Source organism: Theobroma cacao, chromosome 5 (genome assembly GCF_000208745.1).
Source record: "Theobroma cacao cultivar B97-61/B2 chromosome 5, Criollo_cocoa_genome_V2, whole genome shotgun sequence".
Classification (NCBI taxonomy): Eukaryota; Viridiplantae; Streptophyta; class Magnoliopsida; order Malvales; family Malvaceae; genus Theobroma; species Theobroma cacao.
In genome coordinates this window covers 26,710,686-26,824,064 of record NC_030854.1, presented here as the reverse complement: position 1 = coordinate 26,824,064, position 113,379 = coordinate 26,710,686, and the positions used below count along the sequence as shown (strand labels likewise).

General features: G+C 32.0%; 1 protein-coding gene across 1 annotated transcript; it reads left to right on the top strand.

Moving 5' to 3' along the window:
- LOC18598935 (insulin-degrading enzyme-like 1, peroxisomal) lies at nt 12,403-101,863 on the top strand. The gene is made up of 26 exons (XM_018120656.1): nt 12,403-12,612; nt 12,714-12,789; nt 13,095-13,168; nt 13,569-13,660; nt 13,787-13,860; nt 20,201-20,244; nt 29,756-29,807; nt 30,179-30,301; nt 44,139-44,251; nt 44,442-44,604; nt 56,046-56,138; nt 57,012-57,097; nt 57,701-57,787; nt 57,949-58,052; nt 83,590-83,692; nt 83,830-83,925; nt 84,012-84,201; nt 84,308-84,369; nt 84,896-85,000; nt 87,778-87,979; nt 96,757-96,965; nt 99,068-99,192; nt 99,477-99,528; nt 99,763-99,849; nt 101,014-101,136; nt 101,334-101,863. Exons 1-26 carry the CDS (start codon nt 12,487-12,489, stop codon nt 101,583-101,585), a joined length of 2,913 nt encoding a protein of 970 aa, XP_017976145.1. The 5' UTR covers nt 12,403-12,486; the 3' UTR covers nt 101,586-101,863.

Below are 113,379 nucleotides of genomic sequence, written 5' to 3'. Positions count from 1 at the left end.
AGAGAGAAGAAAACGAAATATCTAAAGAATGCCTTTTAGGTAAAAGAAGAATAATATAATAAATGTAGAAATCTATAAATATTTAGTTGTAAGAAAAATGTATTTAGGTAGATAAAAATATATATCTATATAAAGTAAATAAATATTTGGTTATAAAATAATGATGATAATGAATTAAAATATAAAAGGTAAATATTTAGTCATAAAAAATAGGAATAGTAGGAAATAGAATAGAAAAGGAAGTAATATTTAGGGTTCGTAGTTAATATACGTACACATATGATAGTACTAATGGAGAGAACACTAAATTATATCGATGATGGAATATTTATTTAGAAGGCAAGAAATCACATTCTCGAATGAATTTTTCTAAACAAGGGATTTCGATTAAAGCTTGACCAGTACGATGAAAGGGTTTTAATTTTAAGTTTCAATAAAAATAATAATAATATATATATATATATTCAGTTATATATAAAAAAGATAAAATTAGGTAGAAAAAATATTTAGTTATAAAAACAGATTTAGGTAGATAAAAAATAGAGATATAAATAAAAATTTAATTACAAAAAAAGATTTAGGTAGATATTAAATATAGGAAAAGTAAATATTTAGTGGTAGAAATAGATTTATTTAGATTAATAATATATTAATATATATATATATATATGTAGAAAAGGAATGTATATTTAGATATAGAATATGTCCGGGAAGAAATATAAAACATGGGAAAAGGTGAAATGTTAGACATAATAATAAAATACTTAGTTATGTAAGTTTATATAGATATAAAATGGGAATGAAAATGAACTAGGAAAAATTAAAATTAAAATGTAATGAAACAAAATATGGTAGTATCAAATTGGTTAAAATAGATAGCTTTATGTAAAATAGGGAGAGAGAGAATGAAAATAGTATAAGATAAAAAATTACTGATATAAATAGGATGATTGTTTGACTTAATACCGATGATAGAATATTCGTTTGAGACACAAGAAGTCGTAATCTTGAATTAATTCTCCTAAGTGAGAGATTTTAATTAAGACTTCACTAGTACGATAGGAGGATTTTAATTTCAAATCTCAATATTATAATCCTAAATAAACATGAAAAACATTAATAAAAAATGTTAATCAAATGAAAAAACATAAGAACAAAATAAAATAAAATAAAATAAATAATAATGATAATAAATACAAAAAAAAACTATAGGTGTGTAGCTCTAAAATAGTGTAGAGTTGCTTTAAGAGAAAAATTAAAACAAATTAAATAATAATAATAATAATTTAGGATAATTAAAAATTAAAATTAAAATCTTGCAAACGAAAAGGGTAGACAAAAAGAATAATAGTAAATCAATTAGATAGACATAAAGAAAAAACAAAATAATAAGTAAGCGAATGGCTTTGTTATTTTAAGAAAAAATATATAATAATATACATATATATACATACGTTAAAAAGGGATAAAAAAATAATAAAAAAGCATAAGATGAATAACAATAAAATAATAAAAGGAAAGCTACAAAAAAGGATAAATTATAGTAATAGTAAATATATGGAATAAATCATGATTAATATTGAAATTTATAAGCACATCATGCACCATCATTGCATTATTTAAATGTCATGGCATATTGATATGTTGTGTGCGCAAGTCAAGGCTCCGATGATGGGATTTTTTTAAGGGATTTACAAAGGCGAGTTCTTTTTGAAAATTCTTTAGGTGAAAGAACACCTTCGAGTCCCACCAATATGATGGGAGGGCTCAGAGAATGTTCTTAATAAAATGCTTTCACTCATATTAGGGTTTGTATTCACAAAACAATATTTTTCACTTATCTACAAATGACTACCCTAATGATGAGATTTACTTGTTAAACTTGTGAGGGTGAAGTTCTCGAGCATTTCCCTAAGTAAGAGAGTATCTCTGGATTTCACCAGTTTGAAGGGCAGATTTGGAAAATATCTTCGATAAAAGGTTTTCATTTGGCATTGTTTAGATTTTGCACCATGTATTTCATACTTGCATCATGTGCACGTCACACTCATAAAATCAAATAAAACACTTTTAACTTGCTAATAAAATAAAGAATAAAATCAATAAACAATGAATAAGGAAACAGAAGAATAAAATCAAAAGTTAATCTTAAAATAGGATAACATATGATTAAATGGTACTGTTTATGGAATAAGTGTCACGATGGTAGTAATCTTTCATTGTGCATAACTGTACTCTCGAATCCCAACTCTAAAATTTATAAATTAGGTTATTATTCTTTAGATGGACCTAAAATCGATTTAAGATTTCATCTAATAAAGCAAATTTAATAGGTGACCAATCGCACTTAGATAAAAAAAGATTAAAGATGACTTTCTAAAATTTCACATATAGCGGTCAAGTTCACGGATCTGCACATTACGAGAGCTACGTACGGATTGTATTTATGAGTTTTGTAAAACAATTTCTAATGAGATTATTTTCTTCCTCTTAAGTATTTTGTTTAGGCTTGGCCAGAAGGGTGGGGGGGTGGGGGGTTTGATGACTCAAGCCATAAAGTACTTGCATCAAAAGTGTTAGATATAATCAAAAGAGAATACAATATTGCAACTTCCATTGATTAAGATGATAATTTGATGTACGTACCTGATGTGTTCGCAACTTGCTAGTTGCCTCATAGATGAATTAGTGGTGGAAAGGGCTTTGGGGCGAGAGCTGCAAGAGATGAATAACAAGGGTTTTTTTTTTCGGTTTTCTATTTTATTTTTATTCTTTTGTGGATAAAATATGAACTTTTTATATGGTTTTTCGAAATTATGCTGACCTCCTGCCTGAATGGGCATTTTTGTCCACACATAAATTTTACCTTGAATTTATAATTTTTTGCCTTGTAGTTATGTTCTCCCTTCTTCATTTATTAGGAGTCTGTATGGATGGGATGCCTTAGCAAGGAGGAAGTTATATTATATTTGGACTCCACTGGGATATTTCTTGGTGTGTTTTGATTTTGAATACATTAGGTGGCACATGTTGTGCTTGATCTGGAATCGGTTTGGTGGAATAGAGTTCAGATTGCTTTGTTTTCCTAATTTGGCGGGATAATGATAAAGTTCTGAATTCATTTAAATAAGATTCAGACATCTGTATATGGGTATTCGAACTTTCGGACAGCATTGTAGGGTCCGTGTGTGGGAGATAATTACTCGGAGCGTTAATTTGGGGTTTTTGCCCTGGCTTGGACATTTTTAAGCGGCGTTAAGCGGAACACTAAGAATTCAATGGAATGAGGTTAAGACATTGGATTTGGCATTTGAACTTTCGGGCTGCATTGTAGTCCTTGTGTGGGAGATTAATTGTTCAGGTTTGAACATTTATCCACCGCTAATGCGATTTTTTGGTAGGCTTGGACACTACTAATTAGTTCTTTACGTGTCTTGGTCCAGGGTATTAGACCTTGATTAACAACGATTAGGATAATTGATTGTTCTAGATTGGAATATGCCTTCCACAGTTGAAAAGCCTTTGCATAATTGATTCCTCTCAATTACAACAAATATTCAGCACTGCAAAGGAGAAGGATGAAAAGGATATTGTGCTCTCACAGTTGAAATCATTAGTGCTTCAAAATTTGATGCATTTGAAGAGTTTCTGTCCGGAAAACTGTTTTATTACATTGCCGTCTTTGGAAAAGTTGAAAGTGTATAGGTGTCCCCAACTGACTCATTTTACTGGTCAACTACCAGCTACGATGTTCGCTCAACTAAACGTACTTCCTTCTCTCTCACACTCACTGAATGATTTACCTCATTCTGAATATCAAGCTTGCAATCTACTTTCTGCAGAGATCTTCAAAGATGACTTGATTCATCTTAATTATTTAGTTAAAGTTCAAAATTAAGCTCTTTCTATTTTAAATCATAATGATCTCAAACCATTCTTACTCTAATCACTTCGATTATATTGATCCATACAACTTTCAATACATATATGATCTCAAAATTTGTATGCTTATTAAATTCAAGCAATCAAATTGAGTCAGGAATTCATGTTTGAAGGAAGGCAAAAAAGAAATCCTTGCTTAAGGGCTACATATGAGCTTTTGTTAGAGTTCTTGAATTCTGGTCTAGTATTTACTTCTTAGATAAAAAAAGAAGTATGTATTTACATCCAGCATTCACAATCTAGTCTAATTAGAGCATGTTTTTACAGGAGCTGGGCCTCTTTAAGGTTGGGAATAATAGCCAATTGTACAATAGAGTTGGCCCCCAATTGAGACAGAGGTCATCCGATTCAGAATATTTGACAATTGGGAATTGTCAAGAGATATTTAAACTCCAAGGTGGATACCTCCTTCGCAATCTAAAGGCACTACACTTAGAGGACTTATCTGAGTTACAGGTTATATGGAAAGGTCCCACTGAATTAGCAAGCGTTCAAAATCTCACAATTTTGATGTTGATTGACTGCAAGAGTTTGAGATACGTTTTCCCACCTATGCTTGCCCAACATTTATCAAATTTGAGCTTCCTGTGTGCGAAGGGATGTGAGGCATTAGAGCAAATAATTTATGAGGGCCAAAGTTCAACATCGACATCAAATGTTCCTCTTCAACCTACAAGCTTCCCTAATTTAAGAAAAATATGGATCATAGGTTGCAACAGCTTGAAAACTCTCTTCCCTATTAGTGTTGCTCATTGTCTTCTCAAACTCGAACAGTTCAAAGTAGAAGGAGCTTCTAAATTGGAGCAACTATTTGGACATGAAGATGAGACAGACCTCAAAGATGAGAAAGAGATGTTACTTCCTCAACTGAAACGGTTATTCCTTAAAAGGCTACCTAGCCTCACGAGGTTCATACCGAAGTGTTATCATTTTGTGTTCCCAACACTGGAATACTTGGAAGTAAAAGAATGTTCGAAGATCACTACAAGTTTTCTTGTTGATTCAGAATTTTCGACACATGCCCAAACGAAGGTATCCAATAGGCATTCTTCTAGTTCTTTTTTTTTTTTTATTGTTGATGATGATAATAGCCAAAGCTATCTAAGAAGATCAGAATAGTTTGAACATTTTGATCATAGACATTAGAATTGTTATACAGGTTTCAAAACAAAATTCATAGACATTACCCTAAAGATTTTTATTTTGGTAGGAATACATATATAATGGTACTGGGTTTATTATGTATTCACACGAGTTTTTTCTCTTTAATATCAGAAATAAGAACCAGCAGTGTGCGACCATTGTCCCTGACTTGGGACAAAAGTAACCAAATTTGGAATATTTGACTGTTTGGAATCATGAGAGAACATGTCAGGCTCGAGGTGGACATACTCATTCAAGTTTAAGGGTACTGCGATTGGAGACTCTACCTGAATCGTGCATTATATGGAAGGATCCTCTCCAACATGTAACCCTTGGAAATCTTATTAAATTGAAGGCCATCGGTTGCAGGAGCCTGAGACATGTTTTTTCACCTACGATTGCTCAGAATTTGTTGCACCTGAAATATCTGAAGATTTGGGAATGCGAAGCACTGGAGCAAATCATTACCGAGGATCAAATTTCATCATCCAAAGTTCATCTCCAAGTACGTTTCCCCAATCTGATCAGGTTGCAAATTGGAAAGTGCAAAAACTTGAAACGCCTATTTCCTGCTAGTTTTGTGGGTTATCTTTCAAAACTCAGATATCTCATACTTCAAGAGGCCTTTGAATTGGAGCATCTATTTGGACATGAAGATGAAGCAAGCACCAAAGACGGGGAGGAGAAAAAGATGGTCCTCCCTCAGTTAGAAGTACTATTCCTTGGGAATTTTCCAAGCGTCTTGAGCCCCACCCCTGAGGGTTATCATTTTATATTCCAATCCTTACGGTCTTTAACAATAGAAGAATGTCCCAAGATGGTTCAACTTTTACAGTTGATTCAAATCTTTGTGTTCACGCCAAAACAGAGGTATCCATCAACACTCTTTACCCTATTGCTAGTTTTTTTTTTCCTTTATTTATTAAATAATTAAACACATGACAGCTTCAAATACATTCTAATAATAGAAAGGCTAGTTCATTATTTTTACGTATTTAATTTTTCTTATTGATTACTAACATTAGAATTAACACACTTCTTCTCATTGTCTCCTTCTAATTAATTGGTTTTAAAGGCATTCCCACTTGTTGAGAAAGATACGAAGAAAAGTACTATCACAATCCACGGAATCGAAGATGCAACAAACAGCCATACCAGCAAAGACATTTATTGGTATCGTTGGTGTCAACCGAATGCACTACCTCCGTACATGGAAGAACCAAGAGAAAATTTCTCACAATAAAGTAAAAAAATATTGCCTTCGGAACATAAGGTAGATGTGCCTACTTCTTATTGATTTATTTCCTTTCGTTCATTAATCTAATAGATTTCAAATTGTTACTTTGGATTTTTTTTTTTTGGATAGCTAATTAGGCAAGTATTGCTTTTAGCACTTTTACAATTGCTTGTTAATTCTTGGGAGGAGAGTAGGCACAAACTGTCAAAGGTGACTTTGCACAAAATTATCCGGTTTCCATACCATATTACAAGACACTCTCATTGCTTGGATGGCAATTCTGGACAGATTACCTATTCTCTACAGAGAATTAGCTCCTGAAACAATGTTCAATCTCTGATACAAATTGTTTTTTCAGTGGTTAGGCTCCAGAGTTCAGAATGCAGAGATCATAAATTCTTCTCCTGTCCTTTTTCTCATCAAGTGTGGTCTGCTATTTTGCAACTGTCCCGTAAAAACAGATCAGTTGGTACTTGGTTCAATGGGCTATGATAATCTCAAGGGGAAGTCCATTGTCCTACATCCAGTTTGCCACTACTTTGCAATATCAGCTCTTTGCCACCTTTTGCAACATTCTGTTTCAGTTCAATGTTCTGTATTTGTAAACTTCGGTTGTTCCCTTCCTTTGGTTTTTCCTAGCAGGTTGTTTTTTTTGCAGCAGGACTCCTTTCTTTGGATGAATAAAATAAGCCTTTTCTAAAAAAAAGGAAAGTTGAAGACAAATTGTTCATCCTAAAATGAAAATAGTTTTGCATTGATGACGTGGATAAGTAATTTTAATATTTTATATTTTTTATTTAGTATTTAATATTTAAGATTTTTATTTTATTTTATTTTATTTTACTTGGATGATAAGTAAAAATGTGTTTAAGAATTTACTTTTCTTGTACTCCAAAAAAGTCTAGGGTAACATATTTCTTTATTTGAATTTACTTTACTTGCACTTCAAATTTAAGTCCTGTAAGATTAGATTATTATAAATAATAACTTTAGGTTTAGTTTTTAGACAACTTAATTTATCTGTTTTTGAATTATTGAAGGATATTAATTTTTTTTTTCAAATTTCGATTGCAAGTTTTTGCGTTTGAAACTTAATTATCAATTTTAAAATCTCTGTCGAGTGCTAGTTTTTGTTTTCATGCTAACTCGCTGCGTCAATTGATATGTTTGTTCATCAACAATTTGCCATCAAATATTTCTTTTTTGCTTTTGTCGATCATGATTTCTATTATATACTGTAAATAAAATTTCATCGTTATTTCATATCTTTTACCCAATGTTTCATTTTCATCAATGATATTAATTAAAAACTCAATTTTTTATTTTCTACTAGCGAACTTAAAAGATGGTGGATGGAAAAATAGATTTTTTAAGTCATAGATGAAAATTAAACATTACAAAAATATCATGAAATAATGATGCAATTCACTCTATAGAGTATAGTATATGTATAACGCATTGAACCGTAACAAGACAGAAAAGCGTTGAACCTCTTCTAAAAGGTATCCATTCATATGATCCAGAGGAAAATAAAAGTAACCAAATAATAGGAATTACTTTTGAGTAATCAAAAGCAATATCATAGTGTATGTACTAGTGGTTGTTATCGTACTCTAAAATAATTTTTCAATCCCAATTTGAGGACATTAAAAGAATGAAAAAAGATTTTAAAATTTCAAGAAATATTTATATATATTATCAGACTAATCTGTGTTTGTTTTTTCTTCAAAAAGAAAAATACTATAGGCAAAAAGATGGAAAACGCAAATTTTAAATTTTCAGAAGAAAATACACTGAAAGGCATCTAACATCTTTTTTAGGTTGTATATTAAAGGAACTTTAAGGAATAAGGGGAAGAAGCAATTCAGACTTAAGTTCTTAACCCAAAAGTAATATCTAACTAAATCTAAATTTGCAACTTTTTTTCTTAACTAACTTAAAGTAAAACCATCAATCTTTTTATTTTTATTTTACATGTGATAGTAAACTATACAATGAGAGATTATCCTATTTCATTTCATAATTAATTCCACCTGTCCATTCCATTCTTAAGAGCATCCATCATTTATCATTCAAATATAATTCACTATATAAAGTTCATATTAAGGACATAAATTAACATCAAGTTACCTGTCAAAAGAAACTGTCACCTATAAATTATAAGGATAAAGTTGGGTAAGACAAATTCATCTTTGTTAATGTAAGGCTAAAACTAAATTATTAGTATTTTAGCACGTCACACAAAGAAAAGTCTTAATCATCATATAGTCTAAAATCATATAAAAAAGAGCAATAATTACTTAAAAATAATTTTATTCAATGGAAAATCTTTTGTCCAAAGCAATATGTCAGATTATCCATAGATGATATAATTTGCAGCCATTTTTTAATATTTTTCAATTAATTTTTGATGAAATTTCTCAATAAAAAAGAATTGATTGGAAACATGATAGAATGTGACTCGCAATCAGAGCCGACCCTTGGGTGAAGCCACCCAAGCAAGGGCTTTAGGCCCCCAATTTGGAGAGGTCTCAAATTTAGGAAAGATTTATAATTTTATAATAATTATAATATAATTAATTATAATAAAAATATATAAAAGTAAAAATAATTAATAATATTATTTGTTCTCTCATTTTTCTAATTATGTGCCTAATAAATTTTAATTTTCTATCACTTCCTTATTTCTAAAATGCTATTAATTCTCAATTATATTTTCTTATTTTCTTATTTTCAATCAACTAACGGTCATATGTATTTAATCATCTCCAACAATTAATTTTTTCTTACTTATTTCTCTTATTTTCAATCAACTCATTTAATTATTTTCAACAGTTATTTTTTTTCTATATATAAAACCAATTTTTTTTGTTTTCTATATAGAGGTAAAAAGTTGAAATCATTATATGATAATAGTTTGAAATAATATTGCCTTAATCTTGAATGTTCCTTAAAATATAATAACTATTATGATATTGATAGTTTAGATTTATTTTCAGAATTAAAAATTTTAAAAGAAATTATACAGGAAGAAAACAATCTAATTGACATACTTAATCATATAAGAAGACTCGATTCTTTTTCAAATGCATATATTATTTTTAGAATAATGTTAACAATTTCAATAAGTGTTGCTTAAGGAGAAAGAAGTTTTTCAAAACTAAAATTAATAAAATCTTATTTAAGATTAACAATGTCTCAAGAAAGATTAAATGGATTGACTATATTATCAATTGAAAAAGAAATATCATAAGAACTTGATTATAAAAGTTTAATTAAAAATTTTGTATCTCAAAAGGATAGAAAAATAAAATTTTAATAATTTTTTTTAATTTTAATAAAAAAAAATTTATTTAAATATTTTATTTTAAATTTTTGAACTTATTAAGCCGCCTCTGCTCGTAATCACGTGTATGATTTTAGGATTAGAATGCCTGGTGGGTCTTTGCTTGTACCGACATCAGAGCTTGCATGTGGAGGTTCGGTGGTGAATGTTGCTCATCCTGATCCTCTCCAATAAAAGGTGTAGCATCGAGAAGAGAACATTCTTGACATTCGCGACACATTGAACAAGAGTAATGAGAATGTTCTCCAGATGCCATAGAAAATAAAGAAGAACAGTGCGACGACGAAGACAGTTTAGACCTTGATGGAACAGATGATGCGGATTCAGTCCCTCCACCACAACAAGCGAGCACTTTCAATTCGAGGGAGAGTCTGCAAGAGGTGACGACAACACGTTGTGAGGCATTGGACTTCTTTTATGTCTATTTACATTATTTTTAAAACATTGAAACATTGTATACTTTGAATATAAATTAATATATTTTGTATTTTTTAATATTTTTAATTGTATAATAATATTTATTTTTAATTATTTTAAATTCCATAATAATATTCTCCAAATATCTGATAATCGTATAATACATAAGTTTGCATACATATATATTTTGTAGAATTATCAAAATATCCTTTTATCACCTATAAAATACCGACTGAATAACCAAAAATTTTTTCGATTGATTTTCTAACCAACATCTAATGGAATTGTCGATGGATTACTAACGGAATATCTCAAATCATTGACGAAATACTCTACCAGAACGGTGACAAAAGTAAGTCAATAAATGAACCGTCATTTTACCTTTTTAATGATGAAATATTACAAAAAATTTTCAACCAATTTGAGTTTCATTACTTTTTTCGGTAGAATAGTTTACCTATTAATGTATTTTCGACAAAATTTAACCATCAACAATTCTATCAGTAGTTAATTTTTTATAAAAATTAAGTTTTTTTTTATAAAAAGTTTCATCGTAAATAGTTATATATTTTGTAGTGAATCGGACTAATTTTTGGAGTTATGGAGGCACAAGTGATGCCTCCGTGGAGCGATTAGTGAGTAGGGACAACTTATCTCAATGCTTTGGCCTCAAAAGGACAAAAACCAAAAGCGAAGGATAACGGGATAAAGCTAAGCAAATTAGAAAAAGTGCATCAATAATGCAAAACATAGCAATCATGCATGAATAAATTAGAAAAAAATAATCCAGAATTAAGGATAAAAGGCTAAGTCATATGTTAATTTAAAAAAAATGTTGAAAAGTGAAAAGGGATAAAACAACATAATAATCAGACATTTTATTGAGAAAGAGAAGACACGACCATGCAGGATATACATCTGGAATATTGCTGGGATCCAAGATAACGATATTAAAGAAAGAAACTTTGCCTTTATGCGGAAGAGAAAATGGTGGTGCCCCTCAGGGGGCGGAGCGTCCCTTTGTAATGAGGGGCCATGGCTCCCGCAAAATTTTTGAAATTTTTTATATATTATATAGTTTTAATAATTTTTATTAAATAATTAATATAATTAAAAAATAATAAAATGACCTTACAAGTTTCATTTAATTTTATTCAAATTCTTAAATTTTTTTTAATTTTTTAAGTTTCTCCACCCATCTTTCTCTCTTTTCTTTTTTGTCCCTTATATTGTAAAATTATAAAGAGATAAAGTTTTTATTTAATTTTTTTATTTATATTATTATTATTTATATTTTTCAATTATATTCTATTTGCTCATATATTTTAAGTTTTATAGATTTTTTTTTTAAATTTTCACGAATCATCAACTATACTCTTTTTTTTGTTATGTAGGTTATATCTCCTAATTATCATGATTTTTTTTTGGTTATGTAGATTTTATTTTTAATGATTTTAATATTTAAAAATTAAAAATTATGTATATGTAATTCTCAAATATAAATTCTAATGTTGTATTTTTGGTTGTTGTTTAAAATTTCATTAATATATTATTTTTTATTAATCCTAATTATATAAGAAAAAATTATCTTGAGTATATGTTTTTAATGTGGTTTACGTTTTATATTTAGTTGAAAGGAAATTATCTTGAGTATAAGAAGAAATTATTAATTCTGTATATCGTATTTAACTATTTATATTTTATGCATTATAGTTTAATATTTAGTATTATAAATATAAATATAGTAAAATAAGAATATTAGATGTTGACTACATTAATTTTTTAGTCGTTTATATTGAGCAAGACAAGATTTCGAAATAAAATGGATAATAAGTTTCTTACAAATAATTTAGTTATTTATATTAAAAAAGATATTACCATTGTCAAACAAAACTTTTCTAAAGTACTATTATAATTTTTTTTTTACATGTTATATAAAAGTATTATCTATTATAAAATTTTTAATTATTAATGATTAAATATAATATATTAATTTTAAAAATTTTTAATTTTTATTCTTCTTAATCTTTGACCCTCTCAATAAAAATACTAGCTCCCCCCTTGCCCCTTTAGGTAAAGCGGAAAGAAAAGTTGCAGCAAGAATTAGTATTACAGGTCAAATTCGTTTGCCTACAATAATGAAAGTATGGGAAATATTATGTTAGTGTATCCAACATAAAATAATTTCTAATAAGTGTTGTAAGATATTTTAATAGAGCTTTAGGAAATGTCATATCACCCTCTAATAGTGGTGAACAGTGATAGTCTTTGTTGTATGATAAAGATAAAATTACCCTTCTCAATATATTGAAAATCTACTCTTTCTCCTTAAATAAATTTCAAGCCGCAAAAGATAAAAAAACAAGCAAATTGATCTTTCCCCTCTCGACCGAACTTGAAAATGGCTAATGTAACGGAAATCGACGAAGAAATAGTAAAGCCTCGAACAGACAAGAGAGAGTACAGGAGGATCGTCCTCGGAAACTCCCTTCAAGTTCTCCTCATCAGCGATCCGGACACCGACAAGGCAAGTGCAATTCCCAAAAATTAATTTCTATCTTGTTCTTTTTCTTTGTTCCAATTTAATTTAATTAATAAATCCAAAAATTTCTGGCTTTGATGTTGCAGTCTGCTGCATGTATGTGTGTCAGCATTGGCCACTTATCTGATCCTGATGGCTGCGAGGGCCTTGCTCATCTTCTCAGTACGTACATATATTTTTCTTCTGATGGAAAGTCAAATGTACTTAAGGAGAAGTAGTCATTTCTATGCTATAAACCTTACCTGCTAGACGCTCAAGGATCGACTGGGTTTGGTAAAATATCTAATGCGTTTTCTGACTGGAAATTTGATGTCTTATTAAGATTTTGGCTATAATTTCAGGGTCCAACTTTATTTGATCTTGAGCATTTCTTTGGGTAGAAGAGGGACTCGTATGATTTCATTTGAGCAACTCAACAATTCTTTTTCTTATTCCATATGATTTTTTTTTTGTTTCATTTTTTGTAGTGCGCGTGCTACTGCTGGCTTATGCTAGTGAAAAATATCCAGGGGAGGATAGTTACTGTCAGTACATAGTCGAGGTACTGTTCATCTCAAATGTACTCTTCTATATGTCATTATATATGAGTTTAGTTACTCAAATTATAATGTTTTTGAGTTTCTAACCGTGGTAGATCTTTTATGCACACGAGTCTATTTTTGTTGATTATCTTAAAAAAGAAAACAAAATAAACAATCACTGTTTGGTTAATTTTTTTTTGCTGTTTAAATATTTATCACGCAATAAAGATAACAAATAAAATGTAAAATTATAATTGAATAAAGATGAAAAATAAATAAATAAGTAAGGCATAATATCAGTTCAAATTTAATTAGTTTATATAATTAAAAGTAAAATCATATATTTTTCCTTATATTTTCCCAAAAATATTGCATTTTTTCCTTAATTATATATGCTTGGTTTACTTTACTGATATTTAGCATGGAGGCTACACAGAAGGCATTCTGTATCCCAACCGGACCGACTATCATTTTAACATTAACAATGACTGTTTTGAAGAAGCTTTGGAACGGTAAGTGTTGTTTTCTCAGCTTTCTTTGGTGTTATTTCCATCAAATTAATGTTCATGTAAAGTTTGTGAATTTCGTTGTTGTCCTGTAATTTTTTTTTTTTTTCTGATTGGTGCAATACCATTCAGCTTTTCCCAGATCTTTATTAAACCGTTGATGTCAACTGAAGCAGCCATGAGGGAAATTAAAACTGTTGAGTCTGGTGAGCCTTTTATTTATCTTTGTTTTTTAATTTGTATAATATCATGTTTAGTTTTTATATTTTAAGAAAATGTCTAATATAATATAAGTATTAAAAAATTATTGAGTGTGATATTTTTATTTCATATATCGACGCATCCCAATTCTTAATTCCGTCTTAAAAATTTGATGACACATCAATTATATGTTAATCAAAATCCGTGGATGATCAAATACTCTCAACACGGAACAGTCATTGTGACTCTATTCCCAAACTACACTATGGCTCTTTATGACCAAACCTACTCTCAGCATTGAAAGTTCATATCCAAATAGTAAGTGCTCAACAAGTTCCCTCAGCCATAATTGCCACACTCCATTACCAGATGATTTATAAGATTCAAAGACCATACATTCAATCTTTCCAGACTCTAAATCAACTCTGATGATGCTTTGGTCCTCTCCATAAATACCACTTAGGTCCCTACCTATACTTTTGTCCCCAAAAGAATTCCTAAGTAGGACCTCGCCAAACTTTTGCCAAAAAAGTGGGTGACTAATGATGAGAAGCTCCATGAAACAGCAAACTCCATCCAATCCACAGAAACTCATTTCACTAGAAAGTCGGATGGGATAGTAGAAATCAAATTTGACCATTCTCATTTAAAAGAGCCTTTTGCACCATCAAGGGCGGAGCTAGAGTATTTTTAAAAGGAGACCAAATAGAGAGAGACACTAAACAATTAAAGAGAATTTTATATATAATTCAATTATCACTCATCCAAAGACATAAATAAAATTAAAAAAAATTAGATATACAAAAAAAAATATACATTAACAATAATAATGATGTCATTTATAAATATGATTGAATGAAACTATAAACAGAGTCTCTTTCATTCTTTGCGGGCAACAGTGAAAGAGAAAACAGTTTTTCAAACTCAAATAAATTACCTCTTTGCTTTGTGTGTTCTAACTCTCCTCTTATTTTTTATTTATCTCTTGAATTGTTAATTAACATATCAAGTTATTGGGTTGAACTATTGAAATATAATATATTCTGATAAGCTATTAGGTTGGATTGTTAAGATATAATATGTTATGATAGGTTTCAATTTATATTAAAACTTAATAACTTGGATTAGTAGACTTACTTTTATATTTTTAAAAAAATTGATAAGCTTAACATATTAGTTTAGAATTTATTTGCTAAGCTTAACTAGCAATATGCTAGCCATAATGACTTTAATTTTATCAAACAGCTTAACGATTAAAACTAATTATTAAATAAAAAATAATTTTGAGAGCCATTAAAAATATATAATCAATAAAATTGTATTGAAAAAAATACAATTATTTTTTTTTGATCAATATGTATGTATATCCTTGTTACTTAAAGTTTGCATCATACATGCCAGAATGCATTGGTTATTTTAAATAAAAAATAATATATTGATGAAATTCTAAGCAACTGTGCAACATTGCAACTTATATTTGAAAATTATATAATAATTTATTTATTTTTAACGATTAAAATCATAAAAAATAAAATCCACATAACAAAAAAAATATGACAAGTAGAAGATATAATCCACATATGGTATAATAAAAAAGAAAGAAAAAATATGATTAANTAATAAAAAGAAAGAAAAAGAATATGATTGATAGTTCATAGAAATTTGTAAAAGAAAATCTATAGAGATTAAAATATAAATAAATAAATAAATAAATAAAAATAATAATAATATAAATTAAAAGGAAAAATAAAAAAATCTTTAAAATTGAGTTAAACATATGAAATTATTTTGTTGTTCTTCATTTGTATTAATTATCAAATAAAAAATTATTTTACGGGGCCATTAAGAAAATTTATAAAAAAATTAAAAAATTTTATATAATATGTAAAAAATTCTTAAAATTTTGAGGGGGGAGTGGGGGCGCCCATCCCATAAAGTGGCTTTACCCCTATGCACCACCCATTTTCCTTACCATGTTCATGCTTAAAATAGTATAAAGTGAAACTAGTCCAAAACAAGCCCTCATCCAAAGTTTTGATTTGGAGGGTAACCTTATTTTCCATTTCACATATTCGTCCACTGGACACTGTCCACGGGACATCAACTATAACTGCAAAGGATGCCAAAAGACAGTCTTGAGGCAGACTATGAGTTAGATCATGGCCTTGCCAAGAAATCAAAAAAGAAAGAGCAAAGTTGTTCCTCTGACAAAGTTATGTACAGGAGATATCAAGACAAAAATCCTTCAATAGGACCTTTGGGAGAACATGGAGGAAAATACCAGTATTTAGTTAAATATTCTCCTCTAGAGTGGGCACAAAGAGAACCTTTTGCACCATGAACCACCATCTCCAAAATCTCTAAAACCTGTTTTACCATGTTACAAAAAGATCCAAATGTGGGTACAAAAACGAAGTTGCTTTCAAACTTATCACCAATCTCAGCAACCTCCACTAGTACACTAGGTTTGCCTGTTTCAACCAATAAGTCCTTCTTATGACCATGATTTTCCTCCACTAGAAGAATTTACAGAAAAGGAATTCAAACATGCACCTAAAATTCTGACCCCTCTCCAAGCTGATGCTATGGGAAGACTAGTCAAAATCAGTGCAGCAGAAGCTACACTAAACTAGCAAACAATAAATTCTCTCGTCCAAAATTCTTTGCTGAAAGGAATTGACCAAGAGCTCAGCAGCATCTAGGACAAAATCCAGAAGGTGGAAAATAAAGTGGATGAAAATGCCAAGACCACCAACTATATGATCAAACTTCTCCAAAATAGGCTTAGACAACTCTCCAAGGAAATACCAGAACTAGGTGTTCCATTCCAACTATATATGGAACAAAAGAAAGCAGAAATTTAGAAGCTTAAAGCTCAGATAAAGCTCCTTCAAGAAACCAAGAAAATCCAATCTCCAAACAGGAATGATCCATTCCTACTATCAACTTGCACTCCAAAAATACCAGAAAAACTGCCACCTCTATCCAAAGAATTGACTCTTTTTAATCTTTACGGAAAACTCAAAGCCTAAAAAGAAGAAGAAAAACAGAGGAAATGAAAAGAAGTCGAAGAATCCTCTGAAACATAAAAGCTTGAAACATTGTCTGCAAAAGCCCAAAGGAAAAAACCTGTACAGTCTCAAGAAGAAATAGAAGTTCCACAATCAAAACCAAGATTTGAAATAAACATCAGAGGCGTTGAACCCAAAACATTGATGATCAAGCAAGAAAATTCTTTGGTTTTTTTCCTCAAAGAATACAAAGAAAATACAATTCCCAAGATCTTTTCTGCTCAAGCAATCCAAGACGAGCCAACATCTCCATCATCCTACTCAACGTCTTTTAAAACTTTAGAAGCTATGACCAGTAGTGATGGAGAATCTCATCCTTATCTTGAAGACCCTTTGCCAGAACCAGAAAGATCCCAATTCATGGCAAGCTCAAAAGTAAAGGTCGAGGAGATGGATGAAGATGACACGGAACCCAATAATGCTCTAAGACAAGCAACTCCAACAATCTCAAAGTTGACATTCACCATTGACGATATCCCACCAACAAAGTGGGCAGAACAATTCTAAGAATTCTATGCATGGTTAGAAACCAGGAGGCTAACTGAAGATAATCACTATACTATCTTGATGGAATTCGTGTCAAGGTTTACTGGAGTCCTAAGATACTGGTGGAATACCTTCAATCAAACTGGCTAAATGCAGTTTCTGGTCATGTAAGATTTCAGCCAAATAATCCAAATCCTTCGTAGATATTTTATAGGAGACATTGAAGATGTCAAGACTCTCCATAGGAAGGAATTTTTCCAAAAATAATGTTGCTCCCATAAGAAAGAAGATCTGGATAAATATTTCCAGAAGATGATGAAACTCTTCTATACCCTTGGTGCCTCTCCAAGTTTAAAACAAGTTTTTGTCTCCTTAATCCCAAAGCCAATCCAGACAGTAATTACAAGGTCTCTTCAACAACAAAGAAAAGACATTTTGTTTTTAACCCTTGGAGAAATCCAATAAGAAGTCCACATTGCCCTTGAGGATATCTGCAATAAGCGCAAAGTGGTAAAAGATTACCTTAAAGGGAACAGAGACCTAGATAATGCTTGTGAAAAAACTGATTAGTTGATAAAATGTCACAAAACCCAAGATTGTGACTACAAATCAAAAAGAAAGAAGCATTTAAGGAAATTCAGATTTTTCAAACAAGTTGCTCCTCATCACAGATACAGAACAAAGTGGAAATATCTGAAGAAGAGGAGGCTAAGCAAGAGGACTAAGTCAACCAAGTGTTATATCTACAACCAGCAAGGACATTGTGCAGAACAATGTCCTATCAATAAAAGGAAAGGAGCAAAAATGTTCTAGGAGATTGAATGAAAAACAAAGGAAAATCTTAAGGATGATAATCTGGAATCCATTTTTCCTCTCGAAGATGAACCTACAGACAGAACTTTGTTTGCCATCCAAACTATAACCTCAGACTTTGTCTCTAACCTTGAAGACATGTTCATAATCCAACCCTGACCAAATATTCCTTCCTAACTTAAAGCACAAAAAATCCCTGCACCACTAATAACCTCAGTACCAGTCTCAATCTATCCTTCCAAATATAGCCAACCGATAACAGTCATTACCTTCTTTGATGTAGGCGGTGTTGAAACAGTCATGAACCCAAATATCCTTCCATTTGAATGCTAGATACCTTATGAAAGGCATTTCAAAATTGCTTCAGATCATATTTTCACTACACACTTGATAAACGAGCCTATCACTATCCAGTTATTCCCCTAGTGTTCTATCACCACCCAAGTACTAGGGTCTGAACGAATTGGAAAAACATAGTGATTGGATTTGACATTTATCATGAATGCCAACATTTGAGGATTCTCCCTGAAGGAATAAGGTACAAATATTCTTTCAAACCATGTGTACAAATTCCGTATCTCTATCCTATCCAGCAACTGTCTGACCAGGGGCGGCTTACAATTGATCTACTTAGAGAAAAGGCATGTGCCAATTCTCATTCATAATTCATGCTTAAATGCAACAATCCCCTGTGGAAGAATCCAGAATTTTTTGTTAGGTTACCATTCAAGCTCAACGAGGATATTAATCCCACAAAGGCTAGCCACTCATCAATAAATCTTAAACACCAAAAATTAGCTGAGCAAGGATGAAATGTGTTAGAATAATAGAGATTGATTGAGCTTTCAGATTCTCAATGGGCGTGTAAAACTTTTATGTCAGTAAAAGAGCTGAGCAAATTAAGGGAATGTTAAGACTAGTTATCAACTACCAGCCTTTCAACCATTTTCTCCTAGATGACAAGTTCCCCACTTCTAAACAGAAACTCTTTATTCTCACGTCTTGCTAATGCCAGAGTGTTTTCTAAGTTCGATCTGAAAGCCGGGTTCTAGCAATTGGGCATCTATCTTGAAGATAAGCCCAAAACAGGTTTCTATGTACTTAATTACCACTATCAGTGGACTGTCTTGCCATTCGGACTAAAAAAAGCACCATCATCTTGGTTGGCTCATGATTTGGTTCATCGTTTGCCTCAAGACTATCTCTCTAGCATCTTTTGTAACTACAGTTGATGTCGCATGGACAGTGTCTAGTGGATGAATCTGTGAAGTGGAAAATAAGGTTACCTTCACAATTAAAACTCTGGATGAGATCCTGTTTTGGACCAAGTTCACTTTTTACTGTATTTTAGGATGAACATGGTAAGGAAACTCTTTTAATGAAGGAGAACTCTTGAAATGAAAAGGCAAAACACCTTTGAGTAATAAAAATCCAATGTTTCTTCAACAAACTTTCTAAGCCTCTTTCTTCTTTCCTAGTAATTATCAAGGATATGTAAGTATAGATCTCTCATGAGTTCAAATCCTTAAGTATGCTCTGTACTTGCCATCATAGATGAATCTTGTGCACCAGAAAAGGAATTTGATCTCAAAGATGTCTAAGTATCAGTATTGACAGGGTTGAGCAAAAAAGATAAGTTGCTCATATCACTAAGGTTGTCCTCGTTGCTAAACGGCCGTGCCATCCAGAAGGTAGTTTTTGACTCCTAGTAGCCACGCGTATGTTGCATGGTAGCCCTATCAAGTGGCGTAATATTTTTCCTACCACCCTTCATTTTTTGATTGGTCAAAAAACATGTCAAGTATTGGGGTATATATGGAATTAAAATTCATGTCTCCACAAATTAATGTAGATATCTCATTAAATTTTTTTAAAGTTTAGTATAAGGACTATATTTATTTATTTATTTATAAACACAATGTTTTCTAGTATTTAGACTTTAATTCATTAGTACCATTTTCTCTTTTTGTCTCAGCATACCAGAATTACTTATTGTCTGATAAGTGGAGAATGCGCCAGGTATTAGTTTTACTTTGATCTTGAATCGTTTTTTTAAACTAACCGAATGTCTAAATATGTTAAAGTAGCGATAAAATAAATTTTATATCAATTAAATTTTAGATATTTTAGAATTTTGAATATAATAGAGATCTTTCTTCTTGGTTAAGCTTGTACTTGTTAATGTTACTTCGTACATGTGTTGCGTGACAGGTCGATAGGTTCATGATAGATTTCTTATCCCTATATTTAAAGAAGAGTATTAATTAGTTATAGATTGAATATTTCACTGGAAGATTTAACTATTTTATTGAGGATATTTTCTAATTTATATATAAGCTAAATACATACATAAGTGTCAGTACTATATCAATAAAGTCAATTTGCTCCATGTCTTTATTTTGTGTTCAAATAAGCCTCTGAATTTTTATTTTGGATCAAAGAATCATCTCTCATTAATTGTAACTAATTTTCGTTAGTCAATGGTACAGTTAGCAATTTTTGATGCGTTAACGTGTCATCTTGATGATGTCAATGTCACGTGGTAGATGACGTGACATAAAAAATTATTAACTCAAAATTGGGTTTTTTCCTTTCCAAATGTTCAAAAATCATTGGCTAGGAATTTGAAACAAAAAATTAAAAAAAAAACTAATTGTTTCAAATTGATTACCATAGTTTCTTAACTGATTATCATCTTCGTAATTGAAGTCATCCTTCCTAGAAAAAAATCTAATCCAACTTTTTCTATTTGATTGAAGCCCTTGTTGCTTGATTGAAAGTTGGTGTAGAGAAATTCGAAAATACCTAGAAATGATTTTGAGAAAAGGAATAGTAAAGGTAGGACACATAACAATATTGTGTTGGTCCCAAATGAATGTGCTAGAAGGGGTGAATAACACTTTTTGGCTCTTACTCAAATTGGCTCTAAGTTGAAGAAAAGTTTTAAGATCAATAAAGACTTGTTCTATGCAAGATGCGAAAATGATTTAAAAAGGAATAAAAATAAAAATAAAATCAGAGTAGACAATAAACCAGAATTTAAAGTGGTTCGGTCCAAAACCTACATCAATTATCTTGATTATTCAGCCAAGGATTTTCCAAATCAATCTACTATAAAAAGGTGAAATTCACAAGCTTTCACCAAATCTTTAAAATGGCTTTTACTAGGCTTAGCCAAAACCTTTCATAATATTTTTTACCGGGATCAAGTAAAACCCAACACTTAGCTTTTCAAGGCTAAGTTAGAACCTATGCTCAATCAAGCAATCCTAGCTTGAATCAATCCCTTAGAGTGATCTGTTTACTCTAAGAATACAAGAAGAGAAGTGATAAGAGTGTACCTATGATCACAAGGTTGATCTAAGTGGTACAAAGTGAAGTGCAGATCACAATTACAAAAGATAGGAGTTGAGTGCAGTAAATAAGAAGAGAGTATTTTTTGGTTTTTGAGCTTTTTTTGTTCTTGGAAGCCTTAATTACATTTCTAGCCATTGGAAGCTTCTTAAATACTTGGAAAATCAGCTCTGATAGATGTTAGGCAGTTTTTTGACCGTTGAAAACAGTTTTATTGCAGTTCTAGCCATTAATCTGTCTTCTAGTGCCAATTCAAAGTTTTTGGCAGAATGCTCTTAGTCGACTAACTGTGCTTTTAGTCGACTAAGTTGTTTTTGTTTTCTGATCCCAATTTCTGGTAGTGAGCACTTAGTCGACTAACTTCCTTCTTAGTCGATTAAGTTGGTTCTATCTTGAAGTCCAGATTTTTGGCAGTAGGCTCTTAGTTGACTAACCCATTTCTTGGTCAACTAAGTCTTTTCTATTTCTCAATACTCTTAAGCCCGCCAACTTTTGATTCGAATTTTAGCTGACTAACCCTTCATTATTCAACTATGGAGCTTCTGTTTTGTTGATTAGTTGTGGCTTCTTATTCATATACCTTTTTGATATATCCCATGGAATTATTTAATTATCATTGACATACAATTCTTGTCCTGCACACTTAAGTAGAATTAGTAGATACAAATGAATGAGAATGTTTTACTATCATCAAAAACTAATGGAGCCAACATATTGTTCCATAATAAAAGAAAAATCCTTCTTTTCTCTCTCCTAAAAGTTGTAAAGGAAATATGATGCTATTCTCTTCTCTAGAATCTGTAAACGAAAGTCAAATCCTTCTATTCTCTTTCCTAGAATCTATAAGGGAAATCTAATACTTTTCTCTTCCTTAAAATCTCCAAGGGAAATTTGATGGTATTGAATTTTATTTACTAACAATAATAAATTCTCTCCCCACATTTTTTACAGTTTTTGAAAATTCAAGACTACCTAAAGAATGATTTTTAAAAGAGGAACAGGAATTTACAAACAAGGAGAGAACATTCTAACTATAAGGTAGTTGGGTTTAGGGAATGTTGAAGAAAGTGAAGGTTTTTTTTATTGGCAAGGATGACTTCAATTAAGAAGATGGTAATCAGTTTAAAACAATTAGTGTTTTTTTGGTTAATTTATGCAATTAGTCTTTGTATTATACAAAAAGTATACATTTAGTCCTGATACAATAATTTGTATGAACTGGTTCCTTATACTTTATCAATTTATTAATTTCAGTCTTTAACTTTAACACCGTTAAATTTGATCGTTAAGTATGCTGATATGACATTTTGACCAAGTTGACATAACACTAATACAGATGATGTGGCATAATGCTGACATGGCACAATGTTGACATGGCTCATCTTTTGGGGAGATCTCAAATAGGTTTCCCTTTTCCTGAGTAATTCAAAAAGAAATATGAAACTCTTCCCTAAGTAAACCATATTGATAGAAAAGAGGCAAAAAAGATTTGCATTATTGTTGTAAATGTGTTCTTGGCATTCATAGCAAATCTGGAAGGTGTTCTTTTGGGTGATTATCTCCAACTCAACTCCCTCTATTTCATTTATAATATTGATTTCAAATTTTATAAGAAAGGCGATAAATCTCTCCACCCAAGCCTAGCCTGACTTAAGTTGTGGCATGGACAAGATCTTTTAGGCTTAAGTTCGACTAGGCCAGACTTGAGATATTTATTATATGAATAATTTTATTTATTTATTATTTAATTTAATTTGAAAATATATTTACAAATATTAAAAATATTTATATAAAAAATAATTTTTAATATTTTAATAATAAATAAAATTTAATTAATCAAGCTAGGTCTAAACTTGAATCTAAATTTTAGAGGTGTCAATCAAGCTTGACTTGGTCCATAAGCACCTCTAAAAGGGGGTAGTTAAAATTTTTGTAGGGTCAAAGCAAGAGTTTCCCTTTGTTATGTTGAGAAGCTATAGCGTATATAAGACCTTCAAAAGCAAAGGCATTCGAGAATTAAATAGGATAATGCCGACAAAAATTTGTTTTAAAGAAAATTCTAAACACTAATTGTTGAACCAACAGAATAATGGTACATTTGTAAATAGCTATGCATTCTTGGGCATTTATGATACAAGAGCATCTACGATTCTATTTAGTTTTTCTAATTGTAGTTGATATAGGATTTATTTTCTTTATTCTATTTAGATTAGGGTTCTTTTCTTATTTTTATTAGAATTTTAATACTTTTAAGAATTAGTATTTGATTAGGATAGTCATGTTCTATTTAGGAATAGAACACTTATTTTATTTAAATCTTTTTTTAATTATTCTAATTGTATTAGGCAACTAAAAGTAAAATTTTATTAAGATGTGGGCCTATAATACTATAAATAGGACCCTTAAGCTTAGTTATGAGATATTACAGTTGAGAGTTAATAAATAATATTTTTTTAAGTAAGAGTGCTTATTCCTCTAGGCTCTTTTTAAAGAGTAAGAGGTTTCTAGTATCTTTGGCCTAACCAACCAAAGTGAGATTTTAGCTATTTTTCACCTTAGTGGAGTTTTCAACCTTGTCAAGATTGGTAATTCACCTTAATGAGGTTTTCAATCTCGCCACGATTAGTGTCTTTCACAACGTCTAGATGTCTTTACAATGGCCCGGCATCAATTTATTATTCTTGTAATTTTGTTAAGTAGTGTAACTTATTATAGGATTGATATTCTTTTATTCTTGTTTATAAAAATAAAAGATACACTGTACAGTTTTTTTTTATTCAACACAGATATGAAAATTCTTCCCATATCATTTTCTCTCCTAACTTTTGACATGGTATCAAAGCAAGTTGGGATTCTTCGTTGAATTCCTTGCTTGGATCCATTTGTTTGTTTAATCCTTTTATCACTTATTTCCCAATTTTTTTTTCTATTTTTCAGATTTCAATTGTTTTTTTCTTTTCAGATCTCTCCTAAACATTTCACTGGTTTTTGAATCATCACGCAAAATTTTTTAGATCTGGGCTTAACTCTTTCAGCGCAATCAATTCATCCCTCAAATCCTTTCAATATAGACTAAAATCCTATATTGGTTCACTAATTCAAGAAAATGGTAGACTTAACTAGTACTATAATCACAAACTCAACTACCTCAAAATCATTAGTATCCCCAACAAAAAATGCTCAATCACCTTATTTTTGGCACCATTTAGATCACCATGGGTCAGTGGTGATAAACCCTAAGCTGAGCTCCAACAACTATGTCTTTTGGAGCAAATCCTTCACATTAGCTCTCTTAATCTGGAATAAGAAGGGCTTCATTGATGGAACTTTGCCAGAACCAAGTTCATCTGATGAGCTTCACATTGCTTGGTCCTACTGCAATGACCTTATTGTGGCGTGGCTTTTGGAATCACTTACATAGCCCATAACGTCAATTGTGTTCTACATGAGCTCTGCTTACCAAATTTGGAAACAATAAAAGAGAGGTTCAACCAACCTAATGATGCTCGCATCGTAAACTTCAGTATTGCCTCAACAATGTCACTCAAGGTACAAGATCTATAGATGTTTATTTTACTGAGCTAAATAGTTTATGGGAAGAGTTACGTGATTATGGGCCATTACCTCATTGCCTTTGTGGAACCTATAACCCGAAATGTTTCAATCTTACAAGGACTGGATTTAAAATGACACTGTATTTAGGTTTTTAAATGGGTTAAATGAAACCTACTCTTGCTTAAGGTCTAAAATAGTGATGCTGAAACCATTTCCAAACTTGAAGGAGGCTTACTATCTAATGATAAGGGAGTAATCATAGAGGAACTAACCTTTCAATCACTGCCCAACCTTGAGTTATCTGCCATGGTTGTTACACAAGGTACAAAAAAGAAGCAAAGGCCTTATGTTGCATGTGCACACTACAATAAAAATGTCATACAAAGGAGAAGTGTTATAGACTAATAAGATTCCCCAATGATTTCAAATTCACTAAACGTAAATTTGATCCAAAGAGATGAAAGGCAATGGTTAATAATGTGATGTGTAACCCTCAAGATGATGAATCATAAGAAATGCCTATCAACTCCACTTTGCCTATTTCTTTCATTAAGAATCAGTTCAACAAAATTCTAGCACTAATCAATGAACCTGCTACAAACTCAATTGATGGTGGACAAGCCTCACCAAATCAGCAAAACAGATCCTGTCTTGTTAATTTAGTGTTGGTTGGTATATTTCTCATCCATCTTGTTCATTAAATTCAATTAAGTTTCATAATGATTTCAATTTCATGGTAAGAATGATACTTGGATAATTAACATAGGTGCAAGTGATCATATAACGTGTTTCAGTAAGTCTTTTATTTCTTCAAAGCCTATTTATCAAATGTATGTTCATTTACCAAACAAAGTCAAAGTGCCTGTATCACATATAGGGATAATCAAAATAAACTCAAGGTTTATCTTGCACAATGTTTTGTGTGTACCCTCATTCAGCTTCAATTTTATTTCTATTAGTAAGATAACAAATACAAAGAATTTTTATTTTTTTTTATTGATACATACTATGTAATTCAGCACAGCAAGTCATGGACAGTGATTGGGCTTGTTAAAGTTATAGTAGGTCTATACCTCTTGCAAGACAACTGTGATGCACAATACTTTGATAAATTTAGTATTGAAAAGTTTGCCAATTCCATTTTTACTGGTTTTGTTAGCTTTGTGAACAATTGTGAACCAACAATTACTGGTTCAATTTCCAAGGATTTTTGTGAAACAGTTTCTACTTGTACAAGAGCTCCTAGCTATTTTGACCTTTGGCATTATAGATTAGGGCATGTCTTTTCAAATAGGATAAATCCAATAGGAAAAGTTTGTTTTAAAGTTCATTGAGCTGATGATTTACCTTGTGAAATTTGTCCACTAGCAAAGCAAAATGTTTACCTTTTCTTGTTCATGTTCAAAGTTCAAAATTTGCATCTTATTTAGTGCATGTAAATATTTAGGGTCCATATTTTACACCAACAATTAATGGTCATCGATATTTTCTTACAATTGTAGATGATTACAATAATTTCAAATGGACTTTTTTTATGCATGCTAAATCTGACACAACAGGTTTGATACAATCCCTTTACAATAAGATATTCAACCAATTTCGTAAATCAATTAAGTAATTAAGATTTGATAATGGTCAGGAATTTAAACTTGTTGATTTATTCTTCTAACAGAATTGTGCATCAACGATTATGTGTAGATAGACCATAGCAGAATGGTGTGGTTGAAAGAAAACCGTTGATAGACCACAGCAGAATGGTGTGGTTGAAAGAAAACACCAACATCTGCTGATAGTTGTTAGAGCTTTGATTTTTCAGTCCTGTCTGCCTTTAAAATTTTGGGGTGATTCAATACTTTGAGCAGCCCGCATTATCAATCGAATACCTACACCAATCTTGAAAAATAAAACTCCATATGAGAAATAATTCAAAAAACCACTTTCTTATTCACATTTCAAGGTATTTGGTTCCTTTTTTTTTGCAATCACTTTGTTACATAATAGAAAAAAGTTAAACCCTGGAGGTATTTCTAGGATATCCAACAGAAGTGAAGGGATACAAGTTTTATGATTTGAGCACTCATAAAATCTTTATATGTAGGGATGTCATCTTTCATGAGAGCATTTTTCCCTTCCAAAAGCCAACATAAACTATCAATAAAGAAACAGTTCCTCAAACATCTTGTGAGTATAATTTTATCACCAATAATCTCAATATCAATATTGATAATTATTCAGACTTTAATATTTTTGTTCATGATTATAATCTTGTTGGTAATTTTCTGTCATTGATAGATTTTATCATGACATAAATAATTCAAGTCCATTAAATTCAGAATCTATTTCCAATACAAATACTGTTTCATCCTCTTTAAATATCTAATTCCTATGATGATCATTTTGTTGTCTTTATTAGTGATCATGAAAACTCTCCATCGAGGAGAAGAGATAGAATAAGAAGACCTTTAAAATACTTAGAGGCATATCATTGTGATTTACCATCTGCATCATCACACAGTGTCATTAAATATCCTATTCAAGATTTTCTATCTTTCAATCTATTATTTGATTCTCATAAAACTTTTATTGTTTCTTTGTCCGATGTTGATGAGCTAAAAACTTATCATCAAGCGATTCAGTTTATCATTAGAAGAATGCCGTGAAAGTAAAATTGATGCCTTGGAAGACAATGGCACTTGGAGTGTGGTACCATTGCCTTCTGATTCACATTTTATTGGTAGTAAATGGGTATATAAAGTGAAGATGAATGCTGATGGCAATGTGGAAAGATACAATGTTAGGTTCGCGGCTAAAGGTTACAATCAACGAGAAAGCTTTGACCATCAAGAGACGTTTAGTCCAATGGCTAAACAACCTACTGTCAGAACGTTTTTAGAAATAACATCATTGAAAAATTGGCATCTATAACGTCTAGACCTCAATAATGCTTTCTTAAATGTAGACCTTGATGAGATTATTTACTTGGACCTGCCTTAAGGTTATCTCATCAATGGGGAGTATCCTAGTGGTGTGAAGTTTGGTAGCAAACTAGACAAATCACTCTACGAGCTCAAACAAGCATCATGGCAGTGGAATTGTAAGTTCACTGAGGCATTACTACTTTATGGTTTCGCACAATCAAAATCAGATTATTCCTTATTTACTTACACAACTAAAAATAATGATTTTGTGCGATTACTTGTCTATGTTGATGACATAATGATAGGGAGTTCTTCTGTGAAGGCTACAAATGATGTTATGCAATATCTTAGTTCCAAGTTTAAGTTGAAGGATTTAAGATGTGTGAAATATTTTCTTAGTCTAGAAGTAGCAAGGTCAGATACTAGGATTACAGTCTACCAGCAAAAGTATACTCTGGGTTTATTGAAGGAACTTGGTTTACTAGGTGCTAAGCTTGTATTTGCACCTATGGACTATAACCAAAAGTATCTAAGGCTAATGAGAAAGATAAACTAGTAAATGCTATAACTTATAGACAATTGATAGGTAAATTAATTTATCTAACCTTTGCTCGACTAGACATTACATATGCTATTCAAGTATTATCACAGTATATGGACAAGCTTGGAAAATCTCATTTTTATGCAGCACTTAGAGTACTTAAATACCTAAAAGGAACTTTAGGGAATGGCATTTTGATGTCTTCACATTTAGAACTCATCTTAACAGCTTATGCATATAGTGATAGGGAGACCTGTCTAGACACAAGAAGGTCTATTATAAGAGTCAGTATATTCCTTGGAAAATCCTTGATGAGCTAGAAAGCAAAGAAACAAGCTGTGGTAGCTCCTTTTGTGGGGGGAGTATTATAGAATTAAATAGGATGATGCCAGCAAGAATTTGTTTTAAAGAATTTCCAGACACTGATTGCTGGACCAACAGAATTATGGTACAATTGTAAATAGCTATTCATTTTTAGGCATTTATTATTCTTGTAATTTTGTCAAGTAGTGCAGCTTATTATAGGCTTAACATTCCTTTATTCTTGTATATAAAACTATAACATACATTGTACAGTTTTTTTATTCAATACACAGATAAAAATTCTTCCCATATCGTTTTCTCTCCCAGCTTTTAGCATTGTGGTCTCTGACAAGCCCCTATAGCTTTGCCTCTAAGTACAAGATTTATTGTTTGTTTTTTGAACTTTTTGGAAAAGAAAAATAAATGGAAATAAATATTAAAATTATTATAGAGTTTAATATAACAATCACTAGAACTCACAATTTTTTCCTTAAATTGCATGCCAATTAATTAGTATAGACATTCAATTTAAAATAAAAAGAAAGATGCTAATCAAAATAGTTTGAACCAGAAATACTATGATCACTCGAAATACCTTAGAATCAAAGTGATTTAAGTATGAAACAAACTAGACTTTGAGAAACCCTAATAGGAAATAATCATATTCAAAGTGATACTATTATCTTTCAGAGTCAATTTTTAACTTTTAAATTATTCAAAAAAATTTAATTTTAATTTAAAGTTATTTTTTACTTTTTATTTCCCAAGAAAATATGATAAGCAAGAAGCATAATAAAATGAAGTTTAAAGCTATCCATAACTATTTCGTTTCCATTGTAACTCTTTTTCTCCTATGCAGCTTCAAAACCATCTCAGCTGGGAAAGTCATCCTTATCATAGATTTGGTATAGGTAAAGCTTTTATGTAATTTTATCTTCCCCCTACTCTTGTTTTCTCTTTCATTTTTTGAAAATAGTATGTGCTTTGGCAAATGACATGGTCATTTGGCATGCATTGTGCTTGTTGACATTATGCAAATTGAAATATTGAAAAGACTTGTAGTAAAATAGAGCATTTTGTTGGTTGTTTTAAGTAAACTATATATACATAGAGAATTGGTATACCTTGATTATTAATTTAAAATAGAATTCTTTTGTATAGCAAATAAATTTGATTAATTTAAAAACAAAATAAATGATGGTGTCCTTTTCTTTTCCAACAAAGATTTTACATACATATATGCATCTTATATTGTGTGTTTAACTTGTTAATATATATGTAGGGAATTGGTATACCTTGGACGTTAGACCAAAAGCAAAAGGGTTGGATATAAGACAGGAGCTTTTAAAGTTCTATGAAGAAAATTATTCAGCCAATCTCATGCATTTGGTTTTATATACAAAAGGTTAGTGAGGTTTCATTTAGTTTGTTATATATGCTAGTTACATTTTCTTTTGAAAGCATAGAGGAGTTTATTATTGATATAACGGGGAGTCCAAATGTTTCAAGAAATTGATATAGTCACAAAATAACCTTAATTGAAAACAAATAGAAGCCCAAAGCTCAAGTATATAAAAAATTTGCCTACCTCAAGTGAAAAAAATGACCCTAGAAAATTTACAACTGAAACACCCGCAACAATATAGACTTTGAGAGTAGACAAATGAAGATTGTAACTAATCCAACAATAACAAATAATAAGGCATATGATACTTTTAATAGCACTAAAAGAAAGCCATGGAGAATCTAGACTTTGAACAAAGGAATGAACAATACCATAAGATTTTGAAATAAAAGGTCAAATGCATCATTAGACAACAAGAAATACCTAGTTACAATAGCAACAACAAAAGCACCTAGCATTATGTACCCTAGGTTGTTCACTCTAGATAGAAGTAAAAAGGCAATGGTTAGTGAAAGTTATGAGGAAATGAGAAAAATAAAGTAGGAAGATAGAGTTTAGTAAAGGCTTTTTGCACGAGAAAAGAGTTAGAGAAACAATTGATGATGAAGCTTGAGGGTATAAGGTGAGTGGGAAAAGAGAAGATAAATTGGTTTTGAAATTTGATGAGCACGAAAAATTTTCAATTAAAAAATTAAGCAAACTTTTAGGAGATTTACCGAGCCATGGAGTAGATGAGACATTAATGTGGGCTTGGAAATTCAAAGTACCTCTTAAGGTACAATATTTTTTGTGGTTTGCATACTTAGGAAGGATACCCATAAAAAAGTTCCTAGTTTCGAAAGGGTTAAATTTAGGGAAAAATAAGTAAAAGTGTTTTTGGTGTGCATCAAAAGTTGAGGAATATAATCATCTTCTTTTTAATTGTAAGGGGAATTGGGAATTTTGGGGAGATATTATGAAGTGTTAGGGAGTGTTTGGGTGACTACCAAATTCGGTACCAAACTTTTTCAAACAATATGGGTGAATTGAGGAGTATGGTTTATGGAAGATTTCTGTTACAGTGGCTATGTTTGAAAACCTATATGTGTTTGTAAGTCTAATTATGCTGAAGTAATGGCTATCAAAGTGGCTTTGGAAGATTTCTATCAATCGAAGCAGGTGGTGAAAAATGCATTAATGGTGGAGTTTAATCATTGTAAGTTGGATTTTGAATCCCTTAAGGTAGCTATGGAAATGGTGGAGAATCTTTCAATTGGTGGACAAACTAAGGCAACTGATCGAGTGTGTCTAATTTACAAACATCTTTAGGGAAGCAAACAATTGCATTAAGGCATTTGCAAAAAAAGGTGTGGAAAAAGAAAATTTCTTTGTGGAATGAATCTAATAGTAGGTAACATGTATAGTTCTGGATTTGAGGCTAAACGTGGAAAATGATGCTTGTGAACTTGTGTTTTGTGGACGAATATGTGGATATAGTTGAGATTTTTTTGTTTCTTGGACAATGACATTTTTGTAACAATTGTAACTATAGGGATGACAAAGTGAACGAGTTAGTATGTGGGTGTATACGGATTACATTGGGAATGAGGAAAATCTTGTGCATAGGGATTGAATGAATGGTTTTTTTATGCAAAATGACATAGGCCCATTAATGATGAAATCTTGACGTAATTTCAATAATCAAAAAATTTAGGCTTATAAAAAAAAGAAGAACATCAATTTAAATGAAACCATAAGCCAAAACAATAGCAAGGAACATTTTTCACCACATGTTAGTCCTCAAAACAGGCATATAGATACCATATGTTTTGTAAATCTGGAATCAAACCTCCAAAATAACACTTTTTCTTCTAATCAAAGTGTTGTTTTCTTTTGTATTCAAAATAGTCACAAACCAACTAATACAACTATTCAAAAAGTTTAATATAAAAAAAGAAATTAGATAATATTTAGACATTTAATTTTGCTAGGTCATTGGCTAACTCATTAGCAAGGTGAGGGATATAGTGAATTTATCATTTTCTCAGTTAAATTTTTAACGCTTCAATATGCAAGATAAATTTTCTTAACTTCCATTGAGCTGAATGCGAATTCAATACCAATTGATCGCATTAAGAGAATTGCTTTCAACCATTGAGCATTATGAGTTAGCTCACTTTGAAACTGTAAGGATTATAAAAACTTCTCTAATATAGCAAGCAACTTAGTGATATTTGAGTTAAAAATACAAACAAACTTGGAAAACATGATCTTAACAAAACCAACCTCATCACATAAAGCCTTTCCAATTCCAGCATCACCAAGTTTTCCTCTTGACGAACTGTTGACATTAAATTTGAGGAAGTTGCACTAGAGGTAAGCCCAAACAATCCCAAACTTTTGTGGTTTAACATTTTAAGGAGCTAAAACAACATTAGGAATCTAAAGATATTAATAATCAAGTTATAGTCTGTTGGTCATCTTATTTGAAACCACCAAGCAATTCTACATTTAATGGCATCAATGAGTTACCTCAGACCAAAACTCTAACCTTTGAAGGTTGTTGTGTTTTTAATAATCCAAAACAAATAATAGTAAATAAAGCCATTTGTCATACCTTGTTACAAAGATTATTGGGTAAAGTAGAGTTGCAAGCTAATAAAAAAAAGGTTGTATCTTTTGAAGTATTGCACGAAATCCCCTAAATGTTATAGCTCAAAGCCTAAATCTTCCCAGATTTCAAAATAGGTAAAGAAAAGATGTTAGTTAAACCTATTTATAGTCCCTCTTATGTAAGATGCAAAAAACTAAATTTAGATCTAGCATGCCCTTTTTAACAAGTTTTTCTTTTATTTCTACTCTACATTTAACAAACTACCAGTAAAAGATTTCAACTTTTTGCAACGCAAAGCTTGCTTATACAAGTTTCCATTGATTGAATTTTAGAGAAGATGAAGAAAAGAACTTTTTACAGAAGGACTTGTTACAACACTCGTTATTTGTTGACCTTTTTCAAATTATCTTATCCTAAAAGTCATACCCAAGGAAGAATTCCTTCAAGATATTGATGAGTTGTTCCCATTGATGGATATCCCACTCAAACCAACTTATTCTAAGGTCACTAATCCAAGTCCACATTTTATTGACCTAAAATCTATATCGATTAAACATGTCTGATTTGTTTACAACAAGTGCAAAAAAATTCTAGAGAACATTGTTTTTAGAACAATGCCTTTAATCCATTCGCCAATCCCAAGAAAATTTTTTTGTAGTTGCCTACAGAAAAAAATCCCTATGGAGGCTTAAGAAAAGAATTTGTTACAAGGGGCAGATAATATTCTTCAAGAGAGAGGAGACTTTTTTGTTGGAGCAATAAGGTGGGATTAAACTTTCAAGGTCCCAACCAAGCTTCTCTAAGATGATAGTTCTCCAAAGGCTATTATGTTTCTTTTCAAACCTCCAAATCCATTTGTTGAGCAAAATTTTGCTTTTAGTTGCAGATCCACTGAACCAAATGTCCCAAATTGTTTGTAAGAATAAATAGTTTTCTACTAAATGAAATGGACTTTCTTACCAGAACTTGATCCATTCCAAAAAAATTTTCTTTGGATTTTATCCAAAGTTCCCTTAACGCCTATAGCAAGTTGAAATTGGGTTATGAAGAATATAAGAAGGTTAGCAAGAATTGACTTAGCAGGGTAACCCTTCCACTTACAGAAAACAATTTAGATTTCCAACAAGCAAGTCAAGCTTTAAATTTGTCCACAACTAGATTCAATATCATCATAGAATTAAGGTATATACCCAAAGGAAGCCTTTAATGGAATTTAAAGTCTCGGTTGCAGAGCATGGCATTAGCATTTCAAAGATAAGGATGTCCATATGTCAAAACACATGACTTGGAATTTTATCCTTAAGTAGTTTTTTTTTTTTATGTTAGAATAAAGGCCACATGTTATGAGCTGTGAAAAGGCAGCAATTATTTAACTAAGTTGTGTTGTCTTTGATCCCTTATTTTTAGATTAATTGTTTCTTGTTCTTATCCTCTCAATATTTATGTATAAATACATTTACTGCAGCAGTGACAATAATCAATCATTCTTTTTTTTTTTTTCTATTTAGCTCTTTTATAGAATTTTCTCTTATAAATATTCTCAAAAGATCAACATGGTATCAGAGCGTTTTTGAGTGATCTTAAGGGACCTTGGCAAAATTGTTTCAAAACATCTATCTTTTACAAACTTTTTTTTCCCTTTATCTGTTCTTTCTGTCTGACTTTATAAATAAATGGCTTCCTCCAATTACAACATTGCTGCTCTTCTAGTTTTCAATGGCAACAATTATCCCATGTGGGCTGTAAAAATGAAGGCATATCTAAAGGCCTTCGACTTGTGGGAAGTTGTGGAAGTAGGAGGAGATCCTCCTGCCCGACAAGCCAACCCAACAATTGCTCAAATGAAGCAATACAATGAAGAAGTAGCAAAACGATTTAAAGCTTTGTCTTGCATCCACTCTGCTGTCACAGATGCAGTCTTTGTAAGGATCATGGCATGTGAATCTGCAAAGGAAGCTTGGGACAAGATAAAGGAAGAGTTTCATGGTAGTGATCATATAAGACAAATACAGATTCTAAATTTGTTGAGAGAATTTGAAGTGCTAAAAATGAAAGATGAAGAAACGATGAAGAATTATTTTGATAAAGTTTTAAGAGTTGTAAATCAGTTAAGACTGCTTGGTGAAAATATAATAGAAAGAAGAGCTGTTAATAAATTTTTGGCAAGTTTGCTTGAAAAATTTGAATAAAAAATTTTCTCTCTAGAAGATTCTAAGGACCTGACAACTATGTCAGTATCAGAATTAATAAATGCTTTACAAGGTCAAGAGTAACATAGAGCATTAAGGCAAAAAGACCATGTTGAAGCAACCTTGGCTGCAAGAAGGGTTAACAAACGAACCAGTAGTGGAAGTCACAAGAAGTCTGAACATGAGAAGAAAGACAAAGATAAGAGGTATGAAGAAAAGAAACAAGGAAAGAAAGGGTAATTTCCACCATGTTTCTATTGTAAAAAGAAGAATCACATTGAGAAATATTGCTGGTACAGGCCTCATGTAAAATGTAGAGCTTGCAATCAAAAGGGACATGTTGAAAAAGTTTGCAAAAACAAAGAAAACGGGGTTAAAGAAAAAGCTGCAATTATGGAACAAAAAGAAGATGCTGAAGAAACACTATTTATGGTTATTGAATCAAATGACTCAAAAAAAGACAGTATTTGGTTGATTGATAGTGCTTGCTCCACGCATATTATAGGTAAGATTAAGAATTTTCTTGATCTAAATAAAGCTTACAAGTCAACTGTGGAAATTAGAGATGGAAATTTGCTAGAGATTGAAGGTCGTGGCACTGTTGGTATCACTACTAAGAAAGGTATGAAAACCATTGCAAATGTTTGCTTTGCACTTGAAGTTACTCAAAACCTTCTAAGTGTAAGGTAGTTAGTGAAAGAAAAAACTTCACTTTTGTTCAAAGATGAATTGTGCACTATTTTTGACCTATCTGGTAGAGAAATTACAACTGTAAAAATGAGAAACAAATGTTTCCCATTAAATTTGAATGAAGCAAATCATAGGGCTTATTAATGTGTTTCAAATGAAGCTAGGTTGTGGCACAAAAGATTAGGCCACATCGACTATCAGTCGATAAAGAACATGGGATCTTTGAATCTTGTCAAGGATATGCCAGTAATTACTGAAGTTGAGAAAACATGTGAAGTTTGTCTACAGGGCAAGCAAAGCAGGCATCCTTTTCCTAAACAAAGTCAAACATAAGCCACGAATCGGTTGCAACTCATACATACTGATATTTGTGGTCCTATTGGCACTTTATCACTCAATGGAAACAAATATTTCATTTTGTTTATTGATGATTTCAGTAGGTTTTGCTGGATATTTTTTCTTAAGCAAAAGTCAGAAGCCATTCAATACTTTATGAAGTTCAAAGTTCTTGTGGAGAAGCAAATTGATCAGAAAATCAAAGCCTTAAGATCAGATAACGGCTCAGAATACACTTTTAATGAGTTTAAAGCCTTGTTAACTCAAGAAGGAATCAAGCAATTTCTTACAGTACCATACAGTCCTCAGCAAAACGGTGTAAGCGAGATGTAGAATCGTACTATTATGGAGATGGTCAGATGCTTATTATTTGAGCAACAAATGCCAAAATACTTTTGGGCAAAGGTTGTAAATTTTGCTGTGACTTTGCAAAATTTAATACCCACTACAGCTTTAAATTCAATGACACCATTTGAAGTTTGGCATGGATATAAACCATTTGTTTCAAATGTGAAAGTATTTGGCTCATTGCATATTCCCAAGTTCCCTAGTAGAAAAAAACCAAACTGGACTCAAAAACCCAAATCTCAATCAACTTGGGTTATAGCAGTGTTTCGAAAGGATATCAACTGTTTAATGTTGAAACAAAGAAAGTTTTCATAAGTCGAGATGTAGTGTTCAATGAAGACATTCACTGGAATTGGATGAAGAATGAAATTGCAGAAAATAACAATGATAATGTTGCGGTAAACCTGGATGTTTTTGAAGAAGAAGCAGGACATGAGTTAGATGATAATATCGATGACATACCAGTAAGAGGAATTCGATCTTTACAAGATATTTATGAGCAATGTAACGTTGCTATAACTGATCCATGTTCCTATATTGAAGCTGCATCTGATGAACAATGGAAACTTGCTATGGAGGCTGAAATGACAATGATTAAAAGAAACCAAACTTGGATTTTGGTTGATAGACCAAAACATCAAAGAGTTATCAGTGTAAAGTGGATTTTCAGAACCAAGCTAAACTCTGATGGCTCAATAAATAAATTGAAAGCCAGGTTGGTGGTGAGAGGTTTTTCTCAAATCCATGGTGTGGATTCCTTTGAGACCTTTACTCCGGTGGCAAGGCATGACACCATTAGACTTCTTGTAGCACTTGCAGGAAGGGAAAAATGGAGGATTTGGCACATGGATGTTAAATCTGCGTTTTTAAATGGGACTATAAGTGAAGATATTTATGTCGAGCAGCTTGAAGGATTTATTGAGAAAGGCAAAGAAGACAAAGTCTGTAAATTGATCAAGGCTCTTTACAGTTTAAAGTAGGCACCAAGAGCTTGGTATGAAAAAATTGATGGCTATCTAAGGAGTAACAAGTTCTTTCATAGTGAAAGTGAACCCACCTTATACGTGAAGAGTTCGTTGGGTAAAATCCAACTTATTGTCTCAGTTTATGTAGATAATTTACTTATAACTGGACCGAATAAAACTGATTTGAAAAGCTTCAAAAATAAAATGAAATCCGAGTTTGATATGAGTGAATTGGGTGAGATGAGTTATTTCCTTGGTTTGGAAATTCAGCAAAGGTCAGACTTCATCTGCTTGCATAAAAAAAAAATATGCAAGAAAGCTGTTAAAAAGATTTAAGATGGAAGGTTGTAAGCCTATGTCTACACCGCTTGCTACTGGAACCAAACTGTGTAAAGATGATGGAAGGACTTTGGTTGATGTCACTCAATATAGGAAATTAATTGGTTGCTTGCTATATCTCTCAGCATCAAGGCTAGATATAATGTATACCACTAGTCTACTTTCTCGATTTATGCAATCACTTGTAAAGACTCATTTAACTGTTGCAAAATGAGTTTTGAGGTATGTGAGAGGGACTCTAAATTATGGTTTTTTGTATGGACAAGTTGAAAATAAAGAATTGGAAGGGTATAGTGATAGCAATTGGGCTAGGAGTTATGATGATTTGAAAAACACCAGTGGATACTGTTTTTCTTTTGGGAGTGCTATGTTCAGTTGGAACTCAAAGAAACAAGACATTGTTGCTCAATCCTCTACTGAAGCAGAGTATGTGGCTGCTGCGTCTGCAACAAATCAAGCTCTGTGGCTTAAAAAGGTACTTTTGGATTTGAAGTTTGAACAAATAAATCCAACTGTTCTCTGGTTAGACAATCAGTCTGCTATTGCTCTAGCTAAAGATCCAATTAATACGAGAAGTTGTGAAGAACAATGAAGTTGTTGTAAATTACTGTGGTGCTGATGATCAAATAGCAGATATTTTTACTAAGGGGTTATGTAGAGAAAAATTTGAGTTGCTTTAAAGCAAACTGGGAATGGGCAACGTCGACTTAAAGGAGGTGTAATGGAATTTAAAGTCTCAGTTGCAGAGCATGACATCAACACTTCAAAGATAAGGATGTCCATATGTCAAAACACATGACTTGGAATTTTATCCTTAAGCAGTTTTTTTTATGTTAGAATAAAGGCCACATGTTGTGAGCCGTTAAAAGGTAGTAGTTATTTAAATAAGTTGTGCTGTCTTTGATCCCTTATTTTTAGATTAACTGTTTCTTGTTCTTATCCTCTCAATATTTGTGTATAAATACACTTACTGCAGCAGTGAAAATAATCAATCATTCCTTATTTTCAATTTATCTATTTTATGAAATTTTCTCCTATAAATATTCTCAAAAGATCAACAGCTTTAAGTACATTGAGGGAAGGGTCTTAACTTGACAAAGAATTCTGTTAGACTAAGACCTTAAAGCATGCTAATCCACACCAATACCATATAAACAACTCTTTTGGGAGTTGATTCTTAGACTTGTGATAACTTGAAACTTCTTAATATTCAACAAGTCATTCAAGGTCGGTTTATAGTAGATAACAGTATTTTTGGCATACTACATGTGAGATATCTCAAAGCTATTGTGCCCAATAGTAATTCTTTTGAATATGTCAATTGAGACAACTTTATTCATCAATAGAGTGTAAGCCTCGGTAATGATTTTAAACAAAAAAAGGGAAAGAGGACATTCTTATCGGAGTCTTTTTTTCAAGCTAAATTGTTTCATGGGGGCACTGTACTCACGAGATGAAAAATAGAGGTCAATGAACTACTGGTCTTGGTCGATCCACTCCATCTCTTCTCACACCTTATCTCTTTCATTACCAAGTCTAAAAAATCCAAATCCACACTTGAAAAGCTTTTTTGCAATCGAATTTAAGAAACAAACCTCCTAAATCATTCTTCTTCTTAAATTAATAACATTTTTTGCAATAAAAAAACAACCTGTGATTTGTCTACCTTTTGAAAGCAAATTTACTAACCACCACAACTTCCTTTATCATAACTCACAAATGGTTTTCCAAGACTCTTGCAAAAATATTATAAATACTCCTCACCAAACTAATTGGTCTAAATTCAATCAAACAACTAAGGTTAGCACAAACTTCATTACATCACCTTTCAACATTTCTCATTATTTCTTGGAAAGTTTTAAGGTTATTTCATCCAAACCTAACACATTGTTGCCAATGCACTTTTTGATGGCCTCTAAAACTTTAGCTTTGATAAATGGATTTTGCCAAAGATAAAGCACTTTGCTTCTTAAGGGGTTTGAAATTACAATTGAACTCCTTTTAGTTGACAGCATTATTTTGGTTGTAGAGGGTCTCAAAGTGTTTGGCAATTTCATCTTTAAGAGAAACATGATATTGGTCATCTCATCTTGAATCATAAGTTTTCCAATATAATCGGCCTGTTGCCTAGCAGAGGCCATTGAATGAAAAGAATTATTATTCATATCTCTCTGAAGTAACTATTTAGCCTTTGATTTAATTGCCATCATCTTTCCTCAGCTTTATAGAATTGTCATAACTTGGCCTTCTTAACGATGATTTGCAATCTAATGTTGTCATTTATACTTCCTCTTTGTAACATTAGGTGTAAATTGTGAATAGCATATTCGAGCTTGCTAATCTAAAATTGGTCTACATTGCAATCCTACTTTTTCCATTTTTTAATGGCAAATTTGATTTCTTTAAGCCATAACCAAATTCTAGAGTTCTTGAGATATTTCAGATTTTTTCAACTTCCAAGCCTTGAAAGCTATCTACCATAAGCAAATGGTGGTGGAGACAAAATGGTTTTAGACCTTAATTAACACCATCAATATCCAACAAAATTGGATTATCGTTGGACAGAGAATAAGGAATTTTTTAAAATAAATTTTGATGTATCTAGTTTATTGTGTGATGGGACAAAACTATTGTTGCACCAACTAAATTTCTTGCCAATTAATGGAAGATCAACCAACTTCGCGCCTTCAATGAAGTTAGCACTAAAAGATTCACAAAAATTCTCATATTGCCCTTGAAATTTTTCACAATATTAAAATTTCCCATGAGGCACCATGGCATAAGAATGTCAGTAAGCTACTCTCATAAGGCTTGGCTAGCACTATTGTCATTTAATGTATAAATATTCTCAAACCCACAATTGAAATTTAGTTCTTTAATAACCCATATGAAAGGAATCAATCTTTGAGACATAAAACAAGATTTGAGCTTAAAAAACTCGTCTTTCAAATGGTAATCGTTCCCCTTGAAGCACCATCAGGAATAAAGAATTTCCCTTGTATATCATAAAAATTAAATGGCAAGTAGTGTGCAAATAGAAGGCAAGGAGTAGTTTGGGCAATGCGAATCTATAGCGCAAAAATCTTGCCCGCTTAGGGAAATAGTAGTGGAGATATGGAGTGGAGGAAAAACATGTTATGGAGTCATTTACTAGTAAAGAAATATGAAGAGGACAAATTTTGGTGGGTTCCTTCATCAAATATATGGCCAATATGTCTATGATGTGATGACAAATAGTTAAACTTGCAAATCAAGAAGGGGTAGAGAATCATCTTGCTACGAAAGGGTGTAGATGGGTGATGGCAATGACGAAGAGGCTTGTTTTTGCTTGATAAATGGCTATTCGATGACCCACTTAATGTATCTTTCCCACAATTGTTTTCTATAACATGAATAAAGAGTGCATAGTATGTGATTTGTTTACTATAAAAAGGTGAAATATCTTTTTTCGAAAGAGCTTATATGATTGGTAGTTTGACTTATATAGGTCTCCTTAGACTGTTTTAAGAGGTGGTTTTACAGAATGACAAGGATGATTGATTGATTTAGCTGCATAATTAAAAAAAAAGTTTTCTATTAAGCATTTCTTTCCCACTCTTGATAATTTTTACGCATAAGGTGAACAAGAGGTGTGATTTAAAGACATTTTAGAGGGTGTCTATGCTTCCAAAGGTATAATCCTTCTTATGGTTAGCAATTCTGCAAATAGTATCTACAAAGAAATTCTTAGATTGCATAAGGGTACCCTTTATAGTGGAAAATTATATTGTTGTAGGTGTAGTTTTGTGGAAGAGACATGTGACCACTTTTGTTCATGTTACTATATATAGCTGGTGGTTATGGCGTGCAATACTAAGATGATAAAGCCTTGATTGGGTGTTGGCACAAACGATAAAGGGTATTATTTAGTCATGGGATAATTATGGGTTTGGTGAGAGAATCAAATCCTGTTGGATGGCAGCGTGCAAGTCATCCTTTCGATCCTTGTGGTTGGCCCATAACAAGATTATTTTTAATGGGAAGAAATGAGATGGTGATGAAATTATCTTCCTCATCAAAATGTAGTTGATGTTATGGATTAAGGCTAATAAAAGTATTGGAAAAATTAAGGAGAATAGGTGGTGGATGGAAAAGTGGAAGCTTAATCCAATGGCAGTGTGCAAGGTACCTAGGTCGATCAGTATTTATGTTCCTTCAGAGCTCAAGTTCAATGTGGATAGCCAGGCTCATGGTAAACTTGAATCGGCAAGATGGGTAAGTGTCCTTTGAGATTCAAATGGGCAAGTACGAGGAGTGTTTTATGATCCCTTGGGCATACAAGGCTCAAATTATGTGAGATAATGGCTATTTTCTATGCAATCAAATTGTTTGCTGCTATTTCATAGGTGGGTTCTAATGGGCTCATTGTTGAGTTTAATTCAAAAATTACAATTTCAAAGGTGAAGGAGAGCAAACTTTGCCCATGGAAAGTATGGAAAACCTAACGAGTTAGACACCTTATGTAGAAATATTGATGATATTTCCTTTTGTCACATATTTTGAGAAGACAATACATTAGCTTAGTGGTGAAGCCAGGATTTCATGTTGGAGGAGCGAAAACAATTTCTATAAAACAATCATACTAGAAGTTCAATGTTTGTAAGGGCAAAACTATAACAAATTTTTTTAAAAAGTAGGACCAAAATTATAAAAAAAATTTTAAAAAAAAGAGAAATTGTAAAATTTTAAAACTTTTGGAGCAGGCAAAGACCCCTACTAACCCTTTTTCCCTCTGCTCCTGCATTGGTTGACTCTTTAGTACTGTTTGGAGTAGAACGAGGTGACACGTTCTATGCATGGTGGTAACCACATTATTTGATATGTTCATGGCATTTTTCATCTTTCTTTTGTGTTTATGGAGAATTGTTTGTGGAATGTGGTGATTCATGGCTTCATTGTCAAATACTAGACTATTATGTTTTGTGCAACGTTTGATTGATAAATGAAAGGTTATCCCTAGCCTCTATTTCGAGTTTTATTGGCAGTTGCTATGTGTGTTAGAAATACTATAGCATGTTCGATTGGGGAAATAGTTAAGTCATTCACCCTCTATTCTCAAGAAATATTTGCTCCTTCATTTGGTTGTCAAAGGGCCCAAGGAATAGCCATTCTCTTGTAATCTCTTTTCCCCAAGATCACCCAAAATCAAAGGTTAACTAATCCCAACCTCCTCCCCCATGGCATTTGCTATTCCATGGGTAGGGAAATAGCTTCTAAAATTAATAAGACAAAACCGTCCCTTATAAGTGAAAATTGAAAGAAAAAGAAAAAAGAATTTAAAATAAAAATTTTAAGTTTTTAATTATATATTATAAAAAATTAATATTTTAAAATTAAAAAATACTTAAAATTATTAATATTTTAACCATAAGAATATTTAAATTAAAAATAAAATATTAATATTTAAAAATATTAATATTTAAAGTATCAATTATTAATATTTTAAATAAATTGAAAATTATTAATTTAAAAAATAAAATAAAAAAATAGATAATCATATATTATAATAAAAAGTTTAAGTTTTTAATTATATATTATAAAAATATTATTTTAAAATGTTAATGATTAATTAAAAATAAAATATTAATATTTAAAAATATTAATATTTCAAATATCAAATATTAATATTTTAAATAAATTATACATTATTAATATTTAAAAAATAAAATAAAATAAACATGTAATTATATTTTATAATAAATGGTATTTTTATCTTTTTATAATATATTCTTTTATTATTCCAAAATTATATCTAACAGCCAAACATTGTGATATGTCATAATAGCAAATTCTACCTTTACCTATTCCGTCAACCAAACTACATAATAATATTTTTATTTTGTTATATTGTCATAGAATACCTATTCCATTCCACTTCATTCTATTTTGTGAACCAAACGTACACTTATTATTTTAGGTTTGCAATGTGCGGGATCTTTGCAAGGCCATTCAGGCTAATGAACTAGCTTGCCTAGGTTATGTAACTCTGTTTGATTTTAATAAAAATTCATTTGATTGATTGAGAAAAAATAGTAAAAGAAAAAAAGTCTTATTAAATTAAAATTGAGCATATGATATAAACAAAATATTGTTTCAAACATAATAGTTTCATATAAAATTCATACGTTCTGTTACCTATCATTCGAAAAATAAAAGTAGAAAAAGGAAAATCTAAATTTGCTTGTAATTTGCCATATATAGTTTTACTAGCAATGCTCTTACCACAAAATACAGAAAAGCTTAGAGTTGAATGTTCGATTTGCTTAAATTTTCAACAAATACGATTTCTTTGGTTCTATTTTCCTTTTTTCATAACGCGATTTGTTGTGGAATTCTAGAAAGCCTTGATGAAATTCAAAGCTTGGTGGAGAACAAGTTCCAAGATATTCGAAACTCCAACCAACGTGGTTTCCAATCTACGGGTCTGCCTTTCAAGTCAGAACATCTAATGGTATGATGAAAAATGAATATGTTGTTGTTGCCAAGTGGACTAATAATAATGTCAATTACTCTTAATTTAACAAGAGAACAAACATATTAAATTGGAGCATGTTTCTTGAATTAAAAGCACCAAAATCATATAAGTGGTTGAAACTTGAAAGGTTTATTGATGTAGCTGTCTAATTTTGATTTGATTTCAGATTCTTGTCAAGGCTGTTCCAATAAAAGAAAGGCACAAATTGACCGTTGCATGGCCAATAACTCCAAGCAGGCATCATTACAAGGAAGGGCCGTGCTATTATCTTAGTCGTGTCATTGGCCATAAAGGAGAAGGATCCGTGTATCACACCTTGCAAAAACTAGGTAAGTTTGCGCATCTTTTGAAAAGAAAAAACATAAAAGGTATCCATAATCAAATTATTAAACAAGTTTAACATATTATTTAACTGAGACTTGAGATTAAGTGTATAACTTAATAGTTGATGCATATAATTTTATTTAAAAAGGTAAGTTCAAAATCAAATTTTCATTCTCCAAATCAAAAAGATTCAAGATTAATCATGTTAGAATCATTACGGATGTTTCTCTCTAAGCATATTATCTTAAATACATTTGATTAAAGTGAGACACTAACTCCTTTGAAAAATCTTTTGACAAAAGATTTATATTCAACATAAAGAGTTGCAAAATGTGTCGTGGCAATAATTAAGAGTTTGTAAAATGTGCAATCATTAGTAGTAATATATAATAGTATGGTTCATATTGTTTGGAAACTTTGTGTTTGGATTTATTTATATATATATATATATATATATGATATCAGAAAATTAATCGAGGAGAATTTAGGTTCTTGCATGAATCAGTTTTGCCTTCGTAAAAGGGAAAAGCCACTTTAGTAAGTTCTCCTTGAACTGCTATTTGTATGATTTAGGTGCTATATGTAAATTCAAAAGGGCTTTTTTGACCAATTCTTCTGTAATGTGGGGATTAGGCTTTTTATGAATTTATAGAATTTCTTGATGAATTAAAATGGATGTTATGGTATTTAACCCATAAATATCATATTGGCATCCAATTTCACATCATGACTTTATTGAAATTCTTAGAAAAGGCATTATTTAACGATATAGAAGCATGGAGGAAAAGCTTTGTGGATTTTCTTTCATGGTTCTACCCTATTTCTCATTGGAAAGAACTTGTCACTTCAAAGGATGAAAAAGGGAACAAAATGATCATATTCATTATGTACAAACCTCAGTACTTTGTCACTCATGGGAAAGCTACTCAGCGCGGAGCATTCCCTTCTACATGGGTTTATAGAACTCTCCAATGTAATATCAGAGAGTTGGACCAAGAATACAGGACGTTCCAAAGATGCGTCTGCCAACACAATAGGGTTATCCTAGATCACATTTGGCCTTCCTTGGAAACTGAATTGTCCTGGGATTATTTTCTAAAAACATTTGGAATTTATTACGATCAAATCATGTAGGCATTTAAAGCATATAATGAAGGAATCCTTGACCCCCATGAATGGTCTTAAAACCTTGGGATTATGGAGAAATTGATGAAGATAACGTTGCACTACTTTCCACAAAACTATGATGTTAAATATGCAACGAACATTATGATACTGACCCCGAGGCATCATTTTTACACATGTACATCTATAGAGAGAGGAAAAAGCAGATGATTGAGGACCTCAACAAATCCTCTGACCCAGGAACAAACTATGATTAGAGATGACCAATAGTTTTCTCTTTATTAAAGTGCATCAGTATCTTTCTTTATTAAAGTATGATAATATCTTTCTTTAAGTGGCAGTGATAAACGTGTCCATCACTTTAGTAAAATATGTAAATTGTGTGTACTTGTGTTCTTATTCGATCACTATAGAAAGTTTTTCATTTCTCTCCTCTTCATATAGAAAATGAGGTCTCTTGTAATGAATGGGGCAGAACAAGCTCAAGTAATAAAAATCCTGTGTTTTCTCTCTATCATGAGTTTCTAAATATTTCTGTTCCTTTCTAGTAACTAACTAAGAAAATGTAAGTGTAGATTTCTCGTGAGTTCAGATCCTTAAGTATGCTTTGCATTTGCTATCTTAGATGGATCTTGTGCATCAAAAAAAGGTTTCGATTTCAAAGACGTCTAAATATTAGTATTGAAGGGGTTGACATATGTGAGTTGTTCAGGTCTTAAGAGGAATTCTCATAGCTAAAAGGTCGTGCCACCTTGCCACCCTTAAGGCTAGGAAAGTCGTGTTTTATAACCAATGAATACCTACTGTAGCAATGTCCCTCTTAAGTCTCAACTTTTCCCCTTGATAATCTCTTCCATTATTGGTATCCAAGCCATAAACTCCTAGATCTATCTTACATTCTTCTACTAAGAAGCTAGCAAGGACTTTCTCAACCATGACATCTACAAGTAAAAAATCAGCCATTATAAATAATGCCCCCATTTCTTTAAATCCTTGGTCTCTATCTGGTAAACTCTCAATTCAGTTCTCAGAAATTCAAACTTGTCTCTACTTAAACCCTTAACAAAAATGTTTGTGAGTTGAAGATTAGTATTGCAATATTCAAGCTGAATTTCCCTTCCTTTACTACTTCTCTTAAAGCATGAAACTTGAGACAAATATGCTTTTTACGTTCGTGTTGCTTAGGGTTTTTGGCTATTGTTATAGTTGACTGATTATTAACCTTCAACAAAGTGCCTTTGTTTTAGTTGAAACCTAAATTAGATAGAATTTTTCTAAGCATTAAGCATGGTTAGCTGCTAAAGCAATAGCAATGTATTTAACCTCAGTTGATGATTGAGCTACTACTTTTTTTTTATTAATTCCAAGAAAAATTGCACTACCAAAAAAGAATAGAATCCAATTGTGCTTCTTGAATCATCAATTGAACCAACCCAATCACTGTGACTATATCCTTGAAGTTCATTACTATCTTTGTTACTATACCTTAAGCCATAGTTCAAAGCACCTTTAATGTACCTAAGAACAAGTTTTGCAGCTACGAAATGCAACACTAATGGAGATTGCATGAACTTGGATACTAGACTTGTTGTAAACATTATGTCTGGTTGAGTTACAAACAAGTATAGCAATGAGCCTATCATTCTTTTTTATGCTATGCCATTAGCCTTAGAAGAACCATCATTCTTGCTTAGCTTACTCCTAGTGGTGAGTGAAGTGTTTGCAACTTTACAAGAATTCATATTAAATTTCTTTAACAGATCTTTTGCATACGTAGTCTGATGCATAAAAATCTGATCAGCAACTTGCAGAAACTCCATCCCTAAGAAATAAGTCATCTGCCCTAAATAAGTCATTTCAAAACATTCATCATTTGATGCTTGAATACTTTCAAGAATTTATTATCAGGTCTAAAGATGAGTAAATCATCATTACATAAGGCAATTATAAGCATAACTAAAGTATTTGAACTCTTCACATAAAGTGTAGGTTCATTTGTAATGCGATTAAAGCCTTGGCTTCTGAAATGATCATCTATTCTCTCATACTAGGCTCGAGGAGCCTACTTATGACCATAAAGGGTTTAATCAGTTTGCAGACTTTACTTGTCGATTCAACCTTTTCAAACCCTTTTGGTTGCTTAATGTAAATATCTTCAGTTAAAAAACATTTAGAAAAGTTGATTTGACATCTAAATACCAGATTTCCATCTTTCTCTAGCTATTAGAGCATCAAGTAATCTGATAGTATCCTGTCGTGCAACTGGGACAAATGTTTCCAAGTAATCAACACCATACACTTATGCATAGCCATTCACAACTAACCTGGCTTTGAACTTATTAATTGATCCATTTGGATTCAGTTTGGTTCTGAATATTCATTTTACCCCAATTAAATTTTGATCCGTTGGTCTGTCAACTAGATCCAGGTACCATTCTCCTTGATCATATTCATGTCTACATCTATAGCTACTTTCCAATTCTCATATAAAGAAGCTTCATTGAAGTTTATAGGTTCAGCTATGGCTACATTGCACCTGTTGTAAATCTTTTACAGTGATCTTATACCCCTAACAGCTAGTTTTCCATTTTCAATAGCCAAAGACTCTTCATCATCTTGGAATTGAACATCATGAGTACTAATCACATTATCTGAGCTTTCAACTAACTCTTTTTCCTAGTTCCATCTTTACCCTTCATCAAAGTTCACATCTTTGCTGACAAACAATTTCTTTGATTCAATATCATACAGTTTATAGCTATCGAATGTTTCACTATAACCAAGATGGATAGCCAATAGTGACTTTGAATCAAACTTGGTTCTTTTCTCATATGGAATTTTTGCATAACAAAAAAAACCAAATATCTTTAAATGAGAAACACCAAGTTTGTGTTCATGCCACATCTCATAAGGATTTTTGTGTGTCAATGCCTTGGTATGAGTCATGTTCAAGATGTAGTTAACTATATTGACAACTTCAACCCAGAATTCCTTTGTCAACTTCTTCTGAAACATCATGCATTTGGCCATTTCAACCAATGCCCTATTCATCCTTTCTGAAACACCATTCTGATAAGGGTTATAAGTTACTGTAAGCTGGTGATTGACACTAAGTTCCATCAAGCATTTTTTAAACTCTGCAATTGCATGTTCTGACACATTATCACTTTTCAAAATTTTGATATTAAGGCTTGCATGATTCTCAAACAAGGCCTTGAAGTTAATGAAGTTCTTCAAAGGTTCATACTTTGTTTCAAAAAGTAAACCCAACAATATCGAGTTAAATCATCAATAAAAACTATGTAAAACTTGCTATCATTTAATGATAGAGTTCTTATTAGTCCACTGATATCAGTATGTATCAATTTAAGTTTTTGATTTGATTTCCATCTGTTTTTTTTTTTTGGAAAAGGTTGCGACTTTGTTTTCCGTATTGACATATCTCACATAGCTTCTCTAACTTAGTTATAACTAGAAGGCCTTCTACTAAGTTAGTAGAGGCCATTCTCATAAAGGAACCATAGTTCACATGTCCCATTCTTCTATGCTAGAGATCAGAGGCATTATCTTTACTTTCAAAAGCCCTATGCTCAATGTCTATCAAGTTTAATGGATAACACTTATTCTTCATTTCAACGGTTAACATTTCTGCATCAGTAGGATCAAAAATTGTGCAATACTTGTCTTTAAACAATAATGCATAATGTTTATCAATACGAACATAATAGACATCTGTAATGTATTTAGTACTTGAAAGAGTCTCAACCACAATAATGCTCGTGCCTAGAATCTTCAAGTACACTATATTTCTAATCTTTACTTGAGCCTTAAAGCTTCTATCCAAATTAGTAAACATTTCTTCATTTCCAGTTATATGATTTGAACATCCACTATCAATAAGCCATAATTTTTCATCATTGAATTAGCTTTTATCCTAGCCATGAATAAGAGTTCTTCATTTATAACCTTGCTTAACAATGGTAGCCTTCTCTTCAAAACTAGCCTATTTGGCATTGCAAACGTTTTTTACATGCCCTAACTTGTTGCAGGCCCTACACTTGACATTAGGTTTATACTAGCAATATTTACTGGTATGGTTTTTAAGTGAGGGCAAAGAGCATGTTTATAACTTTGTTTACCTTGCTTGCCATCATTAGCTTTGTTTCCCTCTCCCTCGAGCTTCTTTGAACCACCTCCCTTGACTCTCAAGCCCTTAGTTATAGCTACTAAGACATTTTCAATAGAGTGTTCATTTTTTATGGCCTTCCTTTGCTCTTGGGCTAGCAAAGCTTTCATCAATTCTGTCACTATTATTCTTGACAAATCCTTGAAGTTTTCCAAAGATAAAATCTTAGCTTTAAACTTCTTTGGTAAGCTCACCAATACTTTGTTCACAATTCTTCTTGCAATCAAAGCTTTCCCCAGCAATCTCGGTTTATTCATAATCCTCATTACCTTATTTGCATAGTCCTTAATGCTTTCATCCTCCATCATTTTCAGTACCTCAAACTTTCTCAACAAATTCAAAATGTGAATTTGCTTTGTATGATCATTACCTGAAACTCTTTTTTAAGTCTATCTCAAACTTCCTTAAAATCATCATAAGCCATGATTCGAGTAAAAATTGAATATGAGACAACAAAATGTATACAGGAGAGTGCTTTGTACCTTTCTGCTATTTTTTCACTGTGTTCTTTGATTTGAGCCATTGTCGGATTTGCATGCCTTTAAATTGAAGGGTCACCTTCTACTTCAACCACCTCCCACTGATCAGATACCCTCAAATATGCCTTCATTTTCATAGTCCAAATGGGGTAATTTTCACCTATGAAAATTAGAGGAGCTGAAATTTAAAATTGGAAAAAGCCATTAATGCTAAGTTACTCACAAGTGACGAGTATCAAGCATGAATGAAAAAGACAGATAAAGATAATCTTAGGTCCCTTAAGATGCTTCAAAGCTTTGATACCATGTTGAGAAAAAGGAATAAATTTATAAAAGGTATGAAGAACTGAGAACTTTTTTTCAGAGAAGAATGAAGAAGAAGAAGAAGAATATTCGTAGAATGAAGAAATTGCTGAGCAGTAAAAATTCTTTTTCCTTTCAAGTGTAAATACCTAAATGCAAATGATATGACACTTGTACATTCATCCTAGAATTTAGAAAAATGGAAAAGCAATAGATTCTCATAGAATTTTATGCTCTACAACTCTTCCCTTGAGAAATAACAGAACAACAAGAATAAAAATGCATGTGGCTTTAACAGCCATTCGACAACCTAATAACTAAAACGGCATGAACTCCTATGTTGAAGTAACATAACAACCATTTGCTAGATGACACCAAATTCAGCATTTCACTAAAACCTTAAGGAAATAATAAATGCATGGGTAAAATACCCTCACCTTTAAGTTTCAATTGAAATTTCAAGCAAGACACTCTCTCAAGAGTGCAAACACTGTTAATAGAAATTATGAGAAGACTAAAATACCCTTTTTTCTTTATTAATTTAAAAAATTGTTATTATATTTAAAAAAAATAAAAAAATGATCGGTGCTCCTCAACTTCCTAAAAGAAAAAAAGGCACCGGTCAGTGCTCCCAAGGGATCGGTGCTCCTCAAAGGAGGGGAGCACCTTGTGCTCATTTGAGAGCCTCGATCAGGCTCCCCGAGCTCCCTAAGGGAGCTTTCATGTTCCTTAAATGGGAGCTTTTTTTTTAATTAATAAATAAATAAATAAAAATTAATAACATTATGTAATAGTAATTTTAAAAATTAATCAAGGATAAAATTATCTTTATACCTTTATCGCATAATCAAATTAACAGAAATACTAATAGTTGACTAACGGTTAGAACTATGTGTCCAGAGAAACTTTTTTTAGGGCAGAGCGTCCATTTTAAAAACTAATGGACGTTCGTGTAATTTCAATCAAAACTTAGAAAAGTGAGGATATTTTACTTAAACGGATTGGTAAAGTTATAGTGATCATGAGTGTCTTACATGTGACTGCTTCTTCTTCCTCTTTTGAAGTTGTTTGTTCCCACCAAATTCCATTTAAGACTAAGTCAACATTAATTCTACTAGATTAAGATCAAATTCTTCAACAAAGATGACTATTCATTTTCTATTTTCTCTGCCTAAAACACATCTCTCTCTCTTATTTCTTTCTTTTCTGATTTCTTGACTAACTCTGCCTTATCAACCCAACATATTTCCTTGAGCACATCTTTTTCCATGTTGTCACAATCATCGTTTTCTTGTGAAGCATTTCTTTGATAGTGTGGGTACAGCTACTCAGGCATAGTAAGTCTAATAAAGTTTCACCTAGGAAAGTTTTGGAGTTTTGATTGACAACTAGACACCTCTATGAATGAGTCACTGATAAATTATGTGTTCCTACTTCCAAATCACAATATATCTTTTTAACTATTCCTACCATTACTCAGCGAACTCATAAACCAAAAAAATTTACAACAAAGGAATCGAGATTAGGAGATATTTTTGAGGGAGCAATGGCTTGGCACAAGGAATGGATGAAAGACCCTGGCGTAGCGGAGTGATTAGCAAAAAGGGAGAGGAGGGAATTTGGGGACTAGGGATTTCAATTTAAAAGAGACAGCCCGATTAAACTTTATATATTTAAGAATTTATGAAGAAATTTCGATGAAAATATAATAAGAAATTAACACATAACTAACGGTTATATTCCCTCGACAATTGGTCGACTTTCAACGGATACAATCCCTCGAAAATGTTGGTATCATTACAAATTTTTTGCACCTTCTTTTTTCTGATTCCTTTCTAATTGAATTAAGTCCCTCAAAAAAAATTATAGAGGATTGAAAATACATCTAAAATTATTAGAATTATAGTCTATCAAAATTTTAACATATATTCATTTAAATATTTCGACCAACCTGTAAGAGGGAGCGTTTTGATTTTAAAATCTAAGGCGGACTGGTTGAAGTTTGGTGATCGTAATACCAGATACTTTCATCTTCGAGTGAAGAAAAGAAGCTGCAAGCTAAAAATTTTACGTCTCAAGATCTTAAATGATGAATGGTGTAATGATCAAAGGCAATTATAGTTGCATGTTGTGGATTTTTTTCAAAGTTTATATTCTAAAGAAGGCAATGATCTCCCACCATACCCTATCTGGAATAAATTCCCCATTTTACTTGAGGAAGCTCATGAATTTATTAGTCATCCGGTTGGCAAGGGGGAAGATAAAGAAGCGTTGTTAGAGATGAAACCCCTTAAAGCACCAAGTTTGGATGGTTTTCTTGCTTCTTTTTTTTCAATCACAGTGGAAGGTGATGGGACAAAAACTAATGGAACATATACAAGATGTTTTTAATGGCGTAGAGATTGGTCATAAAATGTATAATTCCTTGATTGCTTTGATACCCAAAACTGGGGCTTTTGAGCATATCTCATAGTTCAGACCCATTAACTTATTGCCAGTCACTTTCAAAGTTTTAATGAAGGTGGTAGTTAATAGATTAAAATCGTATATCAGCTTATTGATAGATGAACCACAAGCCAATTTTATTCTTGGGAGACATATCATTGACTATATAATTGTTGCTAAGGAGGTAGTGCACTCTTTTCAGAAAAAAAAGGGACAGGGGGGCTAGATGATGATTAAGATTGATTTGGAGAAGGCTTACGACTGATTGAGGTGGGAATTTATCCATGATTCACTCGTGGAAGCTAGAATCCCAAGCACCATTATTGATATTCTAATTAGGAGTTGGAACAATGGTAGTTTTCAAATATTATGGAATGAGAGGCACTTGGATAAATTCTCCATTTCGAAAGGAGTGCGACAAGGAGATCCATTAGCCCCCTATTTGTTTGTGCTGTGCATAAAACGACTGGCTCATGGTATAAGGCAAGCTATCAATCAGAAAGTGTGGAAACCGATTAGTTTGAGTAGATAAGGACCAGCTTTATCTCACTTATTTTTGTTGACGCCTCATACTCTTCGCGGAAGCCTTGGAAGTCCAGATTGAGGTAATAAAAGACATTTTAGATGATTTTTGTTCCTGTTCAGGAGTGAAGGTGAGAATTGCAAAATCAACTTTCTTTTGTTCACAGAATGTATCTAAAGAGGTAATTAATCAACTAGTGGCTTGTTCTGGCTTTCTTATTCTAAAAATGTGGGCAACTATCTTGGAGTCCCTTTATTAAAAGGCAAGAAGAGTATTAGCATTTATAAGTATCTTGTTGATAAAGTTAAAAGCATACTAAGTGGATGGAAGGCATCATCGTTATCTTATGCAGGCCGTTTAGCAATTGTCAAATCAGTTCTTTCGAGTATTCCTCTATACATAATGCAAACAATTTCTATCCCATTAGAAATTTTTAAAAAAATTAAATGTTTGTGTAGAAACTTTCTGTGGCATGGTGAAAGTCAAGACATGAAGGTAAATTTGGTGAGGTGGAATACACTTTGTCAACCTAAGTCACAAGGAGGGATAGGCATTCCAAGATTATCTTTGATGAATGATGCTTTAATTCTAAAATTATGTTAGGGACTGCTTTTTAAACCTAATGCATTTTGGGTAAGGGTTCTTGTGAAAAAATATAATTTTAGTAGAGCAAGTTACTTAAATGATCCTATGTGTTGTGGGTGTTCAAATGTATGGAGATCAATGAGTAGATTATGGGGTGAATTCATCAAACATGTGAGATGGTCAATTGGGGATGACGCTCTCGTTAATTTCTGGATCGATATTTGGGTAAGTGAAGTGTCATTGATTAATTTTGTAACAGATATAGGTTTCATGTTAAACCCAAGTGCACAGGTAAGGGATTATATCATGCCTAATGGAGATTGGAATAAAGAGAGGTTAGCAGCTACCATACTAGTCGAAGTGGTGAATCAAATCCTTTACATTATTCCCCCCACCTTATCGGCCTCACCAAATATGCCTTATTGGGCTCTTTCTCCTTTAGGATATTTTACTATTTCCTTAACATATGAGCAATTAGGGAGTCCTGTTGATTCTAGTCAAGTAGAGAACAAAAAAATGTGGAACTTGGCTTGGGATTGGAAAAGTCCCCAAAGAATTTGCTTTTTCCTATTTCTTTGTCTACACAAACACATCTTGATAAACGCAGAAAGAGTTAGACATAGGCTTTCATCAGATGGGTCATGTCCTCATTGTCATGGTGTTAAGGAAACATGTCTCCACTTGTTTAGAGATTGCCCTATAGCTGAGGCTCTTTGGAGGTGTATATTGCCTCAAATTGGTATTAATCAATTCTTCCAAGCACCATTGATTGATTGGCTATCTAAGAACTTTAGTCTTAAGTATCTCTATACCTTTGATGTCCCCTGGAGTATTATTGTTGGTATAGTGTGCTAGTATATTTGGAAATGGCGAAACTTGTCTATATTTGAAGGTTGTGAACTCTCCATTGAAGGCCAATTGAGTATAATCAAAAGCACGGTTGTGGATACTCATAACACATGGACAACCCTTCCCTTGCTAAGTAAGGGTTTGAGTCGACAAGAGGAGATCCTAGTGGGATGGACACCACCACCAGAAGAATGGATGGTAATGAAATAGGATGGGGTGTACAAGAGTGTAGTAAGGACTGCTTCTATTGGAGGAGTTCTAAGAGACACACATGGTACTTGGCTAGTGAGATATGCATGCAAGTTAGATACAAGTTCAGCCTATCGTGTGGAGTTGTGGGGGGTTTACAAAGGTCTCCAACTGGCTTGGGAAGGCGATTTTCGCAAAGTTAAATTACAAATTGATAATAAGGCAGTGGTTTAGGCGATCAGCTTTTCTTCTGCTCATCTTTGCTTTAATCTAGATGTAATTAGAGCAATTAAAGACTTGTTAAGTAGGCATTGGGAGATTAGTATAAGTCATATATATAGGGAAGGGAACAAGATTGCTGATTTTATGGCTAATCTAGGATTTGAGTTAAATTCTGATATTACTTTGTATGACTCTCCACTAGAAAAGGTATCATCTCTAGTCTTGAATGACATGATGGGAGTCTGTATTGCAAATTTGATTAATCAATAAATTTCATTTAAAAAAAAAATTTTTAATTGTGTATAACGCCAAGAGATTTACCAAGTTGCTATTTAATGATTCTACTTGGTTCTACATATGTGACACTACCTACTTCTTTTTTGCAATATAAAGTTATTATTTGAAAATAAAACTTTTCTTATTAGGGATGGGAAGGTCTGAAGGAAAGACCTGATCAAAGAAGAACTAGTTACCAATTATTCTGTAGCTCAAAAGTTGAAAAAAAAACCATTAAATTATGCCTATGTACGAAAATTGCAGGATGGGCTACTGGATTGAAAGCTGATGAATATGCGGTGACATCGGAGTTTTCTTTCTTTCAAGTAATTGTTGCTCTTACTGATGCTGGTCATGGTTAGTATGTTCTTTTACCAATGATAGTGAGTTATCTGTTTTTAAACTTGGGAATTATTTATGTACATAAATATATGGTAAACGTAAGAAGTAAGAATCGATGACGTCTTTTTAACCTTGATAACAAAAGATAAAAAGTGGATTTAGATTACATAATATCATCTTATCTTATATTTGACATGTGCAAGAATAAAAAGTAAAATAAGATGATTTTTATGTTATACTAATTTTTTGTGTGTAAATTAAGACTAAGATAGGATGAATTTTTTAATGATCAAAATTACCGTTTTCTTAAGGTAAATATGATTTAAATTTATAAGTTTATGGTTAAAATTAAAATTTTTTGAACAAAATATATTTAATTTAAATTTGTATAATTTTATTTAACTTTTTGTTATAAAAACAAAAGGGTCAGGTTTGGTCGCTCCCAACATGGATCAGCATCGGGAGCTCCATTTCGACCGCTCTTCAGTCGGATCCGACGCTGGGGAGGGCTCCAACCCTGGCGTCGGTATTAATGCTGGCTGGCAGCGAAGGAGGAGGAAAAAAATATTTTGAGCTAGCCAAACAAACACTGACACTTGTCATCTTACCATTAGCTTAAGTCAATTTTTAAATATAAGTTTTAGAGGTGAAATGGGAAATGTAAAGCATTTATCATCCAATCTCATGAGATTAAAAATAATCTTTTCTTTTTTAGAGGATTGAGTCATTCTATTCTTGGAGGATGAGTAATCCACTTTACAATCCAATTTTCTCTTTTGAGTACACACCAAAAATGAAATAGAACAATAATTATCCTATCTATCATCCTGTGCACCAAATGCATCCTTATTACATCACTAATGTTGCTTCCCCTTTATTGAATTTCAGAGCATATGCAGGATATCGTAGGGTTGCTATTTAAATATATTCAACTCTTAAAGCAGACTAGTGTTTGTAAACGGGTATTTGAGGAGGTATGCATATCCTATGAGCTCTAAGAATAATTAATTTTAATTTTTTCTTGAAAATAAATTAACTGTAGCTGTAAATAGGCAGAACTTAAAAGGTGATATTGAAATATACTGATGATCTAGCTGTCCATCATCGTTTTCATTTTTGATATCATATATATATATGCCCTTGGTGCTACTTCTAATAAGAAAAATAATCTGAATGGATAAAAAGAAAAATGCTGTGATCATCTTCGAGCTAGGTGCTCCATGCATTAGTAAGTTTTTTTTTTTTTTAGAAACATAATTTTATTCATCCATTACCAATTTGTCATACCAAGGTTTTAGCTTGTTTGATAGAAGATTTTACCTGGCATGGAAGATCTGACATGGGAAATCATCAGTGCACTTACAAAACATCATGCATTGGTTAGTTGACGAATTTCATATTTAAAATTCGCACATCTTATCGCCACCTAGCTTAAATTCATGTTTATCAATTCTTTCTCCCTAGCTGTGCTTCAATTTGATACAGCAGTGAAGCTGGAAGTGTGGGACGAATACTATCTTTCTAGTTCTACACATGTTGAAGAGTCTTATAAGACATTTTTATTTTTCTATATGAAGCTTTCAGCTGTTTGCGAGACAAAATTTCACTATCCAGACAAAATCCAACCTCTTAATTATGTTATTAGAATCGCATCAAATATGGAGGTAATTCCTCTTATATTCCTTATTATTAATTGGTTTTTATCAATTAATTACTCCTCTTGTTAATGAAAAATATGTATATAAAAAAAAGTCTTATTTCTACTGAGAATCTTGTGTTAGACAATCTACTTGTTAATTTTGACTCCTTTTAAATTAATACTCAGAAATATCCTCCCAAAGATTGGTTAGTGGGCTCATCGTTACTTTCAAATTTCAATCCTGAGGTCGTCCACATGTTTCTAAGAGAGTTCTCGCCAGAGAATGTCCGGTATGTACTTAAATAAGTTTTAATTAGACATATCAAACATTCACTTCTGTTACTTAATTATGTTAGTTTCTTGTCTTTATCTCTTACTTCAATCCAAATATACATATACCCTTCATTTCGCCTTTTGTTTAAGCTAAGTTAAAAGATTAAATTATCACAAAACAATATAAGAAAGTTTGATCATAAACTAGTCGTGCTTGCAAAGTAGCATCACGAAATAATCTCTCAATAAACAAACCCTTGATTCACAAAACCAATCACATTGATACAAGAACCCGTAAACTTGAAAAAAATAAAAAGTGCCAACACAACAGCCCTATACCTTAAATTTCCATCATCAACAAAAATCAAACACCATCATCCAATCAGCACTAAGCTACAAACATTTCACTTCTATTCACTCCCATTTCTACAAGACTGTCAGCACAATGGTTAGCTTACATGAACACATGTTCAAAAACAATACATCGATCCAATGACTTCACGCAGCTTATCAATATTTTGAAACAGTCTCCTTAACGTCCAAAGTCTCTTACAACTATTTAGCACCTAGAGTATAACAACAGTTGAATCTAATTCAATGATTAGCGATCTTTTCCCAAGCCATACAAAATTGCCAAATGATTCTAATGCCACTTCAATGGTATAGACTTCAATATAGTTAGAATCAAATACACCAATAAAAAACATAACAATAAAAGTACCATCAGAGTTTCTTAAAATACCTCTACAGCTAGCAAGATCTTGCTTACGTCTAGCTGAGCCGTCCAAGTTGAACGTTAAGAAGTTTGCTTGAAGTTGTTTTTCTTCGATCTTTCCTCAACTTTGACACATATGGCCTTCAGTCAACTCCCGGATTTGCCCACCAAATCTCGTCTTCTATATTGTCTTTCCCCTCCTCCACCACCTTAATCCAATGAGAAGACTGAAGTTTAACTGGTGAAACCAAACCCTTAATCTCCCACATCTTCCCTTTAAAAGGATTTTGTTTCTTGCCCCCCGTAATGACCATAAGGCAGCTCCACAAAGCATAAACCAATGATTATTCCTCTCGATATGCCACAAAAAGGACTCACACTGTAGCAAAACAAGTTGAATAGATTTTGGAAAGCACCCAACCACTTGCTACCTTTCCAGAATATTTTCCCAAACACCTAAGTCCGTGAACATCAAAGAAACAGATGATTTCTATATTTAATAGTAGAATTACACCAACGGCAAAGACTACTCTCAACGAAATACAAATTCCACTATCTTTTGGAAAGGTTTTGTAGGCAGACAATTATGAAAAGCAAGCCGTAAAAATATCGACAAAAATTTCATCGGTAAGTCGATCGCTAATGTTTTTAACCAAAGGCATTATCGACAGATATTTTGTTAATAATTCTGTTAACATTTTCATATCTTTATCAACTGAAGGTTTTGTCGATAGTTTTGGTCTGTAAATTTCGTCAGTAACTCCTTTACCAATGGAATTTCTTGGTCGGTAATCTTGCTGCTCCTTTCATTTGCTTCTCGCCACTGGATTGTCTATGGAATACTGACAAAATGCATTCCGTCGATATATTCCCTTAGTAACAAATAGGAGACAACTCTGTCAGTATTTGCTGACAAATTTTACCGACAGAAAATTTTCATCGGTAAAAGCTGTTTTTTGTATTGAGATCATACCATTTCGTAAAAGCCACAGCGACCATGTAATTGCAAAGAAGGTCATGGTTCAAATATTATATTTCCTTCGCTGAAATTGATTGATCTCCATAGCCAGAAGAAAGTTTGAGGATTGTTAGTTGTCACCCAACTAAAATTCCATTCAAAACACCTAACAAAATGTGGTGCTTGCATAGAAGACAAATTGTCTGCTCTTCTCCAATCAATCCTCGTTTTCCAAGCTCATGCTTCACTGTTATCTTTCTTACATTAGTTGCTAGACAAATATTTCTACTCTAAAAGGTGTGTAGCCCATCTAAACCATGCGCCAAAGCTTTGTGCTGTCACACTGTATAGTTGTCACTAGTCGACATAAGGATTAAGAAGAGTATTTTCCACTTGTAGTAGGCTTCCAAGTGACCCCATCTAGCATGGAATCACTAATTGTATGTTCTTGTAGCTGACTTGAAAGTCCACTCCACTGCTCCAATTCCCACCCAAATAATTGTTGTCAAAGTTCAATTTTCTATTGCCATACATTATCTTGCCATTCTCCAAAATCACATAACCTACCATCTTTGTTGGTTGACAATGCAAAGATATGTGTAAAGTTTCTCTTAAGAATGAATCTTACCATCCATTCATCTTTCCAAAACACTATTGAAAGCCCATTACGTACAACAATTCCAAAATTTGCTGAAACCTGCAAAAAGACATTATTAGTAGGCAATAATGGTGAAGTAATATTTTTTCAAAGATTAGAACTTTTACAAGTAACATCAGTGTCGGGCCAAAGGGCATTCAACTCATAATCATTCTTTGCTATCAAGGTTTCTCTCCATAGGCTATCCCGCTCATTTCCATATTACCATAGCCATTTATTAAGCAATGCTTGATTTTTTATTTCCAAATCAACTAGACCAAGTCCACCTAAATCTTTGTGTTGGAAAATTGCATCCCAATTAATATAATGTTATCTTCCTCTTCAAATCATTTCCCCCTCATAGGAATCTCCTTTGGATTTTGTCTAAGTCTGTTTTTACCCCTTAAGGCAATTTGAATAATGACATGAAGAAAATTAGTAAACTACTCAGCACTAATTTTATTAAAGTAACTTGATCACAAATTGAGAGCATTTTACCTTTCCACCCATCTAATTTAGCTTCAAAACAATCCACCATAAGCTTCCATATTTCCTCGATGCTTGAATGGCCTTTAAAGGGAGGCTAAAATAATTTGTTGGGAAAAGGCCGACGTTACATCGAATTCTTGTTGCCTATCTCTTTAATAAGTCCGCATCAGTACGCACTCCAAAAAAGTTACTTTTCTTGGAATTGATTTTCAATCCCGAAACAATCTGGAAGCATTTTAACACTTTTTAAATTCAATAAACATTCTAGATTAGGCTCATAGAAAAGAAGAGTGTGAAAGGCTCAAACTTTTTCGCTAATGGGAATATTATTGCATATCTGTTCCTTCCCAACTTTAATCATGAGACAACTAAAAGCTTCAGCCATGATGTTGAGCAGGAATGGAGATAATGGGCAGCCTTGACAAAGCACTCTTTGTAATTTATAAGCTTAATAGGTGAGCCATTGACCAAAATCGAGAATAATACCATTGCAACACACTGTGATACAATTATGCCATTTTAAGCATCATTAAATCAAGAACATCCCAACATGCATTATCATACACTTTCTTAAAATCCACTTTAAGTAGCAAACCTCCCTCCCCATTTTTCCGTGACATATCAATATCTCATTTGCTATTAAGGAGCAATCTAAGAGTTGTCTAACCTTAGCAAAGGCAAATTTATGCATCCCAATTATTTCTCTTATCACTTTTTTCAACCTATTAGCTAAAACCTTAGCATGTATTTTATAAACTATACCCACCAAACTGATTGGACGATACTCACTTACTATAATGGGGTTCTTCACCTTTGGGATTAGTGTAATGAAAGTCTCATTAACTCTATCACTTCATGCTATACAATCCTCCATTGCAATTTAAGAAAATTAAAATTATATCCATTCGGACTAGGCGCCTTATTACCATCAGAGTCATGCAAGATTTCTTAAACCTCATTCTCAGTAAAAGACGCCTCTAAAGCCTCTGTTGACTCACTCTTCAAACTTCGTATTCCAAAGTCCATATCAACAAGTTTCATTGTTTTTCTATTCCCATACAATAGTGTGAAGTGCTTAGTAATCTTTTTTTTTTTTTTCAATGGTTCTTTAATCAACTAATCATTAATTTTGAGATTGACAATTCTGTTTGATCTCCTTTTAGTCAATGCCATAGCATGAAAATATTTTATATTTATGTCTCCATCATTGACCCATTCGACCCTTGACTTCTACTTTCATTGTCGTTCTTCAGTTTGATAAAAATACTACAATTCTACTCTTTTTTGCATACTAACTTCACGTTTTCCAAAGTCTCCCATTATGGAATACTATTCTGCATCCAAATTATGCAACTCATCCTCTAGTATTTCTATTCTACAATGAATCTCTCCTAAAGTTCTGTGTTACCAATTTCGAACCAAAAGCCTTAAGTTTTTGAGACCCCAACAAAGTGAAAGACTACTTGAGCTACCCATTTTCACCTCATTCCTAGTTTTCTTTAATTAGTTACTGGAAATTTCTTTCTTCTAACCAATAATTAAAGACCTTAAATGGCTTTGGTCCATAATTTGTGTCCTTCACTCCCATTATCACCAGATTGTGGTAAGATATCAAACATGGTAAACATTTTTATAAAATATCCAAATAGCATTGTAGCCAGTTATCGCTAATAAGAAATCTATCTAACTTGCAAAAAGTAGCCTCCTCTTTTATGTTGCACCATGTAAATTGTCTACCAAACATAAGTAAATCCATCAAAACAATACTTGGTATAAAATCTTCAAAGGCTTTAGTTGACCTTGTGACATCACATCTTCTAATTTTTTCTTCTTCATTTTGAGCTGTATTAAAATCTCCTCCCACATATTGAGATTTTCACTCACAGACTTGTTGGTATCACAACATGTATAGAGCTCAAGATATTCACTCATAGACCTATTGGAAGGTTTATTGAAATATGATCCATCTGAACGTCTCACAACACATCAAGCTCTAAATCATCCTTTTTTTAAGAATCCAAGTTAAGCGAAAATAGTAAATCAATGATTTCATAGTGCTTGGGATACTTAGAAGAGAAATGGCAAAGGCCCTGAATTTTGAGATTCCCATGTACGTGCTGATGTTGGTTTTAGTGAAAATATAGAAGTTGCATCTTTTGTTTTAAAGCCCCTGTATCGATACCTTTTTTTTTATTATTGAATTTAAGGGAAGTAAAGGGTAAGGCTCTTATTTGAATTGTTCAAAAGATGTGCTCAAAATGAAAGAAAAAAGGAAAGTTAAGGACTTTATTGGGATAATAAGAGTGAAGGGAACAAATTATTATCCTTTCTGTTAACATCAGATGAGCAATTTTGTTGTACAAATAAAAATATTTGATTCAATTTGGAAAGCAATCCAGCCTTTTCTTTCAAAAAAAAATCTCTTCCCACAGATCATTATATACTCTATTCTGAATTTCGTGTAAGTCAATCACTTAGAATTCATTCTTTTTTGTCTCATTATTAGGGGTACACATTAATGAATCCACATCGTCTTGATAATCCTCTTACCCTACCAACTACTAAAATGAAATTATTATGCAAACACTGTTCCTTCAAGCTTGATCGTTTGAAGAATATGGTATCACAACATGTAGAGATCTCAAGATATTTACTTGCAGACCTGTTGGAAGGTTTATTGAAATATGATCCATCTGAATGTCTTATAGCACATCTAGTTCTAAATCATCCTTTTTTTAAGAATCCAAGTTAAGCGAAAATAGAAAATCAATTATTTCACAATGCTTGGGATATTCAAGAGACAAATGGAAAAAGCCACAAAATTTTGAGATTCCCATGTGTGTGTTGATGTTGGTTTTAGTGAAACTATAAAAGTTTCATCTTCTGTTGTGAAGTCCTTGTATCGATAGCTTTTTCTTTTTATTGAATTTATTCTCAAACACATTACATTCAATACGCATCACATCCAAGTTATGACAAATGAGATTCGTATTCTAGTAAGGTAACTACCAAAAAATGCTCTATTTCACCCAATTACGAGTTTGACTGAAACCCAGAAGCTTGTGGCCACCATCCTTTATCCCAAATGTGATATTATGAATTGAATCTAACCATTCCAAAATCTCTTTGACGGATAATTGAGGAAATGGAGAGTTGTGTTCAACATGTTTTTAAAATTATTTTTTTGTTAATGAAAAGGATGGTCAATTGGCAAAAATTGTCGATGACAATATGAAAAATAAGGCTTCTTCCCATACTTCAAATGAAACTTTTCCCTTATTCCATGTAATAAGGATGATAAATATCCATGAGTGCTCCACCCGAACAACATACCATATGCAAGAAAATCATTAATTATCCATAAAACTGTTACTAGTAAAATAAAATTTTGTTTCCTAAAAGCATCATGTGCCTTACACCTTCGTCCCACAATACTTTCAACGTATCCATCAAAGGTCGCAAGAAAACATTAATGTTTTGTTTCGAACTTGTCTTCCCCAAGATTACCATATTAAGAAAGATATATGATTGTCTCATGCACATCCACGAAGGTAAGCTATACATAGTGAGCATTACTAGGGACACAAAATACTATTTTGTAGCCAGCTCAAATGGATTGAAACCATCTAAATATAATTGAGTCTTACACTACGAAGCTCTACCTCAAAAGACTGATGAATGCAATTAAAATGTTACCAAGTCTCACCATCAACAAGATGTCTAAGAATTTCATTAGTAGATTAATTAGTGGCACGCCATGTGATGTGTTTTATGATTTTTTCTGACATATAAAGCCTTTGTAATCTCGGTATAGGGGGAAGGTAACACAAATCTTATACAAAATTTTCATTTCCTTCCTCCACTTGATTTACTCAGTTTATATTGAGGATGACCACAACTTGAGCAATAAGACAATTTGATATCTTTTTTATAAAATAACATGTAATTGTTCTTACATGCATGGATTTTAACATAAGCGAGTCAAAGTTTATTGAGCTTGGTCTTCATTTGATAAAAGTTTTTTGATAAAGCTTCACCCGATAGCAATATCTCCTTCACTAGATGCATGAGACAATTAAAACAAGACTCGTTAATGTTAAACTTTGACTTGACATTCAATAGTTATGCCACTATTGATAATTTTGTATGCTTCATGCAACCGAACCACAAAAGTGCATCCGTATCATTTAACAATGAATAAAAGTTGAAGCATTTGGACTAGGATCTTTTTCATGAACCACTGCGTCATTTTATTTTTCGACATTGAATTCAAATTCTGGATGTAAAGCATCCATAACCATTCAAACATATAGATTTTCTACTCCAGCTTCATTAACTAATTCTTCAACATTATCATCACCACTTCTCGATGATTACCCAACATGGAATAATTCACCATGTGAATCCCATATTGTGTATGCACTGATGAAACCTTTTATAGAAAAGGTGCTTCTAAACCTTATCAGTAATTAAAAGCCTACTATTTATGTTGATTGAAAACAAAAGAAATAAATTCTTCGATGCCATTCACAAATTCCATCCTAATGAATCCATGTGAATCTACTCGAGAATATATCCAAGATCTATTTCATTCCATTCTGATAATTATAACAAACAGATGATGTCGTCTATTATAAAATGTAAAAGAAACACCTTAATTATTGCTACTATTACTTCATGCAAATTTTGATTGATTTAAAAAATTGCTTTTTATCTAACTACTACTACTAGTATATATGAAATTCACGATATTACATTACAATATTAATTTATAGAATTAACTTATAACAATTTTTCAAATTAAGAATATTAAATTATAAAAATTTTATGAAATTTAACAATATTAGTTACTAACAATATTAATTCTTAATTACTACAATAATAATTATATAATATTAATTAGTAATTTAACACTACTAATTAATAATTTATATAATAGACGTACAAAATTTTAATTTTATGAAATTGTCCTAATTCCATTACAACATTAACACAAACTTCAGAATATTAAATTATAAAAATTTTATGAAATTTAACAATATTAATTACTAACATAGTTAATTTTTTTGAAAAGTAAATTATTAATTATTAATTTAACACTATTAATTACAAATTTATATAATTAAATTACAATAATATATTACTAATGTAATTATATAAGTTACAATTAAATAATTAATTAAAAAATTAGGTTTTTAATTTAATTTAATTGCCAATTTTTTTATTACATTTCAGATTTTTGTTCATATACTTACATTAATAATTTATTTTCAGTTAAATAATGTTATAATGTAATTAACACAAAGTACTTAGAAAACAAATTATTCAAGTATTTAATTAATTCTTTAAATAAATTAATTCCTTACTGAAGAATATTAATTATTCCATTATCTAGATAATTACTAATTTAGACCCTAATTAAGTTACAATTTGTTTTAGTAAATATGCAATTTTATTGCTAATTGCCAAGCTAAAATTAGCATTGGACTTATTTACGAGAAAATGAAATAAAGAAATACATGAATAAATAAAACCCCTAATTGCAATAAGGCTGAATGTGGGAATGTCCAACCCTTAGCAGCCTTGGACGTCATTAAACACACCGCTCTAAGCTTTAGATGTCCAGATACGCAAAAAAATATTCGTCTGCTCCCGTTTTCATGTAACCTGACCTACATGTTTTCTGAACCGTGAAGGAGTGCCCTACCTAGGATAATTATCAATGCATTCACGTTGTGTCCGAATTTCAGCCACGTCATATTTGATTATGTCCGGAACCAAGGCAATATTTGCCCTAAGTTCAAAACAGTCCAGATTGATTAAACCTTTAGTGGCCAATCCCGTTTCAAATTCTGCCTTTTCTAAATCTCTAGCTAGAATTTTTATTAACCTCAAACTCCAACACCCAAGCTTCTCTAGATCACCTACAACACATATATTGGATTAAAATTCAACTTCTTGAAGCGCCAAAGTTTAGTATTCAAGAAATTGAAATTTATCGTGTTCTTCGTTTCACTTTCAACTCAAAGTTGGGAGTCATGCTGTCCCATCATGTCAAATATTCTAAATGCTTTCAAGATGGCTATAATTTCAGCACGCTTCTCTTATTGCTCTTGAGAATTTTAGAATCACACTACCACTATGATCCTTCATCACACCTCCAACTCTTGACAGTCCTGGATTTTCCATTGATGCAACGTCTACATTGAGTTTTACCCAACTAATTTGCGGGGCTTGGCATTCCACCTTCTAGTTAATTTTCCTTATAGGTCGTGCCATAGATACTAATTGTGGATTTCTGAAAATATCTTCTATAGTCTCAACCAATTCTAGCCATTTAGCTTTACTCCATAAAGCAACTCATACCTTGATTAAATCATAAAGCTGTACCGCATTCCAATTTTTTCTATTAAAAACAACCTTATTACGAGCCAACCATATGGACCAAGTAATTACATAAAAAGCTAAAATCCACACTTTAGATCCATCTCACTAAACACATAATTTTTCCCAAGGTAAAAAGAACACGTTTGGATCAGCCAAGGTTACCCAACTAACCTTCCGGTCAGAACACCACATGCCCCACACCTTCCATGCCTTCTCACATGTGAAAAATAAATTTTGAACTGTTTCTAAGCTTTTATTACATAGAACACAGCTTCATTTTCACTAATTAAGTTTCTACGTATTAATTCAGACTTAACAGCCACATGTTCCCACATTAGCTGCCATACAAAAGTTTCAACTCTGTAAGGTGCATATCCAATCCAAATTTGTTTCCACAAATCCTTACATACAGATTCTTGACGGTATGCTAATCTACAGATGGACTTTGAAGAATATATACCACTTGTAGAATTCTTCTAGACTAAGCCATCTTTAATCTCATCATCTATTGAAATCTCTCGAAGGATACCTCAAAGATTCGCCCACTGTTCATACTCCCATTCAAAGAGCTGTCTTTTAAGCTCAATTTTTCAGCACCATCCATGTTCTGATTGTATGCCAAAATCTCGTACTCTCCCCTCCTTATTCACTGTCGGGAACTGAGTTTTCAGACATGTATCATCTAGCCACTTACCATGCCAAAAGGCTATTGATCGGCCATCACCTAAAACCATTCGAAAGGTAGTTGAAACTTGCAAGAAAAATTTATCAGTAGGCATGAGAGGAGAAATAATATTTTTCCATGTGTTTGAGCATTTAAGAGTTACAATTGGGTCAGGCAACAGGGCTCTTGATTGGTAATCATTCTTTGCTGCCACCACTTTCCTCCATAGACTCTCTGATTCATTCCCAGACCTCCATTATCCATTTTGTCAAAAGTCCCGTATTTCTAACCTTCAAATCCACAATACCCAACTCTCCATTCTCTTTGGCATTACAAACATCACTCCACTTCACATAATGCACCCCCTTCTTATTATAAGAGTTTTCCCACAAAAATCTCTTTTGAATCCTATCTAGTTCTTTGATTTCACAAGGCATTTTGAATAATGACATGTAAAAAATTGGTAAGCTATTAATGAAAGAATTCAATAATGTAATTCTTCCTCCCGCGACAAAAGCTTAGCTTTCCAACCTACCAACTTAGACTCCACTTTATCAATCAAAGGACGCCATACTTTCAAAGCATTCTGGATTAATGATAAAGGCAATCCCAAATAGTTAATTGGAAGACAGTCTCCCTTACAATGAGTTCTAGCCGCCCAATTTGCCACATCATCCTTACTAGTTCCAATACCAATCAAACTGCTCTTCTAGTAATTTATCTTTACTCTAGAGACAATTTGAAAACAACGTAGAAATCTTTTCACTTTTAAAAGCTCATCCAAACTTGCTTGACAAATAACGATGTATCATCTGCATATTGAAGGTGCATAATTTTCATCTCTCCATTTGTCACTGCCACGCCTCTACAATTTAATTAATTATTAATTATTAATGAAAATTTACATATTTTTTCTGAATCATCACAAATACATTTTTAGTTACATTTCATAGTTTCTGTTTTTTTTTTCACATCATCAACATACACAAGGAAAATTTTTTTCACAATAATAACACAAATCACCAAGTTTTTTAACACAATAAAACAAACAACAACAACTACTGCACCAATTTTTTACTGTATTCAAATCATGATAATAAAAACAATTAAAAACAAATAACACAATAAACAACAAATACACATCACCAATTATTTTTCACACAATAAACAACACAAATCACCATGGATTTCTTTTTTACACAAATCAAACAACAATAACTACACAATCATCAACAATTTTAATGCATATTTTGAGGAGTTTATGGGTACCAAGGTCTGGGATGTCAAAGGGTAGCAAATTCAACTGGCAAGGAGTAGACCAGCGGTGAGGTGGGCTTGGCTCGGAGACGGAGGAGGCAAAAGGGGGTCAGACATTGTGGTGGGGGAGGGGGGGAGAGAGCAAATAGAGAGATAGGAATAGAGTGAAATGGGGGACGCTACATGGGGCCTCTTAATTTCAAAATTATTGACAGAAATTCAGTCGATAATTTCAAAAACACTATAATAAGGCCTTTCTCAACAAATTTCTATTGGCAATTCCGTCCATATATATCAACAGTAAAAACCATTATCAACAGAATGATTAGTTGGCATTGTTGGCACCTTTCCTATTCATTTCGCACCAAACTATTTCCAACCAATTATCGTTGGATCCACTTTTGTCGATAAATTCCATTAATGATCCGTCTATATTTCATTGGTAACATGCTTGTCACCTGTTGTTCAGCAATTGGTCGGTATTTTGTCAGTAACTATGGATGGATTTTTATCGACGAAAATGATTCCGTTGATAAAGAGCTATTTTTTAAAAAGTGAAAATAAAAAGTTTAGTATCCATAGGTGAGATTTTAACCCCAAAAAGCAAACATTTACATCAATGTTATTATTTTTGTAGAAGGAAATAAAAATAATACATATATATTAAAATAACACGTGGGAATGAAATTCCCATAATATTGCTTAATAAAATTGAAGCATTGTCCCTCAGAAGATCCTTGAAAAGCTTCGTGCCAAAGGGATATTGAAAAGGCATATTCGTAAGAAAATCTGCCAAACGATTGGATCCACGATGCACATGAATGATACTTATTTGTCATTCTTTCCTTAAGAAATCTTTAATAGCCAAAGTCAAATTTAAATTAGCATTTAGTTCATTTGTTTCCATTTTAATCACTTTTACAACAGTTTTGTTATCCATAGCCAAAATCACCTTACAACATCTCTCATCCTATGCCATTGACAAACCTCAATAAACACCCCATAATTCTGCTCGATATGCAGAACAATTTTCAAGATTGACTAAGAAACCACATTTTGAATTCCCAAAATGGTAAAGAAAAACACCTCTTGTAATGGATTGATGGCATGGAGCTCAATGAGCTCTATTAGTGTTGATTAGCACCCAATCTTGAGCTTATGGAGACCATCTAATCAATAACTCCACACAGGATCTATTGACACCAGCATCTATGGGAATAAAGTATGACCAAGAATGAATAGTATCTTCAAGATACTTTTTAATGAGGATGATCTTTCTAGAGGCAAATATGTTGTGGTGGTTAAATATCGATTCATTCCTCCACTACCAAAAAGACCACACAACAATACCAAACGACACACCGCCATGGGTATTACAAGACAAGAAAAGCCCCCCCTAAGATTTTGGTAAAACCAACCAAGCGTAATCTAGTTGTAAAAAGACCATGAAGATCGACAGGAACAAAAGAATCCCAAACAGCTTTAGCGAAAGGGCAATCGCGAATAACATGGATAACTTACTTATCTTCTATATTGCATAGTGCAAAAGGAATTTCTTGAAAAATGACGATGTGACCATTCCAAGCTAGTTAAAAAACAATCTTTGTATGCCAACCCTAAGAAAAGTACATGTGGAATTAGCATCAGGCCACTTCCAAATTAATCTCTAAATCCAATTCTCCATCAAATCCACGAGGCTTGCAATATAGTTGTATGCTGATTTAACAGTAATTTTTTTTCAATTTGTGTTGCTGCCCAAAATACTCTATCTTTGCATGCATTTAGACCAGAAGGTTTTTGAGCCAAGATACAATTTGTTGCTTCTTATGGGATGAAACCTGACACTATTTAAAGGTCCCAAACACCATTTTCATAAATATAAGCACTCATTGGTTTATTTATTTCATCTTGAGGGATGTTATTGTTGGTCCTAAAAGGAATGTTAGAAGGGGTGAATAGCACTTAAAAATATTTTGGAGGGGAGCTCTTGAAATTTAAAATCCTTTTAGAAGATTTAAAATGGATGGTTTGAAAACTTGTTGAGATTAGCAAACAACAAGTGAAGAGAGATTAAGAAAAGTGGACAAAACACAATATTTATAGTGGTTCGGCCCACTTGACCTACATCCACTTCCTTGATTTTCCTAACTAAGGATTTTCAACCTAACTTCACTAAAATCAGTGGAATTAATAACTTCCACCAAGCTTTTACAAGATGAGCTTCTAACCCAAGCTCCAATTCTTTTGCAACAAGTCTTAAGCTTATCCTAACTTAGACTATCCCTTAGAGTGTCTTGCACACTCTAAGTAAACAAAAAATAAAAGATAAAAGGTGGTACAAATGAACAACTTATTGATCTAAGTTTTTGATTGTTGGAGAGGCTTTAAATACTTGGGAGACTGATTGTAACTGTTAGAGATAGTTTCTAGACATTATTTTATCTTATAGTAGCTCTTTTCAAATAGGTAGATAGTGTTCTGTTAACTGGTTACAAGTAGCTCTATCCGATTGCAGTTTTTTTGCCTTACACTATTTTACTGTTGTTTTTTCGACTCTAACCAATTAAAAGATCTTTGTCTTCAGGCTTTTCTTCTTCAACAAACTTCCTCTAATTGGTTAACTCTCCCCTTAATTGATTAGAGCTTTAATTTCTTTAGCCTTAACCAATTACCACCAACTCTAATCAATTAAAATTTTTGTGAATTTGCACTCCTTCGTTTTAGCTCCATTCAATCGTCACCTTCACTTTGAATTTGAATTTTAGTGCTTAAAGAATCTTGAAGTCTTGTGCTCTAACTAATTAACCCCACATCTTAATCGATTAGCACACCTCTACTTTGCTTTGTCCAGCACCTTCTTAACCAGTTAAGTCTAGTGTTAACTGATTAACATTTTTTTGTTCTACTTTAACTTATAGCCTAGCCATTCCTTAACTGAATAAAGCTTTTTGATAATCAGTTACAAAATCCTTGTCTTCACAAATTCTTTCCATTTTTCTCACTTTAACTGATTAGCCTATTTATGATATGATCTTGCTTTTAATCATTCATCTCATTGAGGGAATTTACTTTATTATGCACACTTAATTAATAAAGTTAGGCATTAATGAATGAGGAATGTTTTGTTATCATCAAAAATTGTTAATTTTCTTTATCTTCTTTGTTCTTGAAGTTCATCTTTTTCATTTTCTCCTTAATATCATCTACATAATCATCATACACTACCTTTCTTGGTGCAACATTAGTCTCATAAAAAATAATATTAATAAATTCTTTTATAACTAATTTTTTTTGTTAAATAATCTATAAGCTTTAGAATTAATTGCATAACCTAAGAAAATAGCTTCTTCACTCTTAGCATCAAACTTTTCGGAGGTGTGTTTTCCATTTTTTTAAATAAAGAATTTACATTCAAAACTCCATAAATGTGAAATGTTTGGTTTTCTTCCTTTGTGAAGTTCATAAGGGGATTTTGAAATCATAAGCCTAATGGAAACTCTATTTAAAATGAAGGAGACTTTGTTTATAGCTTCAGTCCAAAAGTATTTGGACAAATTGTTTTCTCAAAGCATTGTTCTTGCCATTTCCTTCAATGTCCTATCTTTTCTCTACAACTCCATTTTGTCGTGTAGTTCTAGGGGTTGAAAAATTGTGATCAAAGCCATGTTTATTGCAAAATGTTTCAAATTCACAATTTTCAAATTCACCACCATGGTCACTTCTAATGCTAACAATTGAAACCCCTTTCTCATTTTGCACTTTCTAACAATGTTTAACAAAAGCATGCAATGCATCATCTTTGTGAGCAAAGAAATACAACCAAGTATGCTTAAAGTAATCATCAATAATAACAAAACCATATGCTTTGCCCTTATGCTAATAACATCAATAGGTCCAAACAAGTCAATGTGCAATAGTTGAAATCACCTTCTTTGATTTAAAAGAACTTTTTACTTGTTTTCCAAATGGACATGCATCACAAACTTTATCATTTTAAAAAGAAATCTTTGACAGTTCAATAACCCAATCTTTTTTTCTAATCTTTGAAAATGTGTCCATTTTAGTATGTCCTATTCTTCTACACCACAATCAACTATCACACACATCATTGGCCATAAGATAAGACTCATTTTGGATATTAATTTCATCAAGAAAAATCACTTAAGCATTTTCAAATCTTATTCCAATGAATACAACTTTGTTAATGTCAATGTCAATGTTAATCACATGGCATACATGACAATCAAAGCAAATTCCAAATCCTCTATCACGAACTTCACTAATACTTAACAAGTTATGTTTTAGACTTTCAACAAATGAAACATGCTTGATTATAGTTTAAGAAGTGTTACTAATGGTTCCAATTCCTTGGCTAATACCTTTAGAGTTGTAACCCAAAGAGGCACTACCGCTTTTCTTTTTATCAAGCTTAACGAACAAATTCTCATTTCTGGCCATGTGCCTTGAGCAACCATTATCCAAGTACCAAGGCTGCTTCTCCTTTGGTTGAGCTTTCAAATATTATTCCTTTTACTCTTGCTCAACCTACAAAATAATTTTTTTTTTCAAAGGTACCCATACTTTGATAAGTCTTTGAGGATTAGTAGCATATAAGAACCTTTAGGCACCCAAACCAACTTAGTTTTAGGGAGGTTATTATCCTCACGATAACAATCATAAAAGATATTACCTCTCTTGCCACAAGCATAACAATGGAATGAAAATGCATCATTTTTCCTTCTAAAAATAACATTTCTTTTTTATTTTTGTTCTTTGAACTACTTTAATTTTGATCTCACTTCTATTTAAGCTTTAAGAGCAATATTCTCATCCAATGACTTTTGCAAGGCCCCATTTTTGCTCTCTAGTTCCAACTTCAAAGATTCAAAATCTATTTTGGAATGCTCCAGCTTAATTTGAAAAATATTTCTTTAATCAAAAGTAAATTTGAAATCACATTTAATCTTTTCTAATTCATCATTTAAAGATAAAGCTTTCTTTTTCAAAACCTTATACTTTAAAGCTAACTTCTCAAATTCAACATATAAACAATTATGCTCATCTTGAAATTCATCAAAGGAAATATTAGAAAAATCAGAAATTACCTCAAGTTCTTCATCTTTGGCCATTAAGCAAAAGTTAGCTCTTACTTTTATTTCTTCCTTAGTTTCCTTCCTTTCTTCTTTTTCCTTCATCTCTTACTCATATATGAGGAGTGAGCCATTTATCTCATCTAGGGTGATGCCATTAAGATCTTTGGCTTCTCGAATTGTTGTCACCTTTACCTTCCAAGCCTTTGGTAAGCTTTTAAGCAACCTTTTCACCACTTCATGTTTAGGAATTTCCTTCCCATGTTGCTTGAGCTTATTGACAATGTTGGTGAATCGATCATATATGGTTGTGATGTCTTTTCTTGGTTCCATTTTGAACATCCCGTAGTTGTGAGTAAAAAGAGCAATCTTGGACTCCTTAACTTGTGAAGTCCCTTCATGAATGATCTTCAACTTCTCCTAGATTTCTTTAGCTATTGTATAAGTAGAAACTTTGTTGAACTCATTAAAATTGAGTGCACAATGGAGAGTGTTTATCGCTTTAAAGTTTATTTGTACTTTTCTCATTTCAGCTTCAATCCACTCATCTTTAGTCTTGAAAGTGACATAAGGACCATTAGTGATGACATCTCACATTTCATAATCAACAGTCTTGAAATGGAGATCTTAATACTTTAAAATCAATAGTTTGTTACATCAAATAGAGGAGGCTTATTTGTGAATTGACCCTCAGCCACATTAAAATTTTGGGCGGCCATTGGATCTTGCCTTTAAGATGTTAAACCTTTAAAATCAAGAGTTTGGCTCTGATACCACTTGTTGGTCCTATAAAGAGTGATAGAGATGGGGTGAATAGCACTTAAAAATATTTTTGAAGGCAACTTTTGAAATTTAAAATCCATTTAGAAGATATAAGATGGATGGTTTGAAAACTTGTTAAGTTAGTCAAATATCAAGTAAAGGGAGGTTAAGAGAAGTGGACAAAACACAATATTTATAGTAGTTTGGTCCAGCTAATCTACATCCACTTCACTAAAACCAGTGAAATTAACAGCTTCTATCAAACTTTTACAAGGTGAGCTTCTAATCTAAGATCTAATTCTTTTACAACAAGTCTTAAGCTTACCCTAACTTAGACTATCCCTTAAAGTATCTCGGACAATCTAAGTAAATAAGAAATAGAAGATAAAATGACGTACAAATGATCACCTTACTGATCTAAGTTGTACAAGCTTCAACACAAACATTTTTACAAAAATAGAAGTGGAATACAAGTATTAAGAGAAGGGTTTTGGATGTTTTCAGCTCAAAATCACTTTTGGTAGTTTCTTTATGTGATTTTTGAATGTTAAAGAGGCTTTAAATACTTGGTAGACTGATTCTAGTCGTTAGAGACAATTTTTAGCCATTACTAGCCATTATTTTATCTTTTAGTGGCTCTTTTCAAATAGGCAGACAGTGTTTCATTAACTGGTTATAGACAGCTCTAATCGATTACAGCTTCTTTGCCTTGCACTATCTTACTATTGTATTTTTTACTCTAACTAATTGCAAGATACTCTAACCTATTAAGAGATCTTTGTCTCCAATCTTCTCTTCTTCAACAAACTTCCTCTGACTGGTTAACTCTCCCCTTAACTGATTGAAGCTTTACTTCCTTTAGCCTTAATCGATTACCACTAACTTTAATCAATTAAAAATTCTTCGAATTTGCACTCCTTCATTTTGGCTCCATCAACGGTCACTTTCATTGGGAATTTGAATTTTGGCACTTAAAGATTCTTCAAGTCTTGTGCTCTAATCGATAAACTCCACACTTTAACTGATTAGCACACCTCAACTTTGCTTTGTCCAGCACATTCTTAATTAGTTACGTCTAGTGTTAATTGATTAACATTTTTCTGTTTTGCTTTAACTTATAGCCTAGTCATTCCTTAGCTGATTAAGGCTTTTTGATAATCAATTACAAAAGCGTTGTCTTCACAAATTCTTTCCATTTTTCTCACTTTAATTGATTAGCCTATCTATGATATGATCTTGTTTTTAATCATTCATTTCATTGAGGGAATTTACTTTATCCTGTACACTTAATTAATAAAGTTAGACATTAACGAATGAAGAATGTTTTGTTATCATAAAAAACATATGGAGTCAATAGTTATTCTTAACAAAATCAATAATCTTCCCTCTTGTAGTTCAATAATCATGCTAGAAATTTACTTCTCTACTTAAGCTAATTGACCATCGAGTATTCTCCACTATTGCAAGCAAAATTCGATCAATGCCCGCCATATGTTAGTGTATTTTCAAAATAAAAGATTGTCTCACATAATAGAAAACTATCTTAACTCAAAGGTTATGTCACATAAAGTGACGAAATGTGACTATTAGGTTGTAAGTTTTTCATGTGACTAGTTATGTCTCTCGGTAAAGTGACATATTGAAAACACATTTCCAAATCCAAAGGTTATGAGACAATTGGAAAAATACCATAGCAGAAGTTTAGATATGATAAGTTATCTTTTTATATTGTAACTCAAAGATTATGTCCTATGGAATGAATGATTGTCATTTCATAAGGTGATTATTGATACAATACCAATATCCAATGATTGTATCTTGTAGAATGTAAAAGTATCTTTAAGACAAAAAGGTGCTTTAATAAAAGGGTTATGTCTTCGAGAAGAACATTGCAAGCCTATACAAAGGACTTGCTACCAATCATTTTGACACACCAAAAACAAACAAGACAAAAGCAAAAGAGTTAAGAAGCAATAAAAGTGTTATGTTCTGCAAATAAACATAAACATTTCAGTTCTCATCATTTATCAAAGAAATCTAAATTCCTTATAATCTACTTGCTGTAGAAAGTAAACTTTAAGACTGAACAACTTTACAAACCCTCAAGTGTATCTAGCAGCCTACTCTCATAAAGTGTAAAGATGAAGTTAGACGATGGCTACATTGTATCTCTAAGGCTATTCCCATAATTCCCCTTTTGCATACTAAGTGGTTGGATGAAATAGGTCTTAAAGATAACATCTATTAAAAGGCTCACCTTGAAGTCAATTTTGCTAATTCCTTGAATTCCAACTAAACCCCATATGCACCAATAGTTTTAAAATTTATATTTCATGGAATTGGAATTCAAAATGACTTCACTAAAAGAGATGGATATCAACATTGTCAAGCTAGACCGCATTGAAGAAGGAAACTTTATTCGTTGGAAAAAGTTAGATCGATTTGATGTTAACAAAGAAAGAACCATGGACTAGATTTGTTTGTGGAAAAATGTTTGTATATCGAATTGTAAGATAAGTTTTCTTTCCTTGATATGAATGATATTGTGTGTGACATGCATAATAAAAGCACATTGGTTGGAAAGAAGTATTTTGTCACACACATAGATGATCATTTTGAGATGAATCAATTTTTTTAGCTTTAATGCATGCTTAATAGCTTTTAGCAGTATAATTTTAATATAGATAAAGCTGTTTTGGTGTCTTCTATAATTGATAAACTTCCCTATTCGTGGTGAGACATTAAGAAAACCCTAAAACATAAGAAAGAAGAGATGTCTCTCAAGGAACTTAGCAATCATCTTCAAATAAAAGAAGATTATCGCAAACAAGAAAAAGTCAAGCAAGATGTGAAAAAGAAAAAGATTCGAATGGAAAGAATCTTGAGACTTCAAAGGTCCATATAATGGAACACAAATCATCAAACAAGCTGGTTTCATACAACAAAAGAAAACATTCTGTTGATATGAACGATAAAAGTAATAAGATCAAAAGAACAAAAAAGGCCCATTCTTTGGACATTTCAAGACAAAATGTAGACTTTTGAAATAAAAAACATAAGGTGTGAACAACAACAAGTTTGTTGCTATAATTTCTGAGGTTAATCTTCTCCAAGATGATGAAGCATGGTGGATTGACATTGGTGCAACTAACATGTATGTAAGGATAAGAGTTTCTTCAAGTCCTTGGAAGCGGTTAATGATGGAACCGTGTTGTACATGGAAAATTCCTCCACTACACAAGTGAAAGGAAAAGGCACTGTGGAACTCATGTTTACTTTTGAAAAAATACTTAAATTAAATAATGTCTTTTATATACCAAATGTTAGAAAAAAATCTTGTGTCAGGTGGCTTGCTAAATAAGTATGGCTTCAAATTAGTATTTGAGGAGAATAAGTTCATTTTACAAAAGGTGGATAATATTTGGGAAGTGGATACTAATGTAAAAACATGTTTAAGCTCAATATTAATAATAATGCTACCAATTCTACTGATATTGATGCCTCATTTAATGTTCATGATACTAAAGTAGCATTATCTAATTTATGGCATAATAGATTAGGTCATGTCCATTATAGAAGAATGCATGATATGGTTAAATTAAAGTTGATACCTAATATTGATGGAAATAATGATATGTGTAATACATGCATGGTTACTAATATCACAAGAAGCTCATTTCTTCAGGTAGAAAGAAACTCAAAATTGCTTGCATTAATACGCTTCGATGTTTGTGACATGCATAGTACTCCATCTATTGGTAGAAAGAAATACTTTGTAACATTTATAGATGACTTCTCTAGATATTGTCATGTTTACTTGTCGTGTGCTAAAGATTAAGTAATGGAGAAATTTAGAATATATAAAAATGAAATTGAGTTGCATTGTGAATTGCATATCATATGTGTACAAAGTGATAAAGGAGGTGAGCATTACGATCCCAAGTACTTTGAGTCCACTAGTATTATGTATGAGATTACTGCTCCATACGCACCAGAACAAAATGATGTAGCAAAACATAAGAATCAAGTTCTTAAAAAATTATCAATGCATTGTTTTTGAATTCCGGTTTGGGAAAAAGATTTTGGGGCAATGCCTTTTTAATGGCTTGCCACATACTAAATAGAATCCCAAACAAAAGAAGTTAAATTACTCTTTATGATTCATGGAAAAAAAGAAAGCCAAACCTTAATTATTTAAAAATTTGGGGATGTCGAGTCATAGTAAAAGTTCCAAAACCAAAGAAAAGGAAATTGTATGAAAAATGAATTAAATGAATATTTATAAGATATGCTGAACATAGTAAAGCATATCGGTTCATGGTGATTGAGCCCAATGATTCATATCCCATTAATATAATCATAGAGTCAAGGAATGCAATCTTTGATGAAACAAGATTCAATTCAATTCCAAGATCTAAAGAACTAGTAATGGAAGTGATAAACTTTTATAAAATGATAAGGAAAATGTTGAGCTTTAAAGAAGCAAAAAATGTAGAAAAGCAAAGACATATGGATCCTATTTCCTCATGTACTTAGTAAAAGGTACAAGAAAAGAAACATATGAATACTTACCTTATTGCTTTAATATAGAAGGTGAAAGTGATCCTTAAACTTATGAGGAGGCAATGTGGTCTCGAAATGCTTCATTTTGGAAGGCAGCAATACAAGATAAGATAGACTTGATAATTGGAAATAAAAATTGGAAATTGGCAGACCTTCCACCAAGTTCCAAGCCTATAAGTTGTAAATGGATTTTCAAAAAGAAAATGAAAGTTGATGGAACCATAGATAAATTTAAAGCAAGGCTAGTGGCCAAGGGCTTTAACAAAAAGAAGGTGTTGATTATTTTGGTACATATGCACTAGTAGCAAGAATAGCTACAATTAAAGTGCTTATAGCACTTGCATTTATACAAAAGATGGTAATTCACCAAATGGATGTTAAAACAACATTCCTAAATTGTGAGTTAGATAAAGAGGTGTATATGGACCAACTCGAAGAATTTGTCTTTCTTGGTCAAGAAAGGAAAGTATGTAACCTTGAAAAGTCTTTGTATGGATTAAACACAATATTTATACTAGTTCGGTCTACCTGATCTACATCCACTTCACTAAAACCAGTGAAATTAACAGCTTCCACCAAACTTTTACAAGGTGAACTTTTAATCCAAGCTCTAATTCTTTTACAACAAGTCCTAAGCTTACCCTAACTTAGACTACCTCTTAAAGTGTCTCGCACACTCTAAGTAAACAAGAAATAGAAGATAAAAAGAGGTATATATGATCACCTTATTGATCTAAGTTGTACAAGCTTCAACACAAACACTTTTACAAAGATAGGAGTGGAATACGAGTGTTAAGAGAAGGTTTTTGGATGTTTTTAGCTCAAAATCACTCTTGGTAGCTTCTCTATATGATTTTTGAATGTTATAAAGGCTTTAAATACTTGGTAGACTAATTCTAGTCATTAGAGATAGTTTCTAGCCATTACTAGCCATTATTTTATCTTCTAGTGACTCTTTTCGAATAGGTAGACAGTGTTACGTTAACTGGTTACAGATAACTCTAATCGATTATAGCTTCTTTGTCTTACACTATCTTACTGCTGTGTTTTTTGCTCTAACTAATTACAAGAGACTCTAACCGATTAAGAGATCTTTGTCTCTAAGTTTCTCTTTTTCAGCAAACTTCTTTTGACTAGTTAACTCTCCCCTTAATTGATTGAAGCTTTACTTCATTTAGCCGTACTCGATTACCACCAACTCTAATTAATTAAAAACTCTTCGAATTTGCACTCCCTTTTGGCTCCATCCAACGACCACCTTCACTAGGAATTTGAATTTTGGCACTTGAAGATTCTTCAAGTCTTGTGCTTTAATCGATAAACCCCACGCCTTAACCGATTAGCACACCTCTATTTTGCTTTGTTCAGCACGTTCTTAATTAGTTAAGTCTAGTGTTAATTGATTAATATTTTTTTGTTTTCCTTTAAGTTATAGCCTATCCATTCCTTAGTTGATTAAGGCTTTTTTGATAATCAATTACAAAAGCGTTGTCTTCACAAATTCTTTCCATTTTTCTTACTTTAATTTATTAGCTTATCTATGATATGATCTTACTTTTAATCATTCATTTCATTGAGGGAATTTACTTTATCCTGCACACTTAATTAATAAAGTTAGACATTAATGAATGAAGAAAATTTTTTATTATCATAAAAAACATACGGAGTCAACAGTTATTCTTAACAAAATCAATAATCCTCTATCTTGTAGTCCAATAATCATATTAGAAATTTACTTCTCTACTCAAGCTAATTGACCATTGAGTATTCTCCACTATTGTAAGCAAAACTCGATCAATGACCCGCCATATGTTGGTGTATTTTCAAAATAAAAGGTTGTCTCACATAATGGAAAGCTATCTTAGCTCAAAGGTTATGTCACATAAAGTGACATAATATGACTATTGGATTGTAAACGGGTTTTTCATGTGAATAGTTATATCTCTTAGTAAAGTGACATATTAAAAACACACTTCTAAATCCAAAAGTTATGAGATAATTGAAAAAACACAATAGCTCAAAAGTTTGGTTATGAAAAGTTATCTTTTCATATTGTAGATCAAAGATTATATCTTATGGAATGAATGATTGTCCTTTCATAAGGTGATTATTGAAACAATCTTGTAAAACGCAAAGGTATCTTTAAGACAAAAAGATGCCTTAATGAAAGGGTTGTGTCCTTGAGAAGAGACACTTATAAGTCTATATAAAAGACTTGCTACCAACCATTCTGACACACAAAAAAACAAACAAGACAAGAGTAGAAAAGTTAATAAGCAATAGAAGTGTTAAGTTCTGCAAGTAAACATAAACACTTTAGGTCCTATCATCTATCAAAAGAATCCAAGTTCCTTATAATCTACTTGCTACCGAAAGTAGACTTTAAGGTCAAACAACTTTGCAAACCCTCGAGTGTATCTAGCGGTCTACTCTCATAAAGTGCAAAGACAAAGTTAGATGTTATTCATTCTATCCCTAAAGCTATTTGCATAATTCCCTTTTTAATATTGAGTGATGAAGACGAAATAAGTCTTCAAAATAGCATCTATTAAAAGGCTTATCTTGAAGTCAATTTTGTCGATTCCTTAAATTCCATCTAAACCTAATATACACCAACACCATATAAGGGAAGCCCAAGGAATGTTCCTAACCTCAGGAATCATTGCCATTGTAACTCTGTATTTAGCTTTCATAATGCAAACCATAGTTTGTGAGGGTTGTCAATGATGGACCACCCTAGTTTCATAAGAAAAGCATTATTCATCTTTCACAATTTTCAAATTCTTAAGCCACTAAACTTTTTTGGCCTACATATCTATGCGCATTTAACAAGATGAATTTTCCTATTAACCCCATGGAGCCCCAAAAAAACATCATACAATTTTTTTTTCCTATTTTCTCATAGATAGCTTGAAGTATTACTAATGCTTTCATGACATAGCATGACATTGAGAGCAAAATTGATTGAACCAATGTCAAGCGGCCAACAAAGAATAACGTATTGGTTTTCCACCCAGTCAACTTCTTTTGCACCCTTTCCACCATATATTGATAATGCTTGAGACATCTCCAACCATGGTTGATTGGAATGTCGAGATAAGTCCCTAAATCATGTGTTAGAGAGAAACCTAACCTCTGTTCCAAGTGGCGCAATAGATTATTACCCACATTTCGAGCATAATAAAAGACAATTTTACTATGATTCACCTTCTCCCCCAAGCTTCTACCAAACGTGTCAAAAACTTCCATTATGACATCTAGCTATTGTTCCGAAGCTTCATCAAATAAGTTTAAGTCATTTGCAAAAAGTATATGCGATTTCGTTAGTCCTCCATTTTTGAATTGGAACGATTTCCATAAACCAGTGTCGACTACCAAGTTAATGCCATGTGATAATCTTTCCACACATAAAACAAAAAAATAAGGAGAAAAGAGTCCCCTTATCGTATTCCTTTTGAAGGTAAAAAGGAGTCTATAAGAGAACCATTTCAGATAATTTGAGTACTACATCCTTGCGAACTTTGTGCAATAATGTCAATAAACTGAGTCGAAAAGCCAATATCGCATAGAGTATCCTTTATGAAATCCCATCTAAGCTTGTCATATTATTATCTAGTATATATCTTAATTTGGATTATATTTTATATACCCACAATTGAGTTTTTAAATTCTATGAGTTAAAATATTGTCATATCTATATATATTTAATTAATAAGATATATATATTTGATTTTGGAGAGGAAGATTTAAATCAAATTGAGCATGAATATATATATATATATATATATAATATATATATATATATGTATAGGAAGAGAGAGAGAGAGAGAGAGAGAGGGAGAGAGAAGAGAATCAAATGCGTAGATTCATTATATTAATTTTCTAGTTTCTTAAATATAGATATGCATCAACTATCTAATCCGTCGATTGTGAAGTTTAGATACTCCATCGACCATGTATAAAATAATAGTTCAATTAATTTACAAGTGAATCGGTTTTTGTTTTGTATCTAATACGATCTCTGTTTAACAGAATATTCTGGAAGTCGAAGAAATTTGAAGGAGACACAGATAAGGTTGAGCCATGGTTCGGTACTGCATATACTGTTGAAAAAATCACTACTTCGATGATTCAGGTCTGCTGTTGATCTTACCCATTATATTTTTATATAACAACTTTGTAGAGTTCCATTTGTTTACTACCCTCTCTATATATTTTATAAGTCTCCTGTGAAGAGAAAGGTTCTTGATGGAACCTTTGATTTGATTACAGAAATGGATGTCATCAGCGCCAAGTGATAATTTGCAGCTACCAGCCCCAAATATGTTCATACCCACAAACTTGTCTCTTAAGGTTGCTCAAGAAAAGGTTTGTTGTGATCGTTTTTATCAATCCCAACTCTAGCCACTCTGATATAGCGATGAATTAACCTTTAAATGGATCCCATTGAGCAGGTCAAGTTCCCAGTATTGTTAAGAAAGTCATCCTATTCAAAACTATGGTACAAGCCAGATACAATGTTCTCCGTACCTAAGGCATTTGTTAATATAGAATTCAACTGTCCCCATGTTAGAGATTCTCCTCAAGCTGAAGTTCTTGCCAACATTTTTGTACAGTTGTTGGAGGATTACTTGAATGAACACGGTAAATTACTAGTCTCATGCAGTTTTGGTTTCTTTGTCTTTTCTCAACACTCAAAAGCTCGATCCCCCTTCTTGACAAAAGCCTTGTCTTATCCTCTATGTTTCAGCTTACGACGCTCAAATTGCTGGCCTTCATTATTATACATCACGCACAGACAGAGGTTTTAAGGTAATTTTGCTCCTCTCATTTTCCATTTCGCATTTGTAATATAGGAGTAGCTATTGGTATATGGCAAAGCCTCGATTTAATTGAGGATATTTTATATAAAATCTCAATATACGGTGCTAATATTGACAAGATTTTTTTTTATTTGAAAAAAGAAAGATGTGAATCTAATTATTTGAGTTGAAATATATATGTATTTATAATATTGAATTAAATATTCAAGTATATTATTATGCAAGATTTTGAAGAAAGGAGAATAAAATTATATGATATCATCGTATCCTACAAGCTACATGTAAATGTGCAAAATTTAGCAGGATAGGTGCTCGAAACACTCCTTAATTTGAAAATTATGATCTAAGACTATTTTATTATTAAAAATTAGTAAAGTAAACTAATTTCTTGCTCATTCTCTAGATGTGTTTGTGCATGCACATGTCCAAGGAATGTAGAATTAGTATGCATCATTTCTTATATATTTTCTAATATGTTGTATGTTCCTAACTTAGTGGTTTTCTTCTATATATAGGTGACAGTGTTTGGTTATAATGACAAGTTGAACATTCTGCTGGAAACTGTAGTTGATAAGATTGCAAATTTTGAAGTGAAACGCGACAGGTTTGCTATAATCAAGGTAATGATTGAAAATTTAGGTGTTTTTATATAATCTCATGATTTCTCTCCTTTCATTATTTCACTTTTCCTTGTTAAATGATATATATGAATTCAAAATAAAACAAATAACTCATAAATGAAAAAAAGAAGAATTAAAAAAGGTAAGGAACTAAGAAATATTTTATTCAATTAATTATAGAAGCGGGGATCCCCAATCAAATATGTCATTAATCCGCGTAACGAACGTGGTAAATTGTAAGCTAGCACTAATCATAAATCAACGTATTTTAGCTGACTTTTAACTTTTAAACACTTTCTTGACAACACGGTTTAGTTAAAATCGAATTTCTATGACAATATAAAGTCATGCTACAGTAACAAGATACGATCAGCTTAGCTACAACACTAAATCTGTAGTAATATAGTGATTGATAATCAATTTCATGAAATTTTGATGCAAAGAATCTATCGAAGTGACAATTATAAAACATATGATTAATGTCATTCTTACTAAATATGAGCAATAATTTTTATACTAAGTCACTAGTAGTAGGAAAAGGTAAACAAAAGGGAGAAATTTAGAAGCACATTTTTTATATTTCACAAGAATTCTTACAAGCTTAGAAAACTAAAAGGCGTTTCGTACATAAGGAAAGAATTACCTCATATAAGCATTAAAGAGTTACACAAAGACACAATAATTACTATTCATTCATGTGGGTGAAAGTAACTTGACAAGACATAAAAAAAAAAAGCTCATACATATCTTTAATAAAGTAGATTCTAAAGCAAATATTAGAGGACAAATGAGCTTCATCTTGTAGTACAATCTTTTTGACATGACACATTTTGCAAGGTGACATTTCTTTTGATACGCTTTTCTCGTCTTTTGTTGGAGGCGCGTTTGTTGTGTACAACAAGAATACAAACTTCATGCCATTTGATGTAGGAAAGGCAAGGCCCACATACTTAGTAGGTCACACTTAACGTACTTAATCACATTGGCACACTTAATTTAACATATTTTAATCTAAAAATTTCCTTAATCACGGTCATTTGGGAGGTTGAGGTGAGAATTATTTGCTCTTGGAGTAAAATCATATCCCAAATGTCCAAGCTAATTTTGATGGGAGACCATCAATTTATTGTTCAATAGGAATGTCTTGTTCCATAGTGTTTGGTTGAGAAGCATTGGAACATGCTTGGTTAGGATTGGCTTTAGGGATGGCGATGGGTATGCACGGTACCTGACCTAATTATATAGGGCTAAGATACCTTATAATCAAGTTCAAGTAGGATTTGAGCAGTAATTTCACTACTTATATCGGATTCAAGTACCACCTTTTAGGTACTCTATACCTAAACTTGATTATGTTTTTTTTTTAATTTCATGTAATTAAAGGCAAACCCATATTGTTAATTAAATTAATTCATGAAACTATGATTAGTAATTTACTTGTAATATCTTTTAATATATATTATATATGTTGTGTTAATTTATAAAGAATATAATTACTATTATATTTTAGACTTTTAGTATATATACTTTAAATATAAACATATTTACTTTTTATTTTGTATTAACGTTACAAAAATTATAACTTATAAAATTATTAATTATAATGTATATACTTTTATTTATATAAACTTATAAAATATATACTTAAAGAAAAGTTCTGAGATTAGAATAGTTTTGGAACTTAACTATTTTTTTAATTTCATGTAATTAAGGACAAACCCATATAGTTAATTAAACTTGTAATGTTGCTTAAGTTGTTGTTTGGATATTCGTTTTGATATTTGTTTTAGTTATTTAAGTTGATATTTGAGATATTTGTTTTTGATTATTTAAATTTAAATTTTATTGTTTGTATGCTTTTATAAATGTAATTATTAGTGAATTATATGGAATATGGATGAAAATATTATTATATATAGATACGAGTACGGATTCAAGTTCGATAATTGGGTACCCATGAAAAACATTTTAATAATATTTTTACATAATTGGGTTTTTAAATGGATTCGAGTAATGGGTATGTATTAGGGTTCGAGTTAGGATAGTAAATTTAAAAAATATTTGGGTAATTGTAGGGTTCAAGTACCCCATTTATTAATTAGGTTCGAGTTTGGATATTTCAAAATTAGCAAATACTTTACCCGTTTGACATCTCTAATTGGATTGTTTCTTTGGGTGTTTGGTTGGGCCTCATCTTATCTCATTAATGAAGAAGTCATTTTGGTCAGAGTCATCACTAAGGTCATATGGGTCTTAGGAGTCTTCCCAATAGATGTTTGGTTTTGGCTGCAGCTCCTTATTAGCGATGGCTACCAATATGGGTTCCATTCAAGTGGTTTGAGGCGAGAGAGGTTGAACTCAAAATTCCAATGGAATAGCCTGATTGTTGGGTTCGTGAGTCGTTGCTCAAGCCTATCTATGTTGAGCTACTTTACATAGTCGTTTAGGTAGTCCTTCCATCGTACGATATCTTATGAATGAGTTCAGAATTATCTAGACATGCTTATCCAGCAGAATTTTGGAATTTTTAAAAATTCCAAAATTTTGACCAATTTTAAAGCCAATCTAAGTTTGAAGAGCTTTCAGCACGTTTCCATTTAACTACTTTAGATTGGCGCTGACCATGGTTGGGAATTCACATAAAAAAAAGGGAAATTAACTTATTGGCTCCGTAGCTAATAAAACATCTAATATGACAAGTATCATCATTATGGCAAGTATTAATTGAATGTGTTTGTAGCCTTTTGTTTTATCATGTCGTTTCTTCTTTTTATCAGGAAATGATGACAAAGGGCATTTCCAACTTCAAATATGAAAAACCCTCTCAGCTAGCTACTGAGTATCGATCATTAATATTGAGGGATATAAAATGGCCTTGGAAGGAGAAACTTGATGTTTTACCTAATTTGGAAGCAGAAGACCTTGTCAAATTTACTCCAATTATGTTCTCAAGTGCTTTTTTGGAATGTTTCATAGCAGGTTTGTTCTATGCTTCTTCCCTATGTTGCATCAATAAAAAAGTTAGAAATCAAACAAAAATTTTACATTATATTTCATTATATTATACATATGTGTGTGTACACACACACACATATAATCTCTTTAAAAGAAATAAGTTAAAGCTTTATTGGAAGTGTCCATGAGACGACCCAAAAATTTTTTTTTTTGAAAAGTGGATTTTATTATTGACCCATAAGCTAGTATGCCATAACTAGTCTTGAACTGTGTTAGTCTAGGACTTCTATGGGCATAAAAAATCTAGCTTTGGTGAAACATAACCCTGAACACTTGCGAAAACAAAGTGGTTGCTCAAAAAGCAATTGACAACACCAATCAAAAGCACATCCTTTGTAAGATTCCTTCAAAGCTCAAAAACAAAAAACCTTTTCAAAGGACTATTGAAGACCTAAGTGTGATGATCAAAAGACAAAGAAAACAAATCCAAGGTAGTACAAAAACTACACCTATAACAGAACCCAACAACAGCTTGAAGAAGCATAAAAGAAGCTTGACTGCACTGCCATGCCAACACCATTGTCATCTTTCCCTCTGTCTTCTTCAGTTTCCAAATGCTTTTTTCAACTTGCCCAACTCTTTGAAGATTTAACCACACCAAAATACCTCTATGATCAAACTTGTAGGTCGTCCCACTTTTTCCTCCAACCATACAAAAAGGTTAAATCATCAACAGGGTATGTGAAACCCTAAACCTAACTAACAAACAAAAGACCAAATAGAAATTCACAACCCCATAACATTAACCAGACCATATCAATAGCAAATTCAAGAAAGTGCAAAAAAGAGGAAACTCTTTTAACTCATAATGGTCTCTTTTAATCGAAAATAAATCATTAAAGCCAAAAAACACCCTTTTTTAATTAAAATGCTAAGTGAACATCTTCCATGGACCTCCACCCTTGCATTTGTCAACTTGGACAAGGCATAGCTACTCATCTTGAACTGACAAGCTCCTCTAACCCCCATCTGTCGAATCTAACTAAATAATTCATAATATCACCTCTTTCTTGTCTTTTAGTAAATTTAGGCATAACTTTTTACTCAATTCCTAAATCTCCTATGCCTCATTTATGAGAGCACAAAGTTTCGTTTCCTAATGTTTGCATCCGACTCATAGCCTTTACCAATTCCACTCTTCTTTGTGCTACATTGTCCCACTTGCTCTTCGTTCTTCATCCTTCTTAGTTTCTTTCTAATGTTGCTTGACCTCACTCTTGAAGATGTTGTTCCACTCATCAAATTCCTTTTTTTTCTTTCATTTTATTTTTCCCCCAACTCTTGGCTTTCTGTCCACTCACCATCACTGGCGAATACCTAGTAGCATTACTTTTTCCCCTCTTACTCTAAAGTAACTTGCTTTTCTCCTATTCCTCTTTGACTTTTGTTATGAAAATTGTGGAATTATCTCTAAAGAGTTACCCAAGATGTTACCCAATCAATAAAATAAAGAAAGAAAGAAATCAAGCACATTCACAAGAACACAAGAATTTACATGATTCAGCCTTTTGATGACCTACGTCCACGGGCACAGCAATAAAGAAAGATTCACTAAAAGAAAAAATCAAAAAATTATAAGAACAGTCTTAAACTCACAACCCTTATCCCACGTACACTCAAATCACTCTCTCTAAATCTAAGTGATAAATATTCTTCAACCCTATAGGGTTCTTTTATAGGGCCCAAGTACAATAATCTTATCCTAATACAATTAGGATATGTTATTCTAGTCTAACTAGATTTAAAGACTATTTTAATAAGGTAGACTAGTTTATTTAGAATTAAACAATCCTAATTAAATCACAATTCAAGACTATCCTAACAAATCTCCACGTTACGCTTGAATTCACCAAGCTTCACCTTACGAACCAATCTCTGTCAACACGGCTATTGCCCCAAAGGGTCTCAAGCACTATGAGCACCGATCAAGTCCAAGCAATGCTTGAACTTTATTCCAGAAACTGACTTAGTCAGCATATTTGCTGGATTTTCAGTTGTAACTATTTTCTTCACTACAATCTCACATCTAGAAACAATCTCTCGAACAAAGTTAAACTTGACTTGGATGTGCTTGGTTTTCTCATTAAACATTTTATTTTTAGTCAAGTGTATGCACTTTGACTATCACAAAACACAAGTATATATGCTTGTCCAAAACCAAGATCACTAGCCAAGCCTCGAAACCATAAAGCCTCCTTCACTGCCTCGGTCACAGCCATATTTTCAGCTCCAATTGTAGACAAAGCAACTAATACTTTCCAACTAATTACAGACCTTGAGAGAATGAACACATACCCCATTCGAGATCTTCTACTATTTAGATCACCAGTAAAATCTGAATTGGAGAAGCTAATCACATTATAACTATTGTTTGCACTTCCTTCACATATTAAGCCAACATCAATAGTACCTTTAGGTGTTTTCACAAGCTCCCATGTTTGATCCTAATATAGTGAGTCAATCTTCTTAAAAGACTCGATATATGTAATTGTCTCATGATAAAAGTAAGGCTCATCCATCTCTACTTCCACAGATAAAACATAAAAATCAAAATCATCATTGATACAAGTAATGCTTCGTTGATATACCAATTCTTGTACCTCTTGCAATTCATTCTAGATTTCACTATCATCCCACAGTGTCACAAAAGCATTGATTTCAAGCTCCACCTGCTTGCCAACTTCTTGGTCTGATGTGTTTGTAATTCTAGACTTTATCCCACAAAGTAATGCAAACTTGTCAAAGGTAACATCCCGACTCACCATAAACTTGGGGGACTTACAATCAGTACACACTACAACCGATAACCTTTCACCCCATATGCATAGCCTAGGAATATGCACTCCGTCACCCTCAACTCAAGTTTACCATCACTTACAAGAGCATAAACAGAACAACCAAATATTCTTAATAAAGAGTAATAACATGCTTACCAGACCAAACTTCCTCGGGAGTCTTAAATTCAATTGCAGTTGATGAAAACTGATTTACCAAGTAGCAAGCTATGTTGATAGCTTCTGTCTAGAATACTTTGGGTAGGCCAAGATTAGAGAACACGTATTCTGCTCTCTCCAAAAGTGTTTTCTTCATCCATTCTACAATGTCGTTTTGATGTGGTGTTCTGACGACAGTGTGATGTCTAACGATATCCTCATTTTGTAGAATAGACCAAACTCACCTTTGCAAAATTTCAAACCTTTGTTTGTTCAAAAGCTTTCAATCCTTTTCTTAGTCTGCTTCTCGATCAATGCCTTCCAATACAAAAAGGTGGTTAACACTTCACCTATAGCCTTTAGAAAATATGTCCATACCTTTCTTGAAAAATCATCAATAAAGGTCCACATATATAATGATCCACCTTTTGATTCCTAGAGAAGGACAGCACAAATCTGAGTGGATGTGGTCTATTATACTCTCGGTTCAATGTGTAGTTGCTAAATTTCACTCGATATTGTTTGCCATAAATGCAATACTCACAGAAATTTTACTTCCTAGTCTTTTGACCACATAGTAAACCATGCTTACTCAATTTTGTAATTCATTTCTCACTCATATGACCCAATCTCATATGCCATAAATGTGTAACATTATCGTCAAAATCATGGGATAAGACTATAGAAGCAGTTCCAATAATCGTGTTTCTCACTAAATGATAAAGGCCACCGAATAATTTACCTTTCATGATAGTGAAGTCTCCTTTAAATACCTTCGAAACACCATATTGGCCACTATATTTGTAACCCTTCTTATCTAACAAACTCAAAGATATCAAATCTTTTTTCATGTTAGGTATATGTTTCAACTCAAGTGCCCTTATTATACCATTAAACATCTTGATTCGAATTATGCCAATCCCAACAACTGAAAGAGAGAAATCATCTCCTAATTGTACAGTACTCATATCAACAGATTGATAAGTTGTAAACCAATCACGCCTAAGACATATGTGGAAGCAACAAGCCGAATCTAAGATCCATGTATCCTTTAGGTTACCATTAGTAACCACAAGAACACTATCAGCTTCCTCAAAAGTATCAAAGTCATCTCCAACCACGTTTGTAGTACTTCCAAACTTATTGATATTTTCATCATCCTTGAATTTGGTACAGTCTTGACGAAAATGCCTTTTCTGACCACAATTTTAGCAAGTTTTCTCTTTTACTCTAGATTTACCTTTTCTGTTTATACCCTTATCTCTATCTTTTCCTCTATTCATAATCAAGCCTTCAGCTTGATTTTCACTCCGGATACCTCCAACTTTCTTCTTCAATTCTTTGAAATTTAAATATGCCCTTACATCCTCGCAAGTGAAAATGTTTTGACCATATAACATAGTATCCACGAAGTTTTCATACGATGGTGGCAAAGAACATAGAAGAGTTAAGGCTAAGTCTTTATCTTCAGTTTTAACATCGATATTGTTTAAATCAAGAATAACTCTATTAAATTTATCAATATGGGTATTAACGGACGTACCTTCACTTATCTTGAGAGTATACAATCGATGCTTCATATAAAGCTGATTCGTCAGGGATTTGATCATATAAATACTCTCGCGTTTAAGCCACATTGCAACAACAGATTCTTCATTCGTGACTTCTCTTAGCACCTTATCAGACATAGCTAGGAGAATAGCACTATGTACTTTTTTCATAAAGTCATCTTTCTCACCATTAGATAAATTTGAAGGAAGATAGTTTGTTCCCTTCAATGCCTTCAACAGTCTTTGTTGCACTTGTAATGCACGCATCTTAACACGCCACAGGCTGAAATCGTTTCTTCCATTAAACTTTTCAATCTCATACTTGGTCGACGAAGTTGCCATAACGAGATTCAAATTGACTCAATACCTTAAAGCTCTAATACCAATTTGTTGTGAAAATTGTGAAATTATCTTTAAAGAGTTGCCCAAAATCTTACCCAATCAATAGAATAAAAGAAGAAAGAAATCAAGCACACTCACAAGAACACAAAAATTTACGTGGTTCAACCTTTTAATGACCTACATCTACAGGCACAACAACAGAGAAAGATTCACTAAGAGAAAAAATCAGGAGATTATAAGAACAGTCTCAAACTCACAACCCTTATCCCATGTACACTCAAATCACTCTCTTCAAATTTAGATGATGATTATTCTTCAACCACATATGGTCTTTTTATAGGGGCTAAGTACAATAATCTTATCCTAATATAATTAAGATATGTTATTCTAGTCTAACTAGATTTAAAAATTATTTTAATAAAGTATACTAGTTTAATTAGAATTAAATAATCCTAATTAAATCACAATTCAAGACTGTCCTAACAACTTTTCTACATAATTGATCATTATCACCTTCATCTTACTCATATTCCCCAATACTAATTTCCTTTTTTTCTTTACTTTCCTTTATTTCTTCCTCGAATACCCTTCTCTTTGCTTTTTCCTCATATCAATCTAACCCTTTTGATCATTCTCATCATTTTTTCCTTTCTTTATTTGATTTTCATTTTTCTATGGCATTCCTTATGCGAGGCCTTTTTTTGTTTTAACCTGAGCATTACCCTTAAGCCATTCTTTCATCTCATTTGATCCACTGATTAGGTCATTACTTCAGGCTTTACCTTTAAATTTTTTTCTTGCCCTTAAAAGGCCCACATCATCTTCTTTCAACCTGCGTTCCACATTGCTTTTATCTGTGCATTCTATGCCCTTTACTGTGCATGGGTTTCTCATCTCTAAGTTCCAAACCCCACAATTCAACCTATATGGACCTTTGTCCTATCTTTGTTCATTACCATTGAGCCCCATAAGACTTGATTTCAAGGCCCTTTTCTTTACCATTCTATATTCCTAGCTTGACTCTTCTCTAGTTTTCCCCATTGACTTTTATTCATAGTATTTTTTTATTCCTAGCAACTTTTTATCCTAACTCCTTTTAGTCATTCTAGAATTATCTTCTTTCTTCTCCTTTTTTTTTTTCAATCTTAGACTTGGTGAGTTAGCTTTTCTCTTTTCCTGTATCCCTCTTTCTACATGCTTTTCTCTTTTCCAATACAATCCTTTGTTTCTATCATCATTTTGTAGCCTATAAACCATATCTTATTAGAACACCCGTTTATGCCCATTGTCCTTTGTCCCCTTACTTTTATCTATTCCTTTGAGCTTTTTTTTCAAAAATCTCTAGAGCCTCTACCTTTCGCCGCCTGACAATATTTGATCCTTAGGTTGTCTCATTCCTTGTGCCATCTATTCAACGACACCTATGCCCTTCTTTCTCCTTGCCATCATCACTACCATGACCCATCTTTACATACTTATTCTTTTCCATGGATTGAGCTATTTCCTTACCTTTAAATAGCATTCTAACCCACAGTTCCTTTCCATCCCTATTATAGTTACTAGGTTGTTGAACACTTGACCTTCAACCTTTACACTCACCTGACTAGGAATGTTTACTCTACTTTTAACCTTAGTAGGCATGAGTGCTTGATCAAACCTCTCTAATTTATAAGTTCTTTTATCAACTCCAATGGATTTTCCCCAACATTTTGCAATAACTTTGAAAGTAATGAGATACCAAACTTGTAAAGGGATTTCACACAATTTAACCCAAATGCCAATTTCTTTTTCTTGACTTGCATAAGCTACTAGAACCATCAACTTCAACCAAACCTCAAAAAGTACCATATTGCACTTTAAGATTGTTTCAATCATTCCTTGTTCCTCAAATGTTAGGAGAACCATCAAACCTTCTGGTATTCTTACCCAAACATCAATCCCTTCATTAGCTAGCTTCGTTTGCATCACACTACATGCTACCTTTTTCTTCAAGCTCCCTATTGCACTACAACTCACCCATTCCATTTCTTCATCTAGGATGGTTGTATTGACATTGACAATCTTTTGATCCTTTTTTTGCTCATCTACTTGATGTGTTTGCTTTTATTCCTACTTCTTTTCAATTTTTTCCTTACCCACCATAGCCTTTTGAGCTTTCTCCAAACCTTTCTCTCTTCCTGTCAAATCCTTTACCTCCCCTTTATGACCATTACCTTTTTGGTTCTCTCCTGCAACAACCTCCTCGAAAGTTTGACCATCATTCCTTTGAATGCTCTATTTTCGTCTTGGTTTTTCCTTAATGCTCATTCTCGGGCCATTTGCATTCTTCTTTAGTGGCTCCTCTCTCCTAACTATGATATGTCTTCCATCGATCCACTGGTGATTAACCCATTTCATTGCATTCTCTAGTTCACGCTTTTCTCTGTACCTCACAAATGCAAAGTTTGTTGCTCCCTTTTAGGTGGCCTTTTGATACTTTACAATATAATGTGATTACAGATAAGGTGATTGCCAGTAATGTGATTGCAAGCAATGTGATTGTATGGAGGATAACATTGCAGTATTTGGTATATAAGCCAAGTAATAATTAAAATGTAGGGAAGATAACATTGTTTGGTATGCAAGTACTTTGCTGAGAATATAATGTCAATTTTCATAATTGCCCCTATTTTTTAAAATGTAAGTTTAATATATTTGTATTTTTTTATTGTTAATTTTTTTTATAATATCATCTCTTAAATATATTTTTAATATCAATTATTTTATTTTCATTTCTTATTATAACCTTATATATTTTATTTTCATTTTTTAATATAATTTTCTATATTTTTATTTTATTTTAATTTTTTCCTTTAAAAGGAAATATAAATTTTATTATAGTCACCATGAATAATGAGAATAATAAAAAGACATTTCTCCAAATCTATATAAAAAACAAATTATAACATTGCAAAATATTTTTAACAAAATAACAAAGTTGAAGGATAAAAATGTCTTTAAAAATATTGCAGAGTGCAATGCAATCTGATTGCATTGCAATCTTACGTTACAGTGATTTGTTGCAAAAAGAAACACTGCAATGTAATTTAATTGAGCACGTTATAGGGAATGTGCTCCAACTTCTCTCATACTAAACGCTACCTTATCTTGTAAACTTCGTTTAGGAATAAACACATCAATGACCCTACCAAACTCTTCAAACGCTCCGTTAATCGCTGATCATGGTGTTCTCTTGCTAAGGTTGTCCACAAGAATGGAGTACAAGCTAGCCAACCAACGTCGATCTCCCATCTATAACCAAGATCCTTAACAATCTATCTACCATTCATCAGTTCTCTAATAACCTTTACATCATCCCATCTTCCTAGAGAAGAATGACGACCCAAATTTATGCCTTCTAAAGCCAAGTTCAAGCCCAAATTGACCCACCAATTTAATTGTTATATTATTATTAAAATAATAGAATAATATTTTATATCAATTTTTTAATGTTTTTAATATATTTTGAAAATTAAATATAATAAAAATATGATTTTTATTAATAAAAATAAGTTAATCGAGTCAGGCTCATATCTAAAAAAAAACAATGCCCAAACTCAGCCCATTGATACCTCTAAGCTTTTTAAAAAATTTCATGATTTATGGTTTTTTTTTTCAGCCAATGGAGATTTATAAAATGTTCCAAGAATACAAAACGCCCAAGTAACAAACCAAAAACTAAATAGTTAATTTCAATGTGTGCGAGTGGTGGTTTATGAATCATGTTTTAATAAGAGTCTTGATAATATATTGAAATACGGAAAATATATACACTAGGGATGCACCTGTATATTGATATAATCACACTGTTCTTTCAATATATATATATATATAATCACATTGTTGGTTTTGATATTAATTTTTGCCTGTTAATTAGGAAACATGGAACGTGATGAAGCGATTTCGATAATTCAACATGTTGAATCCATTTTCTTTGAGGGTTCAAACCCTAAATGCCAACCATTATTTCCATCCCTACATCTCACAAATGAAGTTGTTAAATTTGGAAGAGGCGTGAGTTACCTCTACTCTGTGCAGGGCCTAAATCCAAGTAATGAGAATTCCGCCCTACTCCATTATATTCAGGTAATTATATATATCTATATAATTTTGATCCCTTATAGTTATTACTAAATTATCAAAGTTTAACATTTCCTATAACATATTCTTAGCTCTCTTGTCTCTTGTTGCTGTGGACCTTCAAAATTTAGCTTCAAGCCTAACTTAAAGTTAATTACTTGAAACTCTCACAAATGGGGCAAAATAAATAACAACTTTATGAAATGGTATATTTCTTTTAATTAACTGGGAAAACTAAGCCTGCATTTAATTTGTTACTTTTGTCACCTACCTTTACTTTTAGAAACAAAAAAAAAGCGTTTGGAATGAAATTAAATATTTAATATTTTAAATATATTTTATAATTTAAAATCAATCAAATTAATTTTATTCATATAATAATGTCCCCAGCTTGGGTAGGGATCCAAGGCTTGATTTAGGTTGGGGTAGGCCCGTCAATAAGGATGGCAATGGGTACCCTGTTACAAGGTATTCGCAAGTACTCAACCCAGTTGTATAAGGTTAGGGTACCCTATAATCAGGTTCGAGTAAGGTTCGGATAGTAATTTCATTACCCCTTATCGGATTCGGGTAAGGTTCAATTACCACCCATTGGGTTTAACCTGATTATGTTTTTTTTTTAATTTCATGTAATTAAAAACAAACCTATATATATTGTTAATTAAATTAATTTATGAAACTATGATTATTAATTAACTTGTAATATCTTTTAATACATATACTCTATATATTGTGTTAATTTATAAAGAATATAGTTACTATTATATATATACTTTTAGTATATATACTTAAATATAAATATATTTACTTTCTATTTTGTATTAATGTTACAAAAATTATAATTTGTAAAATTATTAAGTATAATACATATACCTTTGTTTATATAAATTTATAAAATATATACCTAAAGAGAAGTTGTGAGATTAAAATAGTTTTGGAACCTAACTATCTTTTTTTTAATTTCTTGTAATTAGGGACAAACCCATATAGTTAAGTTGTTTAAGTTGTTACTCGAATATTTGCTTTTAGTTATTTAAGTTGATATTTGAGATATTTGTTTTTAATTATTTAAATTTAAATTTTATTGTTTGTGTGCTTTTATAAATTTAATTATTAGTGAATTATATGAAATATAAATGAAAATATTATTGTATATAGATATAGGTATGGATTCGAGTAATTGGGTATCCATGAAGAATATTTGAATGATATTTTTACATAATCGGATTTTTAAATGGATTCGAGTAATTATCGAGTAATGGATATGTATTACGGTTCGGGTTAGAGTAGTAAATTTAAAAAATATTCGAGTAATTGTAGGATTCGAGTATCCCATTTATTAATTGGGTTCAAGTTCGGGTATTTTAAAATTAACTAGTACCTTATTGGTTGATATTCCTACCCATGAACCTAGCAGGTCAGCTGAATGTGGATAGATCTAGAGATAACAAAATACATGATTTTACTTTTATATACATTTTAATAAAATTACTTTTATATGATTAGTATCACATTTTAACTAGACTTGTCTGCGTTCCGAACTCTGTACCTAAAATCTCAAGTTCAAATCTTGGAATGATAGGAAAATAATTCATAACTTATAAAATGATAAGATATATGAAAGAGACTTCTTTTTTTGATTCAAGGTGCGATGGGTTTCATGATATGTAGTAAGAAAACCATCTTTACTTTTTTAATTAACTAAATATGATTTTGTTTTTGATAATCGTTTACTTAATTATACTTTATAACAACTTTTGCATAAGAAAAAATAGGAAAAACAAAACACAAACCCTTAGTGATAAGCAAAGAAAGTCTAATTTTTTCAGCCTCAATATACTCATGGTTATATAGCGGTAAATCAAGGAAAAAGAATGAATTGATGCTTATATATGATGTATATTAGTTCTGGAATTATACACCCCTTGCAACTAACGAACTTTAAGTTAGATTATTTTATTAGATCATTATCTTTACTTTATCCTTACCCCATTCCCCTTATTCAATCTCCTATACATTGTTTGCGTTTTTTCATTTGTTTTAAGGTAAGGCTACCATTTTATCTAACTTTTCATGCAATTTTAACGTGAATAGTGTTTGGATGTTAGGTTCATCGAGATGATTTTATATTGAATGTGAAACTTCAGCTTTTTTGCCTTATTGCAAAGGAACCAGCCTATCATCAGCTTTGTTCTATTGAGCAACTTGGGTACATAAATAATTTCTATGGAAGGTATAAGAATAAATGTAATCATACATGAATGTTATACTCCGATTTGACTTTCATTTTTCATTTTACTACGTTAAAGTTTATAATATATGTTTTTATGCAATTGAATTTGATGTTCAATAGTTACTATTATCAAAAAGTAAAAAAAAAAAAGAAGGAGTTATTTGCATTTAAAAAGGCCTACAAATATAATTTTGGGAAATCTTTAATATATATATATATATATATATATCTCAATTTGAGAAGCAAGAAGTTTATCTTTGGTTTTACTATTTTTCTCTCATTAGGTATGATTTTGGAATCCATGGAGTGGAATTCCTTATTCAATCCACAATGAAGGTACGTAATGTGGTCCTTTCTAATTTTTCTGTGGGAACTTAATTTTGTTTTTTTATACATATGAGTTTTGGGTACATAAATATATATGAAAGTAGCTCTCTTATCCTATATTTTGTATTGCTTTAAACTTGGATGGATGAAAATGAGAGGGGGACCCTTGTAATTAACTTCTTGCCTTACATTGCTTGATTTGTTACTTCATCTTCTGAAGAAGAGCTTGGGCATTTTTAACAGAGCCCAAGAGACATTGATTTGAGCATTGAGGCATTCCTCGAGATGTTTGAGAACAAAATTTATGAAATGACCAACGATGAATTTAAGGTAAGATGGAAAGTTTTCAATTGCACGTTATTATTATTTTCTCTATGTGTAGTGGACATTGTTTTAGCAAACATAACAAAGGTCAATAATTCGACTTTAACCTACATCAAAGAAGTCTAATTGAGGTAATAATTTGTGAATATGGTATCTTAAAGAGAACAAGTAGCTCTTTTGTTTTCTGATATTTTAAAGTCTACATATCAATATGTAGTTAATTTTTTTCAGATATAAGTACCGAACAACTTGTAGGATATATTGTAAGTATAATTCAGGCCAAAACTTGTAAATAGATTTTAAATTAGACAAAGGAAAATGAACTGCCAAATTACATATGAATGTGTTCTTATTATTGGTTTTCTCATGTTTGTGAATTTGTTATTGTATTTCTTAATTTTTATCCTTTTTAATTGTGATATGTTTATAACTATGCATAAATTAAGTCAATAGTTAAAAAGTAAAACATAATTCAGTTAAAGTTTCCACATGAAGGAAATCATTCTTTCTTTTATTCATAACAGCCAAATATTTTGTTTTCTATTCATAAAAAAGCAAAAACTGTTAGAATTTTCCATAAACGTGAGCTGCCATTAATTGAAATTTTGATTTAGTCTTAATGGAAACATGTAAGCAAAGTGGTCCGGATTTTATGCATCTCATTTGAGCCAGTGTGGTAGACGGTATATAGAGGCCTCAATCCAATGGAACCCATGATGAGGGATCCTATCAGGGTTTATGTAAGTATGGCTTTGTCTCCTCTTCACTCCTAATGCTTGGATTTTATCCATTAAGGGCTGTCTAAAGGAGGAGAGTGAAGAGAAAGACCTTAGCCCTAACTTAGGAATTTGTCCTAGCTTCCATTTGTAATTAACAATGATTTTAATAGCTCTAACAGGTATGTTACATTATTTAATTAGTTGGTGTTCTATCTTCCATATATGAGATCAGGGAATTAGTTTACATGTGGTTTAGAACGGTCATATGCGAATTTAGGATTTATTTAAATTTATTTATGTTATTTGTCATGAATTTGCCAAGTTTGGAAGGAGAGTTTTGGACAGTTGAATATTTATTTTTCGAGTAAATGCACTTGATTAATGCATCAAATATTTCTCTTAAATTCTGATGATTTTAGGTTAGTAACTTTTTTTTTAACTTATTGTACAGGGAAATGTAAATGCATTGATTGATATGAAACTGGAGACGCACAAGAACCTATGGGAAGAATCTCTATTTTACTGGCAGGAGATTATGAATGGCACCCTCAAGTTTGATAGGAAGGAAGCCGAGGTAAGTAACTCTCTTTAGATTTTTACTTATAAGTAAAGGAATGAACAAAATCCGTTCACTTTTACTTTACGTAACATTGTCAGGAACAAAATACGTGTAGGTGATTCAGAGGCTAATTAAGATGAAAGTTTTGATACATGATATAAATATTTTACCTAAAAAATAGTTGTATGATCTTACAATTTGTATTTGAGCAGGTTGAAGCATTAAGACAGGTTACACAACAAGAATTCATTGATTTTTTCAATGAATATATAAAAGTTGGTTCACATCGAAAGAAGACACTAAGTGTGCGTGTATACGGAAAGAAGCATCTATCTGAATACAGATCAGAGAAAAGTGAACCACTTCAACTGCATTCCCTTCGAATTGATGATATCTTGAGTTTTAGAAGATCACAACCTCATTATGGTTCGTTTAAAGGAAGCTTTAGTAATATGAAGCTATAAGTAAATTAAGAAGAAGGGATTAGATGGATTCGGAGCCAACCCCCCTGCTGATCAACAACTCAAAACAGAAATAATGTTTGGCAAAATATATATATATATATAATATACTATATATATGTATGCATGTATATATTTTCACATCTTATCGACTCGCCGTCTTTGTAACATGAAATGCCAATTTTATGCTTATTGCTACACTTAGTCGTTAATTATCGAGTTGTTTACATACCTTTCAAGGATTAGGCTAACCATATTTACAATGCAATAGTGGCAAATCAATCCATGTTTTTTGATAACCAAGAACATTCTCACTCATTTCAAAGGAGTAAATCTTGTATGGTGAGCTTGAGCACATGCCAAATGACTATAAGTTCCTCCACATTGGGTCTACACAGTCCATGCTCCTTCACATATACAAAAGCTTATGCTAAAGGAACATTTTTCCCTAACGATTAGTCTATGCTTTCACATGCTTAGGAAAAAAAATATCAATGTTTTACACATGCTAGAAGAATCCCTTTTTTGGACACATAATGTGTCTTATCTTTTCATATATCCACAAAAACCTATGTTCATGAACATGATAAGGAAACCCTTTTTTTTTTCTATGGGAAGCCTTAATTTATGCATACACATACTTTTTTTTTCTCAATTGAAAGGAGATTATATTAATGAAAAAGATGAAAAATATTTGATGACCGTCCATGCATGCTAGAGTATAATTTGCAATACAAACAATGAAAACAGGAAAAAAATACAACAAACGAACAAAAGTGTTGTTGGTCTCAATGGAGTTCTAAAGAGAGGTGAATAGCACTTTTTTAAAAAATCTGAAGGAAACTCCTAAAGTTGAAAAAACTTTTGAAGGAAGTTAAAAACGAGAGTTTAAAACTTACTAAGGCAAAAAAACACCAAAAAAAGAGAGGGTAAAGAGACATTGACAAAATACAAATATTTATGATGGTTCTGTCATGGTTTGGTCCCTTTGACCTACATCTGTTACCTTGGTCTTCCAATCAAGGACTAGATAACTCTATTATATAGAGTTATTTTGTCATATTTTGGTACTTAAGTAGCTAAGTCTTTGAAATTTAGGTCTAAAATTTAATATTTTAGTAATTTTCTTAACAAAGTTAAATGCATGTTGACTAATTTGGTTTAAATTATTTTAGTTTAATTTTATATTATATTTCTTTAAATTACTTTAACTTTAGTTATTATTGATATCTTTTATTTTTTTGTAAGAAATTTTATAAAATGGCTTTATTTGATGATAATCCGTGCAAATATGTGATAGCTTCATTTGCATATGCTCAAGTATTTTAAGCATAACTTTTTTTTCAGAAATCCAAATGACGTGATTCTTAAGCTATTGGAAAGATAAGAGCTAGGGCTACAACTTTAATATTTACCACTTTACTTATTTTGGATCAGATCGAGGTGTAAATCGCATTGAAATAGACTAGACTATTGCAGTTTCTACACAAGGCAGCATGTGAAAGTGAAGGCTGCAGCCTTGAATTGCTCAAGGTTGCAGTGCCAAAAGGCAGCAGAGCACCATAGTAAACCAAAGACAGGAGCACCATGGCGCTAGTGATGATCCATGCTCCCAATCATCACCTGAGTGCATGGCACCACGACATCGCGGCGCCAAAGAGACCAAGGCTATGGTGCTGGATGTGTTTCCAAAAATGTGTTTTTACAAGATTTTAATTCTAGGGTTTTTTAGGAGCATTTAAAGGGCCTTTTTTAGAGCTTTTCAAGGGAAGATAGAAAGCAGCTATTCTGGAGAAAAAGAGGCCAAAAGTAAAGCATGAAAATAAGAGAATTCAAGGAAGATTTGAGATTCAAAGGCTTCAATTCTTAGTTTCTCTCTCCATTTTTGTTTTCTTGTCTTCTTTTTTTTTTTGACTTGGATTAATGGTTAACTTTCTTTGGATGGTGTTTTCTATGGATATTATGAACTAATTTACCTTTTCTAGAATTATGATTGAACTCAACATATAATTTGGATTTTTAGTTTCTCTTTTGCTTATTTTCAATGGAATATGAGTTGTTTATTCCAATTTTGTATTTAATGCTTCTAATTTCTTGATCACAAATTAGATTGATTTGAATATTTAAATAAAACTTGAAGAAGGGGGTTTAGATTAGGCCATGAATAGAATAGCGTGTGTTCAATATCACTTAGTTGATTAGGTGATTTGATTTGCATATAAGATAGACATATACCTATGTGTCTTATGTAGCCAAAATTAGAGCACAAACTTAATGAATCTGTCTTTAGTTGAATTTACATAGATACATAGTGAATTAATTGATATAGATATTTTTATGAGCGTCTTGGTAGAGACATGTAGATAGCTTGAGACTCTAGGTTAACAACTCACTTTATTGAAATAAGTTTAGAGAAAGAAAGAAAATTCATATGAAATGTTGAGGGATATCATAATCTTAGGCTTTTAATCAATTGCTTTTCTAGTAAATTTTGTCATTCAATTATTAGTTTTGGTTTGATAGTTCAAATTTCTTTTAATTAATCATTTAATATTGATTACTTGGATAAAATTAGTTTGCTACAATTTTAGTACTTAGCTTAAATTGGTGCAATTCCTTGTGGGATTGGACATTCTATTTACCTCTATATTATTTGTTTCAATATGTACACTTGCGTGAAATAAATTTAACAAAAGGATTTTCAATTCAACTTCACTAAACTAGAGGAATTGACAGCTTGCACCAAGATTTTACTAGGTAAACTTCTAACCTAGGCTCAAAACTCTTAAAAGATTCCTTAAGCTTTCCTAAGCTTAGTCTACCCCTTTGAGTGTCTCTCACACTCTAAGTAAACAAAGAATGGAGAAAAGATAAAGTATAATTGATCACCTAGCTGATCTAAGATGTATAAAGTTAAGCTTAAAGCTCTTTCACAAAGATAAGAGTGAAGCACAATAAAAAAGAAAACTCTAAGATACTTCTAAGCTCAATTCTTGCTCTTGGATCATTTGCTTTTAAGCTATGAATGTTTGGGACATTTTTATACGTAGAAGGTGAATTCTAGCCATTAGGGAGAGGTTAGGTGAGATTTGCCCTTTTTTCTTGTCCTTTTGCGATACTTTAACTCTGGTTAACTAGCTTGTTTAATCGATTAAAGTGAGCTTTAATCAACTAAAGTCTTTATGCACTGTCTCCATTTTCTTCATGTTAATCAATAAATCTTGGCTTTAATCAACTAAAACTTCTCTATGTCCTCTTTAATTGGTTAATCTAATCTTTAATCGACTGAAGTCTTTTTGAATTCAAATTTTTTCAAGTGGCGCCTTCCAACGGTCATCTTGTAATCAATTAATCTTCCTTTTAATCGGTTAAATTCCTTATAAACCTTTGTTAATCGATTAAACCTTATGTTAATTGAGTAATATTCACTTTGAAGCTCTAAGGTGCCTTCTATTGCTACTTTAATCGATTAAACCCTATGGTTGATTGATTAAAGTGTTCCATGAAGCTTTAAATCCTTTTCCAAGCCTATTAATTGATTAAACCTTAGTGTTAATTGATTAAACTTGTTCCTTAAGTCCCAATATCTCTTCAAGTACCTCTTTAACCGATTAATCCTTGTGTTAATTAATTAAAATCTTCTTTGAAGTTCTAAACCTTTCTTCCAAGCTTGATTAATCAATTAAAATGCTATGTTAATTGATTAAACTTCACAAAATACCCTCTACCTTGCTTGAATCACTTTTTTTTAGCTTGAAACTTATCTTAGGGTATTTGGGGTGTAAGATATATAATAAAATACTAATTTTACCCTTACACACTCAAGTAACATAGTTAGACTTGAAGAAAATGAATGTTTTGTTATCATAAAAAACATATGGAGTTAACAATCTCTCCCTTTTTAATGATGACAAAACACCCCTGGATTTAAGTGTGTAATGTCTTTAAAAATATGTTAGGTATGTTCATGATTTATTTACTATTGCAAAGAGTACTGTATGAACAATTTAAGTGTAATTCAAAATTTTGAAGTCTTTTATGCAAATTGGGAATCACTCCCCCTTAATGAGTGCATCTAATTTTTTAAAAAATTTTGCAAGAATTCCCCTTATAATTAAGACTATCCCTTTGCATTTCAAGAAAATTTACAAGTATAGGCAACTTCAAATACTCAATTGCAAACCACATTCATATATCAAGATAATTTGCATATCCAACATATCCACAATTGCAAAAGTTCCAAAAGGTTGAAAATATCTAAATTAATCACAAGCACCTATGTAGCTTTTCTCCCTTTTTTTGTCATAATCAAAAAAGGGGTTAAAAGTAAAACAAGGTTAATTCAAACACTTCCCTTTTTACATTAAAAAAAAAAGACTTTTTACAAAATGTTAGAAAATTAGAAAGTAAGACACCTTACAAAAAATGAGTAAAGTAATGATTTGAAATTAAAGGTCTTGAGGTGAGGTTGGTTGGTTTGGTGGTGAAGCTAATGAGGTGAGTTCAAGTGGTTAGGAAGCGACTGGTAGGTATAACATGCTAGGTTTTAGGTCTTGATAGATATGCTAGAATGAGGTTCTTATGATGGTGGCCTCAATCTCTTCCAAGGTGACCTTTTGCTCATCTTCTTCAACTGCCTCTTCTCGAACCTCTATTTTCCTGCCTCTGAAGGTGTTGCCTCATAAATTCTTTCTTCATTTTCCCATTGGAAAAGCACAAGATTTGCTGAAATTAATTCTCAAACTAGATGTAACTTCAAAACAGTGGAGAACATGTCTCAAAAATGTGGTACAAAAAGGATCCAAATCCATAAAGATGATAGTATTGTCGGCAAATTGAAGATGAGAGATAGAGAGATCAAAAGCAGATAAAGGGATACCATAGAATAACTAAAAAGATTTAGCTCTAAGGAAGAGTAAATGTAATACCTCAACAGCCATAAAAAAGAGAAAAAGTGATAAAGGATCATTTAATGGAGACCTTTTTTCATTGGAAATTCTTAAGTAGCCAAACCATTAATAAAGATTAAAACCCAAGCTGTGGAAATACACTCATAAATCTAAGACCTTCATCTATATCCAAAACCCATGGCCTCCAAAACACATATGAGAAAATTCCAATCAAAACAGTTGAAAGCTTTCTTAAATTCTAATTTTAGAACAATACCAATTTTGTTATGAAAACCTTTTTTCATGCTATGAATCATCTCATTTGCCAACATGATGTTGTTCGTGATTTGATAACCACTGATAAATGTTGATTGAGTATTGGTTATCCCCATGAAATGAGTCTCTTGAGTCAATTAGCTAGAAACTTGGCTAGAATTTTATATAGACAATTCATTAAACTAATCAACTTATAGTTTCTCAAAGTTATGAGATTACTCATTTTGGGGATAAGAGTGATAAAAGAATAGTTAAGGCCTTTTCCAATTTAATGGTTGACATAAATTCAATGATAAAGTTAAAGACCTCAATTTTAACAAAGGCCCAAGAGAATTGATAACTCTATTACATATAGTTATCTTGTCATACTTTTGGTGCTAAAATGGCTAAGTTCTCGAGTTTTAATTGTGATTTTAAATTGTTTTAATTATTTGTCTTAAGTTAATAAAAGCATGTTGAGTCAATTTAAGTTCAATTATTTTTGTTCATTCTTATGTTAAAATGCCTAATTTTAGCCACTGTTCATTTAGTTCTTTGTTTTTAAAGGTCCACAAATGAAAAAGGCTTAAGCGACAACGAATTGTGTAAGTATGGCTAAGTGCAAACTCTCACTGAACAGACTGTGGTATTTTGAGCTAACTCTCACTCCAAAAATTCAATTGACATGATTCTTGAATCATTAAAAAGATAATAGGTAGAGCTACAACTTTCATGTTTATCACTTTGACTAGTTTAGCATTGAAATAAAAGAAAATTGTGTCGTAAGTGAAGATACTACAGTGATTTTGCATAATTGCAAAATGAAAAAGCTAGGGTCAGGACACTGGCCACCGAGTGCCTAGACACCGAGATGCCCCCATACAAATTCCAAAGAGCTTAGAGCCTAGGTGCTAGCCACTTTATGCCTAGGATCCAGCTCGTGACTTAAAAATCTGCAACTTCCAATTTTTTTTATCTTTGGGCTTTTAAGGGGGTAGAAATAGGACTTTTTGAGCTGAGAAAAAAAGGCTAGAGCAAAGTAGCTTTTTAGAGAACAAAAAAGACTTTTACAAAAGAAGAAAAGAAGTTAACTTGATGCTTCCAATACATAAAGATCTTTTCCCTCCAAAAAGATGTGACTTTTACTTAAATGGGATGAAGTTAACTTATAACTTTGTATCAAAAAATTATCTTCTCTACCTAGTGGAATACGAACTACTTTGGCACCTCCTCTAAAACTGTTTGAAGAACCATCAAAATATATATTCCACTCCCCCTCTTTTATATTCACTAAACATACTACCTCATGAAATTCAGCAGGAATGGCATCAGGAATAAGTTTTTCAAATTAAGATGGAAAATATGCTAACAAATCTAAAAGAGCTTGAAACTTGATAAATTTTGGCTGAACAACTAATATATCGAATTCTCCCAAAAGAAGCCACTTTGATATTCTTCCAAATAAAGTCGACTTAGAGAGTAAGAATTTGATGGGGTCTAACTTTGTCACTATTATGAGCTTGTGAGCCAAGAAATAGTGTCGAAGCTTCTAAGTTGCATACACCAAAGCAAGCAACACTTCTCCATTGGTGGATAATTCAACTCACTTTCGTGTAAGCATCTACTGAGGCAGTACATAGATTTTTCTTCTTCATCCATTTCTTGTACCAGTAAAGCACTAATTGCATGTGGAGTAGAAGTTAGGTTCAACATCATTAGCTCTCTTTTGATGGGCATGATCATCGTTGCAAGAGAAGTAAGAGTCTTCTTTATTTTCTTAAATGTTTGTTGTTGCGATTCACCCCATGTGAATGGAACACTTTTCTTATGCAAGACTTGGAAAGGCAAAATGGTTTCTCCTAAAGCTAGAATGAATCTCCTAATATAAGAGACTTTTCCCAACAAGATTTTGAATTGATTTTGATTCTCTAAAGTTGGCATGGATTGAATCGTATTTATTTTTGCAAGATCAACATTTATGCTTTTTTAATGAACCATAAAACCTAAGAATTTCCCAACTGTTACTCCAAATGCACACTCAAAGGATTCATTCAGAGATTATACTTTTTACATTGTTCACATTTTCTCTTGAAGTCTTCAAGGTGATTAGAAGCCTTATTGGACTTCACCACTATATCATCTATATAATCTTCCATATAGTCATACATCATGTCACAGAAAGAAGTTGTCATGACACGTTGATAGGTTGCACCTACATTCTTTAATTCAAATGGCATTATAGTGTAATAAAAATTACCAAATGGAGTTCTGAAAGTTGTTTTCTCTACATCTTCTTGTGCCATCTTTATTTGATTGTATCTAATTAACCCATTCATGAAAGAGAACATCTCACAACCAGTTGTAGCATCCAATAAAGTATCAATATTAGTCAAAAGAAAGTCATCTTTTGAGCATGCCTTGCTCAAATCTCTAAAACCTACACACACCCGAATTATGCCATTCTTTTTCTTCATAGGAACTATATTCGTTAGCCAAGTAGGATAATGTATACGTTTGATGAATCCAACCTTGAGAAGTTTGTTAATCTCCTCTTTTATCTAGCTTTCTATCTCATGGCGGATTACACGAGCATGTTGCTTCACTTGCTTACTTTGTTGAGAAATGTATAACTTTTGAGTAATGAGATTCTCATCCAATCCAAGCATCTACTCATAAGTCCATGTAAACACATCTTGGAATCTCTCAATAACTCAATTAATGCAACTCTTTGCTCACAAAAAAAAAAAAACTCTTGCTTATGAAAAGTGGCTTAGTTGTCTCTCATTCTTTCGCCATATTTATTCCCTCCAAGTCATCACCTTGAGGCTTGGGTTGATCTTAGAGTTATTCTTCCGCAGGTAATAATTCTTGTACTTTATTTTTCTCTGCTTCCACTTAAAGACATGATGATGATGCCTTAACACTTGTACTTCAGGAAAAGTTAAAAGAAAAACCTCTTAACTATCCTCACATCTGAGCCACCAAGCCAAACTCTCTGAAACATTCTAAGATGAAAGTAACCCATGAACCCTACCACTTATTTCGAGTTACTTTCACTTTCATCCATGTGAAGTGGTTATTCTGTGCGAAATAATTGTTCTACATGTATTAGTTGTTCCACATGGAGTAGCGCTTCACTTATTTTAGATGTTCCATGTGAAATGCTACTTCACTTGTTTTAGTTGTTCTGCGTTTCACTTGTAATGGTTGTTCTCTTTATTCTCTATACAATATTATGCTGTAAAATAATTCTTTAGTGAATAAGTATTAACCAAAATCAAGTATCTATACACAGTATTCAGGCAACTTGATTTTAAGTCATTCTACAACGTTTAGAAGAGATACAAGGATTTGCTTCAACATTGCCTTTATCATGGTGTACCTAAGTGACTTCAAGTTCAAACATTTTATAATGGTTTGAATGGTCATTTTCAGACTACTATTGATGTTGCTGCTGGAAATGCTTTTATAACAAAGTCTATTGATAAGGCTTATGATCTGTTGGAAGAAATGCCATCAAACAATTATCAATGGCCATCAAAGAGATCAATGCATAAACGGGTAGTTGGAATTCATAAGTTGGATGCTATCAATGCATTAACAGCACAGGTAACTACATTAACCAAGAAATTTGATTCTTTTAGGGTTCATGCAGTTCAAAGTTCATTTGTTACTTGTGATTATTGTGGAGATGCACATTTTAGTAATCACTATCCTGTGAGTTTTGAGTCAATTCAGTTCATTGGAAATAAGCAACAGAATAACCCATATTCCAACACCTATAATCCCAAGTGAAGGAGTCATCCAAACTTTTCTTGGAGCAATAATCAAGGTTCTTCATCAGTTCCAAGGCTTAATTTTCCACCCAAATTTAAACCTCAAGCAAGATCTCTTGTGTACAAAAAGAAGCCATCTATGGAAGAGTTTCTTATGTAATATTTGGCTAAGACTGATACTCTCATTCATAGTCAAGTAGCCTCATTGAAAAACCTTAAAACTCAGGTTGGGGAACTTGCCAACACCATCAATAATAAGCCTTAAGATACCTTACCTAGTGACACTAAAGCAAATCTTAAAAAAAAAGGTAAGGAGCATTGTAATGCAATCACTTTCAATAGTAGAAAAGAGTTTGGAAGTAGTAGTAACCAAATTGAACATCAAAATAAATCAATTGAGAATGAGATAGCGATTGAGAGTTTTGAAAAGCAAGTTCAAGAAAAGGAAGCAAAGGCAAACCCATCACCACCATATTTTCCTCAGTGTTTCCAAAAACAAAAACTTGATCATCAATTCCAGAAGTTCTTAAAGGTATTTAAAATGCTGCACATAAACATTCCTTTTGTTAAAGCTTTGGAGCAGATGCCAAGCTATGTTAATTTCCTTAGAGACATCTTCACTAAAAAGAGGAAATCTGAAGATTTTGAGATTAATACACTTACTGAAGAGTGTAGTGCTATTAGTCACAACAAGTTTCAACTAAAACTTAAAGATCTAGGGAGTTTTTCTATCCTTTATAATATTGGCAATGTCAATTTTCTAAAGCTTTCTGAGATTTAGGTGCTAGTGTTTCAATTATACCTTTGTTTATTGCAAAAAACCTTAGACTTAAGGAGATACAACCTACTACAGTCACTTTACAGTTAGCAGACAGAACAATTAGGTCCCTTGTTGAGATTATAGAAGATGTATTGGTTCAAGTTGGGCATCTCTACATTCTAGTGGACTTCATTGTGCTTGAAATGGAAAAGGATGTGAAAATTCCTCTAATCTTGGGACGACCATTCCTGGCTACTGCAAGCACAATAATTAATGTGAAGGAAGGAAAAATAACGTTTAAAGTTGGAGAAAAGGTAGTTGAGTTTAATATTTTCAACGCAATTAAGCATCTTACCTCTACAGATAGTTGTTACAAAGTGGATTTAGTTGATAAGGGCTAAGGTAAGCCTATTTCTCCACTTACAAGTGAGCAAGCATCAACCTTTGAGTTAAAACCACCACCTCCACATATCAAAACCAAGTAGTTGCATGAGGAGCATCTTCCACCACATCTCAATTGTTTTGATTTTGAGGTTAGACAACAGGTGTTACTCTCTAATTCATGTTTCAAGCTTTTTTCCATGGAAACGCAAGGCAAGATGGTTGGGTCTTTCAATGTGGTAAAGGTTTATCCTTGTGGTATAATAGAGATTAACAGTAAGAATACTAGTGCATTCATGGTTAATGAACTAAGCCTCAAGCATTATTTTATGGATGAAGAAATGCAAAAAAAGGTGTCATAGTCAAGCTAGTGACTATAAAAGAGTACTTCTTGGTAAGCAACCCAAGTTTTTGAAACTCTTACTCTTTTTATTTGAAGTTATTATTTTTAGATTTTCCCATTAATTTGTTTTTGTTCTTTTTCTTCTTTAGATTTTTGTCATCTTAACAGATCCTCTTAACAACTTTGGATATAATGAGGGTAAAAAGGAATATTAAAAGATCTCTGCTACCTAGAGGAGTATTCATGACTTTTTTTCTTTACTTTTTAACATTGAAGAAAATGTTAATTCTAAGTTTAGGGGGGGAACTTTTTGGTTTTTAAGCTTTGTTTTCTTCTTTTTGCATTTATGTTTTTAAACATTAAGTTTAGTTAAGTTGTTCATCATTTAATTTTCTACATATTATAAGATTTTGAATTAGATTTAGTTGTGCCAATTTCTTTGATTCACCTATCCAATTATCAAAATTAGTTATCTTGTTATCTTTTGCTCTTAGAAAATGTGAATATTATTTGAGTATTATGTTGAACTCTTATGTTAAGCGTAATTGTAGGATGAGATTTTTCACAACTTGAGCACTATATCTCTTACTTTAAATTATGGTATACATTGAAAGAAGATATATGTGAATGTAAATTTTTTAATAATGTTTAGAGTTCTAGAATTTGTTTAAGTTTTTTTAGAGGCAAAATCCTAGAGTATACTTAGTTAAAGAAATGACTTATGCCATCTTTGGACCGATTAAGCCTTTCGAGCCACTTTGCCATATATTTATCCCTAAAATACCCCTTTGAGCCTAATGCATCATTTTCTTTGTTTAAACACTTAATTATTAGCCTAGACACGTACAAAAAAGTTTCAATTTTTGCATCTCTCACCTCTAAGTTCATAAGTCAATTTAGGAAGTGTAATGAGCTAAATAGTGAAAAAAGTAGTAAAGATGAAAGTGATTAAAAGCTTGAAAATATGATTTTATTCATTTCACTACCCAATAAAAGAAATAAGTTTGAGGGTGTGATATTGAGAAAAAGAAAAAGGGAAAAAACGAAGAAAAAAAATGAAGTGTTGAACAAAAGAAAATTTTGATGAAAACGGATATACTTGGTGAAGGAAAATAAAGCTCTAAATAGGTCCTAGAATGATTACTAGGGTGATTTGAGCCACATATTATCCCATATCCTACCTTGACCTTAACCATATATGTGAGACCCTGTCAAGCTCGATTAAAAGACGGTATTGTACCGAGTGGTACAACTAAGTTAAATCGAGCCTTGAACTAGTTCAAATAGAAATTCTAAGAGGAATTTGAAAATTTTAAAACCAACAGAATGGCTTAGAATAGTGATTTGGAGTTCAAGGTCCAGTTTGGAGTCCATCAGAAAATTGACCAATTAG

Excerpts from the sequence above, each read along its gene's own strand:
- LOC18598935 (XM_018120656.1), top strand. The coding sequence starts at position 12,487 with ATGGCTAATGTAACGGAAATCGACGAAGAAATAGTAAAGCCTCGAACA. Across the intron at positions 13,661-13,786 it reads TTTGAAGAAGCTTTGGAACG|CTTTTCCCAGATCTTTATTA; the intron begins GTAAGTGTTGTT and ends AATACCATTCAG. Across the intron at positions 87,980-96,756 it reads TTTGGAATGTTTCATAGCAG|GAAACATGGAACGTGATGAA; the intron begins GTTTGTTCTATG and ends CCTGTTAATTAG.